This window comes from Phocoena sinus, chromosome 12 (genome assembly GCF_008692025.1).
Source record: "Phocoena sinus isolate mPhoSin1 chromosome 12, mPhoSin1.pri, whole genome shotgun sequence".
NCBI lineage: Eukaryota > Metazoa > Chordata > Mammalia > Artiodactyla > Phocoenidae > Phocoena > Phocoena sinus.
The window spans coordinates 24,773,577-24,902,742 of record NC_045774.1 but is presented as its reverse complement, the minus strand read 5'-3'; the positions used below and the strand labels follow the sequence as shown (position 1 = coordinate 24,902,742).

The window sequence follows — 129,166 nt, the reverse complement described above, 5'->3', positions numbered from 1 at the left end:
GTTGGGAACAAAGTAGCAGTAGCCCCTGACGTCTGCTCACCAGTCACCAGAGTCCTCCCTGGCTGACTTCACTGCTAAGAAACCAGTACGGCCCTGTAGGCATCTGAGTTGTGACCTCTGTCCTAGAGACACTCTGTGACCCCTTGCTGGGGGCTCTGTCACAGATCCAGCATCTGTCAGTTGGGCTTTATGGCCTCTATTTCTCTCCTCCTGTCTGCCAAGTAGATACACAGCACTAGGAGCCCTGTCCCGTGGGACGCCTGCTGCCCAAATGCTTCTCTACGTCTGGAGGAAGAGGCTTAAATCCTTAAACCCTGGTGGTGGGGCGGCCGGCCTGGGTGGGTGGGTAGAGTTGAGAGGGGGAGGTTCTCTAGCCTTCCTTCCCTTCCTTACCCATCTGCCTGCTTTTCTCTCTTGTCTCCATTTCTTCCTTCTGCCTTTCTTCTCCCTCTTTGCTTTGTCCTCCCTCCTTCCCTCCTTTCTCTCTTTCTCTCATTCTCTCTCTCTCTCCTCACTGTCATCCTAGCAGCAAGTTTTCTCCCCAACAGCTCCATGAGCGCAGGTCCTCCCTGGCTCCATCTGCTGGGGAGGGTCTCATGCTTGGGACCGGGGTGGGCACGGGGTTGCCACCTTTTAGGTAGAGCAAGGCTGGGGCCAGGGCTGTGGGTCCGAGTTAAGAGCAGGGGCCCTTGGGCTTCCCTGGTGGCGCAGTGGTTGAGAGTCTGCCTGCTTATGCAGGGGACACGGGTTCGTGCCCCCGTCCGGGAAGATCCCACATGCCACGGAGCGGCTGGCCTGTGAGCCATGGCCACTGAGCCTGCGCGTCCGGAACCTGTGCTCCGCAACAGGAGAGGCCACAACAGTGAGAGGCCCACGTACCGCAAAAAAAAAAAAAAAAAAAAGAGCAGGGGCCCTGGGGCACAGGCTGATGGCCATGGGTGGAAGAGGTGAGCCAGGACCATTTCCCCCTCCTTTTCCAGCCCTTCTCTTTGGGAGTCACTTCTCTTCTCAACGGTGACTGGGAAGGAGGCTTTAGCCAGAGAAGTTTCTCTCTTTTGACTCCTTCCTGACCTCTCCTTCTGATCTAGCCATTCCTTTCTACTTCCCCCTCCAAACAGTTGGTCCGGATTCAAAGCAGGGGGCTGTGCTTGGTGTGGAGAATGAATAGCGGCCCAGGGCACACACTGAGCTGTGGCATATCTGGAAGGAAGAGGGTGAAAAGGGACATTCTGTGTAACCCTGGAAGGGAGAGCTCTTTCTGAAGCAATTTCGCCAGACTCTGTTTCCCACTGTGCACTGAAGGGTAAAGGGAGAGGCCTTTACTTTACGTATTTACCCCACATTCCTGGAGCCTTGTGCCCTGTCACCCTGTGCAGGTGTGTTTCAATTAAGTAGATTAGATGATCATTAAAAATAAATGCTCAACAAAGCTAAGGAAATAGTTTCTCAAGTTCAATCTTCTTTCTTTCTGTGCATATCATGCCAGGGTTTCCAGCATTGTAGAAAGGGCCTTTAAAAATAGTTACTAATCGCTGCCTATTACAGGGAAACAAAGACTGGCCAGATGTTTCAAACACAGGGTTTATTTTAATATAGTCAAAATAAATCTGGGCACCGTTATCTCTTCTCAACTGTGAGTACGTAATCAACACATGCTGCACGATGGCGCCTGTATTATGGTGATTAAATGGACAATCCACATTGTTAGTATTCAGTTAGCACCCCCAAATGTTTATTAAATGCTGACATATTGATGGAGCCGTGATTAGACTCTACATAAAACAAATTAATCAGACAGGTAACCACCCAGGCTATTCAAAGTAAACAATAATACTAAGACAACACATAAAATAATGACCTTAGTCTGATAGGCATGGCATTTACAGAAATGGCTGAGCTCATTCCATTTTACCACTAGTTTCTGTGGAAATATTAACTTCATTAAAGCTATGTCAGCTATAACAGGATTGGATTTTTACCTAGATTTGTACAAAAATACATATGTATGCAAGCATTTTCTACATTCTCATAGAGATTGTAGCATTTTAAATTCCCATTTCTCAGAAAAGGATAAAATAAATGTTAAATCAAGTTTTATGAATCCCCTAATGCTCTTTCTTTATGTATTTCAGTAAGGGAGGGGTGGAATCAGGAAAGCCTTCAAGAGGGATGTGAGCCGCGTGTTAAAAGAAGAGTAGATGTCTGCTATGATGACATGAGGGATGGACTTTTTTTAGGGGAAAGATGAGAGAGAGAAAAGGTCTATAAACAACAGACAACTTAGTGTAGCTCAGTTTGTCTGGAGTGCAGGATGGGAGAAGCATGGTCAGAAATGAATCTAGCAAGGCAAGTGTCAGATCATATTCTAGGACTTAACGTTTCGTTTGAAGATGTTGGTGTTTCATTCTACAGCCAACAAAGGCCATTTAAGGCTTCAGTGGCAAGGTGAGACTCTAATAAGAAAACATTGCTACCAGAGAAATGGACAAACCAAAAGGCAAGGGCTCAAACTAAGGCAGTCATTGTAGGGGTGAAGAAAATGGAAAGGACAGAGATGTTAGGGAGATAAAGTAATTAGGGCTTGGGCACCATGTGGACACGGGGAGTGAGAGAAAAGGAAGCTTGGAGAATGACACAAGTCTCTGGGTTGGTTAAGATGTCAGGAGTGTGCTTGGCTAGGAAAGCTGGCGATGCAGTCTACTGCGGTTCTGCAGATCGTGATGTGGCCAGGGTCACAGGCTCCTCCTAGCTTTCTGCTCAGCTTTCTTTAGTGTGGGCCTTTATCCTCGTGCTGTCATCTTGCTACTGTGAGAAGCATATGCTACCACATCTGTGGTCCAGGTTGGATGGAGAAGACTGGCCAAGGAGAAAAGGCTGAGTCTGCCCCATTTAAAAGAGTTTTCCTGGATGTCCCATCCCTGTCATTATAATAGGCATTAGCCAGACCTAGTTTGTATAGCCACCCTTAGTTGCAAGAAAGGTTTTAGACTGTGTATATTGCCTCTCTGAACTAAATGGTTGTTCTGGTAGTGAAGAATGGATTTTGGGTGAACAACAGAAGCATTTTCTACAGGTGATCAGGTCAATGTTGGTTTCATACTCTGAGGTAGGAAATATAGAATGAGTAGCAGGCCTGAGGAGAAAGACAATGAGTTTGGTTATGGATGTGCTGTGTTTGAGGGACTGTGAGTCATCAGTTGTGATACTCACCTGGCATCTGAAAATCATGAAAAAGCACAAGTGATGATAGTTTTGGGGATCCTTAGCCTATAAATGGCAATTGACCTTTCTCAGCATAATAATAATAGTTACTAATTATATGTCGGGTTCCTTTAGGTGTCAAAGCAGATTGTTTATTTCTTTCCTAACAGCAGTAGTCTTCAAACTGGGTACTCCTGGGCATAGAAGACTTGCCAGGGGGCATCCGAGCATACGTGGTTTTAAGGAAATCAACTTCTAAGTTCTCAATACCCATACATACTCTTACTTGAAATTGATCAGCCTGAGAACTGGTTGCCATGTTTATGAAGGTTCTTCATTCTGATATCCGCTTTCCCAGAAGTCCTCTTACCCTTTGAAAGGGAAAAGCATGCTTCCACTCAGCTGGAATTTCATACTACATCATGTAATTGCAGATTTATTATAAGAAATACCATTATTTTCTTGTTTCATGATTTATTGTTAAAAATAAAAAAATTAATTCTATTACCTCTGCATAATTTAAATCTTGACTTTACTGCTCTCAGCAATCTGTTTTATAAGATGTGCTTCATAATTTATTTCCCAATAGTTTTCATAATATTTCTTAAAATATATATTAATAGATTGAATTGAAAATTGAAGACAGAATTATTCTGAAGAGAGTAATTCTTTTTTTTTTTTTTTTTTTTTTTTTTTTTTTTTTTGCGCTATGCGGGCCTCTCACTGCTGTGGCCTCTCCCGTTGCGGAGCACAGGCTCCGGACGCGCAGGCTCAGCAGCCATGGGTCACGGGCCAGCCACTCCGCGGCATGTGGGATCTTCCCGGACTGGGGCACGAACCCGCGTCCCCTGCATCGGCAGGCGGACTCTCAACCACTGCGCCACCAGGGAAGCCCGAGAGTAATTCTGATATGACAGCTTGTACCAGGTCAGTTAAATGGTGAACATTTTCCACAAATTCAGTGACCTAAATCTGTTGTTTTAGCTCATCAAAATTTTGACAAAAAAATATAGTTAAAACATGTGATGAGATAAAAATAATTTTATTAAAAACTATGACTGTGCAAAGTCATATTAAAGAATTTTTATTTTATCAACCCCTTTTGAATATATCTTATGATACAAAGTACCTCTAAGTCAAAAGTAGCATGTATAATTAATAGTCATTTGATAAGTCTCGGCAAAGCTTTCCTGGTGAAAGACCTAATAACTGGATAAAAATTCTGTTACAAGACAGGTGGTTTCCAATCCTTTTCTTCTAACAAAAATTGAAGGCAAACCTAATCAAGTTGTCATTTGATAGAACATGAAAAAGAATTTTATAACAAATCACTAGGTGCTTTTGACATAGAACGAGTTCAAAGAATTGAATGACTGTGTTTCAGCAAAATATTTTTTATTCCCAGTATATTTATTTATCTCAACAAGATTTCTTAGTCCCTACACTTATACAAATCAAAAATAGGAATAAAACAATGCCAAGTCTTTATTATGTTAGTAATAATAGTATTCATGGATGGATACATGAACTAACTTTAAAAACACACCCTCATTCATCTCATTAAGAGATGCATTTCCAACAAAAAAATTCTTTTAGGTTTAATAATTATCTACCTAAAGTGTCAGCATATTGATTTTTTTGATCAACTGTGTACTAGTAATTGTAATGATAGAAAATTTTAACATTTAAAACATTATGGGCACATAAAGCAAAAAAATTTCAATGTATATACACATTTGCCTTGCAGGTAATATGATGATCTAGAAAAGACTCAAACATAGAATGATATTACATTTGGATAAATTTATGTGGAAGAGGTTGAATGGACTTAGCAAGGAACAAAGTAAAATTTCTGACTGCTAAATGGAATTTCTTGTTCAACTCTTTTAAAAACAGACGTGTGGGTATCAAATCGCTAGGATATTTAGATTCCATTGGCTACTTTTAAAAGACTGAGGTAACAGTTGTAATAATGCATCAATATTTAATGCACACTGGAAATGATATTCTTTGCAACCATTAAACCTTATGATAACCAGTACTCCTGAAATCAGGTTTTAAAATATGTGAAGAGGTACACAGTTTTGCAAAGTCTTTATGCAACACATAAGCTTTTTAGGTTGTGGAGCAAACTGTAATTTGAAGATCACTAATATATCCTATTGCCATTCATGGAAAGCTGGTCCTTCAGACTCTCCTGGGTTCCAGGCCCCGTATAGGTTAGCCATGCACAACACACATCTGTTTTCTGGGCCCCGCCCCTCCTCCAGAGCCACAGTTTTTCTAGGATGAGATATTATTGTGATGAGCTCTTTTGGGGCTCCTTGAAAGCTGATCTTGTGAGGCATTCTGGGGCTAAAGAGTGGCCAAAGAAGAGAAGCCAGGATAGACCTGGACACCACACCTAAACGAGGTCTAGAGGTCTAAGTCTTCTGGTGAATTTGAAATCAATTTCTGTTACGTTCAAGAGCAAGAGAATGGGTAAGGAAGAGCTTGTACAGGTGGCCACAGAAGGAAGTCAGGGGCTCTGAGAATGGACCCTGGCAGCCACCTCTCGAGTCTTCGAGGTCTGAATAAGCACAATAACACTGTCTGGCATAACTGATTTCTTAAAAAGAGAAAGAAATGGGTTTTTCGGTATTTATTTTAAAATTTATTTTATTGAAGTATAGTTGATTTACAATGTTGTGTTAATTTCTGCTGTACAGCAAAGTGATTTAGTTATACATGTATATACATTCTTTTTCATATTCTTTTGCATTATGGTTTATCACAGGTTATTGAGTATAGTTCCCTGTGCTATACAGTAGGAACTTGTTTATCCATTCTACATACATAGTTTGCATCTGCTAATCCCGGACTCCCAATCCATCCCTACCACCCCGCCTTCCTGGCAACCACAAATCTGTTCTCTATGTCTGTGTCTGTTTCTGTTTTGTAGATAAGTTCATTTGTGTCATATATTAGACTCCACATATAAGTGATAGCATATGGTATTTGTCGAGAAAGGAATGTTTTTAATGTACAAGAAGATATGAAGAAAAAAAAAGAAGACATGAAGAATATTATGAGAAGAGTCCACATTCAACTTACCAAAAGTAAATATTACCACTTTATTATATTTGCTTCAGCTTTTCCCCAATTAATTCTAACTCTATCAGCAATATAGTGTGAGGTTTTTAGCTCAGGAAAGCTTGATACTTTGATGTGAAATAGATTTTAAAAAAGAAATATGTGGGTTGCTCCTTGTATCCTTGAAACTTTTTTTACAGTGAATTTCTAGTCCTTGATTGTGTGGGATTCATAATTGAACTCTTCTGTTTTCTCACTATAACTAAGTGATCCTTGAAGTCCTTGAAGTATTATGAGTGTGCTCAAGAAACTCTTTTCTAGGTTACTAGTTCAAATCCAGCTTCGGATCACTAGAGTGGCAGCAAAACAATCACTATTCATCATGCTCACTAACACTGTTAAAACCATCATCAAAATCATTTAAAATATTGTCTGATTCCCAAATTTTATGATAAGTTCCACTCGCCGATCCAGACAATGATATTTTTATTGTCAACTTAAGAGTGAGAGTGGGTGTTATGTTGAGTGTTTGTTCTGAGCTACATATAACCCAGTTCTCATCTCTACTTTGCATCGTCCTAGGACTGGTGTGTTCACTATGTGTTGTGATATTTTGCCAGGTTTCACAAGGGAATGTTATGCCCCCTTCAACTAGAATCAGAGAATTTCGTATTTGTGGTCATGACCCATATGAAATACATTTTTTACTGACGCCAGTACACACACACACACATTAGTACACAAATATATACATATGTATCCTACTGGGTTGAATAATGTCCCCCTAAATTCATGTTCACCTGGAATTTCAGAATGTGACCTGATTTGGAAATAGGATTGTCGCAGATGTAGTAAGTTAAGATGAGGTCATACTGCATTAGGCTGGGCCCTTAATGTGATATGACTGGTGTCCTTGTAGGAAGAGAAGAGACACAGAGACACATACACAGGAAGAAGGCCATGTGAAGGTGGGGACAGAGATTGGAAGATATACAGCTACAAGTCGAGGAAGACCAAGGATTGCCAGCAACCAGCAGAAGCTAGGAAGAGGCAAGGAGGAATTCTCCCCTGGAAGCTTCAGAGGGAACATAGCTGTGCCAACACCACCTGGTTTGTGGTGTTTTGTTATACTAGGAAACTCTATTTAACTATCTATTGATCTATCCATCTATGTTTTCACAAAATAATGCTCACCTATATTATCTGCAATGCACTCTGATATTTTTTTGTATACTCTTATTATATTTTGTTTAATTGTTGGCTATGATTATGTTGATTTCATTAGGATGCCATGCTCTTTTCAGTAAATCTACAGCATGGCAAGCACTGAACTAAATACTCCTAAAGGAGAGTGCTTGATATATTGGGAAATGTCTGGAGTGTTTAATAATTAATGCAAGAAAGAAAGCCACCATGGTCACTTGCATTATAATGGTATCATTATTACATTAATTAAAAGTCCCCAAAGGAATTGAAAGTTTAGTGTTCTTCCAGAAGTGTGTGGATATTTCTCTGCCATGATTCATTCAATGGATCCACAGAGAACACAAATAGGAAATCCACTCTCCTGCCCAACTCAAAGACACCTGAAACTACACTAGTAGATCTGGGTATAACTGTACACCTTTAAATTTTAAAGTGAGAGGGACTGATTTTCAGCCAGATCTCACCAGTCAATAGATAAGTGACTTTAGGAGAAGTTAATAAATATCTCTGAACCGCACTTTTCTTATCTGAGAAGTACGGAGGATAATACAGTCTACCTCACACCATGTATAGTGTCAGGCATAGAGAAATTGCTCAATATATGTGAGTTGTCATCTATTCCCTACTTATTTCATACTAATGGGTTCAGAGAAAGGGTCAGTGGAGAGGTCACAAGGACATCAGAACCTGAAAAGGGAAAGGAGGAGATGCCTTAGGAAATAGAACTACCATACTACCCAGCAATCCCACTACTGGGAATATACCCTGAGAAAACCATAATTCAAAAAGAATCATGTTCATTGCAGCTCTATTTACAATAGCCAGGACATGGAAGCAACCTAAGTGTCCATCAAGACATGAATGGATAAAGAAGATGTGGCACATATATACAATGGAATATTAGCCATAAAAAGAAATGAAATTGAGTTATTTGTAGTGAGGTGGACGGACCTAGAGTATTTCATACAGAGTGAAATAAGTCAGAAAGAGAAAAACGAGTACTGTATGCTTACATATATATACGGAATTTAAAGAAAAAAATGGTTCTGAAGAACCTAGGGGCAGGACAGGAATAAAGATGCAGATATAGAGAATGGACGTGAGGACACAGGGAGGGGGAAGGGTAAGCTGGGACGAAGTGAGAGAGTGGCATGGACATATATACACTACCAAATGTAAAATAGATAGCTAGTGGGAAGCAGCTGCACAGCACAGGGAGATCAGCTCGGTGCTTTGTGACCACCTAGAGGGCTGGGATAGGGAGGGTGGGAGGGAGACGCATGAGGGAGGAGATATGGGGATATATGTATATGTATAGCTGATTCACTTTGTTATAAAGCAGAAACTAACACACAATTGTAAAGCAATTATACTCCAATAAAGATGTTAAAAACAAAAAAAGAGATGCCTTAGGGATCACCACAGATGCCACAGAAAAGCAAGGCCCCAGGAGTAATGGTAACAACTGGTAATTCTTTTTTTTTTTTTTTGGCCATGCTGCAGGGCATGTGGGATTTTAGTTCCCTGACCAGGGATCAAACCCGTTCCCCCTGCAGTGGAAGTGCAGAGTCTTAACCACTGGACCACCAGGGAAGTCCCAACAACTGGTAATTATTATTTGTGGTTCTAATTTCTCGTCTGGCTAGATTTTGCCATGTTCAACTAGTCATTAACTTTTGCATTTGTTTCTGCATTAGTCTAGTAAACTGCAAATATTAGGATACAAGATGGGCTCTTATAACAAAACAGTGGCTCGAATAAGACAACAGTATAAACCTATCATGTAACAGTCTAGAATTAATCAGGTCAAGGTCAGTGGGAGGCTTTGTCATCCTCAATAAGTGTCTTCTCCTTCCCAAAGCTCCTCATTTACCACACAGCAGAAAGGGGGACAGAGCAGGAGAGCACACATGCTTTCCTTTTGGGGGACACCACTCTGAAGAGGCATAAATCACTTTTATCTACCTCCCATTGGCCAGAATTTAATAATATGAGGACACCAAACTGTAAGGGCTACTGAGAGATATATTGTATGCCTTGGCAGTCATATGGCCCCTAGAACTTGGGAGTTCTAGCATTAAAGGGAAAAATGGATCTGGTGGACATTAGGTCTGTGCCATGGTTCTCCTCTGTTGCCTTCCACATATGCATGTTCTTCCAATACACTGAACACTTTCACTCCCCTAAAGGAGGCAATTCAAACTCCCTTCCAGATATTACAACCAGCTCCAAGTCCAAGAGCTCTGGGTGATGTGCGGTGTACTTTAGTTGGGCTGGCAATGGAGCATTTGGTTTGTTGGCCCATAAATAAATAGAAAGTGTTCTTCCCTCCACCTATGCTCAAAATACAATGGAGAAGTAGAAACAAGGTAGCTTCAATAAATAATATCATTTGGAAAAGAGGACAGGAAGCACATGGTGAGGTCATTGGTCAATGGGAGTTATAAATTCTTCTTGCTAGGTAGGAGCTGTGAAAACTTGGGTGATGAACTAAGGTCCTTGATTAGACCCTGCATCTTCTCCTTGGGAGGAGTACCCCTGTCCATCACCCCTCATGGTCCCTGGCTTTCCTCTCTGGGTCCATTAAGCCCTCTGACTGCATCTGAGGGGGGCACTGGAGAGTGTGCCTTCCCTGGGGCAGACAGCTTTTACAGTTGTATCTGTGGGTACAGGATTGAAGGCCTGGGTTGCTTTAAGGGTCCAAGAATGATATGGATCAGATGCCCGGGGGAGGTATTCTTCCTGAGACTGCCACTAGCTTTTCCGCTGTGTTCCAGTGGCCAGGAAACTGGAATCAAGACATCATCTTTGCTGCTCCAACTGTTCATGACACTTAGGAAGCTGAGAACAGGCCCTTGAACGTTACTGCATAAAAAAATGACCAGAACATGGCAGGAATATGGCCTCTGCCTCATTTCTGCCTCCTATTTCTCACAAGATTGTATGCACTTGACAGAATACAACTCATATCCAGAACCCCAGCTGCAAGGGAGTTTTGGAAAGATCATTCTTAGATTTCTGATCGTTCCATCCAGAATGAGATGGGTTGCATGTTGAGTTAACCAACCCACAGTATCCATCACAAGGGTTATAACAGAGTGCATTTACTTAGATTAGGAAGTTCACTATGACTCTCACTGATGTTAAGTTAGGAGATCTTATTGCACAGTTAGAAGTCCTTAAGCCCTATAACTTGGGGGGGGGGGTGTTCAAAAATTCCAGAGTCTTTTTATGCACTGGAAAGGAATTTTTGTGAATGTCATCGTGCAGTGGAAAGTGCTCCCAAGACCTCTGGCAAGATCAGGCCATACAGACTGAGCCCACACAGTTCTCAAGGGCCAGCACCAGATCCATGAAATGGGAGAGGGGTTAAAGAGGCCCCATCATTTTACCATTGGACTAAGGACAAATTAGGGCTTCTTGGACCTACTCTGGCATGGAACAAGAGTCATTTGCTTCTTCCCAGATAAATGGCAGGATGACAAGATAGATGTGCCATGTTCTGGTTTTGTAGCCTTAATAATAGCATCTTCATGCAATAAATACAATATCGAGATTGCTATTGCTGCTGCCGCCACTAGGATGACTCACTATTGATGCTATTATTAACACTACAACCCTCTCTACCATGAAATCTGGGCAAAGTGGCTGCCTGTTTGTCACTCTAAAGTGGCAATACACCAAATGGTAATTTTGTAGGCTGCAAGATGGAAAAACTGAATTCAACTTTGTGGGTACCTTACCATGAACATGTGATTTGGATTTAAAGGATTATCTGGCTCATTTGCTCTTTTGTTTCTCATGGACCACATTTAAATAACCAAGACAGATCTGATTATTAGTACTGTATCTTAAGGATTTTTCTTGTAACCTGATAAAACTACGTAAGTGATATGCTATAGATAACAAAAAGGCCAGCCTGTTTTTAAGTCTGTGATGTCCCAGCAAACAAAATTGCTCAAATCATGCTTACTTTTCATATACTGAGGTCCACCTGTAGATTTGAATCTGAGTACATTTGTGATTTGAAAATGCAGGTTATGAGTAAAGGAAGTTTTGAGGAGATTACTTCATGAGAGAACAAAAGACAAGTTCCTTCCAGTGGTCAGAAAAAAAAAAGGTGAAAAAAAAAAAAAAAAAAAAAAGAAAAAAAAAGGTGTCCCTTCTGTTATCATGATAACTAAATGGAATGTTCTAAGTCTTAGCGGTAGTCCCATTATTGTTCACAGTGGAGGATCTATGTAGGGGAATGTGATGGGGTAGGAGGGTCTGAGATGAAGAAGGACTTCTTCCTCTACATATTTCTCTATTCCTCCCTACCACCTCCCTTCACACCCCCCTGCCCCCTGGTTCTCTATTTCTCTCTCTGTCTCTCTCTCTCACATCCAGGCACATGAAAACACACTTTTTTATCTTTACCTGGTTTTGGGAGGCAATGCCACTCGATAGCTAAGTTTGGACTTTGCAGTCAAGCTCCACTGTGGCCTAGTTCTGGGACTCTGCTAGAGCTATTTAACTCGTCTGAACTTCAGTTAACTCATTGGAAATCATTATGATCATACCAGCCTCTTAGTGTTGTTGAGGGACTAAATGAGGTAATGTCTGTGAGATGCTTAGTGCAGAACATGGCACATAGTAAATTCTCATTAAGTAGAAGCTATTTCTTTTATTCTCAGAGAACAATTACAAACCACATTGTGAAATTGTAATGGACAGGAATTATGTTTAAATTTTTTAAATGTTCATTTTTGGAGGAAATAGCATTAAGAATAAGCATATACCGATATGTTATTATCAGAGCACTTATAGATATCTCATGGTAAAATAACAAGAAAATGGTGTTTGCTATCAGCCCTGAAGTTCAAGTCTACATTTGGCAGTTAACCTTAATTCTTAAGAAGTAGCAGCAGCTCCTTTAGTCCACTGTAATGATGTTAACTATATTAAAAGATACATTAAATAGTTTATAATGTTGTGATAAAAATGTATAACCCATATGCAAGGGGGTAGAGCATGAAAAAGTAAGAATTTTTTAAGCATGGAAAAGGGCTCTCCGCAGGGATGGTGGTTGGAGGGCTAGTTGCAAGGTCTGCATATTAAGTAAAGATCTTTTTGTTTCTTGCCCTGAAGCTGTGGAAGAAGAGAGATTTTTTTCAAAGGAGATCTAGGAAGCAACTCTGGAGAAAGGAGTCATCTATTCCTAAGGAACTTAATCCTCCCCTCCAAAAATGACAGGGATGGTAGAAGTCGCTCTTCCCAGGAAGGTGTGAGCGGGGACCCAAGATTCTGGAAGACACAGGAGCATTTGGAGCTGAGAAGTCGAGTGAGCTGTAGCAGCACCCAGGGAAAGAGCAAAGGCTTTACTGAGGCTGGTGGGACGAGTGGACCAGAGGGTGAGGAGGGCCAGACAGAGGTTACTGATCTTGAGGTCTTACAGCCAAGACATGTCCTCTTGGGAGATTGTCTTTGGGGGCTGGTGAGCAGAGAGAAATCAGTTTTGAGAAGGCAGAGCGAAGGATAAAGAATCACAGATCAAATCAGGAGTCCTAGCTTTGGGACCTCACCAAGAGTCTGGTTCTCAGGGAGAGGGTTGGTATTGTTGTGAATGGACATGAATTCCACGGTGATAGGAGGTACAAGATAAAAACATTGAAGTAACGGTGGTCCCCTGAGAAAAGGCAAAAGGCCTAAGGATATTTGAGGAAAATCCTGCAAAGTCCTGACTACTGCCAAAGACAGAGTAATCTGGCCAGGTCAAGCCTAGAATACAGGAGAGAGCAAGGCTGAGGACCTTGACTAGGACTGAGGCTGTGTCCATACCCTTCTGTGTCTGGACACACTCACCGGTCCTTTGATGAGAAAGTATGTGTTGATCACATGGAAACCATGCCTGTGTATTACTCCTTATTGGTAACAGAACACAAATATATGTCCATGTTAAAAACTTGGCACATCTATAGTGTAGCCTGGATTCCTCTCAATTAATCTCTGTATGTTCTCAATTCTCAAGATAAAGAATCCTGTTCAGATGTTTCAATAACATCAGCTGCATTCAGAGGAAGCTGAGTCAAAGTAAACAACTAAACTTCAGTGGATCCAGATGACTGTCGACTTGGAAAGTACCATGGTGCAACTGTAATCATAATAAGAGCGTATATTTTGGAGTCAGCCAGATCCAGGTCTGAAATCCATCTCTAGCACTATTTAGAGCTGTGGACATATTGTTAACCTGTGCTGGCATTAATTCCTCATGAGAAAAATGGGGACTCTGATGATAACCTTGCAGGGTGGTTTGTTTTATAAGATTAAATGACCTTACCCATGGAAAGTATTTGGAACAAGGTAGGTGCCCAGTAAATGTTAATCCCTTTTCTCATGATTTTGACCTTGCCAAGAAACACAGACCCAGATACGGTTCTGACAGTCACCCTGAAACTTATGACCTCTGGGCCAAGATTTGCCAAGTTGTGCAGGCTTCCAAAGGGGCCCTAAGGTCTCTGGAGTCAGACTGACTGGGCTCAGAACCACTCAGTGGTGGTACGAATGTGGAGGAATTGCTTATTCTATGACTTAGATTTCTTACATGTCAATTAAGATGGTCATACCCACCTCACAGGGTTGTTTTGAGTGCTAAATGAAATAATTCACATAAGGCACTTGGAATGAGCTAAGAAAGGCAGACTGAGGTGAAGTCCGTAGAGATAGATGTTCCAGAATGTCAAGATCTGATGTAGCAGTCTCCAGAGTTGCCTGGTTAAGCCTTGGTCAGAGGAGCACTGGAGGGTAGCATGTTGATTGCAAGGCCCCTACTAGTTCCTGTAGGTGATTTTCAATAGGCCACAGTAGCTCTCCAGGGAGACATTTTGGCATAGGTACAGAACCTGGGAATGGCCAACTTAATAGAGCCAATCTCTGTGGCACTCTAATCCCTTAGGGCCAACTGTGGATGGGTAGCCTTTTCTCAAAGTTCTACACTATGTTTATTTTCTTATTTGCTTATTTTCTCTTCTCCCCACTTAAATGTTAGCCTTCTGAGAACAGGGACATTGAATTACACACTTCTGTATTCCCAGTGCCTAGAACTGAACCTGGCAAGAAATAGATGAGCAGAGGCTCCATAATATTTGCTGAATGAATGTATAAGCATTCCTCTGCTGATCACACTAGATTATTTCTGAGACTTGTATCCAAGGTGCTATCATTAGTCAAGTCTCTTTTGGTGAAAGTGACAGGAACCCCACACCAAAGAGCTTAAGTAAAGAGGAAATTTATTAGCTCATATAACCAAGAAGTCTAAGGGTTGGATCCATGGCCTTGAACATGGTAATCAGGATCCTGTTATCCTATATTAGGATCCTATATGCTTTCCTCTGTGTTAGTGTCATACATTGGAGATAAATATTTTTATGCGGAAAGTTTATTGGGGAGTGCTCTTGGTATCATGTGAGGAGAGTGAAGAAAGTAGGCTTGGGCAGAGGGAGGCAGCTGATTCTGTGGGGAGCTCTGGAACTAGAAAACCCTTCAGAGTTGTTTCATTTGACCCATTCTTCAGTCATTGGGTCAGGTGGCTCTGTCTGGCTGATGGCAACTCATGGAGAGCCACTCATCTGAGAGCCACCAGCTGCCAATATTCCAAGCCACTAGGAAAATGAGCGCTCCAGTCCTGAAGGTGTGATCTTCATGCATCCAGTTGGTTGACCTCAGATTCAGTATTGGCTTAGGAATGTGAATTTTAAAGTCTACATAAGGCCAAAGATATCCTTGGCTACGTGTTTTGTACATGGATCTGTCATTTTGTAGGGATAACTTCTCTCTCATTTCTTCCTCTAGAGAAAGACTCCCCCAAACCCCAAGAACTGCTGACATCATTTGTTGTCCTGACTCTCGAACTAGGATTTTGATGTGTTTTCTGGCATCACAAAATTCATTTTCTTTCCACTTATTTGAGTTTATACAATTTCATATTTAGGTTTTTTTTAGCTTAGTCTAAAAGCCTTTTTCATTATTAACAACCCTTGGGAACATCATTGTAATGATTTAGTAGCATATGTTCTATGAATATATCAATAGTTATTTAAAATAATTTCTCCATAATTTGGACATTTAAGTTATTTTCAGTTTTTATGCTTATAAATAAATAATAACATCCTGTGCATGTTGGTTTGCATTTCAAAATTATTTCTCACGGTAGATTCCTACCAGTAAAATAACTGGATCATAGAATATGAACATTTTTATCCTCATTATTTTTTAAAAATTGCAAATGTAATGATTGCTTACTATAAAGTATGTATGAAATACAGGGGATTTAGCTCATCATTTTCTATTAAGAAGTAATTAATATACATAGCTTCCCTTCCAAACAAATAAACCATCTCTTATTGCAATCACCTGCACTTCTGTTTCCTGATGATCAGTATTATGCTTCTATTATCTTAGAAATTCTTTCTTAGTAATTGCTTTGAACTTTGAAATCACATTGTTGACAATCATTTCAACTTAACTCTAAGTTTTACAAGTTTCTCTGCTACTTCTTGCTTTTCTGGGAATATCTCCTCTTTACTTGCTCAATCCACAAGGTCACAGTGGGAGCAGCCATATTCTTATACATGACTTTGTCACTCAAGCTACGGTTGACTGTGGACCTCTGGTGGACCTCTGACCCAAATTGAGATATAAGCTCCATTCCCTGAGAAAGTTAGAGTTGAATTAGGAGGTTCAAGGCTCAGTTTGGCTGTTGGCTTCTCTCTTGAGTGAAGAGGTTATAAATTCACTTCTCACCATGTAGAATGGATTCAGATAAATAAGATTTTTAATGCTTTCTTGTGTTTACAAGGAAGAATGAGAAATTCCTAAATGCCAAAGACTTAGATTAGTAAAAGCACAAGGTAAAACTATGACAGCCCCAGACTGAGGTATTGTCAGATTCAGTATCAGCTTAATAGCTTGGATTTTAATGTCTGCATAATGACCAGGGACATTCTTGACAAATTATTTTGTACATTGATCTCTCATGGTCTATTTATTCTTGTGATGAAGCAAGTATAATTAGATATATTTTAATAGCTGGAAAGTCTAATTTCTTCATATTACCATTGATTTTCATTTTTAAAAGTTAAACTCTTTCTCTAGCTAAAAATCAGAATAATTTTAAGATCCTATTCCAAATTCCATTACAATGGAGATTGGGATGGCAATACATTTTATACATTAATTTAGAATTATTGATACTTTATAATAAGTGCCTTCCTACCTAGTTATACGATGTGTCCCTTTTAATTATTTATTTCCTTGTTTCATTTTTTGGAAACTTAGGTTCAGAGAGTTGACTTAAACATACTTCTCATCATCTTTGGTTTGTTTAAGGCTATTCTCTCATGTATTTTCAATTGCCCTTCATTTCTGAGAAAGTCCATCTGTGGTCAAAGAGAATAAAGCTGACCTACAGAGAGAAGAAAAAGAGAAATGGTAACAGGGGCAGCAATGCTCCTCCTGGGTCCCAGTCACTGTTTCTAGTCTGTTGCAGAGGTCCAACTACGTCTCTACTCCTGGACTCTGTATCAGACAACCTCTAAAGTGCACTTCAGATCCTTTCTGCACTGCCTGTCTCTGGAGTCTTTGAACAATTGTTTATACCAATAAGCAAGTAGCTCTGGGTGAGCTCTAACTTCACTTAGGCACAACCAGACAGGGCCTGCTGCATGTCTGCACAGCTTGACTCTCACTTTCTTCCTCTTAGCTCCTTCCTGGGGCTTCCATTTTGGACCTGCAGCATGGGAAATTTCAGGATCTGTGTCGTGCCCATTTATGACGGTACCACCCGGAAGTGCAGAGAAGTCACCTCTTTGTGGGGCAAACCATTGTCCAATGGAGTCAGGAGCTGTTGAATAGACTGTTCTGATATTCAGTCATCCACATAGCCTCCTGGAAAATAGATACTCCTGCCAGATCACTCTTTGGACACCAAGGGACGACCAGCTTAGTAACATACCCTCGTTTGGCTCTCCTTCCTTCCCTTATGGCTTCCTTTCCCCTCACTCCTCCCAGGCTTGCATGCTCTAATTAAATAGAAGCACATAAGCTTTTGCATCAGGCTTTGGTTTCTAGGGGACTCAATCTAAGATAGATTTTGAAAAATAGTTTTGCATTCTTATAATAACTTGCCCTTTTGTCTAAGCTAGTTCACATCGATTCCTGTTACTTGTAAACAAAATAGATTTAAATAATAACACCCTTCTATTATTATTTATTTTAAATTTTCTCTGGAGAAAAATCTTTAAGAATTTTTTTCAAAAATTGTATGTGGAAGGCAAGCTTTTTGATTTTATAGATGTGTATCATTTTCCCCTTTGAATCATATAGTTTGAATATAGAGCTATGGTATAGCCATAATATCTGTTATCCTTAAATGTTTGTGGAAAGTGTTTTATTATTTAAACACCCTGTCTAGCAGCTGATAAGTCTGATGCCAATATGATTCTCATTCTTCTGTTTTCTAATATGTTTTTGGAACTAAAAAAATTTAAGATCAAAAATTTCATGATTGATCAAGATGGCAGAGTAGAAGGACATGTACTCACTCCCTCTTGTGAGAGCACCAGAATCACAGCTAACTGCTGAACAATCATTGAAAGGAGGACACTGGAATTCACCAGAAAAGATGCCCCATGTCCAAGGACAAGCGAGAAGCCACAATGAGATGGTAGGAGGGGTGCAATCACAATAAAATCAAATCCCATGGTCGCTGGGTTGGTGACTCGCAAACTGGAGAACACTAATACCACAGAGGTCCATCCACTGGAGTGAAGGTTCTGAGCCCCATGTCAGGCTTCCCAACCTTGAGGTCTGGCAACAGGAGGATGAATTCCTAGAGAATCAGACTTTGAAGGCTGGCAGAATTTGATTACGAGATTACGACTGGACTGTGGGAAGTGGAGACTCCACTCCACTTTGCATTTGAGGGAATGCACAAAGTAGTGTGTGCATCAGGACACAGGGGAGGGAGTGGTGACCCCGGAAGTGAGACTGAACTGGACATACCTGCTAGTGTTGGAGGGTCTCCTGCAGAGGCAGGGGGTGACTGTGGCTCACAACAGGGACAAGGACACTGGCAGCAGAAGTTCTGGGAAGTACTCCTTGGCATGAACTCTCCTGGAGTTGGCCATTAGCCCCACCAGAGAGCCTGTAGGCTCTGGTGTTGGTTCGCCTCAGACCAACAGGAAGGGAACCCAGCCCCACCCATCAGTAGACAAGAGGATTAAAGTTTTACTGAGCTCTCCTCACCAGAGCAACACCCAGCTCTACCCACCACCAGTCACCCACATCAAAAAGCTTGCACAAGCCTCTTAGATAGCTTCATCCACCACAGGGCAGACAGCAGAAACAAGAAGAACTACAGTCCTGCAGCTTGTGGAACAAAAACCACATTCACAGAAAGACAGACAAAATGAAAAGGCAGAGGGCTATGTACCTGATGAAAGAACAAGATAAAACCCCAGAAAAACAACTAAATGAAGTGAAGATAGTTAGGCAACCTTCCAGAAAAAGAACTCAAAATCATGATAGTCAAGATGATCCAGGACCTCAGAAAAAGAATGGAGGCAAAGATGGAGAAGATGCAAGGAATGTTTAACAAAGACCTAGAAGAATTAAAGATAAAACACCTAGAAGAATTAAAGGACAAACAAACAGAGATGAACAATGCAATAACTGAAATGAAAAATACACTAAAAGGAATCAATAGCAGAATAACTGAGGCAGAAGAACGGATAAGTGACCTGGAAGACAGAATGGTGGAATTCACTGCCATGGAACAGAATAAAGAAAAAAGAATGAAAAGAAATGAAGCCAGCCTAAGAGACTTCTGGGACAACAGTAAATGCACAAACATTCGCATTATAGGGGTCCCAGAAGGAGAAGAGAGAGAGAAATGATCCAAGAAAATATTTGAAGAGCTTATAATCGAAAACTTCCTTAACATGGGGAAGGAAATAGTCACCCAAGTCCAGGAAGTGCAGAGAGTCCCAGGTAGGATAAATGCAAGGAGAAACACACCGAGACACATAGTAAACAAATTGACAAAAATTAAAGACAAAGAAAAATTATTGAAAGCAGCCAGGGAAAAATGACAACATAAAAGGGAACTCCCATAAGGTTAACAGATGATTTCTCAGCAGCAGCTCTATAAGCCAGAAGGGAGTGGCATGATATATTTAAAGTGATGAAAGGGAAGAATCTACAACTAAGATTACTCTATCCAGAAAGGATCTCATTCAGATTTGATGGAGAAATCAAAAGCTTTACAGACAAGAAAAAGCTAAGAGAATTCAGCACCACCAAACCAGCTCTACAACAAATGCTAAAGAAACTTCTCTAGGTGGGAAACACAAGAGAAGAAAAGGACCTACAAAAACAAACCCAAAACAATTAAGAAAATGGTCATAGGAAAATACATATCGATAATTACCTCAAATGTGAATGGATTAAATGCTCCAACCAAAAGACACAGGCTCGCTGAATGGATACAAAAACAAGACCCATCTATATGCTGTCTACAAGAGACCCACTTCAGACCTAGGGACACATACAGACTGAAAGTGAGGGGATGGAAAAAGATATTCCATGCAAATGGAAATCAGAAGAAAACTGGAGTAGCAATACTCATATCAGAATAAAATAGACTTTATTTATTTATTTATTTATTTATTTTTTTTGCGGTATGTGGGCCTCTCACTGTTGTGGCCTCTCCCGTTGCGGAGCACAGGCTCCGGACGCGCAGGCTCAGCAGCCATGGCTCATGGGCCCAGCCGCTCCGCAGCATGTGGGATCTTCCCGGACCGGGGCACGAACCCGCGTCCCCTGCATCGGCAGGCGGACTCTCAACCACTGCGCCACCAGGGAAGCCCTAAAATAGACTTTAAAATAGAGAATGTTACAAGAGATAAGGAAGGACACTGCATAATGATCAAGGGATCAATCCAAGAAGAAGTTATAACAATTATAAATATATATGCGCCCAACATAGGAACACCTCAATACATAAGGCAATTGCTAACAGCTATAAAAGAGGAAATCAACAGTAACACAATAATAGTGGGGGAGTTTAACACTTCACTTATACCAATGGACAGATCATCCAAACAGAAAATTAATAAGGAAACACAGGCTTTAAATGACACAATAGACCAGATAGATTTAATTGATATTTATAGGACATTCCATCCCAAAACAGCAGATTACACTTTCTTCTCAAGTGCACACGAAACATTCTCCAGGATAGATCACATCTTGGGTCACAAATCAAGCTTTGATATTTTTAAGAAAAATGAAATCTTACCAAACATCTTTTCTGACCACAGAGCTATGAGATTAGAAATGAATTACAGGGGAAAAAAACGTAAAAAACACAAACACATAGAGGTTAAACAGTACGTTACTAAATAACCAAGAGATCACTGAGGAAATCAAAAAATACCTAGAGACGAATGGCAACGAAAACACGACAATCCAAAACCTCTGGGATGCAGCAAAAGCAGTTCTAAGACAGAAGTTTATAGCAATACAAGCCTACCTCAAGAAACAAGAAAAATCTCAAACAAATAACCTAACCTTACACCTAAAGGAACTAGAAAAAGAAGAACAAACAAAACCCAAAGTTAGTAGAAGGAAAGAATTCATAACAATCAGAGCAGAAATAAATGAAATAGAAACAAAGAAAACAATAGCAAAGATCAATAAAACTGAAAGATGGTTCTTTGTGAAGATAAACATAATTGAGAAACCTTTAGCCAGACTCATCAAGAAAATCAGGGAGGGGACTCAAATCAATAAAATTAGAAATGAAAAAGGAGAAGTTATAACACACACCACAGAAATACAAAGCATCCTAAGAGACTACTACAAGTAACTCTATGTCAATAAAATGGACAACCTGGAAGAAACGGACAGATTCTTAGAAATGTATAAGCTTCCAAGACAGAACCAGGAAGAGATAGAAAACATGAACAGACCAATCACAAGTAATGAAACTGTGATTAAAAATCTTCCAACAAACAAAAGTCCAGGACCAGATGGCTTCACAGGTGATTTCTATCAAACATTTGGAGAAGAGCTAACACCTATCCTTCTCAAACTCTTCCAAAAAACTGCAGAGGAAGGAACACTCCCAAACTCATTCTACAAGGCCACCATCACCCTGATACCAAAAGTGGACAGAGATACTACACAAAAAAGAAAATTACAGACCAATATCACTGATGTATATAGATGCAAAAATCCTCAACAAAATACTAGCAAACAGAATCCAACAACACATTAAAAGGATCATACACCGTGATCAAGTGGGGTTTATCCCAGGGATGCAAGGATTCTTCAGTATACACAAATCAATCAATGTGATGCACCATATTAACAAATTGAAGAATAAAAACCATATGATCATCTCAATAGATGCAGAAAGAGCTTTTGACAAAATTCAACACCAATTTATGATAAAAACTCTCCAGAAAGTGGGCATAGAGGAAACCTACCTCAACATAATAAAGACCATATACGACAAACCCACAGCAAACATCATTCTCAATGGTGAAAAAATGAATCCATTTCTACTAAGATCAGGAACAAGACAAGGATGCCCACTCTCACCACTATTATTCAACATAGTTTTGGAAGTCCTAACCACAGCAATCAGAGAAGAAAAAAAAATAAAAGGAATCCAAATCAGAAAAGAAGAAGTAAAACTGTCACTGTTTGCGGATGACATGATACTATACATAGAGAATCCTAAAGATGCCACCAGAAAACTACTAGAGCTAATCAATGAATCTGGTAAAGTTGCAGGGTACAAAATTAATGCACAGAAGTCTCTTGCATTCCTATACACTAACAATGAATGATCAGAAAGAGAAATTAGGGAAACAATCCCATTCACCATTGCAACAAAAAGAATAAAATACCTAGGAATAAACCTACCTAAGGAGGTAAAAGACCTGTACTCAGGAAACTATAAGACACTGGTGAAAGAAATCAAGGATGACACAAACAGATGGAGAGATATACCATGTTCTTGGATTAGAATAATCAATATTGTGAAAATGACTATACTACCCAAAGCAATCTACAGATTCAATGCAATTCCTATCAAATTACCAATGGCATTTTTTACAGAACTAGAACAAAAAATCTTAAAATTTGTATGGAGACACAAATGACCCCAAATATACAAAGCAATCTTGAGGGAAAAAAATGGAGCTGGAGGAATCAGACACCCTGACTTCACACTATACCACAAAGCTACAGTAATGAAGACAATATGGTACTGGCACAAAAACAGAAATATAGATCAATGAAACAGGATAGAGAGCCCAGAGATAAAGCCATGCACCTATGGTCAAGTAATCTATGACAAACGAGGCAAGGACATACAATGGAGAAAAGACAGTCATTTCAGTAAGTGGTGCTGGGAAAACTGGACAGCTACATGTAAGAGAATGAAATTAGAACACTCCCTAACACCATACACAAAAATGAACTCAAACTGGATTAAAAACCTAAGTGTAAGACTGACCACTATAAAACACTTAGAGGAAAACATAGGAAGAACACTCTTTGACATAAATCACAGCAAGATCTTTTTTGACCCACCTCCTAGAGTAATGGAAATAAAAATAAAAATAAACAAATGGGACCTAATGAAACTTAAAAGCTTTTGGACAGCAAAGGAAACTATAAACTAGATGCAAAGACAACACTCAGAATGGGAGAAAATATTTGCAAATGAATCCATGGACAAAGGATTAATCTCCAAAATACATAAACAATTCATACAGCTCAATATTAAGAAAACAAGCAACCCAGTCAAAAAATGGGCAGAAGACCTAAATAGACAACTCTTGAAAGAAGATATACAGATAGCCAAGAAGCACATGAAAAGCTGCTCAACATCACTAATTATTAGAGAAATGCAAATCAAAACTACAGTGTGAGGTATCACCTCACACCGGTTAGAATGGGCATCATCAGAAAATCTACAAACAACAAATGCTGGAGAGTGTGTGGAGAAAAGGGAACCTCTTGCACTGTTGGTGGGAAGGTAAATTGGTACAGCCACAATGGAGAACAGTATGGAGTTTCCTTAAAAAACTGAAAATAGAATTACCATATGACCCAGCAATCCCACTACTGGGCATATACCCAGAGAAAACCATAATTCAAAAAGACACACGCACCCCAATGTTCATTGCAGCACTATTTACAATAGCCAGGTCATGGAAGCAACCTAAATGCCCATTGACAGACGAATGAATAAAGAAGATTTGGAACATATCTACAATGGAATATTACTCAGCCATAAAAAGGAACGAAATTGGGTCATTTATAGAGATGTGAATGGACCTAGAGACTGTCATACAGAGTGAAGTAAGTCAGAAAGAGAAAAACAAATATCGTATATTAATGCATATATGTGGAATCTAGAAAAATGGTACAGATGAACCAGTTTGTGAGGTGGAAATAGAGACACAGATGTAGAGAACAAATGTATGGACACCAAGGGGGGAAAGTGGGGGGATGTTGGTGGTAGTGGGATGAATTGGGAGATTGGGATTGACATATATACCCTAATATGTATGAAATAGATAGCTAATAAAAACCTGCTGTATAAAAAATAAATAAATAAAATTAAAATTTAAAAAGATAAATTACTCATTATTTAATATTTACTTTGTATTGACACCTCACTAAACTATTTTATTGTCTCTATTTTTTTTTTTTTTTTTTTTTTTTTTTTTTTTTTTTGGTACGCGGGCCTCTCTCTGCTGTGGCCTCTCCCGTTGCGGAGCACAGGCTCCGGACGCGCAGGCCCAGCTGCTCCGCGGCATGTGGGATCTTCCCGGACCGGGGCGCGAACCCGAGTCCCCTGCATCGGCAGACGGACTCTCAACCGCTGCGCCACCAGGGAAGCCCTATTGTCTCTATTTTTAAGTGAGTCTTTTTACTTGCCCAGTTTTTGATCATATTATGTAAATGATGATAGTTTTATCTCTTCGTTTACATTATTACATCACTGATAATTTTTTCTTATTGCAAAAACAAAGTAACAGTAACAAGGATGATCATCCCTTCTGAGTCTTGATTTTTTATTTTTGTGCTACGTGGGCCTCTCACTGTCGTGGCCTCTCCCATTGAGGAGCAACAGGCTCCTGACGCGCAGGCCCAGCGGCCATGGCTCACGGGCCCAGCCACTCTGCGGCATGTGGGATCTTCCCAGACCAGGGCACGAACCCATGTCCCTTGTGTCAGCAGGCAGACTCTCAACCACTGCACCACCAGGGAAGCCCCCTGAGTCTTGATTTTTGAGAAAATGCCTTTGATATTTTTATTTGTTCAATATATTTGCTATTGTTTTCTAATAAACACTCTTTACTATATTTAGGGAAAAAAATAAAATTAACAAAAAGAAAAAGAAATTTCATGATCAGTTGTGTAGCTTTTTCAGTTGTGTCCTCTGAGAAACAGACCTGAGAAAGTGATTTTTGGTTGTTTTGTTTAAAATTTTTCTTTTAAATTGAAGTATAGTTGATTTACAATGTTTTGTTACTTTCTGGTATACAGAAAAGTGATTCAGTTTATATATATATATATATATATATATATATATTCTTTTCAGATTCTTTTCCATTATAGTTTATTACAAGATATTGAATATAGTTCCCTGTGCTATAAGTAGGACTTTGTTGTTTATCTCTTTTATATATAGTAGTATGTATCTGCTAACCCCAAACTCCTAATTTATCCCCCCTCTTCCACGTTTGGTAACTGTGAATTTGTGAGTCTGTTTCTGTTTTGTAAATAAGTTTATTTGTGTCATATTTTAGATTCTACATATAAGTGATATCAAATATTTGCCTTTCTCTTTCTGACTTACTTCACTTACCATGATCACCTCTTAGTCCATCCATGTTTGTGCAAATGGCATTACTTCATTCTTTTCTATGGCTGAGTAGTGTTCCATTGTATATATGTACCACATCTTCTTTATCCCTTCATCTGTCAATGGACATTTAGGTTGCTTTCATGTCTTGGCTACTGTAAATAGTGCTGCTATGAACATTGGGGTGCATGTATCTTTTAGATGTAGAGTTTTCTCCAGATATATGCCCAGAAGCTGAGAAAGTGTTTTGAGTATAAGAGACTTATTAGGGTGTAATGCTTAGGAAAAATATAATGAGGAGGAAGAAGAATTGGTCAGGGAGAACATTTGGATCACGATACGGGTCTGATCCTTATGAAACTAAAGGAGTGAGATTGTCATCTGACAGGTTGAACCAAGCCTTGGCCAACCCAGCAAGGGGCTCTGAAACCAAGGTGTCTGTTAGGGACTTCCCTGGTGGTCCAGTGGCTAAGACTCTGCACTTCTACTGCAGGGGGCTAAGGTTTGATCTCTGGTTGGGGAACTAAGATCTCCCATGCCACATGGTGAGGCCAAAAAGAAAAAAAAATTGTGCCATGTGCATTCATTGGCTGGGGACTACTTGGGAAGGGCAAAGGCTCTGCTCAAAAGCTAAAAAATAGATCCTAAAGCCTCCAACATCTGGAGACTGTCAGCTAACTGCACTCCAGGCAGATGAACAGTCAGTTCTTTCCTGATGAAAGAATGCAGCAGCTGGCTACCTCCCTGTGTCTTTTTTCATTTACCCTGCTTGATACTTAGTGGTCCTTTTGACATGATGCTTCCATATTTCAGTTCAGGGAAATCATTTTATATTTAATCTCTTACACGTTTCTTTCTACTCTTGATGTTTGTTACTTCTGAAACACCTCTTACTCAGCTAGATATATTATCTATGTTGCTTAACTTTTCTATCATCTTCATCAATCTTTTAAATCTATATTGAAAAAGGTGTCCTCAACCTTATCTTCTTTTTCCTATATTACCTTGGGTTCTTCTGGGATAAGCTTGCTGTTTTTTCATTTTGACCTAACCTTTACATGCCTCAAATGTCTGGTGGTTTCTGTTTCTGTTTGTAATAAGGAACATGGTTGATCATTCAGGGTGTCTGCCTGTGTTTGCCTAGCAACTGTGAATCTCTTTCCATAGCAGACTGTCCCCCAAATAGAAGGGCTGATTGTAGGGTTCTCTGTAGGTTATACCAATGCTAAGCGTCTCTTCATGAATCATAAGAGCCTTTGGAGGGACTCAGGCAGTTGGACTTAGAACAACATTGGCTGTCAGATGAAGCAAATTTCATTTAGGGGCCAAGATAGTGTGGGAAGTGTTCAGTGAATTTCTCTCCTGGGTGTGAAAGTCTTCCATATGAGTCATATGGGTTCAAAGCAGGCTTATTCTATGTTTCTCTTTGGCCCATGACACAAAATCTTACTTATTTTAAAGAGTCGTTATTCTAGGGCCAAATATTCCAAGGAAGAGGATTAAGAGAGGAAGAGAGATACATGTAGAGAAAGCTGGCCTAGATATTCCAAGTTTTTAAGTAATTATCATGATGATTGCCCCATGATTTATTCTAGCTCACTGCATTTTCTTACTCTAAGCTTGGAGTTCTGTTAGTCTTCCAGTAGGTTCTCAGAGAGTAGCATACTTCTCCAATCCAATTCCTCTTTTGTTACATGTCCTTAATTCTAGTTTCTTTTTCAATTTGATTTTATACTCTCTCCCAGTTCTTTAAACTTTCTAGACAGCTAGTTGCACTCTTTCATGTATTCTTTTCCATGTATCTTTTATACAGTTCAGTGGGATATGGGATAAAATGATGATAAAGATGCACTCAGTCTGCCATCTTAACCTAAAAGTTTAAGTACACGAGACCTTTCTAAGTCTGTGTGTGTATGCATATATATATATTTATAAAAATATACATTATACATAGATATCTACACATAACTGCTTTCCATGAAGGTTTTACAAACTTTAAACTTTACAAACTTTATTTTTATTTGCTGAGTATCAGTGTAATATTCCACAATAGCACCTCCACAAATGGATTTTATTAAACAAACAAAACTTATCCAATTTCATAGATATGGCATCTGTGTTAAAAATGTGCAGTAATTTTTAGTAAGGTGAAACTTTTATTTTAACTTTATACTACGGAAAATTTGTAAGCATATACAGAAATAGAGAGAATTGTGCAAGGACATATATATGTGTATAATAACCCATGTATATACTCATATTTATACATATTTCTATATGTAACCATCTACATCTATATGAAGTTAAACATAAATTTATACTGTCTCCGACTTTAATCCATTAACACGTGCATCATTTAATCCATTAACACGTGCATCACCATTAACACGTGCATCACCTTGCTTATCTGTAATCTCTCACTCCAACAGTGAGAAATCAGGGTGCCACCACCCGCCATCCTTTTACTTAATTGTTTAAATTCAGTATACATGTATAGCAGTAGCAGAATTGTTAAATCAAATTTTGTGGGAAACAGCTTTATCAGCTAGAGTAGTGTCTATATACAGTCTCTTTTGCCTTTAGTTTTACAGACTCCACTCGTTTCCAAAGTTTGAGGTCAGTGCCTCCCTCCACTGCTGACCCCAACCTCCTTCAGTGAGGTTGTTTCATATATTTGTAATATAGTTAGATTGTTTTGTCATATTCTGCATTCCATTCTGGTCTATGCTGCCACATACCTCCTAGACAGTTTTATTTTAATTTGCAGTCATTCTTTCACTCTTTGTGTTTCCAGGGTTACTTAAAAAAAATTATTTTCTTCACATCTAATTTGTAAGGCTTTCTTTATCATGTATTACATTCTATGTCTACTATTATCTGCTTCTTTGCTCACCATCTGTATGGTACATGAACCTCCTAATCTAGAACTTAGCATAAAAATTGATCTCCTGTCAGAGCAGAGAAAAACACAACACTTCCTTGGAGACACTGCCCTACAACCAAGGCTGGATGGGATTCCCACAGGATAAAACCCGGTGAAACAAGGTCACTAACATACATAGAATGTCACAAAACAAACAGAGAGATGATCTACCGTGAGTGAGAGTCGGTAGATACAACAAACATGCCCTCAGGAATTTGAAATGCAAGATGAAAAATGAAATGAAAAAGATTATAAAGTAAGTGTGTAAAACAAATAATAATGTCTATTTATGGAGTTAAAAACAAGGTAAAACTAAATTCTAGAAAATAGTTTGTAAGTGAGATAGATGGGAGGATTTTTTTAGAGTGTTGTATTCTAAGTCCTGGTACTTAGACTTTGTTAAGTATCCAGGCAGATTAGTTCTGCTGAGGACTGATTCTAGGTCTTGATGAAAGTGAGCACTTTGACAAATAAATTGTGTACCAGGTACATTTTACTGTGATAAGCTCTAAGCATAACAGAGAACGTGAGACACGAAGATATATTCAGTGAGCGTGGCTTCTTGAGTCTTCCCAAAGGCTTCAAGACAGGTTTGAACTGGGTAATAGAATTCTGCCTATTTCAGGTAAAGCAATGTTTATCAAGCTTCTGGTACCCCCAGTTTTTCAAATTTCAACATAATTAGCTATTATGGTTTCAAAAGCCTTCTTTATATAGTTATGTCATTGAACATCTGGCTCTAGGTACAGAAGTTGTGTAATAATGTGTAGGCTATGCAATCAGTTGTCTCCTGGGTTTCAAAGTTGAAGAACAATTAGGTACAACAAGCTTGACCAGAACCTGCCATAGCATGTTAACATTTAAGAAGAAGTAAAGTGAAAGTGAAGTAATAGGAATATAAAGTAAGACTTCCAAACTAGTTGAAGAATAAAAGACAATGTATAAAACCAAATTCATTCAAAATAAAGCAGGGAGGGCTTCCCTGGTGGCACACTGGTTAAGAATCCGCCTGCCAATGCAGGGGACACGGGTTCGAGCCCTGATCTCGGAAGATCCCACATGCCACGGAGCAGCTAAGCCCGTGCGCCACAGCTGCTGAGCCTGAGCTCTAGAGCCCATGAGCCACAACTACTGAGCTCACGTGCCACAACTACTGAAGCCCACGCACCTAGAGCCTGTGCTCCACAACAAGAGAAGCCACCGCAATGAGAAGCCCACGCACCGCAACGAAGAGTAGTCCCCACTCACTGCAGCTAGAGAAAGCCCACACGCAGCAGTGAAGACCCAACGCAGCCAAAAATAAATAAATAAATAAGTTTATAAAAAATAAATAAATAAAATTAAAAAATAAAGCAGGGAATGAGAGATAGACAGACACACATACACACAAACAGAAAGAGAATCAGCAGTTTAAAAAAACCTGCCTATAAACAAAACTAAACATCAGAAGGCCAAAATGGTTTTATAAGCAAGTTTACTGAATCTTCAAGCAACAGAACAGATAGTTTTCATCTTATACATAATATTCCAAAGAATAGTTAAGTAGGGACAATCTTCCAATTCATGTTATGAGAATAATATAACCTTGAATCTAAGGACTGAACAAGAAAGGAAAATTATTGGCTAATTTTACATGGAGACACAGGTACAAATGCAGCTGGATGAAAGTGGTTTGAACATATCATTGACTCTTCCAGTAGGGGGAGCCCACTGACAGTATCCATCCTCATGGTAGCTTCTTCCCAATGGTTGAGTAGTTGATCCTGCGGCATCAGGTCCTGATCTGAGAACCTTACTGATAGACACTTTTTTGTCTCTCACAGTATAGAGAGCCGGGTTGATACCTGTTATGGGTTGAATTACATCCTTTATCCAAAATATGTTGAAATCCTAATTTCCAGTACCTGTGAATATGACCTTATTTGGAAATGGGGTCTTTGCAGAAGATCAAGTAAAGATGAGGTCATGGCCGAATATGACTGGTGTTCATATTACAATTCTTATGACTTGGGGAAATTTGGACACAGACACAATCACACAGGGAGAATGCCACATGAAGAGAGAGGGTTGGAGGGATGTATCTACAAGCTTCATACTACCAGAAGGTAGGAGAGCAGCATGGAACAGATTCTCCCTCAAAGACCTCAGAAAGAACAAGTTCTGCCAACACCTTGATTTTGGACTTCTAGCCTCCAGAACTGTGAGACAATATATTTATGTTGTTTTAAGCCACCTGGTTTGTGGTACTTTGTTATGACCACCCCACCCCCACCCCCACCCCCCACCGTGCCCAGGAAGCTGATACATTACCTATAACTTTAGTTCCAAGACAAGATGGAATTCTGTCACTCCATGGCATATTAGGATTGGGGCCAAGACGGTATAAAGATCTTCCTGGTCTCCATTCCTGGTCTTCCTGGTTCCCATTCCTCTGTTAGGTTGGTGGTTTCCCAGATACTCATGCCTAAGGATGGAAATAATTGTCCAGCCTGCTATTGGAGTATTTTCTGGACATCACCAGGTAGAGGTTTCAGGGGGGCATTGTATAGCATTCTACTACCTCCCCCCAATATTATATCTTGGTGGAGATCTCCTCTGGGGTTGAGAAGAGGTCTGGCTGGCACCCAGGCCTTCCCTCCCTACTGCTATATATTGGGTTGGCCAAAAGTTTTGTTTGGTTTTTTCTGTAAGATGGCTCTAGTCACACATAGTTGTCTTTAACTTCATTCGAAACAATTCTTTTAGATTGTATGTGACAGCTGTCATATCAGCATGCATTTTAAGAAAGACATCAAAATTGGTGAATTTTTGTGTAGCCATTTTAATACTGAAGATGGAAGAAAAAAAGCTACATCTTTGGCATACTATGCTTTATTATTTCAAGAAAGGTAAAAATACAACTGAAACACAAAAAAAGATTTGTACAGTGTATGGAGAAGGTGCTTCTCCATACACTGGAAATTAACCTTCGGATTTCCATTTATTTTGGTCTTTACAAAATTCTCTTAATGGAAAAAATTTTAATTCCCTGGAAGACTGTAAAAGGCACCTGGAACAGTTCTTTGCTCAAAAAGATGAAAGGTTTTTGGAAGATAGAATTATGAAGTTACCTGAAAAATGGCAGAAGGTAGTGGAACAAAAGGGTGAATATGTTGTTCAATAAAGTTGTTGGTGAAAATGAAAAATGTTTCTTTTATTTTTACTTAAAAACCGAAGGCACTTTTTGGCCCACCCAATAATTCAGAGAAGCTAGAACAGTGATTCTCACCTGTGCAGTGTGAAGGTGGGATACATACTCTCTTACCATGATGGATATCAGCCCAGGAATGGGTGGGCTATGATACATATTTTTGAAAAGCATGTCAGCAAGTTAGGAAGCAGCTCATGGGAACTTATGTAAAAAGTCAGTTGTGGTGGCTACACCCTTTAGCTTTGAAGTTTTGAAACTTTTAAACCCAACATCTACTTTTGATAAGCCTATACGCATTCCTACAAGTCTCTGAAATTTCAAAATAAATGGAAAAGTAACTTCCTATAATTATTTAAAAATAAAGAGGTAAAAAATGGAAAGTTTTGTGTATTAGTTTTGCTAGGGCTGCCATAACAAAGTATTACAAACTGGATTGCTTAAAACAACAGAAATTCATTGTCTTGCAGTTCTAGAGGCTAGAAGTACAAGATCAAGGTGTCGGCAGGTTTGGCTGTTTTGAGGGAGAACCTGTTCTGTACCTCCCACGTGGTTTCTAATGGTTTGCTGGCGATCTTTGGCATGTCTGGACTTGTAGCTGCATCACCCTGATTTCTGCCATCATCTTCATATGGCGTTCACCCTGTGTGACTGTGTCTGTGTCCAAATTTCCCCTTTTTATGAAGATATAGTCATATTAGTCTAGGGCCCACCCTAATGACCTCATCTTGAGCATCTGCAAACACCCCATTTCCAAATAAGGTCACATTTGCAGATACTGGGTATTAGGAATTCAACATATTTTGGGGGCGGGGTGGTGGAGGGGACACAATTCACTCCATAACAGAGTATATGAGCTTTTTATATTTATCAAAAGTAGATATTAGGTTCAAATGGTTGAGAACATCAAAGCTAAATGGTGTAGCCATCACAACTGACTTTTTACATCAGTTCCCTTGAGATACTCCCTAACTTGCTGACATGCATCACCGCCTTTTAAGCTCTTGTTATAGCACTCCTGTTCCCTGTCCCACCCCAAATCACCCCCCAAATTCAGCAGATTAGAGGATTCAGAGGTCTCACTGGGGTAGCTTTCTCACTGTCAGTAAGTTTGGGCTCCCCAGATAAGCAATACTCAACAGTAATTGCCCACGTAGTTTTCTTGAAAAATTAAGTTTATAACGCGGGAGAAAAAAAGTAATTAACTTTATTTCAAAACCTGAATTATGCTAGCAACATCTGCCCCAACACACGCACACACACACACACGCATACACGCATGTGCGTACGCACAATACAAGGCTGAATCTACTGCAGAAAAGTTCTCACAAAGGAGACAGTGAGGCACCGACTCGGTTTGGATCCTGCAGAAGGTGTTCTTGGGCAGCAGAGAGGATCCGGGCCGAACAGAAAAGAGGTCCCGTACAACCTGGCCTTGAGCTCCTTACCATCCAGCCTCATCTAGAATCTTCCCTCTGCTCAAATTCCTTCTCCTGACTGTGTGCAGGGCTGGTGCCCTCTCATTAGTCGCTTACGTTACCCGCTGTTTATTGCCTTCACGATATTTATTTTTCAATTTCTAATTATAATTTTAAATCTGTTTACTTGTTTATTGGCAGTTTTCCCCCACGAAGCCCTGTGAGAGCAGAGAGTAGCCTGGCCTATTCAGCGCCTTGCACATAGTGCAGTCTCAGTGTTTGCTGAATGAATGAGTGGGTGAATTAATAAACTTATGATTGAGGGGTAGTGGCCTCAAAGACAGCCTGTGACTCTTTCAATATTTTGCAAGGTCAGAGATTACACCATTCCCACAGATCCTATTAATGTCCAGCATACCTTATGCCATGTTTCCACCTGAAGATGATAAGGATGCTCTGTTTAATCCTGCCATGTCTTGCTACCTGTTGATGACAGCTGCTGCTGTGTTTGCTATTGGAGCTACAGGTACCGATCTTTAAGCGTTGATGGCATGGTCCTCAAGGAAAGATGGTACAGGAAGGTCATGTTGGATTTTCAAGCAAGTCTCATTAAAATTTCACTCTCAGTTAATTAGCCAGTGAATAGTTTCTTTATATACCTCACAAACTATCCTTATTTTGCTCTACTCTCTCTTGGAAACAAAAGTAATATTTAAAACAGGATGAGAAATATTTTACAATTTTTAACAAGGAACTAGGTATAACTCTAATGGTATTATTAGATTCTAAAGTTCAGCGGAAATGTTTTAGTGAAATATTAATATAATCCATTTCCCCCCATGGTCATGGGACCATCATCATAGGACCTTAAGAGCTACCCACTATGTTTGGGATAATGGGAAATTTTATATTATCTCAGAACTATCTTTAATTGAGTGGGGTCAGGGTAACATTTGGTCTGCTGAAAATAAGGAGGAGATGTTACTACGAGTATGCATTTCCATTCAAATAAAGGTAATATGCAGTAGGAAGGGAGAGTGAAGAGAATGATCCTTGGGTCATAATATTTCTGAATCTCTGAGAGCAGACCCAGGATTAAACAGACACAGGGACACAGTGATAAATATAGAACTTAATCTGAGCCACTTAATGATCTTCCATTAAGATTATTTCAATTCAATTACAATGAAATTTAATTACTATTTACTGAGTGCCTAGAAGAAACGAAGTTTTGATCATGGGTTTCTTGGTATTCCTTAATTGTTCTCAGTTAAAAGCTCTGTTTCAGCTCTGAACATAATTCACTCTTACACGTCTAACTCCCTGACCTAACCTGGGCTCCTCTATTCTCATAGCAAAATTACACTCTGTTCTCTTTCAAAATTCTGCTTAAGCCTCATCTCCTTTAAAAGCCTTCCAAGACTAATACCAGTGGATGCCTCTTGTGGTATTTATCACCACAACCTCTTTAATACAAGCAGAAATGTTGACTCTCAAGAAGAGAAAGTATGAACTGTCCTCTGCCTGGCTTCCATTCTCCAAATTCCCCACAGACACAGTCCTGGCTGCACGTTAGAATGACCCAGGGAATTTTAAAGAAGTTCTTTTTAAGAAGTTTAAGAAAAACTTTTAATTTGGGAGCTCTTTGCCAGGCTAATTAAATCATAATTTCTGAGGGTGAGGCTCTCACAGTTTATTTTTTGAAAATTCCAGGTCATTTTAATGCTTGTCTGTCTTGCATAAAGCAGGATTCTTACATACCCTAATTTGTCTATTTAAGTATATGTTTGTTTCTTGCTTTGATGTGTGTCTGTGTGTAATCTCGTAGAATTACTATTTTATTTATTTATTTTTTGGCCATGCTGTGCGGCCTGCGGGATCTTAGTTCCCCAATCAGGGATTGAATTTGTGCCCCCTGCAGTGGAAGCTTGGAGTCTTAACCACTGGACTGCCAGGGAAGTCCCTAGAATTACTAGTTTTACAATTAAAACTTGTCTTTTAGTTCATCTGTTCCAACTTATTTTTTATTTTTGGAAATCTCCTGCAAAGGACCTGGCTTAGTCCATGAATGAAGAATCATCTGAAAATTTTCAAGATTTACTAAGCTAACGACGTTTGGAATGTAACTATTTAGAAAGCAAATGCAAGGGTCTTTTTTATTTGGAATAGCAGACCAAAGTGAACCCACAGATCAGTAGAATAGTGATGCTGTAGTGGACACACCTGGGCTCTGATGTCATGAGACGCCAAGTTTGGCTCCTGGGATGTTGAGGCTGTCTCAGCTCTTCGTTCCTCAGCCTGTTTCCTTATTTGCAAACATGTGGAAAGTACTGCCTCCTGGCTTGTTTTTTAAGACTAAACTGGATAAATATTTATGAAAGTAGATGTTATATAGTTTATTTTTTTTAACAGTCGTAAAATTGTGAGAACTCTCTTTCACTGACCTTAAAAAGGTAAAGAGAAAAAGAATTATTTTGCATTTAAATAGGTATTTCTTTTTTTTTTTTGGCGATACGCAGGCCTCTCACTGTTGTAGCCTCTCCCGTTGCGGAGCACAGGCTCCGGACGCGCAGGCTCAGCGGCCATGGCTCACGGGCTCAGCCGCTCCTTGGCATGTGGGATCCTCCCGGACCGGGGCATGAACCCGTGTCCCCTGCATCGGCAGGCGGACTCTCAACCACTGCTCCACCAGGGAAGCCCTAAATAGGTATTTCTTTATTCTGGAAATTCTAATGATTTTTAAATATCTCAGATTCCCAGCATAATCTGGCTTAATTTGGCCATTTCGTTTAAAAAGTGTATCCATTTCTAGAAAGCACTCCTGCTTTCTAGAACTCAGTCTGCTATATTCTTTGAAGCATATGATAGAAATATATGCTCCGTTGTTGTTCAAAAGGAATTCAGCATATTAGTAACTTATGAGAGAACTAATCTACAGTGTTGAAAATATATCCCTTTCGAAATTTGTTTAGAGGAAGAAAAAGTTAATTACTTGAAGTGAACAAATCTCTTTTATGAAGTTATGGTTATAAAAACCCAAAGCAGAGGACATGGTGATTTATCCATCACAAACGAGGAAGGAAAGTTAGAAATGCATAGACTAATGCTGTGTGCGCGCGCGCGTGCATGCGCGTGCGCGTGCGTGTGTATGTGTGAGTGCGAGTGTATTTTCCTGATGGTCTTCTTTTAGTTTGAGTCTGGAGGAAAGCAAATATCAAAGCACTTTTCTACTGTGCCCAGGGCAGCCTATCAGAGGAAGAAAAACAACAGAAGATAAGATCTTAACTAGAGTAATGAGGGCAAGCACTTGCTTTTAACCTCAGAAGCAGGGGAAGTGGTAGAGTTTCAAGGTGTTGTTTGCAAAGTCTGTAGTTTTGCCTGAGTCTGGAGTGATGCAGATGTCTCCCAAGCCCTCTCTGTTTATATGTGACAAATTTTCACATCGAGCTTATTGGGCTAAAAATTAAGCAAAAAGAAATGCCATTCCCGAATACTTTCAGGGAAAAAAATACTTGAAAAATTATTTTCCTATGTCTCTCATTCCCAGAGCCTTTCACCTGCTCGATTTTAGGCTAGGGAGATCACAGAAATTGGAACAATATAACAAATTGAGGGATGACAGCTGAGTCTAGTTATAGACGGTATCACATTGTACTTGAGGGTGACATACCTTTAAATCTTAACTGTATACACTACGTACTGTGAATGTAAGTTGGAATAATGAGCTATGCTATTTACTTTGATCCAAAGGCATCGTTGGATATATAAGTATGTATCTTATTTCACCTCTCTTAATTGTCTACTCTTCAGACATAGGATATCTTAAATTGTCACTCTATCTACTCAAGGGTTTCTCCACAAATGATAACATAGAATCTTCCAGAGAGCAAAACTACGATCAATCGAGAGAAATTATAAGGAAGCAAGATTCACCTTAACATACAAAGAAATTTCTGGGAAACACAAATCTCCAATAGTGTAGTAGCCTGCCTTAGCTCACTGTCATGGGAAGAGTTCAAGTTAAGGCTAAATGATGAAGCAAGTTTGGAGTCAGTCTAAGGCTAAATGATTATCTGCTTCAGGACTTGGTAGAAGGAATTCCAGGGCTCAACAGGAGTTCAGATTGCAAGGTCTTTTCCCAATGTAAGATTGTATGACTTTGGATAAAATAAATCTGACACAGAATACTTTAGTTTCTGCCACCTTTCTGATTTTAGATGATAAGTATTTATGAATGATGATGATCAAGTATTTATGAATAAGGCACAAACTTAAAAGTGACAGAATGGAGAGTATGGCCTATTTGCAAGCTGGAGCCCCTCTTGCTATTTTGGGTGTTCCTTAGAGAACTTTGTTAGTAGTTTTAAAAACTGAAATATCACCTATATTGTCTTGTCTCCCTTTTACGAGTATTCCCTTGGTCGTCTTACATATCACCTGCCAATGTGTTCTTCTGTTTCATGTTTTACCTGTTCATTATGTTCAATTATACCTGATTACAGGGTACTTTCATGGAGGATTGATTTCCATGGCAGACTCGAGTGAAATCACATACATCATTTCACCCATCATTTCACAGAAGACATTAGGGTCTATCATTGGTGCTTTGGGTGAAAAATATATTGCATAAAACAAATTTTATTTCTTTTAACTTATTAGAAGCTATTTCAAAACTGATAGCAAAGTTTATTCCTTACCAAAAAGGGGGAGGCTGCAGATAAAATAGAGTCCTCATCCCCAGGGCCTGGGCATTGCACATGTTAAGACAACAGCTGGCCTGGGGTATATTAATAAACAGCCATTGTCCTTGCACCTGGCTGGGGATCAGTCTGAGACTATAACCAGTGCAGCTGCAGAGGTTCTTGTCAGATTTCTCTGAGCCAGAGAAATGAGAAAAATAATCATTTTAGAAATATATAACATACTGGCCCTCATGAAATACCTCTGATACTCAGAAAGGATAAATGAAGTATATAGTACAATAAAATTATTTAGAACAGCCTCCAAACTTTTTAGTCTATTTTTCTACTATCTTAAGAATAAAGAACATTGATTGTAAAGAAAATCAAAGTAGAAGAGGTATTAGGGTAAGAGGGAAATGTGGGGCTAAACACTGGTATTTGAATATGTATAAATGCTGTGTGAGTCACCTATTCCAAATAAAATAGGGATGCGGTTATGAAAAAAGAAAAAGTACGGAAAAGATTATTTTGAGAAGAAACAAAATTAAACTTGTACGGAAGACCTATTACATACCCCGGATAAAAAGATGCTACTGAATTTCTTCCACTCCCTTCCTTCTCTCCCCTTTCATTTTATTCCATCCCTTTCTACTTCCCTTTTCATTCCCGTTTCCTTCTCTCTCCCTTGCTTTCACGAAGATTTCCTAAACACTATTTGTCAAATCTATAAAGTTGAGGAGAACGCAGCTCTCATTTAGCTGCCGGTGTACTCAGAGAGTCAGTGTCTGCGTAAATATCAATAATTCAAAATATAAGTTAGAACAGATCCAAGGGGGAAGTGAATTATAGAAAAGGGTGGCGGGTATTGAGGGCTGGGAGAGACTGAGCCCTGCCAGAAGTCAGGGAAGGTCATACAGGGGAAATGGTGGTGGGAATAGAAAGGAAGGAGGTCTACTTGTGAGAGACTGGAGAGGCGGAATCGACAGGATCTGGACACTCAGTGGATGAAGTGGGAAGAGTGATGTGGAGACAAAGATGGCTGCAGGCTTTCAGTGATTTTTATTGGCTCGTCACAGAGTTAGGAAAATACACTGGATGGATGTGCCTGTCCTCTCAGGGCCGCCTCTATTCTCGCCCCACTCCAGCTGTGAAGTAGGATCAAACACGACTTTTGGTTCCCCCAAAGAAAATCCACCCCGGAAGCCAGTGTTGAGAGGCTGGTATTTTACACGAGGTTTTACATTGTGATATACGCGTATATGGAGACTGGGGCAGTTGGTTACAGGGCAAAACATTTCCTCGAAGAGGCGAGTCTCCTTCCTCAAATCTCTTTTCTCCCCCAGATCTCTCCCTCTTCCTCCCGCCAGTTGATGCGTCGCTGGCGCCCTGTGTTTCCCCTTCCCTCCCTTTCATAACACCTCCAGCTTCCTACCCTTCTAGTTTCCTTCCCGCCCACCTTTCCCCTCTCTCTGCTTAGAAATAGATCTCACGCCCACGCCTCCTCACCCATCACTTAATACTGTCTCCAAGTGTCTGTAGTACCAAGGATGACTTCATTTGTGCTCAGCAGACAAAAGATTCTTAAGCTGAGTGATCCACCCTCTTTACAGGGTGGCAGATGGATTTGAAATACTCGGTTTTTATTTCTGTCACGCACACAATGTTGTCAACCTTAGTATCTAAAGCACTGCTGGGTGAAGATCTTAAATATTGTTTTGTAATCTCAGCAGCTAATCACAGGTACTGGGAGATAGAGCATCAATGCAAATGGTTCTCATTTCTCTTTAACTGGTGGTGGGCAAGTAGATTTCTCATCTGTGCCAATCATTCTCATTTTGTGCATTTTTATCTGCAGGGATTTAACGTTATCCTTTGCTATCTGGTGTTAGTCTCAATCACCGTGCTATGGAGACCCTGCTGTCACTCACTTGACTGGTCCACCCAGGCTGCCCTGAACCTGTTGATGAGGAAGCTGGTCATGGTACAAAGAGCTGGAAAATGCCACTTCCCTTTCACACCTCTTTGAATATTGAAGAAAAATACTTCCTTCATAAAACCAACCATAGAAGCATTTACATTCTTTTTGCTTTTCTTTCCCTTCAAGACAAATCTTGTCACCCCTTTTCATTAAATGGATTAGCAATTTAAGACTCTTTGATACCAGATGTGTGAATTATGTTGCCAACCTCTTTTTCTGTGTGTCCTTTCATTTTCTATTATCAGGTAGAAATCTAACTCCTGACCATATCATTTTTTTTTAAATGCAGTTTAACATGGAATCAGAACTCATCTCCCAAGAACTCCCTTTGTTCTGTGGTCTTGGGTTTGCGGGGGAGCCTACTATAAACTTGATATAACTCTAACCTCTCATCGATTCTATGGGCACCCACCCCTCAGGTTAGTAGACACTTTTTTTCCCCTCAATTTATTGTTCATTATATTTAATATTAAAGGTGAGCTGAGATATGTACCCTGTAGAGAAAATGAGAATCTTTCAATTGAAAGTGTCTTGAGATTTTTTAATGTGAATTTTGCCATGGTGAGAATGCCCTTTTAAAACAATATTGCATCCATAATAAAAATTCGAGTTTTAAGAAGGTTAGGTGTTTGCAGCAAAACTTGCATATTTCCTTTGGAAATTGAATAGAAATTCCCAGAATCTCTCCTCCGTGATGACATCTGCTCCAGCAGTTTTTTTTGGGTTTTTTTTATTTGGTTGCACCAGGTCTTAGTTTTGGCAGCTGGACTCCTTAGGAGTGGCATGCGGCCTCCTTAGTTGTGGCATGAGGGCTCCTTAGTTGTGGCATTCTGACTCTTAGTTGCGGCATGCATGTAGCATCTAGTTTCCCGACCAGGGATCAAACCCAGGCCCCCTGCATTGGGAGCACGGAGTCTTATCCACTGCGCCACCAGGGAAGTCCCACGCTCCAACGGTTTGAACAATGAAATTGCAGTTGTGTCCCCTCTGTTCTCCCATAGAACTTTATGCATATTTCTATCACATTATAATGAATTTTTCTGCTTAGGCAAAACCATGTAAAATTGCTTTTACTGAACTGGACTTTGATGATAAGACATCAGCTCACACTAAGATGTGCTATAAGAAATAGCCCCACTCCTTCACTATAAGGATTATTATTGAGGATGCTCTTCAGGATATCAATAGTATTGCATTTGTAGGATCCTTGGGGGTTTGTTTGTTTGGCCTTATATCAGGACTAGCTATATTTTTCTTGAGTAGTTGGTCTGCTTTTATCTGGTGGAACCTGTGGATTGTGTGACTGACCATGTTTCTTCTTTTACAGAGATTGCTAAAAAGCTTAGAGCCAAATTCCTAGTGGATCCTTAGCAAATACATGTAGGCCTTCATTGTATTTATTTTGTGTATTAGTCCACCTCTATTGTATGATCCCATCATTGCTTTCCCTTTGCCCTATCTTTCTCATTTTCTTCTAATATACTTCATTTTCTTATGTTGCACATCTCTTTGTTCTCTGTAAGTCCTTTTGAAGAAAGACATGAGAATAAGGACATTATCTGTGGCTTTCTCTCACCAGGCTCTGAACTCCATGAGAGTGGACTGGGTTTGTTTCTTCATCACTGCAGTTGGGTGTGGCACAGACCTTCATTATATGCTCAGTAAATATTTTGAAAATAAACCAAATGCAGTTGTCATTATAAAATAGAAAAGAATCAGCTGGTAATTTGATCCATGCCTGTTTTCTCTTCTGTGGTAAGACAAAGGGAAAAGACTGTGAATCAAATTGTCACCTATAGACAAGAAGTCAGAAGATATCCCACACGTGAGTTAAAGGTAAATAGACGGAGCAAATCTAAAGTTCCTTCTGTTTAACCTGTTCATGCTATGGTCATGACACCTTCGTGACTTATAAATGAATGGTGCTTGCTAGCCATCTATTACAGAGCTTTGCATAAAATTGGTACCAGAAAAATACATGTTGAGTAGTTAAATCTACTTCTTTGGATACTAGGTTAGGAAATAGAGTCACGTAGAAGGCTGGGCAGGCAATGTCTGGCACATCTCAGACTGAAACCTAAAAATGTCTTGAGAAACCATTGAACCCAGGATTGTTGGCTTAATCCAGAGTTGGTACAAAAGACATCTAGCTCACTGGGCAGCATCTTTTAGTGGTAAAATGCCCAGTGTTAACTAGAGCTTTCAAATCTTGATTAATAGTAAATTAATTTTGTTCTTTAAAAGCAAACAAACCAATAGGGTAAATATTGGGTTCTTTTTTACCCTTATGGGCTTTCCCAGAATGGAATGTGCTACCAATTTATTTGTGGGTATTGAAATTCATGGTATCCATCTAAACCAAATAAGATAGTGATGAGATTGCCTTTCTTTAAGGTCAAAGATTTTTGTCTTTAGGGCCTATGATTTCTTCCTTCAAAATGTCTGTCATGTACATCCTTTCCTCTGGTTTCCCCATTGACCTCCTAATCCCAGACTCTCATGATCTCATCCCCAAAATGATACAGTAGATTTTCTGCTGGCTTCCAAGTCACCACTTTTTCTATCCTATCAGTCCTGAATGTTACTGTCAGACTATTCTTCCAAAAATACTGTTTTCATTGCATTATTTTTTAATCTAGTAACTTGCAATAACTTCTTATATCCACACAAATCAACTTCAAACTCTTGGGCAAAGAAACTAGTGCTTCTTATAATCTTCTCCCATTCTGGCTGCCAGCTGTGTACACCAGAGTGCACTCTGTTGCAATCTTTGCATCCGTGTGTGTCCCTGGTTTTGACTGTCTCTTTAAGGTACCCGTATTTGCACACAACAGGAAGTAGTGTGTGGTTTGTTCTTGGATGAGACTAAAGTTGTGTGCTGAAAACAGTTTATCCTTGACCTAGAACCAGCACTGCTTTTAGAAAAAAAAACTTGTTTACAGTTAAAAAAGTAGAATGTTAAATAGCATTTACAGTTAAAAGGAGGGCCTTTGAGTAGCAACAGTGAATATAAACTTCAAATGTTCCTGCTAATAAAAATAATAGCTATTGTTTATTGAGAGTTTACTATGTGCTACGCACTACACAAAAATTATCTGTCTTAACTCTGAAATAGATACCATTATTATCCCTATTTCACAGATATGTTGCCGAAGGTCACACAGCTAGTAAGCCAAGCCTGAAACCCGGGAAGTTTGGCTCTGTGCATAGTCTCCTAACCACACAGCTCTAATAACACTTAAGAGAACCTAAATCCAGTGTCCACCCTGAAACCTGACGAATGGGTGCTCTAGGAAATAACAAAGAATGTTTTGGGTTTATGTGCTAGAAGAAATTCCATCTAACTGGGAAAAAAATTTTTTTTTCTCGGGGGGAATTCCCTGGTGGTCCAGTGGTTAGGACTCCGCTCTTTGACTGCCAGGGGCCAGGGCTTGATCCTTGGTCAGGGAACTAAGATCCTGCAAGCCAAGTGGCCAAAAAAAAATATTTTTTTTCTGAACAAAAGCATGCCTTAGCATGGACCTAAAGCCGGCCTAGGTGGTTGTCTCCCCACCCCTGCTTCCACTTTAGCCTGGATCCTCTAGTTATTGTTCAGAAGTTACATTTCACAAAGAAAACCCACAGTTTAGGGAGAGCAATATTTTATTCCAAATCAGACCATTCACCTCAGGACTACAGATTTGAGAGTGCTGTGGCATTACTTTGGAGTGGAGCCCATGCTGTGATCCTCTGTGGGAGCCTCTTGACTAAACCCAATTTGACAGTTTTAATGGTGTAAAAAATGGCACAAGCCAGAAATACTGGAATCAATGTCTCGGCATTTAAAGAAGCTTCTGATAGAAATGTGATCACAGACAGTATATAAGTAGAGACCCTTGACTAGGTGGTCAACGGAACATGGGAAAGCCCCTGCCTAGAATTCAGATATAAAAGGACGTTTTACATGTTGCCTCCGTTGCCTATGACAGTATAACCAAGTCCTACTGATTCACAGAGCCAACTGTCACGCCTCTTTATAGCCTTGTGTTCAGTGGCTCATGTTGGTAGCCTGAACTTGGCTGCGGTAGGAGCATTTATACCTTGCGCAGGTGCAAACACTGCAAGTCAGGACTCCTTCCCTTCCCCTCCTCAGTGGTTAAACAAGAGCACAGCATTGAAACTACCCCAAGAGCGGCTTAGAATGGCAGCTAGGCACCATTTCTCACAATCCTGTGGCTTGAACGGGCTCATCTGGACAATCTGCTCTATACGGTGAGGCTGTGGTGACTCATATGGCTGCATTCAGCTAGGATAGGGTTTCTCAACCTTGGCACTACATTTGGGGCTGGGATAATTCTTTGTTGTGGAGGCTGTCCTGTGCATTGCAGGATTAACCACATCCTTGGCCTCTACCTACCAGATGCTAGAAGTGACAACCAAAAATGCCCCTGGGGGCAAAACTGCTCAGGCTGGGAACCGCTGAGCTAGGAGCTTGGCTGAGGCTGGAAGACAGCTTCTTATCTTCCAGCTGTCCAAGATCCTTTGTTAAGGAAAAATGTATTCCTGAAACTTGTTTAAGATGGTTAGGCGGACTTTATTCAGGGGGACTACTACAAGGGAAGAGAGATTGAACTCAGCTCCAGACACAACAAGAAAAACTAGGAATTTATAGCCGCAGAGCTGGGTGGGGGTCAGTGGATGGAAAATTACTGAGAGAAAACATCAGGGGTAGGGAGAGTCTGGCTAAACCAACTTGATAGGATTCTTGCTGAGGGCAGGCCAGGGCAATAAGATACCAAGGGTGGGATATTTTTGATAAACTGGCCTAATCAACAAGAGGACCCTGAGGAGTGTGATTCAAGTTTGGTCAAAAGCAAAGAGTCTTTGTCACCTCCTCCACTGGACTCTCGTCATTCCACAGTCCAGCTCAGGCTCCTTCACAGCATAATGTCTGGCTTTAAGAGAGGATGAGCAAACGCTGGGATGAGAACTGCAGCAACATCAGTTTTGCTACATTTTTTATCGGCCAAAGCAAGTCACAAGGCCAAGTCAGACTCAAGGGGAGGGAAATAGACTTGGCCTCTTGAAGAGAGGAGTAGCAAACTTGTGGTCATGTTCAATACATGCAGTACCATATTTACATTCAAGCACTCAGAATGAATATTCTGCAGAAGGAAAGGAAATCTTGAGAGAGAATTCTATTCACTACCAAGCAAAATTAACTCCAGCAACATACATAACAACCCTTATAACTGGACTAAAGGTGAAACTGATTCTTCATGTGATGGCAAAGAAAAGAACTGTTATCATACTCAGAGGGTACAGGAGATTTATTTTCAGATTCTAGAGTATTTATTATAGCAAACGTTCTGAACAAAAGTTGGACGCTACTTCTGGTTGTAATATTGGTAAAGATGTCTCCCCATTGGAAAAAAAAGTAGTCCTTAGTAGGCTGTGGACACTAATTTTTTTGTTCTTCAATGGAATAATGATAGCATAAATACATTTCTGAAAATGGAAGCAGTAGCGTGAATGTTCAGCTGTTTTACATAATTTAGAATTAGTACTTAATGCATCCTTATCATTATAACAGCTGGAGTTTATAGAGTTTTTAAAGATCTTTCCCAAGACATTTTCCAAAGAACTGGTTGCATACAAGAGGGATCCATTGTCTACCTTTCATTTGAATTTTCACCATTGTATCTATTCACTTGATCGCTAATGCTAGAAGTAGTTATCTTTTGCTCAAAGGCACTATTTTCCCAAAAAACTATTTAGCAGAACTCTAGTTTTACAGGATGTTAATGGTATTACATGTAAAGGAATTTATAGGTTGTATAGACTTGGGAAATTCTAAGTTAGGAGTAAGCAGGTTTCTTTACTGCTGGACTTCTTAGGGTCTTTACTATAGCAATGTATATCATGACTCATAAAATATGCAGTATTTCTTACACTTATTTAACCATAGAAATAGAGGCACATCTTTCATAAGCAGTGTTTCTCAGGATACCCTTGGTAGAAATTGTTCTAAGTGGAAATAAAGGAGGAAGAGGAATCTTGAGAGAGAATTCTATTTAAGATCAATCAAAATTAACTCCGGAAACAGGCACGCAGTAACCTTAGCACTTAAAAAAGTTGTGTCCTTGAAGCAGGCATTCGGATCCAATAATATACTATACTGTGTGTTTGTTCTAAACATCAGTAGTGGGTTTTTATTTTTTTTGCGGTAGGCGGGCCTCTCACTGTTGTGGCCTCTCCCGTTGCGGAGCACAGGCTCCGGACGCGCAGGCTCAGCAGACATGGCTCACGGGCCCAGCCGCTCCGCGGCATGTGGGATCTTCCCGGACCGGGGCACGAACCCGTGTCCTCTGCATCGGCAGGCGGACTCTCAACCACTGCGCCACCAGGGAAGCCCCGTCAGTAGTGTTTTGAATAAGACGACTGAAACAGTTTAAACAAAAGTCATTTTGCAAAAGTTTTAAATTCGTGAAATTTAGTCATCAAAGATTGATTAGTTGAAACAGTAATTTAAAAAGAAAGAACCAGAACAAGTCAGTACCTTTTCTCACTCTTTTTGTCATATTGCAAATAAAAATTGTTTATATTTACAGTGTACAGAGACCGATGTTTGGATATACGTATACATTATGAAGTGATTACCACAATCCACCCCTCTTGTCTTATAAACTAAACTTGAAGCCCTTAGGAATTAGAATTTGGATTGCAAGCGATATATTAACATACTTGTGGGCAACTTCTCAGGTGGTTTTCAATGATCCCCATCTCCTGGTATTCATGTCCTTGTGTGATCCTCTCCCCCTGAGCGTGGGCTGAACCAGGGACTTGCTTTTAAGGAACAGAGTGCAGCAAAGATGATGGATGTTACTTCTGAGATTAAGTTGCAAGAGACTGGCTTCTGTCTTGTTTACTCTCTCCTGCTGTCTCACTTGCTCACTCGGATGAAGCTGCTGCCCTCTGTGGGGACTCACATGACAAGGAAATGAGGGAGGCCTCGGGCCAGCAGCCCTGAAGAATTGAATCCTGCCAACAACCTCAGGAGCGATCCTCCCCCCAGATAAGCTTTGACTTGACAGGACTGCATCCCTGCTGACACCTGGACTGGAGCCTCGTGAGACACTCTGAGCCTGAGGACCCAGCTAAGCCATGCCTAGATTCCTGATGCAGAAACTGAAATAATGCATGTTTGTTGTTCTGAGCTGCTAAATTGTGGGATCATTTGGTAGGCAGCAATAGAACTAGTGCAGTACTAAAAGAGGTATTTAGAGAAGACCAATGCTGTATTATTTAAATCAAGCCTTGTAGACAGTTGAAGGAGAGACAAAAGCATAGTGGTGAAATCGTGCTTTAGGGTGGCAGTGTAGAAAAATACTGATTTAATTGGGAAGAAACAAAGAGGATCTTGAAGAGGAAATCTAGGTGATGAAAGAGTCTTGGAATTTTCAGTGCCAGTTTGGGAGGAGATATAAGGTGTCGAAAGTGATATTAGCATGGTCACTGCAGTTGCTGAAGAAGATATGGCTGTCATAGGGCTCCTTGTTATACAAAAGCTAGTCTCCTTTGGATTAAATATTACACTAGCTATGGGAGAAGGATGTTATGTCTACCAAGAACATAGTAATATGGTTTTAGAAGGCTCTTTCTTCCCCCACTTGACCTCTGGTTTGAACTATTCTTTTCTGGTGTTCTTCTATATGTTCTTTTATTCCACAAATATGTGTCGAACACTTACTATCTGCGGGGCACTGTTTTAGGCACTGAGGATTCAACAGAGAAATCCTCACCCTCTTGAAATCTACATTCTAGTGAGGAAAGACAGTAAACAAAGTAAATAAACATTAAAATATATCATATAAATTTAAATAAAAATTAAAAATATAAATTTATCAATAAAATTGTATAAATTTATCAATAAAAATAAAAAATATGTAGTATAGTAATTAAGTACTATTGGGGAAAAAGAAAGCAAGGGAAGGAAAGAGGGAGGGTGAGTTCTAGCTTTCTTAGCAGTTATCAAGGTTTGGTCTGTAACCAGCTGTGTGTCCACTGCTGCACTGGGCCCATTGTGATCTGATTGTTCCAGCTCCACCTGACAAACACTAGAGTGTCTACAGCTTCCTCTCTCCCCTTTGTATGCTCCATACTTATTCTTGCTTTCATGCCTTTTTAAAAGGCTGATCTTCAACACTTTCCAATGAAGACTTCTTTGACAATGCTAGCCTCTGCTAACCTATCTCCTGGGGACCTGAGGGGACCACTGTATGAGAAAAGAAGTGTTTCCATTCAGGTTAATAGGTGATTCATTTTTTTTGTTTGTTTCATATGTGTTTGCTGTACTTGCAAGCAAAGCACTCTTGATGGTAGGCTCATCGGAGGAAATATAAAAGATGAGATATGGTGCCTATCTTCAGAGAATTTAAAATATAATGGGAGAGAGAAAATGCTCTCCCTGTGGTGAGAAGACCTTGGAAAGAGAGCCTGTATAAAATCTGATACTTCATGGTATGGTATAGCAAGTGACTTTCAGACTTCTTTGTTGTCATTGTTCATTTGTCTGCACCCACAATGAGAAACGGACTTTACATCATGACTCAGTATATATATATATATATATATATATATATATATATATATATATATATATATATATGTTTGGGTTTGTGTGTGTGTAAAACTAAATTTTACAAAATAATATGTATGTTTTACAAAACAATACTTAATTTCTATATGCAATGCATTCTGATATTTTCTCTTCTATTCCAATTTACAAAAAATCCTGAGAGAAACCCTCTGAATTAATTTTAAAACCTGTCAGGAGAGTATGACCCACAGTTTGGAAAACATTGGTGGAGCCAGGTGGTAGGCACACAGAGGTGGAAAATGAGAGTATGGGGTGGTATGAGTCCAGGGAAATCTGTCTTGCAAAAGATTATACTTGACCTATTCCTTGAAAGGAGCATCCTGTTTAGATTATTGGGGTCCAAGACAGTGTTAATGCTGAGTTGCGACAACAGTATGAGCAAAGAAGTCACTGAAGTGGAGTCAGCAACCAGTACAGGGGTCACTGAGAGCAGAATTCTGACCTTTTATGTGACTGCTTTTGTATATTGTGGAAATAATGTAAAAGTCAAACTAAAGGCCTGAACAGAGATTTTGAGGGTACATATTTGAGAAAAAATTACTGTTGATAATTGGGAATGACCTAATAGGAGAGCACATGTATGACATTTAATAATCCATATTATTATTTATATTAGTATTCCATTTTTGTCAAAGTTCTTTGTAATCACAATTATCATTATTCCTCAAAGTAAACCTGTGGGCAAAGGAGAAGCTATTTCCAGAGGAAGAAACTGGTGCAAAGAGATAATATACATTGTTCAAGGTATATTTACTTAAAGTGATGTTAGCAGATCAAGCTAACTCTGGCCCAGATGAGTTAGTTCACCCTGAGAGTTCAGAAGACAGGGACAAATTTCAAACAAAAAAACCAAACAGAATAAGAACATTGAAACAATGACCACTTAGTCTCATCCAGCCCTGAAGATTAGCTTGTTCCTTTTCTCCAGGGTGTAAATTGTTTACTTTCGGTGACCTTAATTTGTTGCTGTGTTTTATTGAATTTTGCAAAGACCTGGGTGATGGAGCGAGTGATGATGTTTGGAGAAAGGAAAGCTTGGGTAGAGGTACGATTTTTCTGAAGTTCATTTCAGAGCACATGAGTTGATCAGGGAAATTAAAGAAAGAGAAGCCAAGTGTGGCTCTACAGAGCTCAGTGGCTTCCTCAGTTTTCCTAGAGTTCTTCCCCCGGAAGCATCTGAGGGGAGGGCTTTGTGTCATCTCTTCCATCTTGTGCTTTTTAACCTGGTTCTCTCTTTCTTTTCTTTCTTTCCTTCCTCCGTCCCTCCCTCCCTCCTCCCTCTCTTTCTCCTTCAGAAATGGTGGGGAAAAGGGAAAGATAAAAGGGCTAGAACAGTAGGATTCCTGTGAAATTCCACGTTTTATGCAAAGTAGAAAATGGAATCTTTTAACTGTACCTAAGTTTTGTTTTTAACATCTTGAATTTAGTACATTTTCTTTGTTGTTGCAATAAAATCAGAACTATTGCCTGTGTGTCAAATTTGACTAAGGCTAAAAATAGACTAGCAAGGTTGGGCATGGAAGAAGTGGCCCGCTTCTCCTTCCTCCTTTTCATTTTGTTTCAGTTTGAATGAGAAGGAGGTGGCTCACACAATGAACAAGAACAGCAACTGGCTGGGTGTCTGTGTGCTTTGAGCCAATTATGATATTTTTGTGGGAAAGTTTCCAATTCTGAAGTCTCAGTTATGTAGAGGTGGGAGGCAGCTGGTGGGAATGTCTGTCTGCAGGGTACATGCACGATTACTCTGATTCAATATGGCATGAGAGCAATGCGCTTATTCAAGAAAAGAATTATCTAAATTTTCCTGTACTTTAAAGCTTCTTCATCCTCACCGTTAAAGAAAAAACCAAAACTCAAAACACTTAAAGAAAAAAAAAGTCAAAGCCAAAGTTACCAAAATATTTTGAGATCTCTCAGCCATGTCTAGTGAGGGATATCAGTAATGAAATTAATCTAAGTCCAGTGGCCCACATTAACTCACTACATTCCTCCACAGCACCAATACCCTCCCCTTGAAGTCTTCCTTTCATTAACTACCATCATCCTTTCCTCCAGTATTCGGAATTTCTTAACTCTCTCCTTCATCCCTCACGTCCAAGTGGCCACCAAATCCTGCTGCATCTACCTTCAAAGCATTTGTCCATTTAGTTATTCATGTATTTGTCATGCATTCATTAACTACCTACTGTGTACCATGCACCGCATTAGGTACCATGGATACAGTGACGACTAAGACAGATAGCTTCTGCCATCACAGAGCTTATAGTCTAGTGGGGGCCCAGACAACAGACAAGTAAATAGGCAATTTCAATACTGTGTGTGCAAGCTCTTGTGGTGGGCAAGGTACAGGGAGCACATGGGGATGAATCTAACTTTGGGGTATCAGAGAAGGCTTCCTAGAGAATTGACGATTTAGCTGAGACTTTAAGGTTCAGAAAAATATATCCAGAAGAAGAATGCTTTAGGCATCCTCCATTCAACAAAATTTTATTCAACACTAACTGTGGGTCAGGCTTTATGCTAGACTCTGCAGAATTAGTTAGAAAGATAGACAATCCCGGCTCTTCTAGTGCTTAGGGGAGTTGGGGTGGGAGAGAAATAGACATGAAAGTATAGGCACAAAATATCTATTATAACTATGAGGTGGCCCTCTATAAAGAGTCACTTTCCTCAAACAAAATTAGGGAATTAAAAGATTCATCACTTCCCTACTGAAAAGCCCAACCACCAATTGCTCCTGATTATCCAGTGCTCTTTCCTGTAGCTCCAGGCTCTGGAACAGACTCTGCTATAAATGCCCAGAGTTCCCAGTCAGAGTCTCCCCACTAGGTGGGCACAGGGCGGGTACCTCCCTGTCTACCTCTTTATGCTTCAGAACACAGCCTAAGATTCTTTACTGGAGAGCTGGGTTAATTAAAGAAGATCACACTATATAGGAAGGGAGAACTGTAAATTGTCAGCTAACATAGTTTTCGCTCCATAGTTTATGGGGAGAGTACTTAATTTATACACTCAACAAGTATATGCTAGCTGTCCGCTGGGGTGCCCAAGACACATAAAATCTCCTACCTATGGAGCTTTCATTTGAGAAGCAGATAGACAGGAAATAAGTAAACTTATACTTTGACAACATAATTAGAAACGGATGAGGTGATACTTCTGATAGCTCTTCTGGGGAGGTGTGTCAGTTATATCATCATGAAGGAAGTGATGTGTTTGAGCTGAGACCGGAGGGTTGGGAAAGAGCTCGTTTTCCATAAAGCAGAAAAAGAGCTGCAGAAAAAGAGACCATGTGAAACTTTTCCCAGGGTCCCCTGCCCCTCAAGTCACTACCTTATCACAGGTGTCACTTTCTAATCTCCACCTGCTCACAACAGTGGCCACCTATCTTTCAGGACAACTCAGTCCTATCCAAGGGGATTGGGTTTCCCCTCCAGGCACTACCTGCTTCTCGGTCCCAGGCGATGTTCAGTAACATCCCTGAATGGTGGGTCCTGTTTGAGTGAGCGGTTTCACCACTAGGCTGTGACGGCCTTCCATTCACGGACTCTGCTGTGCTTTCCCATTGTCTAGGAACTCAACTCTATTTCTTTAATTTCTGAATCTACGATTGTTTCTGAATAGCAAAGGCTTTCGATGGATGATTAATTAGAAAACCTCTGCTTTCCATTCCTGTTCTGGTCGCCCGCCTATTTTTCCCAGACCATATTGTTCTAAGCCTCAGTTGCATGAAGGTCAGGAGGCCCCCGACTAACTCCAGATGCCATTGAATTGGCTTTCGGGGCCATTTCAGGAAGGTCGGTCCGCAGGCGCCGGGGTGCAGCAGGGCCCCGAGAGTGAGGGCGCCCCGATGACGTCACTCCAAGGTGGCCGGCTCAGCGCGGGGCGTGACGTCACGCGGGCGGGCCGGGCTACCGTGAGGTCACCTGGTGGGCGCGGCCAGGCCGAATCCCCAGTGTCGTCACGGGAGGGGGCGGGGCCAGAGCGTGTCAGCGAAGCCGAATCAAAACAAGCCCGAGACCCGCCTTTTCCCTCCGGCTCGGGAGCGTCTAGCTTGCGCCCCGAGCCCGCGGCGCCCGCGCGGCTGCGAGCCTCGGGTGGCCGCGCGCCGGCTCCAGGAAGCCGGGGAGGGCGCGGCGGCCGGGATGGCGCGGCGCGGGCCGCGCGGCTAGACGGGCGCCAGAGGAGCCGCCGGCCCGCGCCCTCCGTTCTCGGCCTCCCGGACCGGGCGCCGAGCCGCTGGGAGCCGCCTTCGCCGACGCGGGGCACCTGGACACTCGCAAGATGCCCAACCCCAAAAACAGTAAAGGCGGCCGCAAAAACAAGCGCGCCAACAGCAGCGGGGACGAGCAGGAAAATGGAGCCGGCGCCCTGGCAGCGGCGGGCGCGGCGGGCGCGGCGGCCGGGGGGGCCCTGGCGGCGGCGGCCGGCTGCGGAGCTGCGGCGGCGGGCGTGCCGGGCACCGGGGGCGCGGCGGGCGCGGGAGGCGCGGGGCCCGGCGCCGCGGCCGCGGCGGCCGCCGCGGGGACTGCAGCCGCTGGTGACGCCAAGAACGGTAAGACGGGGCCGGAGGGGCGAGCGCCAACTTACTCGCCGAAGGGGACGGCGCGTCGACGGGGCCCTGGGTGGCGCGGGCGATGCGTGGACAATGCGAGAGTCAGGAAGTGCTCACCCCGCCCCTCCGCCCCGCCGCGGCTGCCCCTTCCCGGTCCCCACAGCCCGGCGGCGGCGATCGATCGGCGGCCCCGGCTCGGTGTCCGCGCGGCGCACAGGTCGCGCGCCCCGTGCAGCCTGCGCCCCAGACTCCAAGGGACTCCTGGGTGCCTGGCTGCGGCGGCGCTCCGCTCGGGCCCTGCCCTTCGTGCCCGCGCTGGCAAAGCCGAGCGAGTGCCCCGGACCGGGGAGAGAGAGGAAGGAAGGGAGGAAGGGAGGAAGGGAGGGAGGAAGGAAGGAAGGCAGGCAGGCAGGAAGGAAGGAAGGAAGGAAAGAAGGAAGGAAGGAAGGAAAAAAAGAGCTGCCCAAGTTGAGAAGAATGGTCCGATTGAAAACTTAGGCACCAGTTCCATCTTGCCTCTGCTCCCCTCACCCACCCGCCTTCCCCTCCCCAGAGTGAAGGAGAGCCTAAAATCCCAGAAAACCGAGGCTTGCTGTGTCGATTGCCACAAGTGAAGAGGCCCCAAGACATTTTTACTGTAGGGTGTGTGTGTGTCGCTGGGGGTGGGGGTGTGCTCTTTAATTCTCTTGCTCGCTTGAGGAAGGAAGAGAATCTGAACTTGACTTCCGTTCTCAGCCCGGAGTTAAAAAAAAAAAAAAATCATCCTCTATTTAATTCTGCTTCACATTTTTAGAAGAAAGCCTAATAATCTTAGGTAGTGCCTGAATGCACCTTTTGAGGGTGCATTTAAGGAATAGTGAAGATGTGACAGGATTGCCGTTATCACTGCAGAGACATAATTTTAGTTATAGGGCAAACACTTTTTCGGACTTGGACTGTTCTTTGAATTCCTCTGGTCAGGCAGTTTTTCAGGACAGGGAATATAGGTGTATTTTAATGAAGGGAGATTAGGTTCTTTATATCTGGCTTTTAACTTGTAGGTTTGAGCTTTTGAAGCCATTCTTTACGCAGATCACTCACTTTTTAAACAGGTTACCTGCACTTAGAAGAACCTGACAGTGATTGAACAGAGGAGATTAAAGGTAGCCTATTAGGAGCAGAACCTTAGGCCCCATTGGCTGTGTCTCTGCAATTTTGAAATGGGAAGTTGTTTTTTTTTTTTCCAGAAACATCCCATTTGTGAATGTTTGAAAATACAACTTTTGGCCAGACTGTATTCTCCATGTTCTTTTGTTTTCCTCGCTCTAAACTTCATTTTGGTATTGATGTGGCAAAAGGAAAGAAGACAGACTCCTGGCTCAGCCATTTAGAGTTTTGTCATCTTGGGAAGGATGGCTTTTCTGAGCCTCAATGTCCTCACCTGTAAAATTGGGGAAAAGAATTATATACTGATTGTATTAGCTCCCTCATAAGGTTATTGTGAGGCTCAGAGTGTCCCTTCCCTACCCAGGCCCCAGTACTTGTTTTAAAGGCTTGTTACATTTGTAACAAGCTTAGTAAAGTTTCTCAAGAAAAGTAAGTGATCAGTGAATGATAGCTATCATTCACTCATTCAAAAGATATTAAACATTTACTGTGTTACAAGTGCTGTGTTAAGTATTAAAGGAGAGGTGGCAATCAAGAGAAGACATCTGCATGGGTCTGGTATTCCCAGGGTGTTTCTGGCTTACCCTGCTGTTTTATTGTCCGAGTGGAAGCTTCAGGTTGACTGTTTCCTCTTCTTCTTTCTCCAAAAGATTAGGCCACTTTAAGGCGGTGTGAGGAAATGTTTTTCTCGGGCTGATGGTATCTCCTCATTCGTAAACATTAAGCTACGGTTATGGTGTCCCTATTACTGCTCTCCTCTGAAGTGGCAATCTAAGGTATATTTAGCAGTTCTGTATATATCTGTGTGAAGGTATGTATTTCTGATTTGGAGCTTGTTTTATTAAATGAATGGGGTGGGGGGGGAGGAAGAAATGGGGCAAACACTGCAGTAATTACCGTTAGAGAAGGTACAAACTTGAGTTATGTTAGAGCAGTGAGTTGAATTTTATGTTGCCAAATTCTTGGTTCTGACCTGGTGTGAAGTCTCAGTGAATGATGCACCTTAATTTGAAGAACCTCTCCCTGCAGTTGATGACAATTAACATAGATGCTGAGGCCTCCTGTGTGCAAAATTGGTAAATAAGGAAATTATAAATGCTTTTTTCTGTTGTTTGTTTTTTGCTATTTAAAGCTGTGCTTTATAATGTAGGGGTGGGAGAGGTGCCATTGGTGAATTTTTAAAGGAAGGAGCAACTGATATGTGCAAACCCTCAGAATCAACTGATAAGGCCCAATTATTTTTAAATTAAAAAATGACATTAATCAACTATTATGGTATTTCTAAGTATATTTCAATATTTTATTTAGCTGTGACATTAGATTTTGTGAGTATAAATATTACCAATCAAACAGTTACTCCAAGGGTGTAGTAAATCTACATTCTATTAATCTTTTAAACAGTTTGTTCTCACTGTTCGAGTCAGTTGTGATCTGCATCTGCAAACATGCAAACTTAATGACTTCACCTAAAGTTAATAGTGTTTGTTTGTAGTTGTATGGAGTTTATAGAATGGTTTTATGTCTTGTGGTTCTTGGGCAGCGTGGACACCAGGGTAGGATAATATTAGTTCTTAGTTTTTCACTGTTAGTCAGTAGTTATAAATAACTACTGATTCTATAAAAAAAGATTTGCTAGTTAGGGAAAGCTTGGGGAAGCCAGGGCGGGGTTGTAATTGAAGGAGTTGAACTAGTTGCAGTTGTGCTTCTTGGGTAAGTTGCATGTCAATTGTAGGGACTTTATAGCCCTAAAAAGAAATTTATTAGTATTTTTAGAAATGAAGCTTTATTTTAGATATGAAGGTTTATTTTGTTTTTAGATATGAAGGTTTATGAAGATTTCTGCGGGGACTGGAGTAAAAGCGCTGTCCTCTTCCGATATAGTAAACATCTGTCTGCACATATTGCAACATTTTGATTGTAGGTGGACAAGATTTGCCAGTCATTATTTTTAGGATCTAGTAATCATGCAGTGGGTTATACCCGCGTAGTTTCATTCTGGAATTCTGGTTCCATCAGGCCACTGCTTTTTTGCTTGAGGCCTAAAAATATATGAACCTTGGTCATAGTATCTACTTTTTAATGGGCCTGGATCCCAAGTCCTTTTATAAATTCCTGTTTTATGGATGACCATGGTTCACCACTCCACTCATTCCTGACTGCCACCAGAACCCCTGGGCTGCTGAGTTTGCCTTCATTCGTTCAACAGTTCTTTGTAGTAGATGGAGTCAGTTTACCTGGTGATTGACCTTGCATTCAGTAGACCTGGCTCCTCAAATTACTTGCTCTGTGATCTGGGGCAAGTCATTTGACTTCTCTGAGCCTCAGTTTCTGCATATTTAAAATGGGATTATAGTGCCTACCCATACATATATAATAAGATATCTATATCTATTATGTATTATTTATATATACATATACACACACACACACACATATATACATATATATATACACACACACAGTGACTGACTTATATGATATGAGCTTGCTAAGGGTTAGCCACTTGTCTTAGATTCTGGAAATAGCGTTTGAGACAAAGATTTACCTGCCAGAGGTTTACTGAATGTGTTCTTGGAATCTTTACTGGTGGGGGAGTGAGGGAAGCAGGGCCGGGCAGAGGGAGGAGTTGAACTGTGATGCAGTGATTACAGGTAGCTCTGGAGCTAGGATGGTCCTGCAGAGTTATCTTACCTTGAGGCATGAGGGAGGGACCTCCTCCCCTGCCCCCACCATGGACTGGTGAGTGACCTGGGGGTTGGCATCTCTTAGCTGGAGAAGAGGGAGTGACCTGGGGGGTGGCATCTCTTAGCTGGAGAGCCTCCGTGCAGAGGGAGCTGAGAGCCTTCAGTGGTGAGTGAAGGAGAGCTGCTGGTCATATTAGATTCTTCACTCAGACCACTAGTTCCATTCACCGAAAATGCAGGCGTGGGATAAATAGTTCTCAGGAACGACTAAATCTTTGCAGAACAGGCCAGGAGGTAACCATCATAATACAGTAACATTGTTTTGATGGAAAATGTGTTCTGAATTTCATACGTCTGCTTACAAATAGATTTTTGGAGTGCCACCTCTTCCCCGTAAACACGAATTGTATTTTTCTCATACTTAGGCCATCAAACACACTTTTATAGTCCTAGGTTTGTATTATATTTTAAATAGTTTCTCTTTTTAGGTGTTTACTTAAATGTTTACTACATTTATTTATTTATTTTTAAAGTTTATATATTTTATTTACTTATGGCTGCGTCGGGTCTTCGTTGCTGCGGGCTTTCTCTAGTTGCAGCGAGCCGGGGCTACTCCGCGGTGGTGCGCGGGCTTCTCATTGCCGTGGCTTCTCTTGCTGCAGAGCATGGGCTCTAGGCGCAAGGGTTTTAGTAGTTGTGGCGTGCCAGCTCAGTAGTTGTGGCGCACGGGCTTAGTTGCTCCGCGGCATGTGGGATCATCCCGGGCCAGGGCTCAAACCCGTGTCCCCTGCATTGGCAGGTGGATTCTTAACCAGGGAAGTCCCTCTTTACTACATTTAAATTACCTATATCCATCAGAAGGAAAATGCAGAATGTTTGCCTGCTGTTTATTTTAAAATCAAGGAATATTTATTTGAGGGTCTAAGGTATGTAGAACACCATTGTCCTCTTGGAGTTTTCTTACCTTATTTAAAAGTTAGTTTTTTATGTCTTTAAAAATATCTGCTGGCTTTAGACCTTGTCTTTTGAAATCCACCTTTGTAATGGAGATTGGTAGAAAATATTCCCTCATCCATCAAAGCTTCATGTTGTGTACTTTGTATATTGTAGTAAGAACCATTCCATGCTCTGCTAATGGTGTCTCATGCACAGTCCTTACTCTTTCTCTTTTTACTTGTTACAGGACCTGAGCCTTCAATGTCAGCTTTCTTATTAAGTCCAAGAATATATATCATTCCATAGAGAATTGAAAACAGGAGATAAAGTGGGAAATATCTTGCAGCTTAATCCTCCTATGAACTTACTCCAGGCTGTTAGCTATGTACAATTTAAAGAGTTTGAAGGTATCAAAAGGAAGACTTTAGGAAAAAAGGTCTGTCTTGATTGATTTTGATCACCAGCTCCTTGGAATTTTTAAGGAGTTGATTTAATTAAAAATATTTCGTTATTTTATTATTTTGCCAGTAATAGAATGGGTGTAGTGGAAAAAAAATTTTTTTAAATAGAGAAGGTGGCAAAGTTCTCTTTGACTTTCTAGTCAAGCATGTAATCCTACCACTTAGATCACTATTGTGATACATATTCTTATAGCCTTTAAAATTTTTTTCTTACAGACTTTTAAAAGTACATATGCAGTTTTCAGGGAAAAAAAGGAAGATCAGATCATATATTTTATAATCTGCTTTTAACATGTATAATATTTTGTGGACATTTTAGCAGAGCGGTAAATACAGGTGCATCACTATTTTTAATGATTGCCTCATATGCCATCTTATGTCTGCATCTTGGATAAACTGATCATTCTGCTGTTGTTTGATCTTTAAGTTCTTATTTGTATATCTCTGGGCATTATTCAGTTACTTCTTTAAGATAAATTCTTACCTGTAGACTTGCTATGTCAAAGAATATTCACATTTTTATGACTTTTAATGAATACATGCTTACAGATTGCCCTGTGGAAGGGCTGTGGCCAGAGTGCCCTTTCCCCACAGCCTCTTGAGTTCCTAGTTCTTATTGTTTTAAAGGCATGCTGGAGAATTGCTGATACCCCCAAATGTAGCAGCAGTAGGAAGGCCCCATGTGGATCAAGAGCCTGGAGCAGATGCTGCCACGCTTTTCGAAGGCTGCATTTATTTCCCCTGTGCTCTTTAGTGATTTGCTGGCTCACAAGGATTCAACAAAGTACCTAATAATGGTGAATGACATTTTAGCAACTGGTGATAGTTAGTGAAGATGAAAGCATAAGCCTTTGAAATTCTGTCTGCACCATTATTCTAATCTTAAGAAGTAAGGCCTAGAATTTTTAAAGTTTTAGTCAAAAAGCATGCTGTTTCAATAGACCTAGGTGTAACCCAAGGTGCCACAACTTACTGGCAGAGTGACTTTGGGGCAAGTGACTTAACCTCTCTCAGCCTTCATTTTCTAAATGCAACCCTTTGGAATGTTTTTGCAGATTAAGAAAAACAGTGTATATGAAAGATCTTGGCATAGGGTCTGGCAGATATGGACACTATCAACAATATCTTTTATACGTTTTGTGATTTGTTCAGCCTTATCCAATTACAAAGCTTGTTAAACTATTCTGTTGAAAACAGACACTGAGAGACAGTAAGATGGTTTCTGTGTTAATATAGAAAAAGACTGTGGTATCATACAGGTTCTTATTCAGGCATTGATTTGACTATACAGGGTCTTCTCTTCTTCCCTCATCATCTCTCTCTGATCGTAGTTTACCTTGAAAAATCAGATGATTTAGCCAAAAGAAAAAAGTTAAAAACAGTGTGAGAACAGTTTCCTCTTCCTTTCTTCATTCGTTTGTTTATCCATCTCATATGTTTTGAGTGCCTGCTATTTGTCAGGCACTGTGTCAGGCTCTGGCTTTACAAGGACAGAAGAATTGGGCCCGGGGCCTTACGGTCTAGTTGGGAGTCTTTATGGAAATAAGTGCAGGTAGGTTATTGCGTGTACTACACAAGGGCAGCTGTGGAATAAAGAGCAGGAGCTTGTGAGCTGGTCACATACTGGATTAAAGCTGGGGATTGTGTCTGAGGACAGGGGCAAGTGAACTGAGCACGTGGAAGTGAAGGGTAGCTCAGAGGAGGTGAGGCACTGAGGGTGTTCTTTCGGGATGAGCGGGGGCTTAATATTATTGAGAAGTAAACAAAAGACCCTCCTCTCTCCCCAGGTAACAACTTGAAAGTTCATTCATTAGCTTGTGCTTTCGTTTGCTCATTCACTATTTTGTTCATATATGCACTCATGCATTTGCTAAACATTTATTATGTGCCTACTGTCTTCTATGACTGGAAGTGTAATGTCGAATTCTACTTGGAGGCCTCAGAATCTGCACCCCGCTGGGCTTATGGTGGAGCTGGGACAGAGACATACAAACATCGGGAGGTGTGATAATGAGCTGTGGGTGCCCAGTGGAAGAAAGGACTCGTTTCCTGGAAGAGGGGACATTTGAGCTGAGTGCTGCAGGAAGAGACGCAGTTAGCTCTGAAAGCAGAGGAAGGATGTTTCAGCAGGAGGTGGTGGGAAAGAGCCTTGAGTTCTGGTTGCTGCCAGGAGTCTGTGGCTGGTTTGAGGTACGGTGGTAGGACATGGGACTGGAAAGGGAGTGGGGCCGGACAGTCAAATCTAGATGTTTTCGTCACCAGTGCAGAACCATCCCTGAGGTTTATAAGCAAAGGCATGGTCAGCTGAGCCTGCAAAGGGGGATAATCATATGTTGTTGGCAAGCTTGTAAGGTTATTGTATATTTTAACAGAATGGGTATCTTTTGGCAAGCTTCCTTTTAATACAGCTAATCAAGGTTTGGTGGTACAACCTGTTGTGGACTGTTGATTGTGATTTTTCAGTAAAGTAGTGGGCACACTGCACACACTGCCTTTCTGCACAGCAAGATGAAAGTGTCACAGCACCCAAGGCTGCTGTTTGGAAAGTCTGTCCTAATTTGTGGGCACCAGCATCCTGATGCTTTGTGAGCCATGGGAGGTTAGCTAATTGAGGTGAACTTCAGAGAACCTAACGCCAAGGGAGGACTTGGGGCCATCTGAACAGAAGGACTTTCTCTGGAGGGAGGGGCTGTCCCTGTGGTTTATTTTTCATATCTTGGTGGAAGAGTATCTGTCTCTGTGCCAGGTTGGACTAATTATCTTTGTCATTTTATTTTTATCCTCATCGAATCAGTTTTAAAACGATAAACTGGGGCTTCCCTGGTGGCACAGTAGTTGAGAGTCCGCCTGCCGATGCAGGGAACCAGGTTAGTGCCCTGGTCCGGGAAGATCCCACATGCCGCGGGGCGGCTGGGCCCGTGAGCCATGGCCGCTGAGCCTGCGCGTCCGGAGCCTGTGCTCCGCAACGGGAGAGGCCACAACAGTGAGAGGCCCGCGTACCGCAAAAAAAGAAAAACAGAAACAAATGATAGACTGGTGAGGGGGGATGTCATTGTTTTCTCCAAAGTGACTATGTGTTTTTTTTGTTTGTTTGTTTTGTTTTGTTTTTTTTTTTTTTTTCAGTACGCGGGCCTTGCACGGTTGTGGCCTCTCCCGTTGCGGAGCACAGGCTCGGGATGCAGGCTCAGCGGCCATGGCTCACGGGTGTAGCCGCTCCGCGGCATGTGGGATCTTCCCGGACCGGGGCACGAACTCGTGTCCTGTGCGTCGGCAGGCGGACTCTCAACCACTGCGCCACCAGGGAAGCCCTGACTATGTGTTTTAAATCTGTGTGTTTCAGAAGGCTTCCAGTTCTCAGTGGTTGGTGAAATAGTAACTTGCTTTATTTAATCAACAGGATGCTTTAGCTTGATTGTATTTGAGAGGCTTTTATAAACTGGCAAAAAATAAGTAGCATTTCTAATACTTAATAATTATATGTTCTGATTTATCAGAAGTACAAAGAAAAAACAAATTATTTCTGCTAAATTATACTTAGGAGGATAATACTTGAAAACAATAAGAATTAGAAACGAAAGATATTAAGAGGAAATTTAAAGAAAAGTGAAGGAAGAGGAAAACCTAAAAATGAAATGTTAACTGTTAATCTTATAACTGTTTAGAATAATTAATAAAAATGTTAGCATGGTTCTCGTATGCACATATAGTGCAGTGTATTTCACTGAATTAAATTGTCAGGGAGGAAAAACTTTACCCTCTTAGGCTTATGGATTTGGGGCCTGCAAATTAAACTGACAAAAGACAGAGCAGCGAGAGAAAAGACAGATTTACTCACAGAAGAAATGTGACTCAGAGGGGTGGTTATAATTTGTGGCTTATATACCATCTTAATAGGTGAAGGGGAGGGGAGAAGGGCACTTCTAGGAAAATGAGTGGCTTCTTAGAGTAGGAGAGGGGGAGAAAGGACACCTATAGAAAACAAATGACTTTTTTTTTTTTTCTGGTACGCGGGCCTCTCACTGTTGTGGCCTCTCCCGTTGCGGAGCACAGGCTCCAGACGCGCAGGCTCAGCGGCCATGGCTCACGGGCCCAGCCGCTCCGCGGCATGTGGAATCTTCCTGGACCGGGGCACGAACCCATGTCCCCTGCATCGGCAGGCGGACTCTCAACCACTGCACCACCAGGGGAGCCCACAAATGACTTTTTGAAAAGATAAATGGGCCCTAAGAGAATAGATGGGCGATGATAGTTTCGTGACAATGTCTGTTTAGGTGTGGTGTGGAGAGTTATCTCTGGTGGCAAAAGTCAGTCTTCCCAGGTTGCTTTTTGGGAGGGGCTTTATGACAATTGAGTTCTTTTGAGAGGCTTTGCTTTTAGGCAGATAAGCGATTTCAGGAACTCAAATGCCTTAAGTTCAAAATAATTTTTAGCCCACACTGGCATATTCTGGACCCCTTCAAAATTTGTTGCAGTTCAGTATCACCCCTGTAATAGTAGTTACAGATAGATAGCAAAAGATAGTGTCATAAATCCGGATTTCTATTTTTCATTTTATTGGAAATTTATTAGAAATAGATGGCCTTAAGGCATATGCCTTTATAAAACTGATAGAATGACTGTAGGCAACAGTTAGCAGGGTATCAAGTTGCTCCTATAAGTGAGGGAGATATTTGTCTCCCTCACTTAAAAAATGGATGTTTTTCCCAGGGGTTAGCATAGGTTTGATATCTTAGATGATGTCCCTTCAAGTAATAAAAGCATCTCAGGAGAGTCTTTTGATGCTAGTGTTGAAACTAAATCACAAACTGTTTTAGGTTTCTAAATGAGCACTCCTGTGTGATGCCTATATCAATATAATATTTAGTAGAACTGTAGTATTACAACATAACTTCTTATTAAAGTGACACATTACTTGTTATGCCTGACAAACCTCAGTGTCTGGGCAGAAATGGAGACTGGGGTATGGGGGGGATCAAGGTCTGGCTATTTTTGTTTGTTTGTTTGTTTTTGCGGTACGCGGGCCTCTCACTGTTGTGGCCTCTCCGGTTGTGGAGCACAGGCTCCAGACGCGCAGGCTCAGCGGCCATGGCTCATGGGCCCAGCCGCTCCGTGGCATGTGGGATCCTCCCGGACCAGGGCACGAACCCGCATCCCCTGCATCGGCAGGCGGACTCTCAACCACTGCGCCACCAGGGAAGCCCAAGGTCTGGCTATTTTTGATTGGCAGCAGGTGCAGTCTGTAATCTGAGAGGCTGAGTCTGGGATGCTTGGTGACTGTCGTTAACGAACAGACACAGTGCTGCCAGAAGCCATGGAGAGAGCCTGACACTGGGAAATGGGAAGCATGCTTCCTTGGTAGAGGCAGAAACGAGCACGTCTGATACACAGGGCAGCTCCAAGAATTCTTCTGTTTCCAACTCCTCAGATCTGTTCTTATTGGGCAGTGCTTATATGTTGGAGTTAACGTTAGCCCTATAATGATATGTTTCCACTGTATTAGGCATTTAGTTTTACAAATGCCGACGGTGTGTTGCAGTTCAGTAGGAAATTAGGTAAGATACCTGGATGGTAGGTGTGTTGGGGCTACAGAACCCATGGACCCATAGGAAGGAGGAGAAGCTGTTGCCAGCAACAGGAACAGTGATGATGCTGACTCCCTTTATGGAGTGCTGACTGGAAGCCAAGCAGGACACCTAGCCGTCTGCGGTCTGCATTGGAGGATGGCGGCATTCAGCTCCAGGGACAGCCTCCTTCCCTTTTTGCAGAAGAGGCACACTCGTGTCTGAGAGATGTGCCTGACCCTGCTGTGGCAGTTGGACCCTATGTGATACTGGCTCCATCTTGACTGATACCAGACATGTGTATGAATAATGAACAAGTTTTTAAGTAGAGGGCTTAAATTTAGTATAAAACCATTAAGGAGGCAATAGGGCTATTTAAATTACTTTTAGAAGGCCTCATGCTTATTATTCTGGTACTTGAACTGAAATTAAATTTGTGAAACAAGAAAACACTTGACCAAGGAAGCACTTAGCTGACACGTCGTACGCTCCTGGTTGTATGCTCCTGTCAATCTGATCCTTCCCGTTATGACACGAGGACTTCCTGGTCTTGGGATTGTGGCGATAGTGAACATTTGAACTGACACTTCCTGTTCTTAATGGATCACAGTTCATAGTGAGGATGCGATTATCTTCTTTAGGCTACAGTCCTAGAAGTGAGATCACTGGTCAGCAGGCGTGTGACTTTCAAGGCTTTGATACATGTTGCCAAACCGCTTTCCAGAAAGGGTTTCCCTGTTTCCACTAATGCTGGCCCTGCATGGAGTGCTTCTTTCTTCTCACCCTTCCACAGGGATTTTGATAGCCATTTTCACCTTTGCCAATCATATAGATGAAAAATCACATCTCGCTATAATTTTTATCTGCATTTATTGGATTGCCAGCCAAATGAATGTCTTTTTATATGTATATGGTTCATTTGTATTTTTTCCGTTTGTGATTTTTGTCCATTTTACTAACGGGATAGTTGTATTCTCATTGTTCTAAACAAAGTCTTTTTATATTCAGCATACTTTTTGACATATGTTTCCCCTGGCTTATTGTTTATCTTTTTGCCTTGTTTAAGGTGTTGCTGATTAGACATGTTACAATTTTGTATGATCACAGAACATCCACATAGAGATAGAACCTCAAGAGAAAGGGGAGAGTGGAGAAAGTTGTCTGTGAAATTACTTGTAGGAAAAGCAGTTTGGGCCTGGCATCAGGGTAGTGACTGAGTTCATTTGGGTATCAGTGCACAGTAATGCTGTTACATTTGTGAGGGTCTGTTTCCTTTTTGTATTTAATTTGCAAAGCTCTGTTTCTCGGAATTGGTTACAGTTCCTGCCGCCCTCCTTGACCTACTCCCTGACCACTGCTGTCTGGTGGACAGCTGAAGCTCCTGTGCTCAACACCTGTCATTTCCTGCTCATTCCTAAAATCCCCTGCGGTTTTTATTCGAGCCAGTTCCAAGGACTTTGAAACTTGTAGATAAAGGCTTGTTATTTACTTATCGCCTCTGCTACAAACTGAGGCCTCTTAAGGCTAAATTACCCATAACTTCCTTGTGATAATGAACTTAAATCCTGAATCATAGGAAAGTTCTCACTTTTGTCTTTCTGGCACTTGCGCTGAAATTACATTTCTGTGTTAGTAAAATGAGAATGTAGTACTGAATTGAACCAAGAGTTTATTTGCACCCTGTGTGTCACGCTGATCCAGTCTGCCCTGTGCTTCTCAAATGTCTGTGGCTTGGAAGAGGTTCCCAAACGCATTGCTTGTTTAAAGAGTGTGAGATTTGAGAGACACAGGTCATAGCTTGAGGTCTGCCATTTTGCAAGGCTGATGAACCTTTCTGACCCCAACTATTCTTATCTGTGGAAAATGAGGATAACATGTTATTGTTTGTGACTAACTCTTTGCAAAAAAACCATAGATCTGTTTGAAAAAGCAAATGGTTGTGTCATGATTTGGGGTTTTTTAGTGTTTTCTAGTTGGGTGTTTGGTTTTTTGTTTGTCATGTGGTGGTGTGGCTGCTTCCCTTAGTGATGAACGCACACTCCGATTTGTTGAAAGAACCCAGGGCCAACCTGGGCTTTGCTCCACAGAGTTTGAAGTGAATGTTGCTCTTCCAAAATCCTTATTCTGCTTCCTTGGGGGAGCCTTTAGTTTCTCTACAAGTTCAGGTCTGGGAGCTCTTGCTATGTGGATTTTCCCAGAGAATATGCAGTGCTCAGGGCAAGCCCAACTCCTTGAGTGAGCTCCTTCTAGAGTTTCTGACCCCACTCTGGGGAAGGACTGTGGAGGCTGAAGCCTTGGGGAGGATGCTTTCACCAGCCTGAGGAGAGCTGACTTGTGTATGGTTTTGTTGTGATCCGTGAATCATCTGTCCCCAGGTTTCATTATAACCGCAGACTGTACTGTGATTTTAACCATTTGATTAACAGAGCCTTACTTTTGGCCTGTTGTACTTCATGATTTACACTGGTGTGCCTGTATCTGTAATCACACTTTCTTTAGTTTGTATCTCCGTTCACTTCAGGCCTTTCTGCTTTCTGCTCTTTATCTGCCTCTAGGGTCCTATGGAGTGGGAGTTTGTGTTGTAAAAGCACGTGGAATGCTTACTTAAGACTTTCAGTTGTTTCCTTACCTCCCTTTCACATTTTGCATTTTAAATGTTTAAAGAATTGTGAATGTACCAAACCGTATTATGGATTTTATCAAAATAACTTCTACAGGCACGTGATACTGGGTATGTATCTGTATCAGTGTGTTTATGTAAATGTATGGATGTGTTTTTTTAAATCATTGTTTTTCTTGGGATTTGGTCGATTAAAAACAAGCCTCCTCTTTGAGATAGTCAGCTTTGAAATTTTTGACTTTGGAATATATCAGTTTTCCTCATAATTTATTTTTTAATGTTCCATGAGATATGTGATCTAAAGATGACTTGGAAGAATTTTTAAAGAATTAATTTGAAATGTTTTTCTCTTGACAGACTTGGAAATACTGTTTAGAATTCGTATAGAATATAATCATATATACATTTGTATATATTTATATATTTTAATAGAACTATATTTAACTGGACAAATTCTCTTATGGCAAAAGACAAATTTCTGGATATTTTTGGCTGTGTTGGGTCTTCGTTTCTGTGCGAGGGCTTTCTCTAGTCGCGGCGAGCTGGGGCCACTCTTCATCGCAGTGCACGGGCCTCTCACTAACGCGGCCTCTTTTGTTGCGGAGCACAGGCTCCAGATGCGCAGGCTCAGTAGTTGTGGCTCACGGGCCCAGTTGCTCCGCGGCATGTGGGACCTTCCCAGACCAGGGCTCAAACCCATGTCCCCTGCATTGGCAGGCAGATTCTCAACCACTGTGCCACCAGGGAAGCCCTTCTGGATATATTTGGTAGCTCTTTTATAAATGAGTTTAGAAATGAATCGTGTTTTTTATAAATTTATTTATTTTATTTTATTTTTGGCTGCGTTGGGTCTTAGCTGCTGCGTGCAGGCTTTCTTTAGTTGCGGCGAGCTGGGGCTACTCTTTGTTGAGGTACGCGGGCTTCTCATTGAGGCGGCTTCTCTTGTTGTGGAGCACGGGCTATAGGCGTGCGGGCTCAGTAGTTGTGGCTTGCAGGCTCTAGAGTTCAGGCTCAGTAGCTGTGGTGCATGGGCTTAGTTGCTCCGTGGCATGTGGGATCTTCCCGGACCAGGGCTCGAACCTGTGTCCCCTGCATTGGCAGGTGGATTCTTAACCGCTGTGCCACCAGGGAAGCCTAGAAATGAATAGTTTTGAGTCTTTGAAAATAGTCATACTATGAGATTATATCTGTGTTCCACAAAAGTTAGTAATTGGAAAAGGAATGAATGTCTAGTTATAATGACATCATTGGCTTAATATATCACTGGGCTCTAAACGTCAAGCTTCCTCTGCAGTAGGAACTTTTATGGCATGCTCTCCTGAAAACAAGTCATATTATAACAGCTGTGTTGAGTGTGTATATATGGTGAACTACTGGGCTTGGACATAGACGTAATTTATTTTTGAGTCTCATTTTCACTTTTACTGAGGTCTGTGTAAGACTTAGACATGCTCTCTCCTTTGACAAGTCTTTCCTTGTTGCAACAGATTCTCTAAGTTGCTTGTTGGTTGCTGATGCATCATTTTAGAAATAGGCTGAGTGGTGTGGCCCACAGGCAAAAGCTTTGTCTTTTCTCCCTAGATCACAGCAGAGGGACGGCCAGTGTGGGAAGGATTGCTGTAAAGCAGGAGTCCCCAAACTCCGGGCCGTGCACTGGTATCAGTCCTGGCCTGTTAGGAACTGGGCCGTGCAGCAGGAGGTGAGCGGTGGATGAGTGAGCGAAGCTTCACCTGCCGCTCCCCATTGCTCCCCATAGCTCGCATTATCGCCTGAACCATTCCCCCCCCCCACCGTCTATGGAAAAATTGTCTTCCAGGAAACTGGTCCCTGGTGCCAGAAAGGTTGGGGACCACTGCTATAAAGTATTTTCCCAGGTTTATTTTGATGGGAAGGCAGGGGAGCTGAAAGAGTGTATTTTTCAGGGAGTTCAGCAGGACAGAAAAGGCACATGGAAAACAAAGGAGTGTAAGGATTTAGTTTAGTTTAGGGTACAGATAGAGTACGGAAATGAATTTAACCACGTTGTGCTGGGAGTTTATTGATTTAAATACAGTAGTAACCCTAAAAATCTTCTTGGGAGTTGGCATGTTGACCCAGACAGGATTCAGGAGAAGCAGGTTGAGCTTCTGTTTCTCAACACCAGTGCTCTTTCTGCTGCCCTATTCGATAGTCTCCATACTGATAGAGTGCCGTTTCTTTACATGCTTTCCAAGAAAACTTGCTTTATTCTCATTAAGAAACGAGTAAGCCTTTGCTCATGGTTTATTTATTTATTTATTTTTTGAAATTAGCAGTTCTGTTAGCTAGAGTAGATTTACCTCATTGTCTATCTTTGTTTTTAAGGAGTGCAAAGATTGGGAAACCTTTATATTGTAATTGGGTGTAAACACTTGCTTTTTTAAATAAATGTATTTATTTCATTTATTTTATTTTTGGCTGTGTTGGGTCTTCATTGCTGCATGTGGGCTTTCTCTAGTTGCAGCGAGCAGGGGCTACTCTTCATTGCGGTGCACGGGCTTCTCATTGCCGTGGCTTCTCTTGTTGCGGAGCACGGGCTCTAGGCGCGCGGGCTTCAGTAGTTGTGGCTCGTGAGCTCCAGAGCACAGGCTCAGTAGTTGTGGCGCATGGGCTTAGTTGCTCCGCGGCATGTGGGATCTTCCCGGACCAGGGCTTGAACCCGTGTTCGAGCCTGCATTGGCAGGCTGATTCTTAACCACTGCACCACCAGGGAAGCCCTAAGCACTTGCTTCTTTAACTTGACTTTCTGTAGACCTAGTTTTTAAATAATTCTGAGGATTAATATGGACATTGACCATATTGAATAAACTTTTGTGTAACCAGATCATAGTAAGCAGTTCTATAATTTTGAATGAGACACTATTCCAAATTATAGAACTTGCTTATTATGATCTGGTTACACAAAGCTGTTGGTCACTGCCTCCTCTCCTTATAAACTGGCTCTGTGTTCTTTATTGATCTGTGTGCAGTGTGGGTGGGAATGGAAGAGGGAAGGCCCCTTACCAGCTGACTGACTTGGGCAGATCACTAAAGAATCCTCTTGTGGGCTCAGGACGTGTTTGTAGAATCTGAACCAAGGGATTGTCTTATTTCTATTCTGGTATTTTGTTTTGTTTTGTTTTTGCAGTACGCGGGCCTCTCACTGTTGTGGCCTCTCCCGTTGCGGAGCACAGGCTCCGGACGCGCAGGCTCATCGGCCATGGCTCACGGGCCCAGCCGCTTCGCGGCATGTGGGATCTTCCCGGACCGGGGCACGAACCCGTGTCCCCTGTGTCGGCAGGTGGACTCTCAACCACTGCACCACCAGGGAAGCCCTATGTTGGTATTTTTAAGAGACATTCAGGGAAAACTATGAAACCATTATCTTCATCCTGATATTCAGCCTAAACCAGACATATTTTGGGTCCATGTCCTTTTAGGTCATGACATGGCCTTTGGTAGACAAGAAAAAATATGAATTTTCTACTTTAAAGTCATGATTTATACAGATTTCTTACTGATGTCAGAGTGTTGGAGCCAGAATGGAAATTTAAAAATGGGTAAAATAGAAGGCTGTAGCTTTCTGTTTAGTTTGAACTTGAGGCTGGGTAGGCTTGTGAGTTTAACTGAACGTAAGGAAAGAATGAGTCTAGGAGAATAAATCCAATATATTAAGAGAATGTTAAAACCCCAAGTTGTTAAATACAGTTGAAGAGCACATTGTTGTTTTGTTTTTTGGTTGAGGGAGAATGTGAGGCTTCCATGTTTATTTGGATAGATTTGTCTGAGTGAAAAGCCTTGTGTTTAAATCCTACTCAAAGCATAAAAACATGTTTAACTGAATGTAATCTCCTTGTACTCAACTTGCTACCCTCTTTGGAACAGTCTCACACACTAAAATAACATAAGGGAGGATAAACTAAATCAGAGGTTAAGACAGATATGCTTAAGTGAGCTTTACTATAGCTCCCATACTAATTAAAACAAGTTGACAAAATGTTTTGAAAGTATTAGCTTCCCTTTTGTACAGGACTTAGTGTCTTTTAAAAATTTTTAGTAGAGAAAGATCTCAAAATATTTGAGAACATTTACTTTAAAACTTTTTTAGTTTTCACTTCAAATACTCACCAATTAATCAAGAAATGAGTTTTAACCCCCTGGTGAGTTTGAGGTATGGTGTGGGCACAGTGGTCCGGGTCCACTCCTTCCCTTTCTGATCTGCAGTCTGCACTGCCCCACAGGGAGGGATGGCAGCTGAAGCAGAGGCTTGAGGCGAGGGCCTGGTGGGTGACCAGGTGGGAGATCCAGCCTGGGGACCTAGTTTTGGAGCTCCTTGATCATAGCGAAAGGACATGGGGCTTCAGTCTGGGAGTTTCCGAGGTTCCTGAATGTGTGTATGATGTCGTCAAAGTGTAATTTTTAGAAGGCTGACTTGAAGGTGGTGATAAAACTTTTTTGCTTGTGTATCCTCTAAAAGAATTTGAGAAAACAAAGTTTCTTTTGCATATTAATACTGTCACACCCAGTTTTTTTAAAGGTTTAAGTAAATGCAGAAGATACAGTCTCCAGTTTATTGTAAATAGTGTCATTTTAATGTATTTAAACAGAATCCAAATATCATAGTTTATTGTAAATGGTGTCATTTTAATGTATTTAAACAGAATCCAAATATCATAGTAACTTGCTAACCATTACCAGCCATTTAAAAGATAATGGTCAGAAATTTTACATTTTTTCTTTATTTTTAAATTCTTACCCAGAATCTGTCTGATACGAAGAAAGAGTATCGTCCTGCTTGAAACTCTCTTATTGATCATCTTATCATTTTTCTGTAACAAAATATGTATTTAAACTTAAATCTATATTAAGAAGCACTTCTGGAATGACAGAAGAAGGACATCTAGAAATCTGCCTTTCCATAGAAACAATGAGAACACTGGCAAAAATGATCAAAATCAACTTTTCAAAATTCTAGAAATTAACTAAAGGCTTGCAATAATCCTAGGAGTGTTTATTTGGGGAAATGATTGAATTGTAGTAAGAACAGTGAATTTTGTTTTCTTTTAATTTGCTTTATTTTCCCATTCCTTCTCCCTAGCTCTGTGGTAGCTTTGTTTTTTAAAAGTTGTATATATATTTGAAGTATAGTTGATTCACAATGTTGTGTTAGTTGCAGGTATACAGCAGAGTGACACCTGAATCACTTTGCTGTATATATGTGTGTGTGTGTGTGTGTGTCTGTGTGTCTGTGTATGTGTATATATAGATATATATATATACACACATACGTATGTATGTGTATATATGTATATACTTTTCAGATTCTTTTCCATTATAAGTTGTTACAAGATAGTGAATATAGTTCCCTGTGCTATTCAGTAGGACCTTGTTGTTTATTTTTTATATAGTAGTATGCATGGTAGCTTTAAAACGAGCAACCTCGTAGTCACTAGAGGAAGAAGGACAGGTTTGGAGCTTCCCCAAAAGCCCTAGCCCTAGGGAACTCTCACCATTTGACCTGACTCAGAGGTCACCCAGTGTTGGAAGCCCTCTTAGGATGTCTGCTGAAAACACTCAGCAGCAATTATTTATCATTGCAACTGCCTGCAGCAGTGATACCAGTTGGAGCAAACAAGAAATGGGTCAAAAAACTTAAAAAGAATGTCTTGGAAGTAGGAGGTCCGTCAGGGGCTTTGAGAAGCTCTGGTGTATTCCTGGTGCTCTAGAGGACTGTGCACATGGCAGCGCTCTGAGCATGTCCAGGAAAGACCTGAGGAGGCCCTCATTCTCACCTCTGGCTGACCTTGAGGCTCTGAGTAAGCAGAGAGTAAAGGCTAAGTAAGGTTGTAAACTGTTGAAGCATTGAAGGCTTGCCCAATACACACACACACAGCCCCTTGGCGAAGGATGGGACGCTTACTGGTTTAGGGCATTTAAGGAAGTCTCTGTCCAGTTATTAGCTGACCACTAAGCTAACTGAGCAGAAACTTCAGTGGCTACACTTGACGAAAAAATAGAGACTTTACAGAATTAAACGTCACTAAACAAACAGCAGTAACAACAGAAGCATATCCTGCAAGGAGAGAGAATCTGATTTTGAGTTGCCACTTTATGTTATTTAAAGTGTCCAGTTTTCAACAAAAAAGTATAAGATACTCAAAGATATAGGAAAGTATGGCTTACAAATTTATTCAACACTTGCAGCTTCTATGTTAGACTCTGAACGGGGCACGTAACAGGTGTTTAAAAACGTTATTTGAATTGACTTGTTATTAGCTGATTTTCAGAGACCTCATGTATTTTCTTTCTTCTGTAGTTAAGTGTTTAACCCTAAGACAAACCCTGGTGTTTTTATTACGTCTTCTAAAACAGGGTCTTTATTAAATGATAGCTACTAAAAGAAGCCATACATTTGCCCAAATGAGTGTTTATTAGTATCCTGGAAAATTTGAAGGCTCTTTCTTTAGGTAATTATGTATAATAAACCTGCTAAGAAAACTGACTTATTCAGAGACCAGATCATTTAGAAATATTTCCTATATGAAGTTTATCTGTATAGTTTGAGTTTTTACAGCATTTTGAGAATATAACTATTGTACTGTTTTGCAGATGTCCAGATCTCTAGAGACCTGTAGTCAAGTACTCATATTATCCTGTAATTGACTTGTTTATAATAAAGATTCAGAAGATTTTACTGTGTCAGACCTAGTAAACTGGTGTTAAGTCTACTTATCAGGATATGCTGATTAAAAAAATCTGGCCTCAAATCCATAATATTTGCAGATGAAAAACCTTTACCATTTTCATGATCAGTTGCGACGATGGAAGAAATTCAGGGTTGTCATGCACTGTATTGATGTTCCCTGATTCATTCCAGGAGCAGAAGGAGGAAAGCGGAAATGCTGATGGCATCACATCTGTGCACAGAGTGGAACAATATATCCTGGTTCCAAATACTCATTTGTGTATATTTTTCTATATTTTTCATCATTCTTTTTTATTCCAGTGTCTGTAAAAAAGATGAAGCAAACCTGCTGGACCCGCAAGCTTCAAAGCCCTGTGTCACTGCAAGAAGATGCTCACTGAATTTGCTTTGATGCTAAGCAGGGGAGCAAGGGATGATTAATATCTTAGAGAATGTGGTCAGAATTCCAAAAGGTGTTGACAGATTCCTGCCGTGGCTAATGCTGAGCTGGCCAGTATTCAAAGAGTGACATGAGCAAGGGCAACCCATAAAGCAAACAGTTGTTTACTGGCAATTGTAACTGCCAGAAGGATGGGTTTACAGTGGATCTCGAGGTTCAAATTTAACTGTTTAAGAACTTGGTTAGCAAAAGCAAGGGTCTTTTGTTGTTGTTCACTGTGGAAATAATATTGCATCTAGAGTAGGCGTGTGTGTGTGTACACGTGCATGTGTATGAAATTACATTGATAAGGTGATATCTGGTTATTCATAGATACGCTCATGTACACATATATATGACCGCATGTGCCTTATTTCACTTGGCACCTGGTATAAACTTATTTTTTCTTATATTCTTATATGTGAGTACATGTATCTATGATTAGTTTACCAATGAATATGACTTTTATGATTAAAACAAGTTGTCATTATAACTGCTAATGCCATTAATAAAATCGAGATGACTACAGTAATCTGCTATTCTTGCTATTAAGTTTTTACATTGGCGTTTTTTCAGTAGCCATCCTAGGAAGATGGAGTTGGTTGGATTCTTGTAGTTGTCAGTGGTGATGTGACCCTGCAGCAGGTTCAGGTTGTGTGGCCACATCTGTAATACTTGCAATTTCTCAGTTAATTGCTCTCTTTTCTGCCTCACCCCTTAGAGCTAGTCTCTGCAGTGAACATGGGATTCTCCTTTTCATATTTTCCAGAACTGAATTCCTGGGTTTGCTAGGTGAGGGGGGAGAAGGGGAGAAGGGGAGGTAAAGAGGCTGCTGTTGGGAAGAGCTAAGCGGAGGCAAGACTGGGCCCACATGAGGATGACAATGCCTGGAAGAGTCTAGACTTTGTGGGTTAGACCCCAGGAGAGAGACCCCCCTCCACACACCCCCAGAAGAAGACAAGGCGGGGTGGAGTTGGGGGGAGTCTGAGCCCACTTCACCATGTCTAATTTCACCAGTGAGGCTGGGAGCAGGTGATGGGGGAGGCACCTGCACGGTCCAGGTGGGGCAAGGAGGCCAGAGGAGCCAGGTTGGCTGGCAGAGCCAGCCCGAGATGTGTCTGAGAGAAGCCAGGTGGGCTGGGAACAGTAGAGTCTTGGGTATGAATAGCAGAGTGGGAAGCTGGGCCCAGGGGAAGTGGGTGAGAGGCGTGGGCTGTGGGATGGGGGAGAGGCACGGAGCGGGTGAGCAGAGCGGCTCCAGGACCCACCGCTTGTGCCGCAGGCAAGGCAGAGGGGGCAGCCTTTCCTGAAGGTGCTGTGTCTGTGGGGCTCCCGGGGTTGTGGGTCAGCACCGGCCTCCCCTCTCACTTTGCACCCTGCTATGGCCGACTTTGGAAAGTGAGAAGGGAGGGGAACACCTGGGCCCCCATCAAGTCCAAATTTTGACACATATTAGGCAAAGCTGGTTTAAAGGTTATGAGGAGAGGTGGGGAACAGATTTTTGTTTTGATCATTTATAGCCTCCTTCTTCTAAAAATAAAGTGGCTTTCAAAAATACATGTAATACTATAAGAAGTAATAAATAAGTGAGAATATTAGTAATAGAGATGATACTGTTGGGAAAAATAATGGACGTCTTGAGGCTTTACAAGAGGTAGGTCACAAATGTGGCTTTCAGATTTGTAGCACACAGAGGAAAGAGGCAAACAGAAGCAGTGGCCTGTGCTACAGTGTCCATCAGATTAACAAATGAAGCAAAACAAAACCAGTGACTTATAAGATGTTATAAAATACTGAGCAATGTCCCTTCATAAATAAAACAAATAAAACAAATTAGGCCTGCTCATGTCATTCAGAACAGCCTGTCCAGGGAATAAACAATGTGGTCCAAGTAACCAACTCTGGGACACCTGGCTTAACTAAGGGATAGCTTTTATCTAGCGCAGGGCTCACGCACCCAAATGAATCCAGGGTCCTGGCATATGAGTAAGTATATGAACGGGGCTGGAGTGGAGGCCTGGATGACCCAGAGAGGGCATGATACATCTAAAAGGCACTTAACACTTCATAACAAAAAACCCTGTTTAATAAGGCACTGCAGGCCAGACCACCCCGCTGGAACTCTGATCTAGAGGAATGTGTGGACATCATCTATGGACTCTTTCTTAAAAATTGTTTCTCTCAGTTGAGCTTTTGGAAGACATTGAACAGCAGTGAGTTATGGATCGTATTCTTTGACAGGTACCTGGTCTGCAGATAACCCATGTTGCCAGTTAATCATGCAGCCATATGTTTTACCTGTTGGGCAGACCGAGGGGAGGTGAAGCCATTTGTCTTTTAAGCTGAGGGCTTTGGGAATCCAGAGGCAAGGGGAGGGGACAACTCCACCGTGGCCTTTGGTCTCCAGGCACCATTCTGGGTGCATCAAGAGAGAAGTAGGTCAACGTTTTGGGCACACTGTGCTTATAACTTGGGTGGTAAAATGGGAATTACATATAAAAAGTATTATTTAGGAGTTTTGATTATGGCCATATTTTGAATATTTGTGCAGGTAAAGGGGAGGCCACTGACAAGGATAATCAAAATCAGGTTCTAGAGTGTTTCAGAGAAGCAAGGAAAATGCTTTAAATTTGGATTATAGTACTTGAGGATGACGTGAGGTCTTTTCTGAAGTCTTTGACAGTGGGATAATTTAACAACTGGGCAGTCTCTTTGCAGTTCTATGCATGCACACATACAGGCACACATGCACACACTAGTGCACATACACTTATACTTAATCTGGAGTTCTGTTCCCATCCTATGGTATTGTGGTTTGGTTCCGAGGGCTCTTGGACCGACCTCTCCTTCAGGGTGAGTGCATGCAGTACATGAAATGCTAGGGTGCTGTGTAGTTCTCCCTGATACAGCGCCCTCAAGATCTAAATCTCCAAGCAGGAGAAAAGGCAGCCTGCTAATTTATTTCCTAGTACAGTGTGATCCCATTATATGCGAACTGAATTATGCAAATTTCAACTAATGACACATAAATAATAATAAAAGCTTCACATTATATGGAAAATTTCAACAGACACATTCCCCTACGTTATGCATCAAGCCATCTCATATTTTCAAAGCCAGCAGGTCAACTGAATTATAAAAATGCTTTGTTACCCAATGTCATTACCTTTTCTTTTAAAGAGAAATACTTACTAACCCTTGGCAATATTATGTGAACCCTTGTTGTTTATAGAACTTTTTCATGGATTTTGGTGACATTTGTGTTATTATTTTAAAATTAACTTATAATTTAAACCTTTATTATAGCTTTCAAAATATCCAAGTATGCTAATACTGGTACTGAAAAACATCCTGAAAATCTGTAACTTTGGGACAGAAATGTGATAAAACACTATGATATGCCATGCTGTCAATTTATGAGGCACAACTGAGAAATATTAGAGGTAATGCTGATATTAAAAAGCACCAGTAAAGCAAAAATACAGCACACGGCTGCAGATTTATGCATTCTGAGGATGCATTTCCCCACGCTCTACCCCCAGACTAGGGGGTAATCAGTCTTGAATTATGTAAGTTCTTTAGGAACACATCTCATGAATCAAATACAGCCATGCCTTTTATGAATCCCTGTTATCCAGGCTTGAAAAAGATTGTTTAGGTTGAAAAATACACATAGCAAGATACTTATTTGTCTGACACAGAGTAGAAAATCTTTAAGGGGTTAGAAGAAGTAAATTTTCCTCCTTCTTTAAAACTTCTCAGTAGCTATTTAGTGAATTATTTTACGCACACCACCCTGCTTTGTTCGTTGTAGGGAAGCAGAACATTTCTTGCACTTATTTACAGATGGAGAAAGGACGGTCACTTCCTGGTTGTAGCTTTGCTCTAAACACATTCAAAGTCCTTTGGTTTTTCCATCAGGTAATATAAAGTGATAATGCTTTTAATAATTGCTTACATTTAACTGGTGCTCATTATGTGCCGGACACTGTTCAAACTGCCTTAATAACTCCTTTGATTTTCATGGCAACCCTTTCAGGTAGGTACTCACTCTTATTTCTGCCATTTCACAGCTGAGAAGATAGAAGCACAGGGAGGTTAAGTGACTAGTCAAAGGTCTTAAAACTAACAAGTTTAGAGCTGAGAGTCAATGCAGGCTGGCTGGCTGGCTCCAGAGTCCGTATCCGCAGTCACCATGCTCTGGCCTCGCAGGAAGCTCAGCGACGAGGACCCTCTGGTCAGAACCGTCATACCCGGAGGGGAACTTGCCCTGTAAACAAGGGGATGTGTTCCCATGTAAGAAGAATTACTGTATGGAACAGATCCCCGTCGTAAAATAAAATAGTTGTTCAGAAACCCTAAAGTTTGTACTTGGTAGCTGGTTGCCGAAGGAGGGTAGAATAGATTATGGTAAGTCTGAGGAAGTGAGGGTGAGGGCCAGGCTCTGCCCCAGAGAGAATCCTGTGCTGCGTCTAGAAGGCCTGCTGCAACTCAGGGGCGGAGCAGCGGGCTGTGCTCCCCAGTGGCCAGCTTCCTCCCCTGTCCCTCCTCCAGCACCCAGTTGCTGCAGAGTCCTAAATCCGACTGGGCCGTACTTGCCTTCAACAAGACGGTTGTTAGGCATGATACCATCTTCACGGTAGTGGGTTTACAATGATGAAAATGACCGAGTGCCTACCTTAGGCTTTGTCTAGGAAGCCTCATGTGACTTCAGAAGCCCCTCCTCGCCCCTCCACCCCGCCGAACTCCCCATCTTCTTGTGATGCCTGAAACTACTTTAAGAGTGGTGAAAACAGTAAATTTCACAGTTGAGAAGCTGAAAATGGCAGTGTCTGCTTTGGGGGGTTCCTGTGAGCGTGGATGAGTCTGTCAGGGGCTTTGGGTTTGTTGGGCAGCCAGTGTAAATGACTACAGTCAGGTCCTTCCCTTTTACTGGGTGGGGGGGGACCGAGGCCTGAGTGGGGAGGAAGGATACAGGATGAGAAAGAGAGTGACAGACATTGCCCAAGTGACGTCAGCCTCATTATCTTATTGTCCAGACTTGAAACTACTTGAGATTTGTGCCCAGAATGAGGTGAGGCCTGATTATTTTCACTTGGGCAGGGAGAAATACAAGCTGAGCATGGAATATTTGGCGGTGAAGCCGTAGAAACAGGTACTGGAGTGTTCCTATACATTCTTTTTTTTTTTTTTTACGCGGGCCTCTCACTGTTGTGGCCTCTCCCGTTGCGGAGCACAGGCTCCGGACGCGCAGGCTCAGCGGCCATGGCTCACGGGCCCAGCCGCTCCACGGCACGTGGGATCTTCCTGGACCGGGGCATGAACCCGCGTCCCCTGCATCGGCAGGCGGACTCTCAACCGCTGCGCCACCAGGAAAGCCCTCCTATACATCTTTAAAACCATGCTGACTTTGTATAAAGGAACCGTTTCTCATTTTGCTTGTTAGTCAAGCTATCACAGCTCAGACTAATGTCCCAGGGGAGGTGTGTAACACAGGACCTCACTGAATGTGGGATTCCCTTCTTTCCACTTCCTCCTTAAAGGTTTGGTTGTATCAGGTGTTTGTATTCCATTTATACCTTTGTGGGCCTGCTATTCTTAAGAGCTAGGAACTTTGTAAATTTAGAAACAGCTTTCAGGAAACAAATACATTTCTATAATATGGCTAATTTGTTATAGGTGTGATTTTTGAATGCCACCAGTCCTGTTTTTTACAGTTAAAAAAATGTTGGGCTTCCATGGTGGCGCAGTGGTTGAGAGTCCACCTGCCGATGCAGGAGACATGGGTTCGTGCTCCGGTCTGGGAAGATCCCACATGCCGCGGAGCGGCTAGGCCCGTGAGCCATGGCCGCTGAGCCTGCGCGTCCGGAGCCTGTGTTCCGCAGCGGGAGAGGCCACAACAGTGAGAGGCCCACGTACCGCAAAAAAAAAAAAAAGTTTCCTATATGTTTCTGTAAATTGTAAGACTTAGGAATTTGAAAAAGAGGCATGACATTATTCATTTACTTACTTTCTAAACACCTAGTCTGTGAAATGTGAAAATACTTTTAAAAGAAATATCAAGTCCATCTCAGCATTTAAAATTTTGGGTATCGTGAATGCAAAGGTACTGCTAGGTCATTCTTTAAATTTGATTTCCTTAGTCCTGGGTTAATATCACTTTGGTTATTGCCATTACATTACAGAGTCACTGCCTTTGAGGCTGTTCCTCTGAAGGATTAAAGATAAAAGCAACTGAACTTGGTTTAATTGACTAATTAACATTTTAAGATACTAAAGGTGTCTACATTTCAGGTGACTACAGTTAATTTGCCCACTATACATACCACTCTTCTACTTCTTTTCAGTGTGCTTCCCTGCACTAGTCTTTCTGCCTAGGATTACAGTCCTCTCTCTTCCTTCTGCTCTGCTTGTCATGTGTGGGTTTCATGTGCCAGTGTCTTTTCAGTGCACCTTTATTCAGCACTGGATTTGTGCAAGGCATGAGCCCAGTGGTGCCAGGAGCACAAAGCTGAGTAGTAGGCGTCCTTTCCTGAGTCATCACCCGGTGGGGACCAACCACAGTGGGGACTCAGGTAAGGTTCAGTCCAGAAGCTTCCTGGGGGTGGGGAGATCAGGATGCAAGGGAAGAGGGGAGTCGTGGCATCTAGAGATGGGCCTTGAAGACTGGGAGGAAGGGGAAAAGGTTTACTACGTGCCAGTCCCTGCTCTAAGCACCACCTGTGTATCCGTATATTTCATCCTTTTAAGAGCCATATAAGGTACATTCAGTTGTTATCTGCCATTTTTTTACAGAGGAAGCTGACACAAAGAGAAGTAAAGTAACTTGTTCACTGAGCACACAGCTCATCAGTGGTACTGCTGGGGTTCTAACCGAGGTAGTCTGGTTGCAGAGTCCATGCTGTGAATTGCTACACTGGACGGTTGGAGTTTGGAGAAGTGAAGATTAAGCGTTGTGACACCCGGGAGGTAGATGGGGAAGCCACGGTGATCACGGGGGTAGACAGGTCAGTTTGGGCCATTTTGCTAAGTTCCTGGAATCCGACACTGACAGGGATGATTTGTAACATAGCCATAGGCTTTGTGGGTCCCATCATCTCTGCCGCTTCGTTTGGTGGCATGTTGTATTATATGAGGCAAGTCTGTCTTCTTTTCTCTGTGGTATTCAGTATAACCTAAATCCCGTGATAGTGTTTCGAGGGCCCTTTTGGAGCTACCATCTGAACTTGTTGGTTCAGTGGCTCCGTCATATTTCCTAGTTCACTGGAGTGATTCATTTTGTATGTTTGTTTTTATAAAGTGAATGGTGTGGGTTTTTTAAAAAAATTTCATTTTATTTATTTTTTTTTTGGCTGCACTGGGCCTTTGTTGCTGTGTGTGGGCTTTTCTCTAGTTGTGGCAAGTGGGGGCTATTCTTCGTTGCGGTGCTTGCGCTTCTCATTGCGGTGGCTTCTCTGTTGCGGAGCGCAGGCTCTAGGCGCATAGGCTCAGTAGTTGTGGCACACGGGCTTAGTTGCTCTGCAGCATGTGGGATCTTCCTGGACCAGGGCTGGAACCCGTGTCCCCTACATTGGCAGGTGGAATCTTAACTGCTATGCCACCAGGGAAGCCACAGGAGTGATTCATTTTTAAAAGAACCCTGAAACTGCCTTTCATTACACCCACGTCTCAGGAAGACCTCATACTACACTGTTACAAGTACTGACATATGGCTAATTGCACTGTGAAGGATTTGGACTTTTTGAAGCTTACTGGTATGTTTTTCAGCAGAGAACGGATAATCAGAAAATAAATTCCCTTGGTACAACATCACACCAGAAGAAAATGGTGAATGTTTTTGAACCCTGTCTGGTGTTATTCCAGTAGTAGAAATCTCCACACCAGAAAAATCGTACCTTTGGCGTGAATGGGCTAAGGTGGGATGGTAGCTTTGATCTCACACTTGGCCATGGGTTGGAATCCCACAGCCCGCTAGCTGACTTTCTCTCTCTCTCTCTGTTTCTCCCCAGAAGCCCCTTGTGCCACGCCGCTGATCTGCAGCTTTGGGAGGCCGGTTGACCTGGAGAAGGACGACTACCAGAAGGTGGTGTGCAACAACGAGCACTGCCCTCACAGCACCTGGATGCACCTGCAGTGCTTCTACGAGTGGGAGAGCAGCATCCTGGTCCAGTTCAACTGCATCGGCCGGGCCCGCAGCTGGAATGAGAAGCAGTGCCGCCAGAACATGTGGACCAAGAAGGGCTACGACCTGGCCTTCCGCTTCTGCTCCTGCCGCTGCGGCCAGGGCCACTTGAAGAAGGACACGGACTGGTACCAGGTGAAGCGGATGCAGGATGAGAAAAAGAAGAAGTCGGGGTCGGAGAGGAACACCGGGAGGCCCCCCGGTGAGGTGGTGGAGGAGGCCAAGAAGTGCCGGCCGCCCACCAAGCCCCAGAAAGGCCTGAGCCACGACCTGCCCCGCCGGCATTCCATGGACCGGCAGAACTCCCAGGAGAAGGGCGGCGGGGCCGCAGCCTACGGGACGCGCTCCCCCTGCGGCTCCCCGGGCCAGTCCCCGCCCACCGGCTACTCCATCCTCTCCCCCGCCCACTTCAGCGGCCCCCGCTCCTCCAGGTACCTCGGGGAGTTCCTAAAGAACGCCATCCACCTGGAGCCTCACAAAAAGGCCCTGGCGGGGGGCCACGTGTTCCGAAACGCCCACTTTGACTACAGTCCGGCCGGGTTGTCAGTTCACAGGGGGGGCCACTTCGATGCGCCCGTGCAGTTCCTGCGGCGCCTGGACCTGTCCGAGCTCCTCACTCACATCCCCCGGCACAAGCTGAACACTTTCCACGTGCGGGTGGAGGACGATGCCCAGATGGGCCAGGGCGAGGATCTGCGGAAGTTCATCCTCGCGGCCCTCAGCGCCAGCCACAGGAACGTGGTGAACTGTGCCCTGTGCCACCGGGCACTCCCGGTGTTCGAGCAGTTCCCGCTGGTGGACGGAACTCTGTTCTTAAGCCCCTCGAGACACGATGAGATCGAATACGATGTTCCCTGTCACCTTCAAGGTACAGGTGTTCGCTCACCTTGCCTGTTTTCTGTTTGTGAGAAGTGAAAAGCCAACAAGAAGGGATGGCTCTGTTGGGGCTTAACTTTAACTGATGACGTGTTTTTGTTCTAGTCAGGAGCTAGCTAACTTTTGAATATTTCAGCTCTGCCCAGTGAGGTGGTGTCCTTTCCTCTGATGTCACACTATACCAAGTACAGTGGTCCTGGTGGGTAATTTTATGTTTCTGTCTTGCTGTAATTTGAAGAGAGGATTCAGGTGTATAGTTTTTCGTAATTGGGAGGAACTTTAGAGAAGGAATTGCATAAAAATGTTTCACTTGCTATAAAATAGGTGCCTTTGAAACCTATGTTACTGTGCCCAGCAAGCTGTGTATTCTCTCTGATCCTTGTAAACATAACACAGCGAGGGAAGGGTCAATGTGTTTTTAGATTAGTTGAATTAATCTTGAAATGTATGAAAGGTGAGACTTTCTTGATAGCAGCAAAAGGAAAATGAAAGCTCAGATATTACCCTGGTGGAGAGGCGTGGGGAGCTTCTTACTATTAGCGCTGTGGATGACATACAACTGGGACATTTCAGCCAGAAAATGAATAACGGGGTGGGTCAGTTGACAGAGAAATCTGTCAATTCATGTAAAACTACTGAATTTATCTAAATATGGGATCCATGACATATAACCCGTTTATAACTTTAAAAGTGTGCTTTAAAAAGCCTATAGTAAAAAAAAAAAAAAAAAAAAAAAGCCTATAGTAAAAATGATATATCCCCACCTATCTTCTTCCCACCCACCCCTGCTGTCTCACTTCTCAGAGTGAGACACTTTCAAATCTTAACTGGTTCTTCAGGTTTTTACCATCATAATTTTAAAACTGCTATCTTCATTCTCCGATTTTACATATTACCTCTAGATTTACTTTTAAGGTGGATGATGGTTCATGCTTTCTTGCATCTTCCCCTTTCTCTCAGGATAATCCATCACAATTCTTAGTTAAATCCTTAATGATTTTGTGATTATGAGTATATAAATATTTAGTGCTGAGCCAAGAAGTATAGATGTATTTCCTATTTAGAGAACTGTATGTTCTGGGACTCCTTTTGTTTTTATCAAAGTTAATAATTGCTTCACATTTTCATTTGCTTAGCCTTTTTTTTGAAGCTTTGGCTGGTGCTTCTAACTCTCCAGCAGCTCTACAAACCACCTTTCAAAAATGTGTCCACATACCTGTCAAACATTTTTATGAATTATTTTCTAGAAATTTCTTTCATGGAGCCTTTCATCTTCCTGCTCCTGTCTGTCCTGCTGCACTTAATGCCTGCTGTACTACATAGCTGTCCTTCTAGGAATTCTTTCATCTCTTTCCTATTTTTTATCTTCTGTTGCCTAGATCCCATACTCTCTTTTTTCTTGGTAAATTTCCTCAGTTTGTTAAGAAGCATCCCCTAGGAGCTTTCTGAGAAAGGAAGCATGGGAATAGATGTTTTGAGTTTTTGAAAGTCTGGTAGTATCTTGATTCTATCTTCACACTTCCCAGTTATAATTATTTTCCCTTTGGAATATTTTCCCATAGTCTTCCCAGTTATAATTATTTTCCCTTTGGAATTTTGAAGGCATTACTTCACTGTCTCCTGTCTTCCAATGTTGCTACTGAGAAATCTAATATTATTCTTATTCCTGGCCCTTTATTTCTCCTTCCCATCCTCCAAAGGTTTTTAGATTTTCTCTAGTATTCTGAAGTTTCACCATGATGTCTTTTTTTCCATTTGTTGGGCAGGATGCTTTCTTGGCTTTTTGATTTTGTAAACGTATAGTCTTCAATTTGGGGAAATTTTCTTTTGATTTATTTCTTTGATGATTTCCTCCCATTTTCATTTTTTCTTTCTCTTTCTTTCTTTCTTTCTTTCTTCCTTCCTTCCTTCCTTCCTTCCTTCCTTCCTTCCTTCCTTCCCTCCCTCCCTCCCTCCCTCCCTCCCTCCCTTCTTTCCTTCCTTCCTTCCCTCCTTTCTTTCTTCTCTGTAGAACAGTTAATCAGATGTTGGACCTCTTAGATTGATCCTTTTTTTTTTTGCGGTATGTGGGCCTCTCACTGTTGTGGCCTCTCCTGTTGCAGAGCACAGGCTCCAGACGCACAGGCTCAGCGGCCATGGCTCAAGGGCCCAGCCGCTCCACGGCATGTGGGATCTTCCTGAACCGGGGCCCGAACCCACGTCCCCTGCATCGGCAGGCGGACTCTCAACCACTGCGCCACCGGGGAAGCCCCTTTTTTTTTTTTTTGAGGAGGGGGGAGATCCTTTATTATGTATATTTTTGGCCCTGTTCATCTCTTTATCTTTATTCTGCTTTCTGGAAGATTTCTCTGATTTTATATTCCAGTATTTTTACTGAGTTTAAGATTTTCTGTTATCTATTATATTTGTAATTTCCAAAAGTTCTTTTTAAGAGCATCCTGCTCTTGTTTCATGCATGCTATTTCTGCTTCACCTTTCTCAGCAGGAAAAGGGAGCTGAATTTGCGAGGGGTGGTCTCATTCATTTGCTAGAGTTTTGCCTACTGTCCTGTGTCTTTTAGCCTTTGTTATAGGGCAAGCCACTCTAAAACTTAGTGGTGTAAAACAGTGATGATTTATAATTTCTCACAATTCTATGAGTTGGTTGGTTAGGATGGCCTCTCACACATGTCTAGCAGTTGGCAGTCTGGTTGGCCTTGGGAGCCTCAGCTAGAATGGCTTATCCCTGTTTATATATCCTTTCATCTGCCGGTAGACTAGCCTGGGCTTTTTCACATGGTGTTCTCAGGATAGCATTAAAGATGGTGAGAATGGAGCTGCATGGCCTCTCTCTCTTGAGGCTTAAGCTTGGGACTGAGTAACATCACTTCCATCACATTCTGTTCTTCAAAAAAATAAGTTGTAAGGCTATCCCAGATTCAGGGGATGATCCAACAGACTCTGCTTCTTGATGAAAAAAGTTGTATAGAATGTGTGGTTATTTAGTAATTTGTTATTCCCCACTCTTGCTCTTTCAGCACCTCATCTCAACCTCCCCTGTGCTTGTTTTCCAGTTTCAGAGCTAAACCATTTATTACTTCTCCATCTAATTTCTGATCTCATATTCAGGGTTGCAAGTACCTCATAGTTTCATGGAAGATAGAATTTGTATTTTGTTACTTGTACTTTATACTGCGTGGGGATAATTTTAGAGGGAAGTAGATGGAAACATCTTCACTTCACCATTTTATGATTGGAAATATTCTTTATGAAGATGAATGAGGATACAAGGGTACAGGGTACATGAGAGGAGAGTTGTCCTTTTTCTATTCATGATGGACAAATCCTTTTCATTTAATCTGTTCACCAATCAATCAAACTTATGAATTGCATACTTGTACTGGGTACTATCAGTCCTTGCCACTCATCAGTCTATAATCTTAGGATATAAGATGCATTTGCAAGAGTGTAACTAACTTTACCAGGCCTAAGGCACTAGTACCACCTTTGGAACTGGTATCGCCTGGATATTATGTACATGAAGCAACCTATCGTTTCCAAAGAGTAAGGGGACACTTTGGCCTGGGTCGTCAAAGGAGGTAATGTGAAGGCAGATGTCAAGAGGGGCACTGGACTATGATAAGTACACGGTCTAACTACACTGGGGGTTTGTTGATAAGGAGTAATGTAAGCAAAGGAATAGTTGTTCATAAAAAGGTCAGGAGACAGTGAGAGAACCGAAGAGCACCATCTGGTTGGAGCAGAGGTTCTAGAGTAGGAAATGAGTAAGGTAGGTGGAGAACAGATTGTGGGTGTCCTTTCAAGCCATAACAAAGAGCTTTGCCATATTGATGAATTGAAGCGTTTAACAATTTTTTTTTTTTAAAGCCAGTGGTTGCTTGGGGGAAAAGTTGTTTGAAAGGGGTGGATACAGTTGAAACTTAAATCTGTATTCTAGATGCAAGGAGAAGAGAGACAGCTGGGTGGTGATGGTGGGGATTGAAAGGTGGGAACAGCTGTAAGAGATTATATTAAAGGGAAGATCACAGCTTTGGGGACAGCTTTACTCTACGGGATAAAGATGTGTCCTTGTTGGCTCACTTTGGCTCTAGACCAGGTAAACAGTATTGTCACAAACAGGAGAAGAGAAAGTTGGGGAAGGGACCTGATCTTAGAGGAAGGAAGATGGGGTACTTGTGTGTATTGGGTTTGAAGAGATGTTGGAACTTTTGTGTGGAGGTGTCTTTCACAAGCGCTATTAGAAATAAACATTTAGGATGAACACTGAAGCTTATTTTATAAGATTAGTGGGTAAAAGAGTGGAAGAGGCCTTGAATGGGGAGAAAAGAGAAAGAAAAGACAGAGCCCAGGACCAGATCTTAAGGGTACCCATCAGAGTGGATGGAGAAAGGTAAAAATTAGACAGGCCTAAGAATTCTGTGTATGTGTGTGTTTGTGTGTACACACCTAAGTACATACACACGTTATCCAAATAGATAATGGATGTGTTAGGTGTGCACTACAGAAAGTCTTGAGAAGTTTAACTGTTGATGATAAAATCTGAGGATCTGGTTGTTTTATCAGCACCAGACAAGTCAATGCCGTAAGTGGGGCCTTGGCATGTGTCCGTGTTTTTATTGCCACATCTCGAAGTCCATGCCGTCTTCTTTTATAACAAGCCAGTGTCAATAATTTCTTCCATCACAGAGTTTCAACCATGTATTCCTTAAAACATTTTCGGTTCCAGTAGGAAGGCACATTCCAGGCCACAGGATTCCAGGCTGCAGTTGATCATACACTGCTGAAATAATGTGTAATTTCCAGTGGTGGACCGTGTGGCTTGTCATTCCCTTGCTCTGGGCCCTTTCCCCCTCAGTGCCCTCCCCAGCCTCCAGCTCCAGCCTCTCTTCCCTCATTTTTCCAGAAGAAGATGTTTTTGTTTGGTTTTAATAATTTATTAAGGTTGATCGAGTTAGGAATTTCTTTTGGTACAATAGTTCTTTACCACTTAGAACCATAGGTAATGATTCTCTCAGAAATCTGCTTTTTGTTTGAACTCACAACCCTAGAATTTAGAAATTTTAAATTCTCAGTATTTAGGACAATATATAACAGTAACTGAAACAAATTCCCAGCCAGGAATTTCCCGTGATGTAGCCTGGAGGTTGAGTCAGACAAGTCTGGACTTTGCTCTTTATTATCTTTTTGAACTCGGGCAAGCTATTCCAGCTCTCTAAGCTTCAGTTCCTCCTATCTGAAGTGGGAATAACAGTAATGCCTACTTTAGAGGGTTGTTGTGAGGGTTAAATGAAATGATTCACGTAGCCTCCTAGCACAGTGTCAGATCCTTGGTAAGCATTCAGTGAAAGTTCCCTGTCAACTTCATCATCATGGTCATTGCTACCAACATGTGACTTCTCTGTCTGTCCCTGTCCCCACCCTTCCTAGCAGCCACCTTGATGTCTCTGAATGTTTGAGATCTGCAGTGTTTGAGAACTCCGTCTAGGACGGAGATTGGAAATGAAGCCTTTTCCAGTGGCTGCTAGATATTGAAATGACATCCTGAAATGCCCCAGCCCACTCTGAGTGTGAGATTGTTTTATTTTCAGTGCCCTACAGCAGAGGTGGGCAGTATTGTAAGAAGCTCTTGTCACCCTTCCCATTTTTTGGCATAGAGACCTCCAAGGTTTTAACGTCTTAGGCTGTTAATATATCTCATCCATTCATGTAATGTACAATTATGGAGTGCTTTCCGCGTTCCCAGATATTGTGCAAGACACTGAGCCTTCAAGGAGGGCATAGTTCCTGCCCTCAGGGAGGGGGAGAGAGAGTCTCATAAATGAATGAAATGAAAGATTTCCCTGTGAGTACTGTATACCCCTTCCTAATGTGTAAGGAGCAGGCTGGTCCTTAACCACTGAAAATATGAAGAGCATGGTCTGGCTGGTGGCAACGAGCAGCACACCCTGAATAAGAAGTCCCTTAGGAGTATGTATTCTGCTGCTGGTAGTTTTTTAGCACAGTGGAACCCCGATCCCCACATAGAGAGCAGTGTTATTGTTGTTACACATTGCCCAGACAGATGCTGGACATTCCAGCTTTTCCCCGATTTGAACCTGAACCCTTCCATATAAACTAGCGTGACATCTTTCCTTTACGAGCGTTAGATATTGATAAATAGTGGAGGAATGGGCTTATGACTTTCAAGAGCCCAGTAAATAACAAGACATTGAACTCCTTTGAAAAACAAAAACAAAACACACACAAGTAAGATATAATTCTGGTTCCTAAATTGGATGTGGTGATGGAAGAGCAATTTTGGAGACAAGAACAGTTAACATAGTAATTCTGACTATGGTATAATTCTGGGCTACGAATACCAAGACAGACTTCGGACTTTTTCATGATGGGACTTGTTGATGGACGAGAGCCCATGAACACAGACCAACATTGCTGGTTCAGCCTCCATAATCCACAGTAGATCTCTGAGCAGAAAGTCCTGCATGATCACAGCTGCTTTTGAGCATCCGTGGCTTTGGTCATTTTGAGTTTGGACGTCCGTATTATAAACCTGGCAGCACTTTTCGGAAAAATGAATTGAAGCAGGTATTTAATAAGATTGAACTTAAAGTATGTGTCCCATTGACGATAGTTAGTAATCCATCATTATTGTAAAAGGACAACTTGGGGATATATGATAAATATCATCTATTTTGCTTTATATATTTATTCAAATGATAAAGTTTTGCTTATAACTGATAGATGAGCCATTGTTTTAATCCCCTTTGGTGACAAAAGGTGATTTCTTGGCCAGCCACTCTCAGCATCGTGTCTTCTGTGTACAGGGAGGCTCATGCATCTGTACGCAGTGTGCGTGGACTGCCTGGAAGGGGTTCACAAGATCATCTGCATCAAGTGTAAGTCGCGGTGGGATGGCAGCTGGCACCAGCTGGGCACCATGTACACCTATGACATCCTGGCCGCCTCTCCATGTTGTCAGGTTGGTATTTACCCCTCAGAGCGAGTAGTGGGTGCTATCAGGCTTCTGTCCCCAGATGAATGCAGAGGAGTGAGAGGCAGCACTGCAGTTATGTTGGAGGAGGTGGGAGGGTGTGGAGAACGTGCTTCAGGAGTGAGCAGCCATGCGACTCCCCGGAGTCCAGCAGTGATGGTTGATTTACTGCAACACGGTGCTGCTGTTACTGGAATACTAGGCAGTCATTAAAAGGGATCTTGTAATCATGTGGGAAATATTTTCAGTATTTTAAGTCAAAAAAAGCCGCCTTTAAATGGCAGAATAATCTGCTTCCATTTGTAAAAAGTGAACATGAAAAGGAACCGGCTAGCCTATTACCAGAGGTTGTCTCTGGGTTGTGGGATGCTGAGTGGTTCCTTTAGTTTTCTTTTTGCTTACTTATATTTTTTAATGTTTTATATGATTAACATAGTTTCTAGTAAGAAAAAGTTGTCATTTAAAAGGAAAGAAGAAAGTTTCACTTTCTTAAATAGACAGGATTTTCTTTTTGTTTCATTTCTGTGGGACAGTGCAGTTATCCAGGAACTGCCTGCCCTGTCAGGTGTTTGAGGTTGACTTGAAAGATTTGTAGTCCTTAAAGCTCTGCTAAGGGGGGGCATCTTCTGATGCTAAGAAAGCATCTGAACTTTAGCTGTCATGAGGAAAAGAGGGAAGTATTAACATTGGAAAATGCCTTACATAAGTCCATAGAAACACAGGAGACAAAACAAAATCCTTGGAAGTATCTTGATTTATTTCCAAGTGCTTTGGAAAAGAAAACACTTGTTATATAATTCTTCGATATTCATGGATTGGAGAGGTATTTTCCTTCCCTCTTAAGTGGCTAAGTCTTTAATATAAATACCTGATAAACATTTCATTAGTTTTATTACACAGTTTTATATCTTTAGCATTATGGTTTGACTTTTGTAAAGAGAATATCCTTACCATTATTAGTTTATTCAGAAGATAAGCTGTGTTGGTTGAATTAAAAGGTTGGCACAGTTGGTATTTCAGCTATGCTGTGTCTGTACTAGTGATCTTAGAAGAGAAATATGGTCGTGAGAGACCTGAATGGCCATCTGTAGCCTGTCGTTTGATTCCAGATAGGATTGACTCCTTTACGCTATTCTCATACATGGACCACATTTCCATTTAAAACTTAGCCTTGGAAGTGAGATATCATTGTCTTTTAGTTATTCACTGTAGCATTTTATAATACCCACTGTTCCTTGATGCCAGCTCTTGAAATGAGAGGAACAAAAGGAAGGGATGCCTCTCTCCCACACACACCAGACAGGGTTATCTTTTAAAGAAGTAAGGAAGTGAAAGAATGTGTGGGCCTATAACTCATAGAGTGTTAACACTGGAAAAGACTCGTACTTTCCACATACAGTGGAGGCCTAAACAATTAGAATGTTTTTCCCAGGTCTACCCACACGTGTCACAGCCGTGACCACAGCCTCTGTCACTCCCAGTCCGGTGCTCTTTCTGCTCCACCACTGAAAGGCACTGGGGTTATTTCCTCATCTTCAGGGAGAAAAGCAGAATGGCATCCTGCCACATCCAGCCTGCTGTTCCTCATTATATATTTCTTCCTTAAAACAATTTAAGCCCAAACACTTCTTTTCTGGCCCCTTACTGAAATGGAAAACAGGTTTGATTACTTCTGGCTTAAAAAAAAATCAATTAACTATGTTCACTGAGAAGGTACAAGTGTTAGACACTATTAAGGCATCAAGGAGTATCTTCCGATAAGACTTCGAGACCAAAATAAGCAGGAATTCATTATTAGAAAGGAATAATAGGTTAAAGAGAGTGGTTAAAGAGAGAGGTTTGCTTAGAATCTCACTTTTAATATTGTTCAGAGAGATTAGTCAGTTAAAAGGGAATTTTTCTCAGGTTACAGAAAGGTAGTCCATGTAATGGCTAAGAGGGTAGGCTCTGGAGTAAGCTACTGTGGTTCAGATCTCAGCCTTTCTGCTTTATCACCATGTGCCTCAGTTCCGTCATCTAAAATTCATGTACTACTACCTACGTACAGGAGCGTTTTGAGGGCAAAATGACATTATACTTCTCTATTACCTTTTTAGAATGAGTCTGAATTGCGAGTCTGTTATAATTTCTGGTTATTCACTGAAGTCCTTGGACCTATTGCTGAAAGCTTGGGTCTTGTGCTGTTAGAGGGAGGCTGGGGCATGAATAAAGGTACAGTGTGCTCGCAGGTTCCAGAAGCCTCAGGGTAAAGGTGGCCCTTATTCCTGGATCCTCAATTTTACTAGAGTATTTTAGGGAAATTTTATTTTTACCCCAAAGAAAACAGAAATGTAGTAACCAGTAGAATGAAAAATGTATATGGATTTTAAAAATAAACAAAAAAAATCTTCAAAGAAATTTCATGCAGATTTGGATGAGGGAAGTTGGTTTCAGTCACTTTTTAAAATCCAGGGGGCAGAGATTTCCAGTTGTTAGGGGAACTTTACCGGAGAAGTTTAGGCAGTACAAGTTGAGAATTTTCTTCCCACCAGTAGTAGTAATTACTAGCAGTGCTGCACATCGGGAGAGAAGAGTCATTAATCTTGCAGGCTGATGGGTGAATATTTGAGTGTATATCTCATGCTTATCTGATGCTCTGCGTACCCTGTTTTGGGTAATAAAAGGGATACTTTACTAAACTCTTGATCAGTTTCCCAGGTAGAGCAGTCTCACGTTTTCGTTGGTTTGACGTTGGCAGTGCTGTGACGTAGAGGGGTACTGTGGCTCACGGCATCTTGTGTTCCCCCCCCAGGCCCGCCTGAACTGTAAGCACTGCGGGAAGCCAGTGATCGACGTGCGGATTGGGATGCAGTACTTCTCCGAGTACAGCAACGTCCAGCAGTGTCCACACTGTGGCAACCTGGACTACCATTTCGTGAAGCCATTTTCCTCCTTCAAAGTTCTCGAAGCTTATTGATGAAAGCTTTGCTTTAGTAATAGCTATTTTATTGATATTATTACTTTATTACATATCTTTTCTAGGGAAGCCTTCTGTGACATTCATTTCTTTTCTAATTGAAAGGAGAGTTCCTTTGTGTATGTGTGCCACTAAAAGGGGGGCTGCCCCTTGCCTTCTCTTGACTCCCGAGTGTTAGTCTGTGGTCATGACCAGAGCCCAGCCGGTACTCCTGTGAGCTTGGGGGAGCGGTTAACTATCACTAAGAGTCTCTCGGGCAGCTTTTAGGGTGGTGGGGAAGATGGGGTGAATTTAGGAAAGGGATTATGTGATCGTAAACTGAGAGCACGGTAGGAGTTGGGAAGAAACTCTTACTAAAATGTTAACTGTCTAAAGACCCACTTTTAGATCTTCTCTGGGCCTTGGAAAAAACATGTGACAAGTGAATGTAATCTGTGCCTGGAGAGCTGATGGTGTGTTTGTCCACCTTGGTTTGGCGTTCCGCAGTGCATGCTGGCCTGCAGTTTCCCCTCACTGACCGATCATTGGAAGGTGGACATGAGCCCTGATTCTATCCCTGTTGTAGTTTAGCAGGCAGTTTTCATACTGAAAATAATATCCAAATTATAAGGCATATGAAAGTATATATTTTTAGGTAAGCTGACCTATAACAAAGAGAATATGCTAAATGAATTTGGAAATGATGCAGACTGACTCAAGAGGGCAAACAGGCAGAACGCTGTCATTTGAACTGTGTCTTTGAAGTTGGTCAAACAAGCTCTTAAGGAGAATCCAAGAATAACATGATTTGAGCGGTACTGATTTATATAGGTTGCACTGTCGAAGTGCCATTTGACGTCAGATCCTTCTCACAGGTAAATCTCACAGCCACAGACCCTGACTGGTGAGTTTCAGAACCAATTGCCGTACTTGTCTTCCCCCCAAATTGCTTATGGCTGCATTTTACCCCTTTAATGCTGCGTTTCCCAAATCAAAGATTTTGCCCTAGGAAGGAAAGGAAAAAATTATCTGTGAACCTTTGAGGAAAAGAATAATTTTAGTATTTCTTTTTAAAGTGTTTCATTTTGGAAAATCACTGATTATAATGCATAACAATATGTCTGAAAATAGATTATTCTGAAGATCTCCATGATACCTTACCATTGGTGAAGAAGATGATACTTTACAGAACTTGATGGGTCAGAGCATTGAGCTTTCCAAAATCCCAGCCTTCTGTTTATTAGAGCTTTCTGATTTAAGTAGACTGACACCCCATACCTTTAGAGAACTGGAATTGGAATATGATTTCTCAAAAATGAATTTGATAATTTCAACCATAATACACATATATGCTAAAAGAATGTTGAAAATATGATCCTTTTATGGGTAGCTAAATTTGGGGTTATGTGAATATTTTCTATTATTTCGTTTATACCATTTTTTTTCTCAGAAAAACAGTTGTTTTTCCTCTCAGAAGTGTTTAGGCATCATTGCAAGTGAGTTTCAGTTCTGCTACATGGAATATTTGATGTTTTGTTAGAAAGAACACAGCTGACTGTGAGAGATTGACTAATATTCTTTATCTTTCGGTTTGCATGATTGTAATTCGGCTGACAACATCCAGTTTGATGTTTGATGATCTGAAGAGTATCACAGTGAGGGGAAATGCTGAATGTCTGTAAGAAGCAGCAAATTGTCATTGCTCTCACAGTATTTGATGCAAGGAAAAGAGGTCTATAGGACACATCCGTTGCAAATTTGTCTTTAATACACAAAGCTGTAACTGAACTAGCTGTTTTGCTATTGATCCTCTCACGTACCCAGTTATAAAAATTGGTGAGTTTCTCTTGTCTTCAGAGTACCATTGGATTTTATTTCTGAATTTAAAATGAATAGTAAAATATTTGTTCTTTAACCCACCTCAGTTTCTAAAGAGAAACCTGCTTGTATTGTTGTTCTGAAGCTTCAAGTTTACGTGTAGATCACATTCAGCAAGCTCCTCAGCCTAAAGCTCCTGCAAGTGTAGCGTCTGATGCGTTCCCTATTTTCTCCTCATATTGTTGTCTACTCTGAGAAATAAGTATGAGGAAGTTTCACTGTAAGTGAGTAAAATTTGCTTTGGGCCTTTATTTTGATGATTAAGTTAGGATTCTATGGATGCTGAATTGATATAAAAGGAGAGGCACAGGTATCATATCCAAGAGTATCTTTTGCCTTTAAGGCATTGCGTTCTTGTCTAAAATGGAAAATTTGGCTGATTTGAGAATAAAATGTAATTGAGTATGCAGCCATGTGAAGAATAAATTTCATTTTAGAATCTGCTGACCTTAATATGTTCTCCACACTTTCTCAAAGTACTTTGCTCTGAGTACCCTGATAGGAATTGGAATATATCAGAAAAGATGATTATTTTTGTTGTGGTTTGGATATTAAAGGGTATTAGTCACCCAAGAGATCCACTTTCTGTTTTTCTGATAGTGTTCAGTAACATGAACCTACTCATGAGTGACTAATAAGTGATTTTTATCTACTTCAGCTTGTTTTAGTTTTAAGCGTTATACCTTGAACAAATAAAATCACCTGCTTTAGTTTAATGGGAAGACTATTTCTAAGCATCTCATCTTCTTCTCCTCAGGCCAGCTTAGTTCTTCACTCTCTTCTGGTTGCACTTGAAGCAGTTGGTATACTGGGTTTACACCTTAAAAGATAGACATTTGCTGTGAAGTTAGGGAGTGGGGTGAATTATCCCATTGTAATTAAGAAAGAGCTTTCCCCAAACAGTCTTTAATTCCCAGTTTTTCTAGAAGAAGCTCATTCATTTTCTGAGTAAAAAGTATTTTCGTATCTGTCTGGGGGGAAATTAACTCATCAGGAATATATTATTAGGTGTTTAAGTCCTAAAACTAACAGATTAAACTGATACGTAACTTATTAGATCACCCAAACTAACTTGCTGAAATCTTTTGTTTTGTCCTGTAAGATCAATGCTTAACATGCAGTCTCTCCTCCCGTGCCCAGGTCAGTAACTCCAGGTTGCTCTTCTCTTTAGTCTCATGGTAGCAGCTGTTGGGTAATTTTAGTCAGAGGTTGGGGAGGAGGTGAGGAGAAAGTGCTCTTGTTCAGTGTTTTGTTTCCTATAAAAGGATGCTGCCTAACCCAGCTCATCTCTGTGTCCTGTTGACTTTATTATTATTCCAGGTAATTGCAAGAAAATATAATGAATGGGCATCATTAACACCAGCTCAAAAACGTATTCTTATCAGTGAAGATTTCTTGTCAAATGTCTTTTGGATTGCACTTTTGTTGAGGGAAGACAGTGTAAATAGTTAAAGAATGTTGATAAAATTGAAACATTTGGTTATGGAATTGTGTGGTGTTAGAAGGTTTCTGTTTGTGAAATGTATGTATTAAAAATAATAAAATTTCAGAAACTAACATTGTATTCTCTCTTTAGTGTGTCACTTTATTTTTTGTTGGGATTCCAGGTTTTTGAACTTGGGATTGTTTGATAAGAAAAGGTAGTAGAGAAGACATTCTGAGAGTTTGATCACTATTCAGGTAGCCACTTCAAAGTCACTACTGCAGCTAATAAAAACTACGAACTTTTTTATGCTGTTTGAAAGTGATGTACCACATGTAAATTCCCTTTGCAACAAAATAAACATTCTGTATAACAAAGTTTGTTCCATGTGGATAATCCACAATTATTGTTCTGGTTATAGGGAATCCTGTTGACTAAGTAGATAATCCTATTCTACACTTTGTTGTTGTTGCTTCTAGGCCTGTAACAATTTTCATAATAAAAAGACTGGATTATATCCTTCTTCATTATAAGAAAATGAGAACTGAGTTGCTGTTAAACTTCTTGCTGACTTGCACTGTGATCTAGTTTAGCTTATCTTTCAAATTTCCTCATCCCCTTCATTTCAGGTATTATACTCAGCCAATGGATTGAAATCCACAAAGTCATAAGAACACAGGAAACGTGGGTGAAGAAAGAGTCTCCAGTGGATTCACAGCCTGTCTTACCATTATTTACTACAGACATCTGAGGCGTAAATTTTATTTCATTTAAAGCCTTAACGACTTGGGATATTACACCTGTGATAGTGTAATTTATATCAACAAAATTCCTTTGCAATTGAAAAGAAAATACAGTTCTTACTATTATAGAAAAAAACTAAAGTTAAACAGTGATTATTAAGAATTAAGTTTAATGGAAGAGAATCTTATTTGTTCTTAGTGGTTTCCATTTCTTTAAACCTTGCTTATATTGTTTTGACTTCAATTTAGCAGCAATTAGATTGCTAATTATATAGGCTGTTTCTCTAGTAAAGAGTTAAATTTTGGAAGAAAAAAAGCTTTTCTTGAGCTTTTGTTCTTTTCATGTTCTTTCAGCTCTCTATACACAGGATAAATGTTATCTACTGAATGTGAAATATCTTTGAAGATAGTAAAGTGTTGTATAGATGTACTAGAAATAATGTATTTTTAAAGAATACTTTTCTTCTAATGGCAGCCTTTAGCATTGTGATAATCACTTTATATAAGCTCGATTTGGTATTGCTAAGCCTCAGGGACAGCAAAAACATTGTAAAAATAAGCAAAGTACTTTGTCTCATGGTGTTCAGTAAAAACATTGATTACATTTGTCAGTGTCCAAATGGAATCTGCCCTTACAGCACTGTTTCCTGGTGATGGACACCATGCCAAGTGGTTCTGATACACTTGTTTGAAAGTTTAGATCATATCTTAAAGTCAAGTTTGGAACTATCTAATTGCATTTCTCACAAGCCTCAAAGTATTATAGAAAACTCATAGCCATAAAGTCATAGAATTAGAGATACCAGAATTTAAAGCAGGGACTGTGTTTTTTGTCGTATTCACATAGTGTGTGTGTGTGTGTGTGTGTGTTTGTTTTTAATTGAAGTATAGTTGATTTATAGCATTATATTAGTTTCAGGTGTGCAACAGTGATTCTATATTTTTATAGATTATACTCCATTTAAAATTATTATAAAATATTGGCAATATTCCCTGTGCTATACCATATATCCTTGTAGTTTATATATTTTATACATAGTAGTTTGTACCTCTTAATCCCTTGCCCCATCTTGCCCCTCCCCCCTCCCTCTCCCCGATGGTAACCACTAGTTGGTTCTCTGTTTTGTTACATTCATTTGTGTGTTTAAATCGTATTGACTATTGTACTCATTGTAGAGTTAAACTGAGGCCCAGAGAACTTAAATCTATATAAATAAGTCCGTGTAGTTCACGGCTGACTGGGAATTAAGTCTGGATTCCTTCTAGTCCTCAAAATGACATCAGCGGGAGGGTACTTTTTTTTTTTTTTTTGCGGTACGCAGGCCTCTCACTGTTGTGGCCTCTCCCGTTGCGGAGCACAGGCTCCGGACGCGCAGGCTCAGAGGCCATAGCTCACGGGCCCAGCCGCTCCGCGGCATGTGGGATCCTCCCGGACCGGGGCACGAACCCGTGTCCCCTGCATCGGCAGGTGGACTCTCAACCACTGCGCCACCAGGGAAGCCCAGGTACTTTGTTTTTGGTTGAGAACTTTGGGTTTGTTGTTACAGGGCACTGGATGTAAAAGGTACAGTAGCCCTTGCTTCAGCAGCCCAGGTGGAAGTAATTCTGAGAGGCCTTGCTGAGACCCCTGCATGAGGGTGAGCACATTTGAAAGCATCCCCTGTTTTTAGAAAGAAGAAAACAAATGGAACACTTCTAACTTCTAAAAGGGAGAAATAATATTTGAAATCAATAGTTGTGTCTTTTACCTCATTTTTTGTGCATTCATTTGTTGACTTCTATTCTCTTTTGTTAAGATCAGTCATTGCTTGAGGAGAACTGCGTCTTAGTGTAAGGTGACATTTTAACAATCTACACTAAGAATCCATCATTCTGTTCACTTTGGGATCTGACTTTGAGATGTTTCTGGATTCAACCTTGTCAGGCTGTCGGATCTGACAACCCAATTGGGGCAGAGTTTTCCTTTTCAAACTTTTCAAACAGTTGCCCTTGGTGTGTTTCACTTTGAGTTTCTCTTCAGTACTCTTCTGTCTGAAGCTCTGGTATTTCAGACTTTTCTGAGTTGCTAAACCTGATCACTGTTTATTTGTAGCGCTGGTTACATGTCTGAGACAATTAAAATTTTTCATGGTGTAGGGGTTATCTCTTGAGCTAATAATTAGTGATATTCCTAGTTATTGCAAAACCATGGGTTGGCAATCAGTGCCTTACACTTTCTTGTTATTTGCATCACATTAATGAATCACATATTTTTCTGAAACTCTGATGACACAGCAAGTGGTTGATGAAGAAAGTAAAGCCAGGGGAAGCCCCTAGGCTAGGGTTTGTCTGAAGCTCCAGAGCCTCATGGCTCTAAGAAGAAAGTAGTTTGGGCTGAGAGTGAGATGGTGGTAGTCCCGGGGGCTATTGTGAATAATTCAGAAAGCTTAATGGAGATCAGAACATTGCCTGCCACAAAGCTGCACAGAATATCTATAAGGTCAGTTTATTTTTGGCAGGAGTTGTAGCAACCTTGGTTATCTCATACTGCTCAGAAACACTGGCAGTAGTGTATGCCTTTGATGAATAATATATGAGAACATAAATGAATTAATACCTAATAAATGTTGTTTATTTTACAGACGTAACCTTTCAAAACAAGATAGAGTTATATTAGGTGGGGGTGGTCTTTGGTGATCGCAGAGTTGGGAAAAAGCCATTTTTTAAAAGTGTCTGCTTTTCCTAATCATTTTCCTTTTACCTGTTGTGATATCTCTGTTTTATCTTTTTTGTACCCGCCCATCTCTCTTTCCTATCTTGTCCTTTCTCCTGCCTCTCCTGTTGTATCAAGTTTCTTAACCATTGGAATACGGTAAAAGCCACCTGACAAACCTAGACATGAGTTGGTCAGTAAATCAAAAAAGTTAGTTAGGGACTTCCCTGGCAATCCAGTGGTTAAGACATCACCTTCCAGTGCAGGGGGTGCGGGTTTGATCACTGGTCGGGGAGCTAAGATCCCACATGCCTTGGGGCCAAAAAAACCAAAACATAAAACAGAAACAATATTGTAACAAATTCAATAAAGATTTTAACGATGGTCCACATCAAAAAAAAAAACTTTAAAAAAAAGTTAAAAAGAGTAGATTCCTCCAGTTGGCACAGACATAGACAAGTTGATCAATGGAAGGATAGAGTCCAGAAGTAAACCACACTTCCATATATGGGTTAATTTTTGACAAAGGTGTAAAAAGAATTCGATGAAGAGAGGATAATGTAGCAAATGGAGCTGGAAAATTTGATAACCACTTGTGAAAACCAAACCTGGATCCATACTCATACCTCATTAAAAAAAAATTAAAAGTGGATCATAGATCTAAATGTAAAATCTAAAAAAATGGATAAATTGAATTTTATTAAAATTAAGAGCTTCTCAAAAGACATTGTTAGGAAAATAAAAAGACAAGCCACAGACTGGAAGAAAAGGACTTGTATCCAGAAAATAATTAAAAACTCCCAAAATGTAGTAACAAAACAAATGACCCATTTTAAAAAAAGTGCAACATATTTGAACACTTTGCCAAAAAAATGAAGGTGACAAACACATGATTAGGTACTCACCATCATTAGTTATTAGGGAAATGCAAGTTAAAACCACAATGAAATACCACTACACACCCATTGGAATGACTTAAAGAATACCAATTTCTGGCAAAGATGTAAGCAAAGTAAGAAACACTCATACACTGCTGATGGAAAACAGTTCGGCAGTTTCTTAAAAAGTTAAACATAACTCAGCCATAGAAAGAAGCAAAATTGAGCTATTTGTAATGAGGTGGATGGACCTAGAGTCTGTCATACAGAGTGAAGTCAGAAAGAGAAAGACAAATAGTGTATGCTGACACATATATATGGAATTTAAGAGAAAAAAAAAATGTCCTGAAGAACCTAGGGGTAAGACAGGAATAAAGACACAGACCTACTAGAGAATGGACTTGAGGACACGGGGAGGGGGAAGGGTAAGCTGGGACGAAGTGAGAGAGTGGCGTGAACATATATACACTACCAAATGTAAAATAGATAGCTAGTGGGAAGCAGCCGCACAGCACAGGGAGATCAGCTCAGTGCTTTGTGACCACCTAGAGGGGTGTGATAGGGAGGGTGGGAGGAAGGGAGACGCAAGAGGGAAGAGATATGGGAACGTATGTATATGTATAACTGATTCACTTTGTTATAAAGCAGAAACTAACACACCATTGTAAAGCAATTATACTCCAATAAAGATGTAAAAAAAAAAAAAGTTAAACATATACCTATTTTGTGTCCCAGCTATTCCACTTCTCTGTATTTACCCAAGAGAGATGAAAGCATGTCCACAAAAGGACTTGTTTATGAATGTTTCTGGCAGCTTTATTTGTAATAGCCCCAAACAGAAACAACACAAATGTCTATCAACAGGAGAATGGATGAACAAAATATGGGATATCTGTACTGTAGAATACTACTCAGCAATAAAAGGGAACAAACTTGATACAAGCAAAAGGGATGAGTCACAAAATAATTACACTAAAGAGGAAGAAGCCGGGATGGGTGTGGGAAGTATATACTACATGATTCCATTTATGTGGAACTTTAGGAAAGGCAAATGAACCTGTATTGGCAGATCAATTTTGCCTGGGGATGGGCAGAGGAATATTAATGGGGGGGTGTAGAGAAAATGATTACAAAGGGGCATGAGGAAATTTGGGGGGTGACAAATGTGTTCATAATCTTGATTATGAGGATGGTTTCTTATATATATGTCAAAACTTACTGTATACTTCAAATATGTGTAGTTTATTACATTAATTATACCCCTCCATAAAGAAGTCCCACCCCCAATGACTTATGTACCATAAACATTTTATTTAAATCAGGAAGACACATTCATTGGACAGATTTGCTTCTTTTGTTAGTTTTCATATGTGATTCCTGCACTTGTAGGGCCATGCTTCCTTTCTTGCAAAATCTCCTTTTGTGATGCATTATCTAAGAAACCCCCCATCTCGTTCTCTTCAAAATGGAATAAGAACTTAAAGACATATGAGAAACAGTGTAAATTTACCAACTCTCTAGACTTTGGGGATTTCTGTCCCCTAATCTTTTACTGTATTATCTCCTATGTTTAACTCAACAATGTTTCTGTGTGTGTATGATTTGTCCTATCGTTCCAAAGCATGCTACTGAGTTACTGAAATAGTATTTTCTTTATATAATTAGATGTCAGTGGTTTATGTACTATTTTTATTAAATTACATTATTGCAGTGCCAAGTGTCACTGGCATAAACAAGGTTGGGAACAAACATGACTAACTTTTGGTAAGCACACAGCTTTGCAGGGGGAAACTGTATGCAGACCCTGCCTAATAGAAGCTACCAGCCGCTAGCATCCACTGTACTGAAGGCATTCATCACCGTGCAGTTTTACAAAATGAATTGGAGTCAGTGCATTTGCTGGATTGGCTAAGGAAAAGTTGATTGAGGAAGATTCTACTGCTCAAGCATGCTAATGCTGACTTTCCTCAGCTGTAAGTATTAAGAGTCTCTGCCTGGGGATCGGGGTATTATTAAGGTTTAAGTGAAGTAATGTAAATAAAGTGCTTAGTGCAATAAAGTGCTTTAGCACTTATCCTGGCATGTAGTAAGTGCTAAAAATGTGCCTAATTTTGATCATGTGTGTTATTTCAGAAAACATCTTTATAACATTAGGGCAGGAAGGACCTTACAGATTGACTCAATCCGTTTATTTTACAGATGAGGAAAGTGGCTGAACAACACACACGTTGGCAAGCAGGGCTGAAGGTCACGCGATCGCCAACAAGTTGATAATCTCAGGATGCCTCCCAGGAGGCTTCTTCCTAAGGGGCTTCTGAAAATCTAGAGAGTTCTTTAATACCAGGGGAGGAATTGCACACTTTATGTCAGACTCATAAAAGAGCTTCTTTTGAGAGCAGCCTTACTTGTTCAGAAGGCAGATCATCTCCAATAGCTGTGAACATCTTTTAAAAACATTTGCTGAATTCTACTTTTGAAGTGTCGGTACTCCTTCACACAGCTGAAATCAGTGGGTGTGTGAAGCGAGCTAAAACCAGGCCTCAGTGAGCCGCGAAGGGAGTCAGGAGGTTGTGGGACTAATAAACAGATGAAATCTGATTTAATAAGGTGGGTTAGAAATTTTATGAAACCCACGTTTGCTTTTTCCCATTTGGGTGTAGCTTCAAACTAAGACCTACGCCTTCTTGGGCTGGAAAATGATCCATTTTTTCCCCTTCATGGTGAAAACAAACCGGCCTACCAGTTGTGCTATAGGGATTGTATTTTTCATCTGAAGTTTGCCCATGGAGGCTGGCATCCACATTCCAGACTTGGTGCAGTGAACATCACTTGCAAATGCTAACACTTGGAATGTGACGGAAACAGATCATGGTCACCCTGTGCTGGCCAGGATGATGCCCTTCGGTACTGGTGTTTGCCTCTACTGGCCCGATGCAGCTTGAGGGATCCAAGTTGCAATGCACCTGCCGACATGCTGCAGGGTCGTTAACCCCTGACAGGCATCTGAACTCACTCAGCCGACCAGGGCCAGTAACCTGGCTTCGGAGGCAGGAAGCCTGGGTTTAAATTGTGCCTCTCACACACTCAGGCCCATCACTTAACCTTTGGAATCGTGCTTTCTGTTACAACAGGAAAACGTAAATACCAACTTTCTAACATTCTTAGAGTGAGGTTTAATGAATTAATAGCTTCATGAATTTATAAACTCTAATGAGAAATAGACACAAGAGGTTATTAAAGTGAGCAAGTCAGTAATGACTCCATTTGCTTCTACTTTAAAAAAATATGAAATGAGAACACTCCCTAACACCACACACAAAAATAAACTCAAAATGGATTAAAGACCTAAATATAAGGCCAGACACTATAAAACTCTTAGAGGAAAACATAGGCAGGACACTCTATGACATAAATCACAGCAAGATTCTTTTCGACCCACCTCCTAGAGAAATGGAAATAAAAACAAATGGGACCTAATGAAACCTGAAAGCTTTTGCACAGCAAAGGAAACCATAAGCAAGATGAAGACAACCCTCAGAATGGGAGAAAATATTTGTAAATGAAGCAACTGACAAAGGATTAATCTCCAAAATTTACAAGCAGCTCATGCAGCTCAATATCAAAAAAACAAACAACCCAATCCAAAAATGGGCAGAAGACCTAAATAGACATCTCTCCAAAGGTATACAGATTGCCAACAAACACATGAAAGAATGCTCAACATCACTAATCATTAGAGAAATGCAAATCAAAACTACAGTGAGGTATCACTTTACACCAGTCAGAATGGCCATCATCAAAAAATCTACAAACAATAAATGCTGGAGAGGGTGTGGAGAAAAGGGAACCCTCTTGCAATGTTGGCGGGAATGTAAGTTGATACAGCCACTATGGAGGTTCCTTAAAAAACTAAAAATAGAACTACCATATGACCCAGCAATCCCACTACTGGGCATACACCCTGACAAAATCATCATTCAAAAAGAGTCATGTACCACAGTGTTCTTTGTAGCTCTATTTACAATAACCAGGACATGGAAGCAACCTAAGTGTTCATCGACAGATGACTGGATAAAGAAGACGTGGCGCATATATACAATGGAATATTACTCAGCCATTAAAAGAAACGAGATTGCGTTATTTGTAGTAAGGTGGATGGACCTAGAGTCTGTCATACAGAGTGACGTAAGTCAGAAAGTGAAAAAAAAAATTTATGCTAACACATATGTATGGGATCCAAAAAAAAAAAGATGGTTATGAAGAACCTAGGGACAGGACAGGAATAAAGACACAGATGTAGAGAATGGACTTGAGGACATGGGGAGGGGGAAGGGTAAGCTGGGACAAAGTGAGAGAGTGGCACGGACTTATATATACTACCAAATGTAAAATAGATAGCTAGTGGGAAGCAGCCACATAACACAGGGAGATCAGCTCAGTGCTTTGTGTCCACCTAGAGGGGTGGGATAGAGAGGGTGGGTGGGAGATGCAAGAGGGAGGAGATATGGATATATGTGTATACGTATAGCTGATTCACTTTGTTATAAAGCAGAAACTAACACACCATTGTAAAGCAATTATACTCCAATAAAGATGTTAAAAAAAAAAAGCATCTGGGACTTTTCTGGTTGTCCAGTGGTTATGACTCCATGCTTTCACTTCAGGGGTGCAGGTTTGATCCCTGGTCAGGGAACTAAGATCTTGGATGCCGCATGGCAAAAAAAAAAAAAAAAAAAAAAAAAAGCATCTATCCCTGCCTTTAACTTTTGGTGTTAAACATCTGTGACTTTCTCACTAAAATAAATCTTTCACATGTCATTCTTGACATGCTAAATGCTAGTCAATTCAGCATTTATTGAGCACATACTATGTGCAGGAGTAGGAGCCAAAAGGAGTCATGATTATTTGTTCAGAAGGCTGATCACCTTCAATAGCTGTGAACATCTTTTGAAAACTCTGCTGAATTCTACTTTTGAAGTGGTGGTATTCCGTGAGAGGTGACAAGACTCCTCGAGGTATGTACAACTAAAATACTTCTTGCTCAAAATTACTGTGTTCATCTGTGATTACCCTAACACCGAAATGAAATTGTAAATGTAGATCCTTTTTAAAATAATGAATTGAAGTTCTAACAAAGCGTTTGACTTACAAGGTTTGTGTTTTTCAATTAATAAGAATTTTATTAGATTGAAAACATTCTGAAAGAGAAATTTCACTCCTGGCATGTCTCTCGTTTACATTTTTGTCAGGTTTATTAATGCATATGTAGCATTTTGTGTGCAGGGAAGCAAGAGCTTTTTGAAGAATTGTGTTGGAATCGCAGTCATGTTCCAGATGTCTTTAATCTGGTGTCTGTGTAGGCGGGATATAGGCTCTGGTTCTTATTCTTTTGAAATTGGGATTTTAACTTTAAGCATTTATATGATGCTTAGTGTAAGAAGTACTAATGTTTTATTATAGCTTTCGAGGTAAAAACATTGCAAAGGAGGTGACAGGCATATTGTTTCTGTTGCTAAAAAGTTTATGATTCTCTTAAAGCTGATGTGCATATTTGGATTTGCACTAGTTCAAAGTTTTAAGAAAATATCTCTAGCAAATCATCTAAGCTATGGAAGAAAGTGTATTCAAAATTGCTAAAATTCAAAAGAGATGATTTTATCTAAGAAGAATGATGTTTAAGATAGTCAAGTTGAAGTTTTTTCTTTTAGAACTTCTATTTTGAGATTGGAACAAGTACTTTGGTACTACTAGTTTTCTTGGTTTACATATAATTTTAGTTAACAAGATACTAATTATGAATGTAAAGATTTCTAAATTTATCATTAAACCCCAAAGAAAGAAAATCAGAAATGTCTTGAAGTAAATGGTCTGCTTGTGAAGATGTGCTCATTTTGAAAATATACACTTCCAGGTCAGATTTCTAATGTGGGCCAAGGAAGTAGGCTTTCAACTCTTCAAAAACAATACTGTCTCTGCAGCTGTCAGGGGGTGCAGGAGCAGGGAGGGCAGAGCCAGATGAAAACAGAGCTTTATACGATTGCAGTGTCAGCATTTAGCAATGATGCTCTTATTGTTATGAAGTTGCCCAGATGTGGGGTACAGAGATGATGCTAGACTGTTGTGCTCTGGAAACCATGTGATAGGATTCCAGGCAGATACCACTCTGATTATGCCCTGAGGGCCGGCCCTCTGTTTTCAACATCTTGTATTCATAATGCCCAGGACAGAGCCTTACCCATCAACTAAATGAACAGTTGAATGTACTAGCAGCTCTGCATGCCAGAGACACGAAAGAGCTAGTTGTGGGAGAATTCAAAGAGTTTTTCTTTTCACATGTTATACCATAGCATACAGTATCCTGTGTTCCCTGGTTTTGTGTTTGTGATGCCTGCTCCTTTGGGGATTCCTTTTAGAAAATCAAATATCAAAATATTAAAAGGAAAGAAATACCTAGGTCATAAGAACTGACATTTATTCTGGGGCATTGGTAAAAAGTCACTTCATCTCTCACATATTTAGAAGAAAGGTGATCATGTTTATGATTGTTTAAGTGGTTACGATTAAAAACTCAGAATTAGAGAATGTCAGAAATAGAAGTCACCTTAAAAATCCTCTTTGTCAATCCGCCTCCTATAGAAAGGGAAACAGATACAAGCATCACTTAGAATCGAGGGCTTCAGAGCCATCCCATCCTGTCCAGTGGCCAAGAGCCACAAGTGGCCATTCTAATTAAATTTTAAAATAAAAATCCCCTTCCCAAGTTGCGCTATTTTAAGTTCTCCATAGCCATGTGTGGCTAGTCACTATCATACTGGGCTGGGCCAATTATAAAACTTGTGCCTCATTGGAGAAAGTTCTGTTGGACCTTGCTGGACTAGACTTTTTCAACACAACTCTTTTCTCTCTACCATGAAAAACCTTAATGTACAGGTTCCTGATGATTGGCCCCTAGCACTGGGTCATATATTTCAATAAAGAATTTAAGATTGGAAACCTTGTGTGAAATGATTCTGTTACTTATTATGCATTTTTGGTTCTCCTAGGAGGGAGGTGTACCCGGGAGCCGCATGGAGTGTGTGTGGTTCAGACATCAACAGTCTTGAATGAGCAGTCACAGAGCATGTTCCCCAGACAGAATGGAAACTGGCTGTTGGCCCTTGCCTGCCTCACGTGAAACACCAAGTTTAATTTCAGGTCTGTGTCATGTGAAAGTAACTTCCTAATGCTGGTGTTCTTATTTAGCAAGTCTGCTTAACTAAGCCTCTTCTACGAGTAGCTAAACGTACACGTAATTCAGTTTTCTTTTTAATTTTTAATTAATTAACTAATTAAATTTTGGCTGCGTTGGGTCTTGGTTGCTGCGCACAGGCTTTCTCTAGTTGAGAGCGGGGGCGGGGGGGTACTCTTCGTTGCTGTGTGCGGGCTTCTCATTGCAGTGGCTTCTCTTGTTGTGGAGCACAGGCTCTAGGCACCCAGGCTTCAGTAGTTGTGGCACACAGGCTTAGTTGCTTTGTGACATGTGGGATCCTCCCGGACCAGGGCTCCAACCCGTGTCCCTTGCATCGGCAGGTGAATTCTTAACCGCTGCACCACCAGGGAAGTCCCCGTAATTCAGTTTTTAATAATCTATCATTAATGGCTTTTTTTTTGAATTGATAATATCTTATGAACCTTCATAAGACTTAATCCAAGATGAGTTTTCTTTATTGAGTGGTTCTGATAGATCGCAGTACTAATTGGATTATCCTGAGTAACAGTGAAATAAGTGGAGGCTGAATCCTGGTTTTTACTCCTGGTTTATTTATTCAACTAATTAACATTTGGGGACTCCTTTAAAGTCACAGGTCTTGTAGATATACTTGATTACTTAATGTCAGCTGAGGGATGTAAACTAAGGACATTGAGGGAAATAAAACTTGGAGTATAGTTTTAGCTCAGAAAGCTCTTTACAGCTATTAATCAAACATCACCTTTACGAAGCCTACCCTGACCATCCTATTTAAACAGCAATCCTCTGGCATCCCTGATTTCCCTTTTCCTGCACTACTTTTTAATAGCAGTCATCACCTTCTGTCTTATTTATTATGCTTATTGTTTATTGTGTGTGTCTCTAATAAAATCTAAGCCCCTTAAGGGCATGTCTTTTTCTGGGGTGGGTGTGGGTGTCTGTTTCACTGGTATATGCCAAATGTCTAGAATAGTGCTTTGTCACAGAGTAGGTGCTCTGAGTAGTTATTGAATGAATGAATGAATAGGTGACCAGGATCACAAAGAGTGATGTTTTCATTTGATCACTCCATTAAGACTATTGCGAAGTTCATCAGTGACCTCCATATGTTAAAGCTAGTGGTCATTTCTCAGTCCTCACCGTACTTAAATTATGAGCATTTAATACAGCGATCACTCCCTTTGTCAGGGCACCATGCCACAGGTTCCAGTTTTTCCTCTTACCTTACTGGCTAGCTTCCTCTCAATCCTTCCCCACCTGGCTCTTTTCATCTCCCCACTCACTTAACCGTGAAGTACCCAGTGGTCACTCTTTGATCCTCTTCTTTGTTCTATCTATACTCATGGTCTCATCCTGTCTCCTGACTTTAAATGCTAACCATATAGTGAGGATACCTACATTACATATCTAGCCTAGACTTCTTCCCTTAACTCTAGGCTGCATTAGTTCAAAAACAAATGAACCCCACATTTCAGTGGCTTTTACACTGACACACATTATTTCTTGCTCATGGGTTTGTAGTTCAGCTGCATCTCAGCTCCAGGCTATAGGTTGGGTTCAGATTTTTCCCTTGTTCCATAGATGGATCTTCTCTGTCTTCTCATTCTAGGTACCAGTCTGAAGGCACCACCTCTGTCTGGTCTGGTCTATTCTCTTGTAGCAGAGAGCAGGAATGAAAGGGTAGGTGGGGATTTTTGATGGCCAAGACCAAAGTCAATAAAATAGGGAAGTATACTCCATCAGCTGAAAGGGAGAGAATGATGTCGAACAATACAATCTAGCAGAATTGTCTATTAGACATTTCAGGCTTCACATGTCCCACACCGAGTTTCTGATCTTTCCCTCCAAAACTGCTCCTCCCATATCCCTCTCCGTTTTAGTTACTGGCAACTCCAATTGCTTAGACCAAGATCCTTGGGATCATGCTGGACTCTTCTTTTGCATATTCTATATCCAATATTTTAGAAAGTACTGTCAACTCAGCCATTGAAATATATTTGGAATCCAAACACTTCACACAGCCCAGTGCTGCTCCTTGGTCATTGTCAATGTCACTGTCAAGAGACAAAGTCATTGTTTCTTGCTCAGCTCGTTGCAGTAGCCCTCCAGTCCCTCTTACTGCTTCTGCCTTGCCCTCTCAGTGAATTTTCAGCATAACAGTCCCACCTGAAACTGTGTAATGCTTCCGCCTTTCTCTTAGAGTAAAAGTCAAAATTCTTAGACTGGCCAATAAGAAACTACATGGTCTGGCCCCCAGTTACTTCTCTAGTGCATATGTTACCACGCCTTCCCTTGTTTACTTTGTTTCAGTGATGTTTCCTTGCTATTTCTCTAACTTACCAATGTGTTTCCATTTGCATTAGCTTTCCATCACTGATATAACAAATGACCACAAACTTAGCATCTTCAAACAACATAAATTTATTAGCTTACGGTTCTGTAGGTCTGAAGCCTGACACAGGTTTCGCTGGGCTAAAATCAAGGTGTTGCCTGGGCTGCATTCTTTTCTGGGGGCTCCAGAGGAGGATCTGTTTCCTTGCCCTTCCAGCTTCTAGAGGCTGTCCACATTCCTTGGCTCAAGGCCCCCTCCCTCCATTTTCAAAGTCCACAATGGTGAGTTGAGTCCTCCTAATATTGCATCATTCCAACATCATTTTCTACCTCCCTCTTCCACTTTTAAGGACCTTTGTGAGTACATTGGGCCCACCCAATAATTCAGAATAATTTCCCTACTTTAAGGTCAGCTGGTTAGCAACACTGCTTCCGTCTGCATTACTCAGCACCCAGTTCTACAAGGGTTAAGTCATAACCAGCTGCAGTTACTGACTGACAAGGCACCCTGAGAAGAAGTTAAGATGATGACAGGATGAGGCCCTCTGTGCTTTGGACAAGAAGCCCCCTTAGGCAGTTAGATGCATATCTCAGGAAGAATTTGAATGAACCCAGATTCTTGCATCTTCCCATACATAGAAAAGCACTAAAATCATTAACTTGAGATATTGGTTCTTTGTGATTAGCAGTAGTAGCCTTTTACCAAGATGTATGCTTGACTGAACTATTCCCTTGCCAAAAATCATGTATAAACTGGCTTCTCTCTCGCCTCTTCAGAGCAGTTCCCTCAGAGCTACTGAAAGGCTGTCTCCTGGGCTATACTCCTCAGCGAGACCCAGAATAAAACTTAAACTTACAACTCTTATGTTGTGTGTTTTTCTTTAAGTTGACAACTGGAATGATCACGAGGAGACATCTGTCAAAAATAAATGTAAAGTGTGTGCAGGGGTTCCAAAAGCCAGCTACATGTTATGATGGGGATGACATACTTATTGGGAACATTTGACTCAACATGGATTAGGATGTGATGCAGAAATGTGGAATCTAGAACTACACTCTCCACAAGGTATCCATTTAACAAACCGGGCTGTGCAAAATAAAATTAGTTAAATAAAATAAAACACAAATTTTCGTTCTTTGGTTTCAGTAACCACATTTCAAGCACCTGCTAGCCCAGGGAGGCTGGTAGTTACTGAGTGAGACGGTGCAGCTGTAGAACATTTCTGTCATTGCAGAAAGTTGTGTTGGATGGTGCTAGTCTAGAGTCCAGGCAGTGGTCACGTCTTTCTACCATGCACTGGTCCTACCACATCAAGGATATGGTTATGCTGGGTCTGAGTAACACATTTCAGAGGGACATAGACCAAATAGAGCATTTGAGATTAGAGGGCCCGGAAAATGAGAGAAATGAAAATCATGCCCTACGAGGCACGTTGAAGGACCTGGGTAATTAGCTAGGAGAAGGGACAGTACCTCCTCTATGCTGAACGTCAAGGCTAACACGAGGAAGAGGAAGGAGTTGCCCTCATGGCCCAAGGGGTAAACCAAAGACTAAATTAGTGGACGTTAGAGGAAGCAGGAATCATTATGCTATGCAAACTCAATAATTTAGAGGGGTTCTGGAGTCAGACAGCCTGTGTTCAAATCCTGCACTGAATCTTCCTTTTTGGATGAATTTGGGCAGGTTATGTAACCTCTCTAAGCTCCATTTCTCTCATCTGTAGAACAGGACCATATTAGTATCTTCCTCACTGCTTTATTGAGGAGAATAAAAAATATTATATATACAAAATTGAATAACAAGTTAACTAGTATTATTATGTCATATTCTGGCTGATATAAGGAAGTTCATCTAAACACTGAATGAGCTGCTCTGGGGTTGTAAGTTCCCTTCGCTGGAGATGTTTATTGTGATGACAGTTGTTGGGCAGGGAGTATGGAGGGCACTGAAGCTCTGAGTAAGAGGCTGAGTTGGAGTATTAAGTTTCCTTCCTGTATAAGCATGTACGGTTATTTTGTTTTGTTTTGTTTCGTTTTCTGTCTATTTTCACCAAGGCTGTCCCCAAGTCTTGAGCATTTTTGACTCTGTCAGGTGACAGTTCATACTTTCTTGCTGACCTTGAGGGATGGAGCAGGAGGGAGAGGAAGGGAGGGAAGGAGGATGAATGAAGGCTGAGCCTCAGCCTCTGGGTCCTGCCCAGTACCCACCAGTCGGCACTCCTCAAAAAGAGACTAGAGAAGCATAAGGCCAATCCTCAGACCAGTGCAGGTATTCTGGAAAGGACGAGGGCCAGAGCAGCCTTAGGGTTCTGTGGCAGGTTCTGAGAGAAGTCCAGAGTGGTGTATGCCTGTCCTCCCAGCAGCTCACCTAATGGCTAACTGTGGATTTGTAGTAGCTGATAGTTGCTGTAAGTGCCCTGTCTAAACTGAATTGTAGGAATAAGGCATATAAGAAATTTTATCAGGTCAGCAGTCAAAATGATCGGATGGAAACATTTTCAAAACTACTTTGCACAGAACCTTGCAAAAAGAAGGGGGTTGGGATGGATGGAAAACATGATGAATGAATCTTTATGGGTAAAAATAGGAGCGAACATAAATATTTAATACCTAATACTCAAGTTATTGCTCACCTGGACTGTATTCAAAAGTAAAATCATAGTATAATACCAGAAACTTTAGCAGGGCCTCAGATACAATTCTCACACTAGTAGCTTAAGAAATTTTAGTTTGTGAATGTTCATTTCTCCCTTAAGTCTATGTATCTTGCGTCCAACAGGGCACTCCTTTGTCCATTTCCTATCATTTGCATTTACCTGGTCTCCTCCCAGTGGAGGAGGCTCACCCGTACAGCTTATTAGAATATGCCTGGATGATGGCTGTGCCTCGTGGCTAAAACACCAGGATCTCTCTGTAGGGAAGGGGCCCCCCGGGGTGTTCAGGTTCTGCTGCCCAGCTGCAAAAGTGTGACCGCATCACTGTGTGTTGGGGTCTTGATTTAATAGGGTGTTTACTTACTAACTAGCCTAATGTCTGTCTGTCTGTCTGTATTTTAAGATTTCCTGATGTCATTAGGCACTAAAAACGTTTAAAAATGTATTTTACTAATCATTGTCAGAAATGTGCTATTAGCACATGTAGAGGAGTTTGTGAATACAGGGAAAGGATTTAGCACTTTGAGAGTTTTCCTGGCAAGATTTTCTGAAAGGCAGGCCAAGAGGATGCTTAGGGCATCTGCAAAACAGCTATTTTGAGAACAAAATTCCAAATATTTTATTTGTTAATTGGTAACTCAAAAAACAAACCAAACCAAACCAAAAAAGAAGTCATCATGACTTTTTTTTTTTTTTTCATCATGACTTCTTAATCTAAGTTTAGTGACGGGGGGTTATTTAGAACACAGGGAAAGATGGGAAACCTGGATTCCCCCCAGTTCCATACTTTGAGATATACTCTGTGGAGTGAATTGTGGCTGGGTTCCTCTAGTGGGTTTGCCAGTTGTGGAGTACAGATACAGCTTTATCATCTTTCTGTTGTTGGTCTAGTGTAGATCATTCATCCTTCTGTCCCTAGTGCCTCACCCAGCATCTGGTTCAGGGTGAGTCCTTAATAACTGTGGTCTATGTCAAACTCTGCCCTGGCTGGCTTGCCCACGGCTCACTTAAGTGGAATACAGCCTGGATCCCAACTGTAGTTTAGTTTCGTTTGTTCAGAGCAAAATAAACTTTCTTGAGACTTTTTCAGCCTAACCATGGTAAACAATCTCTAACTCTGGCAGAAGACAAGGCCACCTTAACCTCTGTATAAAGGTGGTTCAGGCCCGTGGCTGGGTGACGGGCCGACCGGGCTAGCCGCGACGCCGGCTACATCTGCAGTGTCCAGTAGGTGGCGCTCGTGCTCTCTTTGTGCCGGAGCCGGCGGCAGCCAGCGCGGAGGCCGTGGGTTTGGTCCAGAAGGTCAACTCAAAGCAGCTCCTTGGGCAAGCAGCTGCACAAACCCATGATCGGCGCGGTGGCAGCCGCTTCTGACTGTCCCTGCTCGCAGGCTGGTTCAAAGTAAAGGCCTTTGGAATCTGTGAGGCTGGAGACAAGAAGCAAAGCCACTGTCTAAAATAAGCAGGTTAGGAGTCCGCTCTCTGGTTCCCTGTAGGAGAGTCCGGGAGCGGCTTGGAGGCTGAGACCAGGCTGCAGGGAGGCTCTTCCCTCCTGTAACTCTGTTCTGGAAAATCTCATCAATGTGGCCAACTCTCTAAAGTCCTGTCTTGGAACCAAATTAGTGAAAATCAAGAGCATCTTGAACCAGTGACAATTATATTTTTTATACTTATGTGCTGGCTTCTGGTCAGTCTTAATTTCTAACATTCTGTCTTATTGCTAATATAAGAGCATTAGCCCTTCTCAGACAGTGCCTCCCTCTATTTGGGGTATAGAAAATGTGGTCACCATAATTATCCTCCATTTTCTGACAGCTGAGTCTCAAGCAATGTTACGGACTGAATGTTTGTGTTCCCCCCAAGTTCCTTTGTTGAAATCCTAATCCCCAATGTGATGGTATTTACAGGTGGTGCCCTTGAGAGGTGATTAGGTCGTAAGGGTGGAGCCCTCATGAATGGGATTAATGCCCTTGGAAAAGAGGCTCCAGAGAGCTTTCTCACCCCTTCCACCAGGTGAGGACACAGTGAGAAGATGGCCATCTATCAACCAGGAAGCAGGCTCTCACCAGACACTGAATCTGGTGGCACCTTGATCTTGGGCTTCCCAGCCTCCAGAACTGTGAGAAATAAATTTATATTGTGTATAAGCCACTCAATCTAAGGTATTTTGCTATAGTTGCCTGAATGAACTAAGACAACTGTATTCTATGTCAAACTCTGCAGTTGCTGGCTTGCCCCCTCTTCCTATCTAATTCAAACTTAAACTCTTATACAAGACGATGGGAAACCATCAGCCATTGGGATTTGGTGTTTGCTAGTCTCAGTTTATGGGATGAATACCTGCCATGTTAGCAAATCCTTGTCCACATTGAAGAGAGAGGCAGTAGCTGTCTTTTTAAAATTTGAATGGATACAAAGCAACTTCTCAGAGAGATGAATCCACTTGTGGATCATCTCCTTTGTGTCTGACAAATGCCTGGTAAATATGCTGCCACCACTTCTCTCTAGGGTAGGCATTATTAATTTATCATGGCACACTTTCCTGCTGGACCAGTTGTGGCCTCAGGTGCTTTGGCACATGGGAAAAAACTTATTTGTCTGGTTTCAACTATGGTTGATCTTTAATATTTTCATTGTATTAGATAATAATAAAGGTCAAAATATTAGCTGAAACAAAAAAACAGATCCCTTAGAGTTGGTTCTTTAAAGAAACAGAAACTCTAAGGAAAGCCATAGGGCATCATTTAATTTTAGAGCTCAAAGGAAGTATGATGAATTTCCAGAATCTCAAGATGATGAAGTTGATGCTCAAAAGACAAGCTGGGTGAGAATTCTGCTTCTGGTGAGGGTGGAATGACTTGTTGCAGGGTAACCTTCCCTCCAAGAACAACTAGCAAAGATGGAGAAAATGTATAGAATACCTGTGTGAAGGCACTGGAGTGCTACTCAGACAGCAAAAATTTGAAGGGACAAGGCCCTTAAGAAAAAGAAAAAAAGAAATGAAGTGACATTCGGACTGGTTTTCTCCCTCAAGGCACTTGCAAATATCCAAGCTGTGGCTTAGAGGTTGAGAAGCTAAGCTATGCTTCCAATAGTTTTATGGGGCACGAAGAGCAAAAATTGGTGTTTAGGGACAGCCAGTGATCTAGGGTCTTGGCACCAGTCAGGTTTTAGGTTGGGACCCTCAAATTACTATACCATAGGAAATAGAATACTCTTTAAAAAAAGTCAGAAGCCTAACTTCAAATCACTTCAATTTATGATTGGGTCAGATAATCTGCTCCAAGTTAACTGCCTGTTGGAAGCAAAAATAAACTCCCTTCAGGAAGATAATGCAATCTAGAGCTTTAAATTATCTCAAAAATTTTTAATAGAAAATGCCCTGCATTCAGACAAAAATTATCTAGTATACCTCAAGGGAAAATTACTGAAAACTGAGTGGGGAAACACTCAAGAGATTTGAATATTGCAATTATCAGGCATGGAGGTTAAAATAATTGTGATTAGTATGTTCAAGAATTGAAATGATGAGATAGAAATTGCACTGGAAACTATAAGGAATCAGATGGAATATCTAAACTTGAAAGTTAATATCTAAAATTAAGATTTCAATGGATTCGTTTCACAATGGCTTAGATATAGTTGAAGAGAGAGAATATAAACTGAAAGATGAATCAGGGGAAGGCAGAAAAGGATTAGATGGAGTTAAACTGGACTAAGGCCCTGCTTTGGCCAGAAAGTGGTAAATTTAATACTATTTATTAGTCTTTAATAGTCAGAGATGAATGCTGAAATCTCTATGGTAACCACTAAATACATAATGCAATATTGTATAATTAAAAATAGTCAGGTAAAGAGGGAGAAATGGGATAATAAAAATAAGAAAAATTCATAGTCTGAAGGAAGACACAAGAAGAAAGGGAAAAAAGAAACATAAAGCAGAAAGAACACATTTAAAACAAATAGCAAGATGGTGAGTTTGATTTTATATATATCACTTATTGTATGTAAATAAATAAAAATTCTAATTAAAAGAGAAAAAATGTCAGAATGAATAAAACAAATAAACAAAAAACTAAATCAAAACAAAACCCAGCTCTATATTGTACACAAGTGCATGTTGCAAAGTATAAGAATCCAGGAAAGTTGAAAGTAAAAGGATGGAAAATGACATAGCATGTAAATATTAACCAAAAGAAGCTCATTTACCTGTACATATATCAGATAAAGTAGACTTTAAGGCAACAAGTGTTAATAAAGATAAAAAGGGACATTTCATAATAAGAAAATGGTCATTCCAACATAAGAATATCACAATTGTAAATTTATATACACCTGGTGATGTATAAGGTAATGCTTGGTAGAACAAAACGGAGAAATATGAAAATCTGCAATTATAGTAGGAGATTTTAACATACCTCTCTCAGTAACTGATAGAACCAGTGACCAAAAATCAATCGATCAGTCAACCAGGATAAAGAAGATTTGAACAACATGATTAACAAAATTGACCAAACTGGGACTTCCCTGGTGGCACAGTGGTTAAGAATCTGCCTGCCAATGCAGGGGACACAGGTTCGAGCCCTGGTCTGGGAAGATCCCATATGCCATGGAGCAACTAAGCCTGTGTGCCACAACTACTGAGCCTGTGCTCTACAGCCTGCTAGCCACAACTACTGAGCCTGCATGCCACAACTACTGAAGCCCACGCACCTAGAGCCCGTGCTCCCCAACAAGAGAAGCCAACTCAATGAGAAGCCTGCGCACTGCAACGAAGAGTAGCCCCCGCTCGCCACAACTAGAGAAAGCCTGTGTGCAGCAATGAAGATCCAATGCAGCCAAAAATAAATAAATTAATTGATTAATTTTAAAAAAATTGACCAAACTGTTGTATACCGAATATATAGAACATTGCACTCAACAACTACACACAGAACATTTACCAAAAATTGACCTATGCTGAGCTATAAAGAATTTCAACAAATTTCAAATGAATTAAATCCTACAGAATATGGTTTATGACCATAACAGTATTAAACTATTAATTAAAAGCTTAAGAAAAGATAAATAGAAAATTTTCTGTTTAGAAATGAATCAATATACCTTTAAACATATGTCAAAGAAAAACTAGTGAAAATTAGAAAATATGTTGAATGATAATCCATATAGTAGATCAAAACTTGTGGAATGCAGTTAAAGATATTCTTAAGTAATCTTTAACTCATATGTTCATATGTTAGAAAAGAAGAAAGGAAGAAAGTAATCTAAACATCTATCTCAAGAAGTTAGAAAAAACAGCAAATGAAACATCAAGAAATTAACACAAATTAATGAAACAAAACAAAATGTGCAATTAAAAAAGATAAAATAGATGAAACAAAAAGCCAGTAGTTGGTTCTGTGAACAATATAATTGATAACCCTCTTATAAGACTTATAAAAGACATAGGGAGAAGGCATAAATTACCCGTATCACAAGTGAAAAATACTACAGATATTACAAAATTTTTTAAAAATTTAAGAGGATATCATGAATAATTTGTGGCAATAAATTTGAATATTTAGGTGCAATGGATTAATTTCTTGAAAATATGGCATTCAGTAACTGATAGAAACAATGGGAAAATTTATTAAAGAAAATTAAATCCATAATTTAAATCCTTTTCACAAAAAATTCCAGACCCAGATAACTTAACCCAAGAATTCTAATATTTAAAGATAGAAGAACACTTAACATACACAAACTCTCCTTAAGAATAGACAAATAAGGAACACTCCCCAGCTCATAATGACAAGGACATTATAAGAAGAGAAGGTTAAAGCAATCTCTCTCATGAACATAGATGCAAACATCCTAAACAAAACATTAGCAAACCGAATCTACTAATGTAAAAAGGATATTACTTCATGACGGAGTTCAATTTATTCCAAAAATGTAAATTTAGCCAAACATTTGAAAATCAATCACTGTAATCTATCACATTAACAGAAGAAAACAAGAAAAATCATGATTGAAGATACAGAAAAAACATTTTATAAAATTCACATCTATTTACAATAAATATTCATAGCAAACTTGAAATAGAAGGGATCATACTTAATCTTATAGAAAATGTCTACAGAAGTCATAACAGCAAACATCCTATTTAATAGTGAAATATGTGTTCCCTTGAGATCAGAAACTAAAGAAAGAAGACTGCTATCACCAGACATATTCAAATTCTATCAGAGGTCCTTACCAGTACAATAACTTAAGAAAAATGAATAAAAGGTGTAATGAATGGAAAGTGAGAAATAAATGACATTATTTGTAGATAACATTATTATGTGCTCAGAAGATCCAAAAGCATCTAAAAATGGCCTATTAGAATTAGCTAGTGAATTTGATAACCTTGCTAGCTGCAAGGTCAATATGTAAAAAAAATTATATTTCTATGTAAAATCAACAAACAATTAGAAAGTAAAATTTGGCTAAGTCGTTTTCAATATCATCAGAAAACACAAAACACCTAGAATTAAACCTAATGAAAAATGAGCAAAAACACCCCCAAAATGATAAATTGTTATTGGAAAATATTTAAAGAAAACTGAAATAAATGGAAATACTTACTACATTCATGGACTATATTGTAAAAGTATAAATTCTCCCCAAATTGATTTATAGATTAAATCCAATCCCTATGAAAAATCCCTGTGTGTGTATGTGTATATACATGTGTGTGTAAATTGATAAGCTGATTCTAAATTACACATGGAAATAAAAGGCTAAGAATAGCCAATACTACCTTGAAGAACAACAAAGTAGGAAGACGTAGATTATCAGCTATAAATACTTATTATAAAGCTACGGTAATTAAAACAATGTGGTGTTCATGCAAGCATGAACAAATCAATCAGTGGAACAGAAGTCTAGAAAAAGACCCACCCACATATGGACTTTCAATTTATGACTAAGATAGCACTAGAGCAATGGAGAAAAATATTTTGCTTAAATAAGTGGTGCTTGATGAATGGCCTATCTATGTAGAAAAAAATTGATCTGCCCCCTGTGTCAATATTTATTCAAAAATTCATTCTGGGTAGACTGGTAATTCTGGTAAACACCAGAGCTTCTGTAAGATAATGTGAGAGAATATCTTCATTATTTTGGGGTTGACAAAGGTTTCTTAAAGAGGACACACTTGTACTTGTCAAAAGGTAAAATATTGATAAATTGAACAACATTAAAATCGAGAAATTCTGTTTATCAAAATATATCATTAAAAGAATAAAAATTCACAGAGCCACAGAATAGGAAAATTGATTTGCAATTACAGTTATTAATAAAGCATTTCTTTCCAGAAATATGAGAATGTTACAAATGAACAAGAAAAAGACAGATGACCCAACGGGAAAAAAAGGGAAAAAAATCATGCATGTCCAAAAAGAGGATCCATCCACTTGGCCAGTAACTATAAGAAAAGATGTTCAACCTCATTAGTCATCCAGGAAAGGCAAATTAAAATGACAATCAGATACTGTTACACACACCCAAATGGCTAAAATTAAACTGCCTGATGTTACCAAGAGGAGGACATAGAGCAACAGCAGCTCTCATACACTGGTTGTTGAAATAATTGGTACAATCTCTTTGGAAAACGATTTGGTAGTATCTCCTATGGCTGAAGAGGCACATGCCATATAACCCAACAATTCCTCTCCTAAGTATATAGTTAGGAAATGTCACAGCAAAGTTATTTGTAGCAGCCAATAATTGGAAACAATTTAAATGTCAGCCAGCATTAGAATGGATAAATAACTCGTGGAATAGTCATATAATAGATTACTGTATGGCAGTGAAAATGAATGAACTACTCCTACAATCATGGATGTGTAACATGGATAATCTCACATGTATAGTTTCGATCACAGAAGAAGACACAGAAGAATACTTTTATAAAGTAAAAAACCCAAACAACAACAACAGCATACATACACATATATACACACAGAAGTAAAACAAATCCCTGTTGCTGTACATCAGGAAGGTCGCTCCCTCTGGAGGTGTGGAGGTGAGGGAACTTCTAGGACACTCGGCTATGTTTTATTTCTTGACCTGGGTGGTAGTTTACACGAAAGAATTCTCATTGTACTAATTCAGTATTTTTGCAATAAACAGATTTTAAAGATATGTTGAGAAATTAAAGAGAAAAATGAGATTTTAAAAACATTTTGATGTAAGTTCAATGATTATCATTGTAAACTCTTCTTTTTGGTGTGCCGCACTTCAATTATTTCAGCTTTCTCCTATCCTTTCCCAGGGCTCTCTGAGTGCAGACGGGCAGCAGCCTGACTCACACCCTCTTAAACAAAAAGGGAAATGCTTGATCTGTAAAGGCCAACTGGATTCAGGGGCTCAAATATGGTTATCAGGATTATGTCTGTTCTCTCATCTTGCAACTCCACTCCCTTCCCCCTTTTTTTTTTTTTTGCGGTACGCGGGCCTCTCACTGTTGTGGCCTCTCCTGTTGCAGAGTACAGGCTCCGGACGCCCAGGCTCAGCGGCCATGGCTCACGGGCCCAGCCGCTCCGCGGCATGTGGGATCTTCGCGGACCTGGGCACGAACCTGCGTCCCCTGCATTGGCAGGCGGACTGTCAACCACTGCGCCACCAGGGAAGCCCCTCACTCCCTTCCTCTTGACACTGTTCTGCACGAAGACTATCTTCACGTGGTAGACAGAATTCCAGCAGAAAGAACCAAGAGGTAGATTTCTCTGGGCTCTTCTGGGTAAACTTAGGCACACTGAATTCAAGGGGCTTCCGTACCCACAAACCCCAAGATAACATAAGAGTAAAAACAGTGTGGTTGCCATGAAGCAAATGCAACTTCATGACATGTCAAGTAGCCCCCCGCCCCTCTTTACAGCAGATTAAACCCCCTCCTCTGTGGAAATCCTGGAGCTGCTGCTGTCTGTGAACTAAATACCAAATGGAGTGTGATGCTGCTTCAGGCTGCCCCGGAGGCTAGGATGGGTGAGGGGGCCTAAGGGTCTGTGATTGACGGCCCCACCTAGACTCTGTGTATCCAGGACACAGTGCTTCCTCCAGAGAAAGGATGCGGGCAGGCAAGAGCCATGTGTCTGCTCTTTGCTAAATAATTTTTACTTTTGCACATTAGAAAAAGTGTAATGCACACTGCCAAAATGCCCAAATGGACAAGAAAAAGACAGACACCCAGTACTGTACCCACAGGTTATGACTATTGGTTTGCTTCATCCTTGCTAATATTTGATATTATTGATATTGAAATTTTTGTCAGTCTAATGAGCAAAAGTGATAGCATCTCATTGTTTTACTTTTTATTGGCCTGATGTGTTTCAGTCATTTGCATTTCTTCTTCTATGAATTGCCCATCCTATTCCATGCCAGTGGTGTACAAATGGGGGATGGGGCACACAGCAAGAGTGATCCTCTCTGCCAGGGAGGACAATTTTGCCACTGATGCTATTCAGGATTGCTGTGCATGATGATGATAAAAAGAAGACTGGCTTGCAGCTGGTCTTATTACCATTTTAAAATTCTCTATAGACAATGCCCCCTCTCCCTCATCGCTGGTGCCTGGGTGGGGTGCTCCTACTGTCTCTCCCACGTTCTTCTGAGTTGTTTGTCTTATTGCTTTGTATGATTTCTGTTTGTATTTTTTTTTCTGTTTGTATTTTGGACATGAATGCTTTGTTGTATTTATTGTGACTATCTTCTCCCATTCTGTTCTTGTCTTTTAATTTTATTTATGGTTAGGTGTTTTGTTCCCTTTAACTTTTGAAGATCATCAGTTAACTTGTATGGTAGGCACTTAATTTGTTTTAAAAACTCTCACTCTCCTTCCTTTGGGCATTGCTTTAAATTACTCCCAAACTGAATTGGAGGACTTCTGGATCCGTTTTCTAATGACTGACAAGGGAGCAGCCAGATGGTCTAGCTATGACAGCACAGCTCGTCAATACTAGATATTTTTGGGAGATGAATTGTATCGGAGCAAAAAATCTCTCTGCGCAAAGGATGAGTCATGGGCATGACTGACTGGCTGCTAGCATCTGCAATCAACTCTGGTTTGCTACCCTCTGACTCACTGATTAAAGCATAAATAGATTGGGCACGATCTTGGCTTTTAGTTCAGAGAAACTTTCTTGATATTCAGGGGGTTGGTAGAGGAGATTATAACTCTGCCTTCAAGGATGCCGCCTTTGTTAGGAACAGTGACCACGTGAGAAATTTCTTTTGCATGTAGAAAGACCAGAATAAAGTTAGCCTTTCTGCTGCCACTGCTTATGTTCCTTGCTCAAGCTATGGCTGGTCTTTGTGAATTTCCCCGGACATACCCATAGCCTTGCCTGAGGACGGGACTTGTGAGTCAGTGGTGGCCGTCACCTTGGGCTGGTGGTGTATGCACGTATTTCATGAATAGCTGCCACTACCACTTACAGCCCCACCCACCTGCATGTTTGTTCAGAGGCAGATTGTCAGCCAAAAAAGAATGAGCCCTGTGACACTGCAAGCAAAAAAAGGATTAGCTGTGCAAACAGAAGTCTGCAACAAGACATGATCCTATGAAAAACAAGCCAGCCACATGCCTAAAACCTCATCTATAGTATTTCAGCTATTCCATTCCCAGCCTCATCGCGCACACACCATTAACTTGCACACGCCAGAAACTCTCACACAGCCACACACTTATGTAGGCTCACGTCAACTTATTACGCAGAAATATAGTCACATACAATTATAAACATTCACATAGAACTAGTTCATACCACACACCTGCACAAAACTACACACATACACTGATACATGTTACACATGCATCCTCATACATGCCCTCACATACAGGTGCGCGCTCACACACATTATACATTCACACACAAATAACCACACACACATTTCATATAACCTTCCTTCTCTACCAGGAACACACACTTTCTCACCTGGAGATCTGGGTAGCATTTGTAATAGAAATGCTCTCAGAAGTTTCCTTCCTGCTGTTTGGCTGCTGAAATTTGTGGGACAAGTAGTGGGAGGGACACTCAGGCCTAAGTCAGATGACCAAGTGCTCTGACTGGGAGCTCTGACTGGTGCTCTGACCAGGGGCGACCACAGAACCTCACACATAGAAAGACTTCAATATTTATTGAGAAAAATCAAAGAATTTGTGATTTACCCCATAACCTTTTCTTTGTCTAAATTTTAAAATTAAAAACAACTTTTTATTAGAGTAATTTCTTGTCTCTTTCCCCTTGCCTAACTTCTAACGGACATGCCCAAGGTGATATGCAAATCTCTTATACTAAAACCCTCTCTGGAGAGTAGAAAACCCACATAACTTCCTAAATCTTTTGAGAATGTAATCGGAGCTGTCAGAACCTTAGAGCTCATCTAATCCAAGGCTGTCATTTTATAGATGAGTGAACTGAGCCCCCGAGATATTAAGTGATTTCTCCAAAGTCACCCTGCTAGTTGGTAGCAGAACAGGGACAAGGGACTCAACAGCCTGACTCCTGGACCAGTGCTATCCTACACTTTTTACTTTGGACGTGACTGATTTTATTCCAGGGAATAACTTCCTGATAAGACTCTTAAGAAAACAAGTCTTAACATATAATATACACTATATTACAGTAGTCTATGAGAAATTATACTGGTTAGGGTAGAGCATTAGCTGTATTCTAATAAATCTTGCTTATACTATCACACTGCCAGTCCTTCAATCTGACATATGTTTAACCTTGTGACTTTAGATGTGATGAAAGCATCCCTGTTGTACTATTTCTATAAATTTCAACTCTGACTTTCTTAGTATATGGGATCCCTGAATATTCCATGGTTGGTTGCATCTGCCTGGTAGTTATTAGAGCAATCTCAGGTCACAACAGTTTTTAGCCTTGCCCTACTTAATAGATATGCTATAGCTAGTGATGGTGACCATCATTTCATTAGAGCAACAAAGCCATTAACTGTCTCATTAACTTTAAAGAGATTAGATTTGTTTTAGATCATTGACCTTTATTTAGCCAGTGTAATGATTTATGGTATTATCATATGTTTCCTGTTGCTTCATAAACTGGACTTGGACTTTTTTTTTGGTTTGTTATTTAAGGCATTTGTATTTCTCTAGAGTTGGTTTCTGATATTTATATAATTTTTTGAGCTGTGTTAAGTTTAGACGTCTTACTCTAGCCCATGTCCAGTAGGTTTACCTGGAAATTTGTATATGTGCGGTGGAACGTTTAAGTGCATTGCATGGCATAACTTTTTCAAACAACATATGAGTGTGCTGTGTATCTGTATTTGCACAGTCATGCTTCTTCTAAAAACAGTATAATATGCTTCCATGTAAGCATATAAAATTTGAATAACAGTGTGAACGCACAAAGCTGGCAGCTATTAACAGCTGTTACTCTCACTTGAACTACTGCACCCTCCCCCAAAGACAAACTAACACAACGTTAAATTAAAAATATAGGTAATTTAAAATACACTATGATAAGATTTCCCTGGTGGCGCAGTGGTTAAGAGTCCGCCTGCCAATGCAGGGGTCAAGGGTTCAAGCCCTGGTCCGGGAAGATCCCACATGCCACGGAGCAACTCAGCCTGTGTGCCACAACTACTGAACTGGTGCACCATAACTACTAAAACCCTCGCGCCTAGAGCCTGTGCTCCCCAACAAGAGAAGCCACCACGATGAGAAGCCCGCACACTGCAACGAAGAGTGGCCCCCGCTCGCTGCAACTAGAGAAATCCTGTACGCAGCAACGAAGACCCAACGCAGCCAAAAACAAATAAATAAATAAAATAAATTTATAGTAAAATAAAATACACTATTATATAGTGAATGCTGACAGTGGTTGTTAGGGTGATAGAGTATTGGGTAAATCTTCACTTTTCTCTATTTTCTAAATGTCCTATAATTTTATTATTTTAATGCTAAAAAGACCACATTTATTATTTTAAAAGAAAGGCAAACAAGAAGAAAGAATAAAACAACACTGAGAAACATGTTTGTAAAAATTTCCCCAAGTTGACATTACGGTGTGGAGGTGTGTGAATGTCATTATGGTTCTTGCCCTTTATTATAATCCTGCTTTCACAAAAGGGACCACCAATTGATGTGCCACTTCCTTTATTGCTCTTAATAGTCTTAAAGTTTTATCTTTTTATTTTTTCTTTTATATAATAGCTCTCTCTCCTTCTTTCTTCCCCTCTCTTAACATATGTCTTTTCTTGTTATGGTGGTTTTGTGTTATTTGTTATGTCATCCAGTGACTGTCAGTTCTGAAATAATGAATCTGACACCTAGGTATCTTTTAATTATGATATGAGGTAATTGAACATTATGATATGCCACTTAAAAAAATTCAAAGTTAAAATATAAAATATAGCCAATATTTTATAATAACTATAAATGGAAAGTAACCTTTAAAAACTGTATAAAAATTTTTAAAAGTGGATTTAATTAAAAAATTAATTTGGGGTTAAAAAAGAGTAAAAAAAATTTTTAATATTAAACAGTTCATTCATTCATTCAAAAATATTTGCATATATTGCAAATAAGTTAATTAAATGGGATCAACGTCGGTGTTAATAGAAAGTCTGAGGCTCTAATATCCAGCAGGAAGTACTTGCATTCAGATTTTGCCAAGGTTGATTGTCCTGCTGAAGTGATTTGTCTTGTTTCTTATCTCCAGATAGAGTGAAACAGCTTCTGTGAATAGTTTTTCTGCCATGGATCAATGAATTTGTAGGTTTCTTTTGCTAGTTAAATGTTTCTGTCAAATATCCTTATTCATGAAGAAAATGATTCCTTTTTATACTTTGTCCTTGTCAGGAAAAATGATAGTAGGTATCCTTTGAAAATACAGGTGTAAAGACTCACCTATAGGAACGGAATTAAATCTGTGTCAAATTTTATACATGTGTGTTGTGTGCATGTGTGTGTGTACATTCACACACATATGCATCAGTAACTAGCATTTGTGGAAATTCTATCAGGGGATACCACCAAGGAGACTTGACTTCAGGTATTGAGGATACAACTGAACAGTGTTGAGGAAAACCTTTATTGCTATCACTTATGAATGTTTCTATTCTCATGGAATGCTCATGGTTGATCTAATGATAACTTTAATTTTCAGGTTCAGAAACGGAAATTACTTAAGCCTTGTGAAAATTTAACCTATATACTCTACTTGCCTACTTACTTCCTAAATCCTACTTGCCGGTTTATGATGGGAACAAATTTTAGAGACCAGAGTTATCATTTTTATTTCATATCTTCTTTTAGTGAATCCTTTACATTTAAATTACTTTCACTTTTTCTAAATACTGGATTTAACTATTGGTTAGAGCAGGGGCTAAGGAAATTTTCCTGAAATGATCTCTCTCCTCGCTATCTCTTAGTCTTATTGAAAAGCAGCTTCAGTTTTGCAACATACACATAATACTTTCATTATTTAAAAAAAAAAGAGCTATTTTAAAAATGTGTATCTATACCATATGAAAAAAGCAAGGTTTAATCTTTTTTTTTTTTCATTTTAGCTAAGCAACCCTCTTCTCCAAGCATGCTAGGAAATGCTGTGTTCCAGAAGCCCCTCCCGGATCAAGATGGGTTGGGGAGAGGGAATAAGCAAAAGGCAGAACAGTGGGCCTCTTCCGATCTTGTTAGAGAAAAGTCTTGAAGCAGGTAGAAAAAGGAGAATATGAGCTGACACCTTCTACACTCCCTCCCTTACTCCTCAGAATATTTCTGTGAGGGCACATGCCAGAGAAGTTTGTGGAAACATGGTCTCACGGGAGACTGGAACTGAAGTGTGATAGGTCTGCAGCAGCGGACGGCCAGGCTGAGGAGCCTGGGTTCTGCTCTCTCATTAGGCCTGGGCCGTCACATTCTCTCTCCCTTCCTCCTTCCCTCTTTTCTCTCACCGAGCGCACGCGTGCGCACACACCCACACCAAGATTTTCAAAGTGTTCATTCCATGTACATTCTACTCATAGACCAAAAATTCAACCAAGAGAATATAACCACAATCTTTGTTAGGTATCGTTGAAACATAGAAGTAACATAAGTAAAAATAAATATAAGTGAAAAATTTTAAAATAAAACCACTACTGGAGCATTTGGGAAGAGAAGTGCCTTTTTAGTAAATACATAATTTATAGTTATTTATTTTAGAAAACACCAATAACTTCAGTGTTTCTGGAGAGTAGACTTGGCATCTCTAGAAATAGTTATATGACCTTGATAAAGAACAGAAATTCCTTACTCTTTTGGGCCTTATGAGTTATTGTTATAATTAGTAAGGCCAAAGGACTATAATAAAACATTCTTTGAATATTAAAATAATTCTTCCAAAGCCTATATTAAGCCTTGCAAATTTCAGGCAAGTTATTGTATCTGAAAATCTGCCCAAGATATATACCCTAGTGAGTAACGTGTTGCTATGAAAGCTTTTGGATTGAAAAAAAATGGACTTTTTAGAATATTTATTAGAATATTTGACTTACTGGATTTCGGCTCCTCTCCTGCCTGTTTCTCTTGCTAAACATTCAGAGTGAGACTTTACTATGATTATCTAATCTTACCCCATTCTTGGAAGTTCAGCCTCTGTAAATAATGGGAAAGGAGACCCTCCTGGATTGCTGTAGTACATATTTGGCTCTGAATTAAATGAATGTTTAAATAGCTAAGATTTTCAGTTAATGTTGAATTTGGCTGGATACCCTGTGGTTATAAAATTTTAAGCCTTTAAAAATACATGGGTTCTCAAATAGCATATGCTTTCTTCCTGATTTTTTTTTCCTGACTAGCATTTTGTTACTACCCTCACTGTCTGCTTCAAACAAATATTATGTAGTTTACAATTCTTATAGCATATGGTTGCTGCCTACAAGCACTTTGTGTGCTTTAGCAGACAGCCACATGCAACACTGAAAAATGATTTCTTGGATGAGTAGTAGAGAATCTTGCTTTAAACCATTTTTCTACTTGAGTTCAACTTTTAAGGTAGGGTTGGGTTAGATCTGTTTTTTCCCTCCCTCCCTCCCTCTCTTCCCTCCTATTTCTTTGTTGCAGTCTCTCTTTACTCTAGATAGAGTAATTCATGCTGTCAGTATTATTAGAGGTTCTTGTCACGCAGTAATAATGTAATACTCATGTAGACAACCCCAGGTGTTTCTAGCTTTTGCATCTCCTAAATCCTCACCTATTTTTCAAGTCATTTTGAGTCGGGACCCACGTGTCCTTTGCTTTGAACTTCTGGCTGTACAGAATTCATCAAAGCAGAAAATGTGTTGGCTTGCAAGCCTCATCACTCATATTTAAACTCTGTGTGGATTTGTTTTGGAAAAATAATAGCTTTTACTAAGCCATAATTGAGATGAGGGCTGAATGTAATTTCCTGCTGCCAAGGAGAGGGTTGGAAAGAAGGAGCAGAAGCTTTGAGAATATAGATTAGGGGCAGTGACAGCAGGAGGTGGTGGGGAAACCCTCTGGAGAGAGTGGTAGACAACAGGGAGGCAACTGAAGAGTTGGCAGGGCCAGGTGAATATGCTCTCTCCAGACCTCTAGCTCAAAAGCCGGGGTACCAGAGCACAGACTCTCAGCCTGAGGACCCTCAATCCCTCTATTCCCACCTCCCTTTCCCACTTCCAACCCTTTCCTTGCAGGAAGGCGTGAGTGGGCTGCTTCACCACATGAGGGTGTTGCAAGGCAAGGGGCTGAGTTGTGTAGGAGAAGCAGCTGCAAGAGGTGAGCAGTCTACTGCTGTGATTGTTCCCCCATTTTTTAGGGCCTCTTTTGGCCATCTTTGTGTCTATGTGCTCTGTATAGCCTTGCAATCTAACCCAGTGCTGTTCTGTCATTTAATCCATTGGTTGAATTTATTGACCTACCATTGGGTTACTTATTTTTACCCAACATTATGTAGCCTAATATTTGTGTTCTGAACCTATTTCTAGTTCACAGAGCATTAGTCTACTGTAGTCCCAGGTGCAAGTAAGAGATAATTTTT

At 40.8% G+C, this 129,166-nt stretch overlaps 1 protein-coding gene across 1 annotated transcript; it reads left to right on the top strand.

Moving 5' to 3' along the window:
- Window positions 1–52,242: 52,242 nt before the first annotated feature.
- Window positions 52,243–96,140, top strand: HECA (hdc homolog, cell cycle regulator). Its single transcript, XM_032650908.1, has 4 exons — window positions 52,243–52,789; window positions 81,328–82,368; window positions 89,200–89,354; window positions 92,158–96,140. The coding sequence occupies exons 1-4, from the start codon at window positions 52,519–52,521 to the stop codon at window positions 92,320–92,322; spliced, it is 1,632 nt and encodes a 543-aa protein (XP_032506799.1). The 5' UTR covers window positions 52,243–52,518; the 3' UTR covers window positions 92,323–96,140.
- The last annotated feature ends 33,026 nt before the right edge of the window (window positions 96,141–129,166 follow it).

What these genes read in the sequence shown, in the direction of transcription:
- HECA (XM_032650908.1), top strand. Translation starts at nt 52,519, where the DNA reads ATGCCCAACCCCAAAAACAGTAAAGGCGGCCGCAAAAACAAGCGCGCC. An exon ending in CGCTGGTGACGCCAAGAACG is followed by an intron (nt 52,790 to 81,327) that starts GTAAGACGGGGC and finishes GTTTCTCCCCAG; the next exon opens with AAGCCCCTTGTGCCACGCCG. An exon ending in TGTTCCCTGTCACCTTCAAG is followed by an intron (nt 82,369 to 89,199) that starts GTACAGGTGTTC and finishes TTCTGTGTACAG; the next exon opens with GGAGGCTCATGCATCTGTAC.